We start from the raw sequence: 144,179 nt of genomic DNA on the forward strand, positions 1-144,179 counted from the left end.
ACTTCCCTAGCACCAGGTTTCTCCCTTACCCCATAATGTCTCCCTCTATCAAGGTATCTCTTTTATTGCTCTCCCACTCCGTCCCTCCCCCAGCTCAACCATCCTGCTCCCTCATATTCTCATCCCCCATCCTTGCCCCTGTACCATCCCCCACCCCTGGTTTTCCCAGGAGATCTCATCGATTTCCCCTTTCCAGGGCAATCCATGCATCCCTCTTAGGGTCCTTCTTGTTACCTACCTTCTCTGGAGCTGTGGGTTGTAGTTTGGTTATCCTTTGTTTTACATCTAGTATCCACTTATGAGTGAGTACATACCATGTTTGTCTTTCTGAGTCTGGGTTACCTCACTCAGAATATTTTGTAGTGTCATCCATTTGACTGCAAATTTCATGGTGACATTGTTTTTTACAGCTGAGTAATACTCTTTTGGGTATATGTACCATATTTTCTTAATCCATTCTTCAGTTGAGGACCATCTAGGTTGTTTCTAGGTTCTGGCTATTACAAGTAATGCTTCTGTGAACATAGTTGAACAAGTGTCCTTGTGGTATGATTGAGCATCCCTTGGGTATATGCCCAAGAGGGTTATCATTGGGTCTTGAGGTAGATTGATTCTCAATTTTCTCAGAAACCACCATACTAATTTTCAAAGTGGCTGTACAAGTTTGCATTCCCACCAACAGTGGAGGAGTGTTCCCCTTGCTCCACATCCTCTCCAACATAAGCTGTCCTCACTGGTTTTTATCTTATCCATTCTGACAGGTGTAAGATGGTATCTCAAAGTCATTTTGATTTTGCATTTCCCAGATGACTAAGAATGATGAGCAATTCCTTAAATGTCTTTTGGCCATTTGAGATTCTTCTCCTGAGAATTCTCTGTTTAGATCTGTACCCCATTTTTTAATAGGATTATCTAGTATTTTGATGTCTAGTTTCTTGAGTTCTTTATATATGTTGGAGGTCAGCTCTCTATCAGATGTGGGGTTGATGAAGATCTTTTCCCATTCTGTAGGCTGTCGTTTTGTTTTATTTACGCTGTCCTTTGCCTTAGAGAAGCTTTTTAGTTTTAGGAGGTCCTGTTTATTGATAGTTGCTCTTAGTGTCTATGCTACTGGTGTTATATTTAGGAAGTGGTCTCCTGTGCCAATCCTTCAAGGCTACTTCTTACTTTCTCTGTCAGGTTCAGTGTAGCTGGATTTATGTTGACATCTTTGATCCACTTGGACTTGAGTTTTATGCATGGCAATAGATATGGATCTATTTGCAGACTTCTACATGTTGACATCCAGTTATGCCAGCACTATTTGTTGAAGATGCTTTATTTTTTCCATTCTACACTTTTGGCTTCTTTGTAAAAAATCAGGTGTGCATAAGTGTGTGGATTAATGCCAGGGTCTTCAATTCGATTCCAATTGTCCCTGTGTCTGGTTTTATGCCAATACTAAGCCATTTTTATTACTATAGCTCTATAGTAGAGCTTGAAGTCAGGGATGGTGATACCTCCAGAAGTTCTTTTATTGTACAGGATTGTTTTAGCTATCCTAGGTTTTTTATTTTTCCATATGAAGTTGAGTATTGTTCTTTTGAGGTCTGTGAAGAATTGTGTTGGGATTTTTGATGAGGATTGCATTGAATCTGTAGATTGCTTTTGATAAAATTGCCATTTTTATTATGTTAATCCTACCTATCCATGAACATGGAAGATCTTTTCATTTTCTGATATCTTCTTCAATTTCTATCTTCAAAGACAAAATTCTTGTCACACAAGTCTTTCACTTGCTTAGTTAGAGTACCCTCAAGGTATTTTATATTATTTGTGGCTATTGTAAAGGGTGATGTTCCTCTGATTTATTTCTCAGCACATTTATCATTTGTATATAGGAGGGCTACTGACTTTTTTGAGTTAATATTGTATCCTGTCACATTACTGAAGGTGTTTATCAGCTGTAGGAGTTCCCTGGTAGAATTTTTGGGGTCACTTATATATACTATAATATCATCTACAAATAACAAAAGTTAGACTTCTTTCTTTCTAATTTGTATCTATTTGTTCTCCTTTTGTTGTCTTATTACTCTAGCTAGAACTTCAAGTACTGTATTGAATAGATATGCAGAGAGTGGACAGCTTTGTCTTGTTCCTGATTTCAGTGGAATTGCTTTGATTTTCTCTCCATTTAATTTGATGTTGGCTGTTGGCTTGCTGTAAATTGCCTTTGTTATGTTCAGATATGTTCCTTGTATTCCTGATCTCTCTAATACTGTTATCATGAAGGGGTATTGGATTTTGTCAAAGGCTTTTTCAGCATCCGCATCAGCTTTTTAAAAGCATGCTCTCTCAGTTACATATAGTTCTGTATACAGCCATGCATTGTATGTCTTATCAGCATCTTAAATCTCTATCTAAAGGTGTGCAATTTTTTGTTATAATGAGTCATAAGTCAGACACTCTGGGGTATCTCTGTGTCTGAGCCTGCATTTGGTTTTAGCTGGGCAGGGAATTCCAGTCTTCATCTTTACCAGCTTGTTTTATTTATTTTTTTAATATGCTAATTTTGTAAGACTTTAGGCTGGAACCTCCCAGATCCCACTCTATGAGCTATTCTGCACCTACCATGGGAGAAAACAGAAGCAGCTCAAGGACTGGATATGGCTTTTTGTGTATTCACTGGAGTACAGTTATTTTATTTAGAGACAAAAATTAAGATCAGAACCATCAAATAAAACACCTTTATAAGTTATAGATATGAGATATATTATTGGTAAAGATGTTTAAAGAAAAAAGAAGACATTATTAGATGAAAAAGAATTTGGGATGGCAGTCTACTCCTACATTAGAGGATTGTTCCAAAATGGAAATAGAAATCAGTAAATATACGACTGTAAAATCCATCACAGAAGGCCTGAGTCACAAACAGGTTCATAAAAGACAAAACTTTACAAGATAGTATATAGATGATTAAATTTCTGATGAAGAAAGGTTAATAAATTTTTCTTAAAGTGACATTTGAAAAAAAAAAAAAGGCAAAGGCAGATTTATTTAGTGAAGCCACATTGGGTAAAAGACCAAATAAAGACATATGGTGGCTCCCTGCACTCAAGTCTATGTTTTTCTAGGGTTAGTTTTGGCTGGATATTCATTTTATCCATCTATCTACTCCACACATTAGGAAGAGCTGTACAAGGAGGTAGTGGACCACAGACACTGGAGTTTAACTTTTGGGGTTTTTGAGGTTTTCAAGAACAGAAATAAAATAGAGACAATTTCAAAGGCCCAGAAGAAATAATTACAAGCAAAGGGACAAGCCCAACTGACAGTCTTAGCCCAGGGGACAGTCTATTTCTTCTGGCACATAAGTACCTGCTGCCTCAGAGAAACTCCACAGAGAACAGGATATAATGGAGGATGTTTCCCATAGTTGTGGGAACCTAGCATACTGCTCTCAGTGGAGTTGTAAAATGTAAGAGATGACATTCTACTCTCCGAGGGTGGATGGACCATCAGCTCCAATAATGCTTGCCATTAAAGGCAGAAGCTGCCATGGGTTCACTGGTGGTGTTGCCGCTCAAGTGACTGTAAATAACCACTGAGGTACCTTGGAGAACTCTTGATATAACATGTGAAAATATTATTTCCAATACCAAGTCTTTATTCTCTGCCTTATGATATTCCAACATACTTACTGAGCAAACTTGTGTAGTAGCAAATACAGTAGACTTTTCCAAAAGTCAAAGGAGTTGTGGTCAGCCCCAGCTTTGGAACTGCCCTCACCTGAAAGCTAGTGTACATTCTTGAACCCATAACTTACTTGCCCATCCACTCTGTAACACATGAATAACTAGGACACTTATAACTTATAGTAGCTATGGAAGCTTTGACAATATGGTAGATGAATTATAAAATTGCTGGGCTGCCTCTTTTCGATAATTAAAGATAAACCCATTTACACAGAAGCAGGGAAAGAATGGGCCACCCAATGAAGTTAGACTAACCACAATGCCCACAGGATTCAAGAGGAAGGTAATATTCTGTTGTTCTAAGTAAAAGTGGAAAAACTATTAAAAGGATTTATGACTCATGCTACCTCAAGAGACAGACCTTAAGTATTCTGGTAGATTGTGCCTTTGAGACAAAGGATGGTGATCCCAAAGTCACAAGGGCCTGCCTGCACTGTCTTTGAGATGTGAAGCTAAGCTGCCACCTTTCCTTCATCCAGTACAAATGATGGGCACATTCTGAGGAAATAACTGGCAATTAAATTTTAATTAAATGCTATCCTTGTCAAGGTTATAAATATCTTCTGATGTTTGCTGATAACCTTCTCAGAATGGAAAGAAACCTACCTCTCAGGCTGGATAGAGGCCTACCCCAGACAAGCAGAAAGAGCTCAGGAATTTTTCCTCTGGAATAAAACTTCTCCCTTCTGTATCCATGCCCTCAAGGGTATCCTAAGAATAAGGCTACTTAAACCTACCATCATCTGTTAAAAAGACTTAGAAATTATCTTCAAACAAGGAGAAAAATGCATCCATTAACTTCATTGTTTTTTAAGACAGGGTTCTCTGTAGTGTTCTGGTTGCCCTGGAACTTGCTCTGTAGACCAGGTTGGCCCAGAACTCAGATATCTGCCTGAGTACTGAGATTAAAGGTGTGTACCACGCCCAGCTGTACATATTAAGTTCTATTTAGGTGCCTATGTGTGAGGAGCAGAGAAAGCACTGAGTGAGTGAGGTCCCGAGTGAATATGTATTGTTGACATTTGCATAGCCATGACAAGGTCTCCAAAGCCTTAGGCCCGTGGAGGAGTTGTAAGCCCTGCCCCACCCTTTGTTCTGGAAGAAGTATCCAAGATTGTCATCTTGGTATTTACCTATGGCCTCTTTCCCTGTCTGTTTGCCTGTCAGGATGCTTATCAGCCTTCATAACCTCAAACTATTTTCCTACTAATTTATTCCACCATTACATTCCTCCTTAGAATTGTTCTTTTGTGTTTTGCCATATTCTCAGTATGTAATCATCATTCTGTTTGTCTTTTTTTTCCAGTCCACAGGCTCTCACTCCTGAATTAAAGTTAAAATAATGAGATTAGTTATATAACCAAACTCAGTTGCCTTAGACTTGCTTCCAGGAGCATAAAGGGTACTTTATTTGTTTGTTTGTTTTGGTTTGGTTTTTGGCTTTTTTGAAACAGGGTTTCACTATGTAGATCAGGTTAGCCTTCAACTAACAGAGATTTACCTGTCTCTGCCTCCATGGGGCTAGGATTAAAAGCATGTGCCACCCTGCCCAGTAGGATTCGGTTTTGTAGGTAAGTGGGTTGATGGGTGATGTTGCTCTGTATGCTGTGAATGTGTTGCTCTGATTGGTGGATAAATAAAATGCTGATTGGCCAGTAGCCAGGCAGGAAGTATAGGTGGGATAAGCAGACAAGGAGAATTCTGGGAAGAGGAAGGCTGAGAAGCAGACACCAGCAGACCAGTAAGCCATGGCCACGTGGCAACTTATACATTAATTTAATTTAAGATATAAGAACTAGATATCAAGAAGCCTGCTATGGCCATAGTTTAAAAAATAATATTAGCCTATGTGTGTTTATTTGGGTCCGAGCAGCCGTGGGACAGGTGGTTGAGAGAGTGTAGCGGTAATGCCTGTGCTACCACCACCTGTTCACCATGTCTGAGCGAGGGGCTGTGGATCAAAGAACAGAGACAAGACAGCGGGTCATTCATCTCAGCAGAATGCCAAATGCTGTTTATTGAAAGGGGGAGGAAACCTTAAATACAGGCTTACAGCACAATGGGAGAAACCCAGAGGGCAGAAGTTGGCTACCAGTGTTCTACATTTTTGCATCTAAGCTGTTTATGCCCAATATGCAGGATACACAAACAAGGAACCTCCTGTAAGCATTCAGGAGGGAGGAAACTGGCAGGGGATTAGCATAGGGAGGACATCAAGGTCAAGGTCAGCAAGCAAGGCAACAGCTACCCAAAATGGGGGCCAGGGCCCTACAAGAGAGATTTGTTGCTGTGGGATGGTCTGTATGTCAAATGTGTTGCTGATTGGTCAATGAATAAATCACTGATTGGCAGTGGCCAGGCAGGAAGTATAGGCGGGACTAACAGAGAGGAAAATTGAGAGAACAGGAAGCTGGGGGGGGGGGAGACACTGCCAGCCGCCATCAGGATAAGGAAGATGTAAAGTACCGGTAAGCCACAAGCCACGTGGCAAGGTATAGATTTATAGAAATAGATTAATTTAAACTGTAAGAACAGTTAACAAGAAGCCTGCCACGGCCATACAGTTTAAAACCAATATAAATGTCTATGTTTATTTGATCGGGTTTGAGTGGCTTGGGACTGGCGGGTGAGAGAGATTTGTCCTGACTGTGGGCCAGACAGAAAAACATTAACAACAAATGGCGCCCAACGTGGGGCAAGAGTTTCCACCTAAAACCTGAAAAAAAAGATTCTAAAACGGAGCTAAAAACAGTTCCTAGTTGTCTCTTTCAAGTTAGCGGCAGTCTGCCGGTTTGAGCTACTGGCGGGTTCCTGGCGTGTGTGCTCGACCTGCCGCCGTATGGCGGGAATGAGGCCTCAGCAAGTGGCACATTAAGCTGCTTGGTGGATTTAGCCTTTGCTAGTACAAAACAAAAAAAAGAGGTTTCTGGGCTACACGCTGCTTGGATAAAAACATAGACCCACGATGGCTCCCAGAGCTGGCGGTAAGCATACCGCCGCCATGTTGGGAAGCTAAGATGGGCGGAGCCAGCAGCCACAGCTGCTGCAGTTTAAGGCAATAGGTTCACAATAAGACAGATTCAGATGTAATAGTTTACAATGTGTGTAAAATGTATGTAGGCTTGAAAGAGACAAAAAAGATGATATATACAGTTATATAAACAAATACATAGTTTTAAAAAAATACAGTCTTTAAAGAGACAGTAAAATTAATATAAAAAATAAGCCATGTAAAGATGAATATTACACAGAGAATCTGGATTGTGTTGTCTTTAAGATTTTTAACTACAAAAAAACATTTGATTATAAAAGCTGTTGAGTTATGCCAAAATGTATATTTTAAAGGTACCTTGACTTCAAAATTTAGATATAAGGATATGTTGCTTTGGAAAGGAGACTCTGCTTTTGTTCCCACAGAAAGCCAGAGGCTATAGATTTGTTCCAGATTAAGATACATCAGGTTTGACCAGCCAAGACCACCTAAAAGGTCTCCGATGACACCATGGCCCAGATGATCCAACATCCAGAACCGTTTCAAGGCAACTGGCTCAGATGATACAGCCTCACGGACTACTCCATGATCCTAAAATTTTCTTTGTTTCCCCAGAAGATACAGCGCCCCCCTCCAGCAGGAAGTAGTAAGAAAAGCTACGCCCAAATTCCCAAATATACCAAGCTGACTTTGGAGATGTGTAAAGGTTAAAACCTTCCTTTTTAAGAAAAGAAAAGGGGAAATGCTGTGGGATGGTCTGTATGTCAAATGTGTTGCTGATTGGTCAATGAATAAATCACTGATTGGCAGTGGCCAGGCAGGAAGTATAGGCGGGACTAACAGAGAGGAAAATTGAGAGAACAGGAAGCTGGGGGGGGGAGACACTGCCAGCCGCCATCAGGATAAGGAAGATGTAAAGTACCGGTAAGCCACAAGCCGCGTGGCAAGGTATAGATTTATAGAAATGGATTAATTTAAGCTGTAAGAACAGTTAACAAGAAGCCTGCCATGGCCATACAGTTTGTAACCAAAATAAGTCTCTGTGTTTACTTGATCAGGTTTGAGCGGCTTGGGACTGGCGGGTGAGAGAGATTTGCCCTGACTGTGGGCCAGGCAAAAAAACTCTAACAACAAATGGCGCCCAACAATCGGCCCGTGGCCAGGCAGGAAGTATAGGCGGGACTAACAAAAAAAAAATTAAAAAAACAGAAAGCTGGTGGGAGAGAGACACTGCCAGCCGCCATGATGACAAACAACATGTGAAGTACTGGTAAGCCACGAGCCATGTTGCAAGGTATAGATTAATAGAAATAGATTAATTTAAACTGTAAGAACAGTTAACAAGAAGCCTGCCACGGCCATACAGTTTAAAACCAATATAAATGTCTATGTTTACTTGATCGGGTTTGAGCGGCTTGGGACTGGCGGGTGAGAGAGATTTGTCCTGACTGTGGGCCAGACAGAAAAACATTAACAACAATTTGTCCTGACTGTGGGCCAGGCAGGACACAGGATAACTTCCAGCTATAGTGGGTCAGAACAAATTCAAACAAGTAGGAAAAATTAACTAACCAGGCATCTCACTGTGTTGCACTCCCAAGAGAATACATAGTCACAGCTTCCCTGGCACTTTGGGGTGCCATTTGTTGACATAATCAAATAGTTCTTGTTCAGAACTGGTATTTTTAACCTCCTTGTAAAATCTGTGTCTTATAGGATACAGCCTACTGTAAAAAGGGTACTTTGTAAAAGATTTGTGGCAGAAACTATGGTGAACTATGGAAAGGAAGATGAACAGGTCAGCCCAGTTGGCCCAGCCAGGTGTCCCATTGCCTCCTCTTGGTTTCAATCCCCTCATCACGTATAGCCTGTAGCCAGAGATGCTCATTTTGGAGATAACAAAGGAGGGATCAGACCTATCTTCTCCCATTTCCTGGCTTTGGGCAAGGACCGTCTCAGAACAGCTGTTTTGGGAACCCTGTCCTACCTGACCTGCCTCTGCCTTTTGTTCTCATCACAAGGGAATCCAAGAACCTGTGGCAAATTATCTAAATGGTTCTCTTTTTATCCCCTTGGTCTGTGTTCCACTAGGGCCCCGTCAAGAGGAGCACAAAGACTGTTTCTTGGGCAGCTTCATAGTAGAGGTGGCTTTGACAGAAGGGACAGACAACACTCATGGAGTAGAGTGTGTTCTTGTTGCTTTCCATTGCTGTGATGAAGACCATGGTCAAAAGCAAGCTGGGGTGGAGAGGGTTTATTATATCTTAAAGGATAGAATCCATCAGCAAGGAAGTCAGGGCAACAACTCAAAGCAGGAACCTGTAGGCAGGAACTGCAGCAAAGACTATACAGGAACTTACTAGCTTGTTTTTCATGGCTTTTCAGTGTGCTTTCTTAGACATTCAGGAACATCTGCCCAGATGTGGCACACCCGCAGTGGGTTTGGCCCTTCAACAACTGTCATTAATCCACAAATTATAGACATGTCCACAGGCCAATCGGATGGAGACCGTTCCTCAGTTGAGGGTCTCTCTTCCCAAGGGATGAAGTGTTTGGGGGCAGAACAAATGTGTAACTTGTCAGAACTTGGTGGTGTTATTTTTATAGGAGTTTTATTATTTCTAAAAGGTTAGAAAGGAAAGGACGTGAGCCACAGAGCCGGCTCCTCCTTTGTGAAAGCAAACACCAACAAAAGCCTTGTTTGGGGCCGGGCGGTGGTGGCACACGACTTTAATCCCAGCACTTGGGAGGCAAAGCCAGGCAGATCTCTGTGAGATCGAGGTCAGCCTGGTCTACAAAGCGAGTTCCAGGAAAGGCACCAAAGCTACACAGAGAAACCCTGTCTCGAAAAACCAAAACCGAAACAAAACAAAACAAAGCCTTGTTTGTTTTCCATCTTTGACCATCAGGGCCACTTCTGGTAAACGATGTCTGGAAGGCCATTTGTTTTCATTTTGTGTGTTGGAGGAATTATTTCTTGCTGAAAGTGGGAGGCAGGCACTGGGGAATCCTTTTCAGCCGCTGCCTCCTGCATACTTTTCCTGTTGCGGAATTTTGGCTTCTGTCAAGGATTCTCATTTATTCTTCACACTCCAAGACTGGTCCTCTTAATATCCCCCACCCACCACCATCCTCTCTCCTACTGGACAGCTCCCTGTTCACCTCATTCTGCCAGAATCTGCTTTTGGAACTGGTATTATTTTCATCAGAAAGATTTTTTTTTTTTGGACTAACCCTAAGCTGATGTCAGCTGAACTTTTTGTTTTTAAGTCTCATAGAAGCTTTTGTTTGCAGAAAACAATACTTACAGTAGCTTGTGCTGTTCCCGACAATCAACGTACTACAATTGCAAACTGGAAACTGCTTTTTAGAAAACTTTCAACAGAGCTTTTGGAAGAAAAAAAAATCTAGCAAAATTAATTTCTAAATCTAGGAAATCTTAGACTGAAACCAAGCACAATTTATACTTGTTTGATTAGCTTCTATATTTCACAGAAAGTACAGAAAATTTCAGATGCTTCATATGAACTTAAAGCATCTTGTGCTTTATACAGAGTATATATCCAACAAGTGAATGCTGAAATGCAATAACTTTCTTGTTCCTGAATATTTCAGCATGTTTTCTATACCTGATTGGTTCCATTCCTGTAAACATCCAGCTTTGGTCACATTATTATTGTAACAATGGATTTCCTCAAGGGCCTCAAGTAGCTAACAAAGCAATATGCAAAGACTGAGAGGAAAACCTTCTTGGAGCAGTCAGTTTTAGTTAAGTTGGTTGTATTAAAGCTTGTAGCCTTGTGTGGCTCCCTGAAGCATTTCAGCCTCTTATAACATGAATTCACAAATCCAGTCAATGAGATTACCTTAAATACTTAGAAGTTACGACAAATACAAATAGGGAAAAGCTCTGAGTGCTTCCGCCAAAGTCATCTGTTTGTGGTGTTAGCTCCTCCTAAATATCTTCAATACAAAGTCTTCAAGGGAAATATAGTGAGTTTGAAACTCATACTTGAAAAAAAATGAAAACTACGCAGAGCAACACTGTTGTATTAATTTTGTTTTCTATGTGCTTCTTTTATTTATTTATTTTTATATGGCCTTGTGCTTGCGAGGGGTGATTTCTTATAACTAGGTAGAACTGAACCACTTATGTGGTATTTATGTTATGCAGACAAAATCATATTGGATCAGGGAGCTGTGCTTCCCAGCATGGCTCTACCTTAATTACATCTATAATGACTATATTCAAATAAGATAGCATGCTGCATACCTGAGAGTTAAGACCTGAGCACCTCTTGTTTTAGATTACCCAGTTCCATCACAGAGGTAGACTCTGAATAGTGTTTGGACAGACTTTACAAGCTTGGCCCTTTTCAGACTAACTGGACAATCCCTTGTTATGGAAAACTGTGCAGGGTACTATAGGATGCTTAATAGCACCCCAACCTCTCCCAGCAACACTTTGTAAACAGTGCTAACCACAACTGTCACCAGACAATTTTCAGAAAGACAAGTATCTTTTGGTATAATCAGAGTCAAAATAACACTCAGTTGAGAACTACAGAAAACAGATCCAGACGAATTAATAGGATTACTCATGTTCACTCTGATATGACCAATACTGATGCTTTGCGGACATAGAGTTTACCACCGATAACATCTTTAAAAAGAGAGAGAGAATGACCTGCGGAAGGTAGACGGACTATATAACAAAGAGGGGAGTTGGTAAATCAGAGTTATTTGAGATCCAAAGGAAGTGCTTTCCATGGAATTGGAAAGGGAAGCAGCTTCTAGGGGCAACCAGGAGCAAAGCACACCCCCACCCCAGCAATATCCAGACTGTGAGACAACGAAAACAAAGTGGTTGCCATGACTACTGTCCTCCAGTGGGTACCAGAACCTGGTAGTACAACAGAAGGGAAACTCTAGAAAGCAAATTGAGGACTTACCAGGGCTTCATGAGTTGGATGGGAGTTCCAAGAAGAGAATTAAAAGATTTCAAGCCTTAAAGAATGGTGGAAGCCAGGGTCACAAAAGGGTTAACAATGCTGTACAAAGATTAGTGTCTGAAGTAGTAGATTTCCCAGGAGGCAGTGCTGGGTTTCTTGCAATGACTGACATAAGGAAATGGTGCAAAGGTCGTATGGTTTTCTTGCTGTTTTGAGACAGTCTCACCTCAAACATATTTTTAGACAGGGTCTTTCACTTTTGCCAGAACAGATAATAAATAAGTGTTCAGATTTTTGAATGTGACCCATTTGGGTATGTACCACAGTTCTGTTTCTCTCTGGGTCTGTTTTGTGTTGCTATCACAAAGTGATTGTGGACTGTGTACTTTTAAAAGGAAAGACATTGATTTGACTCATGATAGTGGTTACTATACATCTAGAAAGCAGACCATTGGGCAAGTCCCTTTCCCTCCTGGCTGCATCACAGCATGGTGACATGGAAAAGGAGATCCCATATGAGTAAGGCCCGGAAGGGAGGGTGACCTACTTTTTAGTGTTCTGGTTTGGTGAGGTAGCACTAGTCTGTTCAGGAAGGAGTGCTCATAATGACCTCATTATGGTCTAGTAGGCTCGGTCTCTGAAATCACTACTTCAGTCTCCTCACATTGGAAATCAACAAACCAGCAGATGAAACTTTAGGTGATAGATGACTTTCAAACCTGGCATGTTTCTCAGGTCAGGACTGCTCTGTGTGTGTGTGTGTGTGTGTGTGTGTGTGTGTGTGTGTGTGTGCACATACATAGTCCAACAATAGTCATCTAATGCTGGAGAGGCAGAGAAGATGGTAACTGCTCATTCCACAATGAAAGGTACCTCCCATTTTGGAGGATGGTCTTCTCCCTCCATTTAATTTTTCCTGGAAGTGCCCTCACAGATACACCCAGAGGTGTGTCTCTTGGTGAATTCCGGATCAAGATTAATCATCAGGCCTGAGTTTCAAAGTTTATGTCCAACATAATGTACAATGTTTTCATTCCATTGGGGTTATTGGCCCCCAAATCTTAGCTTATCCCACAATCATTAAATGTTCAAATTCAAAATCTCTTCTGGGACTCACACTCCTTCTAGCCATGAACCCATTTAAAACAAAACAACACAGGACAAAACAAACCCATAGCAAAGCACAACACAAAACAAAGCGAAATACACACTTGCAAATAAAATAGTGGAACAGGATCAGTGTCAACATGCTTATACCCAGAGAAAGAAGTCACAGTCCTCCAAATGGTTCAAAACTTGGCAGAACAGGCATTGAATCTCGATGGTATGTTGGACAGGCATTTACGTATACTGGGACTAGAAGTTGTCCCTGAAGCTGTGGGCCTCCAGCCTTCCATTGCATTGCTGGTGACAGTTCATGTGGCTGTTCCATGGTCTTTGCACCCTGAAACCTTTAGCTCTCCTGCGCTAGCGTTACAGTGCGATGGCTTTGGTGTCCCACAGTACTGCCTGCAGACCTGCTCCAAGAGCACTGCTGGGGTACCTCTACTACAAGCCTCTGCCTGTCTTTTCAGGGTTTCTTTGAAATCTTGAAGGAACTTGCCGGGACCCTATTGCGCTTACACTTTGTATATTTGTAGACTAGAGAACAGACTTTGTATACAGGTCTCTGTTTGGCTTCCCCTAGGGTCCAGCCTGAGACACCTGGACCCTCTTCTACATCTGGAAAGACTCAGAGTAGTGTGCTACAAAGCATGCAATTAAATCCTGAAGTGACCTTGCTCGGGGAGCCTGTAGGAATCACACCAGGCCCATTTCTTGAACCCACATTCCCTCAAAGGCCTATGGGCTTATAATAAGAGAAATGGCCTTGTAAAGTTTTGCCATGATCTTGACCTATTTTTCCCATTGAGAGGATATATAACACCTGGCTCCTTTTAGTCTATGCTAATCTTTAGCAAGCAGCTGCTGGGCCATATCTTACATATTTCTTCTTTGCCTTTTGCTGGCTGGGCTGAAACTTTCCTCCCAAATTTCCCATCTCCTTTTCTCTTTTAAGTCATCTGTTTCCTCTCCCATCAAAATCAAAAGGGCTTTAAACCATTCACATAGGCTTTTCCATATTTTGTGTAGAAATGGCTTTTGTTAGACATCCCTTAGTCCATAATGTAGCCATGTTCTTTTCCATAATGTGGTGGGGGGGTGGGACTTATTCTAATTTCCAACAGGATCATACTCCCTTTCATTTGCTCATCTCGTGGGTTAGTTGCTTACTACCCATTTCCATCAATCTTCTGCTCATCAGCACTCAATGAATGTCTAAGAAATTTCAGGCCCCTTTTCTGGTCACCTTGTTTTGTTGGGTCCTAGAATTGCACAAATAATGGGGACCAGACCACCAAAGTCTACTAACCAGAAGCAAACTTTATTCCAAACACGGCAGGGTACCAAAACTTCTAGCCAGCTAAGGGCCACAGGCCGATCTGGGCTTCCGACACTATGACACTGAGAAGAGGCCATAGGCCTCTTTTGGCAAAACCCCCATAAACCAGGTGGTGAGTCAAAGGGATTTTTCCACTCTTGAACCTGGGTCTTGAGTCACAGTACATCCTGAGATCCACACCTTCTGATTAAAGGGTGTTAGTTCAAGATGTCTGCAAAGCCTGTGGCTATCTTGACGCAGCTGTGGATCTGCCTTAATTATTAACAGACAGGTTTTTCCCATCACTGAAAGGAATGTGGGGCAAAGGTTAACTTGTTCGGAGCCGCTGTCAGCTCCAATATCCCTAGAACGTGTGTGTAAGCTATATAGGTAGGTCTACAATTTTTCACATTCCTGGGCTCTTCCGTTTTTGTTCTAAGCCCTCACTAGAGTCGCTTTTCATGCTCTGTTTATGGCCGTGCACACGTTTTCTAGCCTGCTCCCCCAAACTCTTCTAACCTCTACTGATTACTCAGGTGTAAAGCTCATCACCCATGTTCACATATCTCTATAGTAACAATCCAACTTCTCGGTACGTTCTTATCTTTGTTTTGTGTTGATAGAAATGAAATATTCAAGACTGGGTGCTTTGTTAAAAACAGTAGTTTTATCTGGACTAGAACACAAGAGACTAGATGGTCCAGAAATTATGGCAGCCACCTCATAGTAGGCCACCCTGGCTGTGTCGCAGCATAGTAGAGCACTGAAAAGGGAGACTCTATGTGAATACGGGCCAAAGCGTGTGAGTGACCTCACTTTTAAGGGACATTTTGTGGGGCAGCTTTAATTTGTTTTTAACCTATTCATGAGGGTCAAACCTCCATCATCTAAATGTCTTCCGGTAGGCTCAACCACTCAAAGGTTCCTTAGCCTCACCACCACAATGAGCGCCAAGCTTCCCCTGTACAAACCTTTGGGAGACAAGCCATGACAAACCGTAGCAGCTAACGAGGAAGAAGCGGGACTTTGGTCTGCAATTGCTCTCGGACATCTGTGTTTGTCCATTCGTAGCAGTTTCTCAAAAAGTGATTATGCCTGCTTAATCCCTCAGCCACAGGAAGGTCTCTACACATTATCTGAACATTTTCTAGATGAAAAGAGAGGTTAACGTGTGACTCTCATCCAAAATAGAAAAAAATGCAAATTTGAGTATTTAACTACCCCCCCACACACACACATTTGAACTACTAAAATACATACTGAAGTGCCTGCCAAGTTGTGTGGATATTAAAACATTCAACTACATTTTAATTAAGCACCTTGTATTCTTTCCCATGACCAGAAGAAGAAACACGAATGAGGTCATGATTGAGAGCACATATTTGTGAGCAATTCACAAATCTGTACATGCCCTTACCACATTACATGACTCAATCTGTCTTCTCTAGTGTGTCTAATAGAAACAATCTAAGTTCATCTGTGGGTCTTCAGTTTGGAGCAACTCCAATGTACAAACATTTATCGAGCACTATGTGCCTGGTTCTGATAGGTACTGGTGATAAACAGAAAAAAAAAATATATAGATTTTGACTTGCTGGCCACTGAGGGAAAACTTCACAAATAAAATACAAAAATATAAACCTGGAGAAGTGTTAAGGCCTATTAGCCTGGAGAATCTGAAAAGGGGGATCGAGAGGAGAGGATGCTTAGCCTGTGCTTGAGTGGAGAGGCCATAAGTAAACACAAAACATCTATTCCAGATGTTTACATCTTATAGGTAGCCATGTTGAGAATTTGGTTTATACAAATAATGCCTTGTCCCTTTGCTCTGGATTCAATCCATCTCATCTATCATATTCCCTGAATTTTAGGAAAAAATGTTTTGTTTATATGGAATTGTTTCACTGTTGACTGCCTAACTGTAGCCTCCAAAGTCATCCTCTATAGGGACTCACAGGATGTGGTGGACTTGACCTCAACTATGAGAAACTAAACAAGTTTCTGGAAGCATTTTCCAAGGGATCTATCAGGAGTTCATACTGAGCTGGGGAAGACCTGGTCTGCTGGCCAGACAACTTCATCACATTGAATGTGCAAGGTTTCAGAATCGCTAACGCTATACTCAAGCTGCTTGATGGTTCTGGGAAGGGAGGTAGACAAATGCTGAGGGAGGAGAGGAACGGAGGAGTGGAGCATTGGGAGGGTGGGCTGAATCTCAGAGGAAGCTCACTGGAGGAGGCAGCACCTGCAATCCAGATGTTAACTGCTGTGGTTCAGAAGGTATGAATCTAGTCTCTATGAGGAGCTGGACAGGCAACCAAAACATAAGGCTTTCCTCCCACAGACAAAACAACAGGATGTGGTGGACTCTGGCAGAGTGTAGCTGCTCCCTCTAGGAAGCTGCAGGTTTGTGCGGGAGCCAGACACCTGGCCAAGCACGGGCAGATTGGAATTACTTCCTTTTTCCTAAACCAAGGAATCCATGCTTTTACAGAAAATTTCCAAATTTTTCCAATACTTCATATGCCAAGCAAAACACATCTGCTAGTGGTTGAGGTCATTAGTGACCAAATTCTGATGTTTGCTCAATTAATAAACTGTTTTCAGGATCCTATAATCAAAAATGAAAATGTCCTCATTGGAAGCATGTGCATAAATGTATTAGAACCTACTTAATTACAGTATAGGGAACTAGTGCTTTTTAAGTCTCTCTAATGGGCTGAGTCCAGGAAAATAACTCTGCACATCCTAGACACAGTGGTTTGGCTGTAAAATAGAAAGCAATCAAGTCTATGAGGTGTGGTCCTTTTGCCCTGTTACCCCTTTCTTAGCAGAGTTGGGAGAAGGAAGATTCCACAGCAAGGGTGAGCTCTGGCTACTATTTTGGGTCATAAATATTTTCATTTTCATTTGCTCCTTAGGAACAATTGTTACTGTTTCTAATATTGCTCCTAATCGATCTAACATGGATTATGGACATGAGTCTCCAGGATATCTGCCTCCCTCTGGACCCTTCCATTTGGTAGATTATAGAGAAAAGGATGTCAGGGCAGAGGAGGCAGGGAAAGGGGTAAAGGGATGGAAAACCATGAGGAAGTGTGCGCTGCACATACAGAAGCTTCTCCCCTACACAAGCAGACACGGCCTGGTGGAACTCATGAGAGTGAAGTGCATACCTTCTTCCTGTCTTCTTATCTCCGCTCCTGCTCGTAGCCCTGCTCCATTCCTTAATGGAGACATACAACTGAGCACACTGAGTTTGGAAGGATTGGAGGAAGCAAAGCATTAGGCCATAGTTTGCGAGTCTACTTGTAGAACTGCACATATCTCACCAGAGCAAAGTCCTAAGGAAAGCCTTGTCAAACATTCAGAGAGGCAAAGATGAGGTCATGCAAACACCCTATGCAACAAAAGTTTGTAGAGAGCCAAAGAACACATATGACCTCTGGGAATAGTGATGCACCTTACAACAACTTTCTGTCTGGAGTTACCATAATTTCCAGTCAAACTAATATTAATTTTAGCTGTAATCAAAGACCTAGAGCTTTTCCCTGGAAGAGCAATGGATATTCAGGAAGTCACCCAAGGGTGTGCCCTGTGAATAACTTGTGCGTAAATGCTGTTGTCATTCCCCAGACTGCAGCTGTGTCACTGAACAGAAATCAAATTAGTCAATTGGAGGGAGAGTCAAAATGCCTTCAAGAGGATAAGCTCTCCCATTGCACATGCTGTGATGATTAGCTTTCCTGTCCCGACTCTGAGCATGGCGCTACATGTCTTCAACTTCTCTACCCAGGAAGCTGAGACAGGAAGATTGTGAGCTCAAAGTTAGCCTGGGCTATGAATTTAAGCTATTCCAAGTTACACCGAGAGATTCTCTTGACCGAACACAATTTTGAACTCTGTCGTTTGCCAGGTTCTTGCTGCCCCATCCAGCAGCTCTGAAGGACAGCAGCAAATTTACTTCTGCACCTTCAAAGCAGAGAACAGGATTGCCTTGAAGTGTAGAATCCAGTACAGGAGAGGGCAACCAAGCATTTACTTTAGGCCAGTACCAAGCACAAGACCAAGTGCTGTAATGGACCCTGCAAATCTGCTTGCTCAAGGGGAGGGTGACTTGTTTCAAGGTCTCTGTGGAGGTCCGCCTGTGTTATCTTTTGCAACTCATTTTCCAGAGACAGTTCCAAGTTTTCTATTATGTTTTCCTTCTAGTGAATTTAATATCTGGGGAGTTTGTCCAATAAACCTTTCCAACATGCTTTCTCTTTTGCTTTTCTACCAGCATGTCAGTCCCTTTATGAACTTCATTAGCTCCGATTTGAAAGTATTTTATTGCAAGAATGGATTTTCCTTCTTGGGCAAGGTTCTCCCCTTGAGGAAAGTCACTAGCCTTTCTGAGATTCTTAGGAAAATGTTTAAAGAACTAAACCTTCCTCCACAGTGTCTAAGAGATGCTCAAAGCAGGTACAGTCTATACACAAAAAATAGAAAAGTGAAAAGTTGTGCCAGGCAGGAAAATAAACAGAGGGACATATTAGAGAAACAGAGGCCGAAGCCAGGAACCTTTCCTTGGAATCTCTCTGCCGTGACTGTGGTCTCTTAGTTAAGTCTCAGTTTACTGCCACAAAAGAACACAAAGAAGAAAACTGAAAGTGAAAGATATTAAATGAAACCATGGAAGCCAGGAACTGTTACTATTTAATCCACTGCCCTTTAGTTTACCTGTAGATTGTAAGTAATGGCAAACTATTGCAATTCCTTGAAAAAATGGAATGAAACAAGATAAGCTAGTTGGCTTTTAACAGTGTCTGGCTAGTAGTAATAAATCACAAACACAGCCCTTTTCCCACTATTCTTAAAAGGCCCGTTTTGTTTTGCAGTTATCTGTTAAAATTTGATTCCACAATCTCTTCACAGTGATGACAGTTCCAAAGTGGCTCAAAGGGGTCCCAATAGATACATACAAAAAACTCCTACACCAAGAAAAAGGGTCACAAAGATCATAAGAATCAGAAGATCAAGGAGTTTGCTGTGAGATTAAATCTTCTAGTGATATCAGAAGCTACACCCGTAAAGTCTCACCAGCATGAACTGCCCAAATGTGAGCTGAACTATGAGGACACCAATGAACGTGCCAAACTGCACAGAGAAAAGTTCACAAGGCCTCAACTCTACACAAAAAACTACAAGCAACTTGGTTAAAGCTGGGAAGGGAAGAGATGATCCTTCCCAAGAGAGAGCTCACCAGTTGGTTGGCCAGTGCTGAACTGTCAGCCTTAAAAACACACATACAAATAACATCATATGGACTCGACAGGTTATATTTAAGAATATATATGTATATACAGACACATAGACGTAGGCATTAACTATTAAAAATGAGGCCATGAATTTGAAGGGAGGTGTGGGGGCGATGTTGAAGGATTTGGAGACAGGAAAGGGGAGGGGGAAATGCAATTAAATTGCAATCTCAAAAATAAACAGCAGCAACAAGGCAGCATTGAGAAGGCCAAAGCAGGAAGCAGAGGAAGTTTGCTTGCTGAGACTGTCTCACTACCAAAGCCTTGACAGGACTCTGGATGCTCTCTAGCTTGAACGCAAGCCCAGGTTATCTGCTCCCAAGGCCATGTTATCCTCACAAAGTCGTTCTTAGCTGTTTAGGTAAAGCCTGCTACGATGGGGAAAGGAAGTGTCCTCCCGAAAGACTCTTCTGTTGATTGGTTCCCATTTGATGTTACCATTGAGAGGTGATTGGCTTATGAAGACACCACCCTCATCAATGGGCTCATAGATGAGTAGGCTATGAGGGGCCGAGTCACGGACAGGGGTCACAAAGGGCATGCCTTTGAAGGTTTACTCTGTTCTTGACATTAGCTTCTTACCCACTTTTATTCCCTCTCTGCTACAACGCTCTGCTTCACCACAGGCTCAGACATAACGGAACAAGCCAGCATGGACCTCAGAAACAATGAGCCAAAACAAAAATCTCTTTTTCATCACAGTCACAAGAAAGTAACAACTCATTGAAGAGTCCAATGAAATCTGTGGATCCTTATCTTGGCCATTGGTGTTTTAATCTTACATTTGACAAAGCTACATTGAGCACCTAAACTCTTCATGAGGTGTTACGGTCAGTGCTAGAGACACATGGTTATATGGTAAGAATATTCCCTCTGCTGTGTATGGAGGTTATAAGAAGGCTGTTAGAACTTTCAAAGCTGAGCTCACAATTAATTCTTCATTTTGGAACCAGGAGAGAACATGTGAAAAAGACCAAGAATTCATCTTTAGACCTGTTTAGTTTGAGTTGACTGTAAAGCAGATACATCACAGGCACACACACACACACACACACTCATATCATGTGTTTGGAGTTTTGTCCCTGGCACTTCCAAAATATTAACTCTTTATGATCTCAAGAACAAAGGGTATTATTTAGTTGTCTTTAAGGTCAATGAAATTATATAAATTTGGTTTCCCTGATCATCTAGTGGTCTAAAGAAAGAGATGATATGAATATAAATATGGCACCTTCTTTACTTGTTCGTAGGGAAATCTCTCCTACAAATAGAAGAAAATAAATGAACCAGCTTCAGGGAAACAGCTGATCAGATATGAAGCTATGTCTGCTGCTTCTGTCTGTTTCCCAGGCCACGTCAACAGTGACTCTGTGTTTGGAAATAGTTATATTATTCTTAACTCAGCCAGGAACAATGTGCAATAATGGGAATAACATCCGGGGATTCTTGAGGAGTTAGTTGAGAAAACTATGCTCAGAAATATGAAATATGATAAATATTAGAAGGGACAAATCTCAAGCGACTTCTAATGTGATGTGTGCTCATTTACTCTCTCAGTAATTATTCTGAACTATTTTTGTTTGTTTGAGACAGGGTCATCCTCTGTCCAGGTTTTTGTTTCATGGCTTAGGAATGTCACACGTGTGGTGCCCTGAAACAACGGAAATACATTACCTTGCAATTCTGGAGGCTAGAGATCATAAGCAAGGTTTCGGCAGGTCTGAGTTCCTTAAAGATTCCAGGGGAATGCTGGCCATGGCCTGTTTCAGATTTTGGTGATACCAGGCATTTTTTGGCTTGTGGCTGTATTGCTCTAATCCCTGCTTCCATGGTCATCTTCCACTGGATTTAAAGCATTTTCAGATCCCAAGATGGTCTCATCTCAAGATCCTTCCTTACCTTAATATCTACCTTCATGATGCATTTTCAAAAAAAAAAAGCCATATTCATTGATTCTGGGAGCAAAAGTGGAGGCCTAGACTTTTACAGTTCAACCCACTACAGCCTCCAGAGAGCACACCTGTTTCATCTTCCCCAGGTTTTCTTTCATTTGCCTCAATGTATCTTTCAACTCTCCTCTCGGTGAGATAAAGGAAAAAATGATCCTCATTACTGAACACCTATTGTGTTTCAAGCATGTGTCCAAATAATATTATAATGTGTTGGTTTCCATTTTCCTCCTTCTTAGTTGTTAGCCTCCCCTTTTCCTGAATTATAACAGATGACGGCTTGGCTCACTATCTCAGGAAAAGGCACGGGGAACTGTCATTAACTTACTTGAATCATGCTAAAATCTCAAACTCTAGGGCAAGAGAAAAAGGTGAACAAAGTGGAGACATGGAGAGTTCTAGAAGCTCTATGAATAATGACTACATGGGTAGAAACAATGGTGTTTATAAGAAGTAGGTTAGAATACTGCGTGAAGATTATCTAATCTCTCTCAACAACTTGAGCTGAATATAATGTTCTGGTCTGATTTATAAGACTGCGGAAGTAGGACATTCTCCCAGATGACACTGTTACAATATGTCAGCTTCTTTTCTATGCCCATTTCTGCATGAAGGCACTTGAGAAAACTTCCCAGCTCAAGCTAAAACCTCATCACTATCTGCGTGTGCACACCCTTGAGTGAATTCTGGTCATTAATGTGAAAAATGTGGAAGTCAGGCCGGTGGCGGCGGTGGCGCCAGCCTTTAACCAGCACTCAGGAGGCAGAGCCAGGCAGATCTCTGTGAGTTCAAGGCTAGCCTGGTCAACAGAGCGAGATCCAGCACAGGCACCAAAACTACACAGAGAAACCCTGTCTCGAAAAACCAAATATATAATATATGGAGGTCAGATATGATACATCCTGAGGCCCCTTTGGTTCAGTGATTTTATTGTCATCTGGGGGGGGGGGTTGTGTTTCATTCAATGTGGGAAAAATAAGTCTAGAAATAGCATCCAATTCCCCTGTTCCCTTCATGTTGTGTAACGTGAGCAAAGCCAAGAAATACGCATGAATTGAACATACACTTCCACTGGCCCAAGTAAAATATTTCAAACCCTAAGCAGTCAGATTTCTTCCCGTGAGCCTTATGCATCAGTTTAAATGAGTGTATCTCAAGTTAATTGTAATTGTATTGTAAGCTAGAGTGAAGAAGAGACACAAACTCCCTATATCCCATAGGTCTCTGCGGCATAACGCGGCCTCCCTTCCCAGTCCTTTTCCTGTTTCCCACCTTATCTGTCTGCCTCGTGTTTCCCTCCTTTAGCCATACCTAGAGTTTCACAGCTGCTCCCTCTGCACATGCTAGTTTGACTACACGGAATATTTGTTTGTTAGCCATACTATATTTCATCACTGTCCTGACTTATGAAAATCTCCCATAGCCTCTCTAGAGAAAGAAACCTGTCTTATTTTACATCATTACAGCCAAGTAGAATACCTTGCTCATATCTGTTAAAAAAACAAACAAACAAATAACCTATTTGTTGAAATGAATGTCTAGCCACATGGAGGCAGAGGCTAAACGTAGTTTATTGGTGAAATTATTAAGGCCACTCCACATAGTTAAAAGGGAGGTTTATTTAGTGGCGTAACTTACAAATGAAGGGATAGGTAGGTTGCAGGGTCTGAGAAAGGTGTAGCGCAGTCCGGCAGTGTTCTCTGGAGAACTCTGCTCAGTCTGCCTCCAGCGTCCAGGGTCCAGGAACCAAGAGAGGTGGCGCATCCGGATCTTGGGTCTTCAGGGTCCTCTCTTGGCCCTGCCTTGTAGGCGTGACAGTTACCGAAGCCTCAGTGGGGGTTGGAACTTCCAGATTGAAGCCAGAATGGCTACCCACTACGGTAGTTTTTATTATGCTTCCTGAATCGACCTCAGCGTTGAAGCAGTTCTCTTTGTACCTCATTTCACCCTTCCTTAGTTCACCCAAGTTGGGGGTCCTCTTTTACTCTCCCAGCTTCATTGAGCTCCAGTGAAATAGTTCTTACAGGGGAGATATCATTTAAATTTCAAATGTCCCCCAAAGGCTCGGATTGTAAATGCTCAGTGCCCAATTTGAGGTGCTATTTTCAGGGCTGTGGAGCCTATAGGCGGAGGGGCCTGGCCATGGATATAGCCCACTAGGAATGGGCTGAAGATCATGGCCTCCCCTGGTCTCAGGCTAACTCTTCTTTATGGTCCTCCACCATGTGAATAGTAGGCACCACACACTCCTGCCACCATGGATGGAGCCACTTGGCCATGTCACCACCATGGGGATGGGTTAAAATGATTCTGAAACTGTGAGACAAAATCATCTTCTTACATTGCTTCTTCCTCCCCTCCCTCCTCCTTCTCTTTCTTCTCCCCATTTTTCTTTCTTTCCCTTTTTTTCCTGAGGCAGAGTCTAGCATACTGACCTTCAACTCCTAATCCTCCTGTCTCTACCTTTCAAGTCATGGGATTGCAAGAATGTATCACCACACCTGACTGCACAATGATATTTCTACATAGCTATACAACTGACAAATGTAACCTTACTCTACACTCCATTTATGTTACAAAATAGTAATATGAACTATTGTTTAATTACCGGACTAGAATTCAGGTATTACTTCCTGGAGAGATTCTTTAAAAGGTTTAAAACAACAAAAAAATCCCCACAACTTTCCAAATGTCAAAGACATCAAAATTGTTTCCACCTAGTAGTATCTAACTTTTCCAGTTTATAGTTGATAAAGTTATTTAGCCTTACTACGCCTCTCAGTTTGGCGATGTTGATTGTAAGTCAAATCCTGGTTCCCTCTTACAGAGTTGTAAGCATTAAATAACATGGTATGGAAGCATCTGTACTATGGCTGATTAAGATGGGAAAGCCCTCAACACAAGTTGGCTGATATTGTTACCATTATATCTTGATACTTTGCAATTTCCTCCTGGAGCCAATGAATCATAATCTCCATAATCTCATAGCTGGGTGGGGATTATGTCAAGAAATGTAGGCTTGATTAGACTTGCCTCATATTGTCACCATGTCAGTTGATTTAAGGGTTAATTTTTGTTTGTCCTTTCTTTTCCAGGAAGCACCTGTCACCAACTCTGCCAATGTCATTTCTATCCTTGGGACCTGCATGAGAGAAGGACAGAGCTGACTCTCCAAAATTGTCCTCTGACTTCTGCATATTCACTGAGGCACACACTCACACACACACACACTCACACACACACACACACACACACACACACACACACACACACACACACAGATATACACACACACACAAAATTGAGTTTTAAAAAGTAGTAAATTGTGAAAATTGGAACCAAATAAAAAGTGATCATTCCAATATCAAACGTGATAGCAAATATAATTTCATAAATTGAAGGTCATTTTTAAAGTTTACAAAAATTATCATGGTGGCTTTTCTGGGCAGTGAGCTCTGTAGTGGATTAGGTTTGGTTTTTGTTTTAGCTTTTATCTTACATGCCTTAGAATTTTATCTTTCTGTACTTCATAGCATTTTTAAGGTGATCAGAAAAATGAAACTAAACAAAATGACTGCATTGGGTTTCGGATTCTCTCTAGTCAAGACATTTTTATGGTTAGAATCAGAAAGGAGGGTATCAGTTCCTTGAGGAAAGAAACAGTCCTTCTGGTGCTGGTTGTCAGCTTGGAGCTCTGGGCACCATGGCTGCATAACCACACCGACAGGGGCCAAAAATGAGCAAAAAGTATTTGAAATGAGCAGAAGGAGGAAGGGATTTTGTAACAGGTAATGGTTATGGGATCCAAGAACAAAGGCCAAGGAGTTGCTCTGCTAACTACTTTTCTGTGGCTGTGATAAAATACCAGGAGCAATACAATTTAAGGAAGAAAAGCTTTTACATTACGATTCTGGAGGGATGAGTCAATCATGGCAGGGAAGTGATGGCAGGGTGGCAGGAGGTGGGAGCTGGCTGATCTCATTTTCATCTGAAAACAAGAAGCAAAGAGAAGGAACAGGAAGTGGAGCAATATCATAAGCCTTCAAAGCCCATCCTCAGTGACATACCCACCCTAGCAAGGTTCTACCTTCTAAAAGTTCCCTGTCTTAGTTATAGCTCTGGTAAGACACCATGACCAATGCAACTTAGAGAAAAAAAAAAGGAGTTTATTGGAGGCTTATAATTTCAGAGGATGAGCCTGTGACCATCATGATAGAAGAGCATGGCAGCAGGCAGGCAGGCCTTGGCATTGTAGCAGTAGCTAGGAGTTTATACCTTGATCCATAAGCATGAGGCAGAGAGAGGGAGAGACATCAAGAATGGAGTGGGATTTTGAAAACTTCAAAGTCTACCCCCAGTGACATACCTCCTCCAATAAGACCACACCTCCTAATCCTTCTCAAACAGTTCCATCAACTACAGACCAAGTATTCAAACTTGAGCCTATGGGGGCCATTCTCATTCAAACTACCACTTTACATAATCCTCCCAAACACCAACTGAGGACCAAGTATTCAAATATGTGTTCAGTACCTGGATTCCTGTTAGCTCATTTCTATGATGATAATTATCAGGAGAATAATTCTCTAGTCATTTTAATATTTAGGTTTTATGAAAGGTTGAGTGCAGAATGTTTGGTATTTTATTTTCATTGGCAGAGGTCTACCGTAATGGAATTAATTCAAGGACATCAAGAAAAGCTTTTATTTGAACGAAAAGGTGGTAAAATTGTACATATTGTGAAAGTAAAGAAGATAGCAATATCGGTAGATGGAAAACCACCTTCAGATAATGGAAAATTGTCCCCAAGTCCTTTTCTGACTTTATTTGGGTTATGAGATTTTTTTTTTTCAAACAAATAGGAAAATGGAATGGGCCTCAGTTTCAATGATGACTAAGACATGGCCAACTCCTATTAGCAGTTATTTCTACTGCATCAGAGAGTTACATTTGTAATTACATGAAATCGTCGTGAAAACTGAATCACGATACATAGATTGAACATGCTTAATCTGAACTGTTCCAAAAATCAGAAACATTTAGAGTGACTACAAAATGCCACATGGGGAGACTGCCACACTTGACCTCATGTGATGGATCCCAGTCACAACGGCAGCACACTAAAAATACCTTGCCAATGTTGGTGAGATGGCTCAGCAGGCAAAAGCTCGCTTCACAAGCCTGATGACTTGCATTCTGATCCCTCAGAAGCCCCAATTAAAGGAAAGAAGCAAGTCTCAAATGTTGCCCTCTAACATCCACACAAATGACATGAGTTTGAATGCTTGCATGCATGCGTGTACACTTACACACATCACTTACACATTAGGTACACACACAAATAATAAAAATGTTAAAAATAAAAATATTGTATAAAATTCCATTTAGTACACACACACATGCATAAAAATATAAAACATATCTATATATTGTGTATATTATTTATATGAAACATAAACAATTGTGTTTACACTTGGGTCCTAGTTCCAGGATAACTATGCTATACAGAAATTTAAAATTGTAAGTAGCTAAAATACTTCTGCTCTCAAACATGAACATTTTGCATAAGGGATATCCAATCTGCATTAGAACACATTTCATAAATTTCCACAGATTGCCTCTGAAAACACGCAAATAGGTTTATTTTATGTGTTCTTGACTGCTGAAATTCTGTATTACAAGGTTTTATTAATTCCTTCCCCTGCACCTACTTCTCATGCTCAGCACATTATGTGCCACTTGAGTGACAGTTTGTTCAAGGTTTGCCCATTGCTGGATATATATTGCTCACGTGATCACCTTAAACACTAGTCTAATATGGAAACATGGCGTGACACACTACAGAGAAATGGATGCCACCTTCCAACAGCTGTATCAGAAAATTATTCTTATGTTTTTAGTATAAAATACAGTAATTGAAAACTTTCTAAGTGATGTTAGCATCTACATTCTGTCCCTGAAAATCAAAACCAGCATGGCCCCAAGTTTGTCAACCACTTGTTTCCTTCATCTTTTGTCCAAGGTTGAAACGTTCCCTACAGTGTGTGTGTGAAGGCTTCGAAACTTGAAGATTATGAATGGAAACTCATTCAAGTCTGGCTTTATATATTTGCTTCATGACTGCTTCTTTCGGTTTTTTATATAATTTTTAATTTTGTTGTTAGTTTGCTATCTCTGGACACTTGTCCTTTCCCGGCTAAGAATGCACTGGAATACACCTCTCCTCATCCAAGGGAAATCAATACCCCTGAGGAAAAACAACCAAATGATTCTACCCAGGAGAAAAGCTATTCTCCAGGACTCAAGCCTGTTGTGTACTTTCCACTGCCAAAAATGCTGGCAGCCAGTCAAAAGCCAGTAATGGGAAGAGCTTTGAGCCTTGTATGGGAAAGCAGTTTAGGAAAGTTTTGGCTCACAGTAAACTCTGAAGTCCTGATACTATATATAAACGAGGGGAACTGTTTTCTCCTCTGAGCTGGGGCAGTAGCCCAGAATCTACCAGACCACATAAGAATCATAATAGCATTGCAACCATGTCCAGAATCCTGTGTTGTTTGAAGAGCATAGCTTCAAACACACCTCTGCAACTAGACCAGAAAGGGATGGTTGCTCCCAGAAAAACTGAACTCCATTTTGTTGAGTTCCAAATTTATCTATTTATTTATTTTAGTTAAAAATATAAGTAAAGGCTAACACATGAAAATTGTACATGGTGTACATGAGATGTTTTGACATTTGTAAGTGGGAGTTTTCTAATTTCTTGACTAACATGAATCAGAAAGAAAACTCTCAAACTATTAAGTTCACAGGGAATTCTAGACATTTAACCGTCTCCTGATGGTGTTACCTCTGGTTTATTAATATGAGTCTGGAGAAAGAAACTTCAAGGTCAGTTGTGACACCCTACTTAAGTCATCTGGAACATGACTGTCATTATGGAAAAGGTCTCATTATTCTGACTTTAAAGTCATGTGGGGTGATGGTCGGTGTTAATGTGAGCTCGACAGGACTTTGAGTCAACTGAAAGATGGGCTTCAAAGGGTTGTCTTCTTTGGGTTAATTGATGTGGAAAAACCCATCTTAACAGGAGTCAATCCATTCCCTGGGCAGGCATCCAGACCTGTGTAAGATGGACAAAGTGAAAAGCGTGCTCTGCTTCATGATGCAACATAATCAGCTCCCTCTAGCTTCTATGGTAGTGGCCCCTTCCTCCTTCCCACCTCCATACACACACACACACACACACACACACACACACACACACACACACACACACACCCCATGATGGACTCTAATTTGAACTGTGAACCAGAATCAACAGTCTATCCCTTTTGGCTTCTGTCAGAGCATTCTGTCGTATTGACAGGAAAAGAAACCGATACATTACAAAACTGTGTCAGGAAAGCCAACTTAACGTAAGCAAGTTTCTGAACTTTTGCTTGTCCTTTTGTTTCTCAGCACAGAAAAATGCCAACTCATACCGGTTCTGCCTGTGTCTCTGCATCTCTAAAGCCACGTGTTTTTTTTTTTTTTTCCTTTCTGCTTAGTCAGATGGCAGTTCCCACAGCCGGGCCTCGAGAGCATCCTCCTTACATTGAGTCTGCCTCTGTGGCAGCATGTTGGAGCTGGAAAAGGAAACTGAGGACAAGAAGCATGTGGTGTGTCAGTAGGGTATTGAAGTCACAGGAAGAATGGACTCAGCACATGAACTTGCACAAGTTATAGACTCTACCATCCATCCTTTGAGCCTTGAGTCCATCCAGGAAAAGCGACTACAGTTCTGTTTATACTGGACCGATTGAGCACTGTTTTTATTGGATTGAGTGACCAGCCCATAAATGCCAGGAACAGAATATGATCCTCATTCTCTGTCTCTAAGTCTGCCAATTTTGCAATTGTACATGTACTCGTTTTCATGTGTACATGAATGTGTGCGTACGTGCATGTGTATGTGTGTATGTGTGTGTTGTCCAGATGTCTATCAGGTGTCCAGGTATCTTCCTCTACCTATCTATCTATCTACCTATCTACCTACCTATCTATCTATCTATCTATCTATCTATCTATCTATCTATCTATCTATCCATCCATCCATCCATCCATCCATCCATCCATCCATCCATCCATCTGTTTATATGTCAGACCTGATCCTAGAGTGTCCAAGCAATCTCTTGTCTGCCTCCTAGCCCTGGGGTTACAGGCATGAGGACCTGAGTTGAATCTCCAACACTCACATCAAAAGCTGGGTATGGCAGTGCGTGATTGTAATCCAGAGAATCCAGTGCTGCTTCAGAACTGGAATTACAGGCAAGCACCACTGCACATGGGTTTTAATATGTGTGCTGGGGATTGGAACTCAGGTGTTCATGCTTGTACAGTAAAAAATTTACCGACTAAGCTATCTCCTCAGCCCCATAACCGCCAATTTTTAGGAAAAGTTCTTTCCTCCTGGAGAATTTAGTCACATATGATGCCTCTACAGGGCAGAAAGGATGCCCCAAGCCAACCTTAAATGAATTTTTCCTCCCTCTCATAATTTGTGAGTGAAAAAAAACTTCACTCAAGGAATATTGATTGGATGATTGATTGGTTTGACTTGATTTAGACAGGGTCTCATGAATCCTAAGCCAGCCTTGAGCTTGCTATGTAGGCAAGGGTGACCTTGAATTTTGGATCTGCTTCCTGCCACCTCCCAGGTTCTGTGATTGCAGGTGTGTAGCACCATACCTGGCTTATGGAGTGTTGGGGATTGAATTGGAGGCTTTACACATGCTAGGCAAGCACTTTACCAACTGAGCAATATCCCCAGCCCAGTAAAGATTTAGTAGTCAATAAAAATGTTCCCCACAATGCTTATAAAATAGTGAAGGAGGCAGATAATAAACATGTACCAGGGATGGTATGCTAGTTATTGAGGTGAATAATAGAGGGAAGCCCACGGAGGGAGGTGGGGCATTTGGTCAGCAGAAAAGTAAGGACTGTGAGGTGATTTATAGGAGAAACTTTAAGCAGGGAGTCAAGTACCAGGGCTGAGGTCAAAATGTGTCTGGAACACTGGCAAAATGTCAGAGATGCTAGTGACAGCACCTTCCTGAAGGCCCATGTAGACTTTTGCTTCTATACGGTGTAAACTGAGAAGCCACAAGAAATTTTGTGCAAGAGTTTGATTTGATAAATTTTAGGATAGTCGTATTTAAAATAAACTGGAATGAGAAGCAAGGAGATTAATTGGGAAGCTATAGCAATGACTCAGGAGAAAGATAATAATGATCTAGATCAGGGGTTAAAATTAGAATAGGTGACAGAGTCTGAATGTATTGACAGAGCAAACAGGGAACCTTGGTAAAAAGGATATAAGGTGAGTCCCAGTGCAGTTATGAGTGTAGGCAGGAGTTTGGAGGACAGGACAGGAAGCCTAGAAGTTGAAACTGGAATGTTAGTATGATTGTGTATGTCTAATGTTGTCTGCACTCTCATTTTTGATACATATAAAATGGGATTAAATACCTTTCTGACTCAAATGATTATGGTATTCACACATAGCTTGAGTATCTTGAGTTGTATCATAGCTCTCTGTGAATTAATTAGCCTGAGCAACTATGGGGAATGTGAAGGTCAAATTTGGAATATTTTGAGAATATCAAACAACTTAATCACTAAAACATATCGAGGAAATAATTTTGGAAGTCTTTTTAAAAAGTGAAATCCTTGTCTTGATAAGAAAAATTCGAGAAAAAAGTTAAGACCCATGGTATTTGGGGGATATTGTTTTGTTTTAGTTTAGTTTAGTTTGTTTTGTCTGTTTATGTGTTTGAGACAAGGCATTGCTATATTGCACCGGCTGGTCTGGAACTTACTATGTAAAGAGAAAGCCTACAGTATCTAGTAATAGTGTGGCTTTTGTTTTGTTTGTGCCCATGTTTGTGAATCACTCTTAGAGAGGGATGACTAACTCATGGGAGAACCAAACCTCATCTTCGGTTTCAACTCAGCATCAGAGCTCTTTGTTCCCCCAGCTTCTGAATGGGCTTACCACCACCGTGGAATTTTTCTAAAATTTTAGCAAAGATGTACGTGGCTGGGTTATCATGAACTAAAAAGTTTACAACTTTCCCAGGTTTGCTTTAACACACCAAGTTCAAACTATTCTTTCTAATTCATAAATAAATAAAAAAAAAGCCTTCATAGTTGAAACTTCAAAATGAGTGGGGGAGGGCTGGTCTAGGTGAGGCTGTGGAGGGAAGCATGCTGATGAAGGCATGATGGGGCACTCCACATTGGTCTGCCTCCTCAGATACGGAAGCATGCATGCTCTTAATTGATTCTCACTTCTTTTTCTCTTTTTATTTCTCTCTAACCCTGCCTATTTGTCTTCTCCATCAAACATACTTGTCCTAAGTCCAAGTGCCTCTATGTTCTGGTAGGCCACTGATAAGCCATGTAACATTTTGATTTAAACTAAACTATTAATGGACTATAAGGTTTAGTTCAGGGCTCTCTGAAGTTTTTGAACTTGGAGGATACACTCCAAAGAAAGCAATGGCCTTACTTAACGGATGGCTCAATGATGAAAACCTGAGGTAGTGTGGAGATAGCTGTGGAGGAAGGAGCTGCTTTGGGAAAGGCACACGTAGCTGCATTACCTATACTTTAATTGATCCATCTTTAGTATTGTGCCAAGGCCATTCATAGGTCTTCTGAATGAAAATTACTTTCACAATAGCACTATGTGTCCTCTTAACTCTCATTCTTTTGCAAGTGTGCTGTGGAGTTAACCAAAAACTCTGATGTTTACAATACTGATGGCTCCATGTGCTTATGTATTTTTCCTTTTAAAATTTATTTTTTTTCATCTCAAATATGGTAGACATCAAGATACATAGTTAACTTTAGATAGAAATACTTTGTGGTCCTCAATAATGTCTTAATGATGCGAGGGGTGGGTCCTGAGGACAATATGTTGAAGAAACATTGCTTTTACTCCTCTGACCCAGCACTGATTCATCTGAGGTGCCAGAGACATAGCAAGACAGAGTGCTGATTCCTACTGTGCATGAAACCATCTAAGCTAGTCAGTGTGTGAAGTCTGGTATTTAAAAGTAAAACAAGGGAGCACACCTAAGAAGCTCCATAACCTGTAGAGTCACGTCAAAAGATACCCACTTACAATAGCTCTCACTGACCATGTCAGAGACATCCCATGAAGAATCTTGTGAGTAGGCAGAAAGGTCAACAGAGGATTTCACATACAGAGAGAAAATCCAAGTGTTATTCTTTATTTCTATATTTCTCAAGGGAATGCCACACATCAAGTATTTATTTAGTTGACACTTTTAATCGCTCAGTAATTTAATACAAATATAAGAAATGATACAGAATTAAATAACACATGAAAAGCATACCAAGTATATAAATATCCAATTCAACAATGAAAACAATGTACTCTTGAATTCCTAGGTCACTGCATAGAGACAGACGAAGCAAAAGGTACAGAAAACAACTTCACTAGTCTTGTCAAGGGTTAGGAATGAATGGTTCACAATGTCTTTAGGGCAAAGGGATTGTATTTCCAGAGTTGCCTTCTATTTGTGAAAAGTTAAGTCACAGAAATAGAAGCTAAGGGAAAGAGCGCATATACAACTGACTGCTGTACAGGAAATTGTTACGCATCTGTTTTCATAATATATTATCCTTACACTAGGCGGGATTTGGAATGGCCTAAAAGAGGGTGAGAGTGTGGGTTAAGTGGACAGGGAAAGCATGCTTTTGTAAAGATGTGCACTACTGGCTAAGACTAACAATACTGCCTAAGTGCTATAAAAATAAGTTAGGAGGACACGTTACAGTTGCCAATGTTACTTCACACTAAATTCTGTTCTATTTTCATCATAGTAACCCTCATAGAAGCACACGGAGAACAGCAGGGGGATCAAGGATTCTAGCAAGGCCAACAGTTAGCGGAATAGTAGCAGGTAGTAGACTACATACTCAAACAACAGGGAAACACACTTGTGGACCTAAGAACAAAGCAGAGGTGGGAGACCAACAGAAAGGCAAAAGGTAGTCTCAGAAGTTCTTTGGACCCCTTCTGTGTTCTTCTTTTCATTTCTTCCTTTGCTTGGTCTTCATTTTTCTTTCTAGAATTCCACCAGGTTTCAGACTTACATGGCAAAGTATTTGGTCCCACTCCTTTCTATTTTGTATGAGGACGAGGAAGCTCTGTGAGGTAAATTGACTACAGGGATTCTTTTCTTCCCTCTGGTGGGAGCCCAAGTCAGCCTGAGAGCCGGCTTGGCTCTGGTGATTCTAAGTCTGCTAACAGCATGACACGGCATTGCTCTATGAAATCAAGTCCTACAACAGACCTGAGGCACACGACTTCCTCTTGCAACGCAAACACTGAGGTCTTAGGATGGCAGCCAAAATTCAAATCCCTCACACGCTTGCTTCTGTGTCTTTTGCTCTTTTTTTTTGGTCCCACAGAGAATGACCTTTTCCACCTGCTTTCCTTTCACATCAGATTCAAGTAGACCAGGGAAAAACTTTCAGGGTTCTGTATGATTTCTCTAGAGCTCTGGATGAAAGAAAGAGAAGTGTGTCAATGTTGGACATTTGTAACTTCTCAACATACTTGAAGCAATTAACAACAGAAAGATTAAGAAACAGAAATCTCTTAGTGTATAGTTTTTCTTTTCCTTCCCTTCCTCTTTTTCTCTTTCTTTTTTCTTGTTCTGTTTTTAAGGCAAGTGAAAACTCTGTAGTCTAGCCTGTCCTGGAACTCACTGACTCATGTGAAGCCTGGAACATCCCTGACCTAGCGATGATCTCCCTACCTCCTTGGTCTCTCAAGTGCTGGGATCACACACTGGCTGGAAGAAGACACTTCTGACCCAGTAATGGACTTAGGGAATCACCTAAGACTACAAAGAAAGGCACATGTTCGAGAATGCCAAACGATCATTGAGTGTCTCACTGAGACCCCTAAACTTCGTTTCCTCTGGGTTGTAACTTGCTGGACATCAGGTTGAGAATATTCATTAAGGAGACAGAAATATTTTCAAGAGTTATTAACTTTCTAGCACATAAAGTGGGAGGACAGCAGTCTCCCCCGCAAGGAATGTACTAAGTGAGACATGGAATTTAACCTCAGTACTTCCCTTCTTCTCTGCACTCTTAGGTCATTTTATTGGATCTTCCAAAATTATGCATATTTTAGATTCCAACATTTTCAGCACCATTAGCTACCAATGGTTCATAAAGGCACTACCTTCCCCTGACCATGGCTCAATATTTTAATATAAGTTAATTATTATAATAAAAGGAAAAGAGCAGACATATATGCAGTAATTGATTTTTTAATTATTGTACTTAACAGACATGTACTTACCCTGTCAGGTTGTTATCATACCATCTATTTAGTCTCAACAAACATTTACTTTACTACAGATTATAGGGTAGGTTTTGGATGGACAACCCTCCTCGGACCATGCTTCATGTAGGATTGTTCTAAAATCTTAATGGCTTTTCTTTCTTTAAGATTTCAAATTTGTAATTCTTTTGCTAGAGTTCAACTATCTCTACACTCCTCCATGGCTGACTTCTTTTCTGTTTCCAGGTCTTTAGTATGACCACCACAGAGAAGCTGTCCTCAGAGTATTTATCTTAAATAAGTGACTCCTGTTTCCCATCCATTGTATGTCATATATGGTTTCCTAACAAATCCATTTTTACTTTTTCATCATTTCCTTATTCACTAGTTCATTTATGGTTTCTCTGTCTGATATCTATCTATCTATCTATCTATCTATCTATCTATCTATCTATAGATATAGATAGATATATAATTAATAAATAACCAGCCTTCCCATCATCCTAGTCCCCTTCCCCCCAAAAACAACAACTCAGTTTAGCCACAATAATTCTACATCTTCAAAATGAAACAAATTACATTTCCAATATCAAGAAGTCAATGTTAGGCATCATAAACTCATTCCAGCATGTATAAATTTCTGCCATATATACCTCTGTCTTCTCTCCCTTCTCATATTATCTTGCTCCAAACTTTTCTAAACCTGCTAGTGAAATTAATACCATGTGCTCTCCCTTCCAATTACTCCCATTCCTGTGTTCAAATCAATTTCTGAATTCTGATTCTTCAAACACAGCTTGCTGGAATCCTCATGTCTTTTTCTCTATTCACCTCCTTGAGATTTCCTCCTTTTTATCATTTGTGCAACTGATGAAAATACACATTGATAAAACCAAAAAGGACCACAGACTTAGTAATAACAGAAACCAGCACTTATTGGAAACTTACTATGATACAGTGATATGAATGGAGCTTTAATGACGTAGGCCAATGGCTAAATTGATGGTAACTTGAAATTAACCATAATGAAAACATTTGTACTAAATAATTTGGCAATAGCAACTCTACCAGCTATTGCCTAAGCTAGTGTTGATCTTTAGCATTTTTCTAATTGCGTGCATTTCTTTTAAAATCTTCACAGCATTCTTATAATTATAGTAATTACTCCTACTTTCTTAATGTGGAGAAAGGAACATAGAGATGCTGAATGGTTTGCCCAGAGGTAGCCAGCTACTTTATCAAGAAATAGAACTTTATTGGAATCACCACATAAGTGGTTATAGTTGCAAATAAAACAATGATTGACCAGAAAATAGCCAATTTTGTAAGTCATTTATAATTTCCTTTGCTAAAATAGACAGTTAAAACATTAAACTATGGAATACAGGAATACTATTGTAGAATTATTTCAAGCAGCATGAAATGAATTTCAGTTAGACTGAAGTATGAGGTCCAAAGACCTATTGTAATTCATGATGACTCTAGTAACAAGGTTGTAAAAATTCTCATTATAGAAAAAGTTTGAAGTATAATAATGAAGTTCTATTCCTTAGCTTGATTTAGTCCATTCCACAATTTGTACATACATTAAAGCATGATATTATATGTTACTTATACAGTTTTGTCCATCTAAGAAGTAATATAAATATTCAAGTTGAAATTATTAGTACACACATTTTTTTTGAAGATGAAAAGCCCCAGTAATATTTAGTAAAAATAAATAATCTTCAAAGGATTTACAAAATACAAGGCTAATCTTTTCTCTTTGTTGTATAAATATGAAGGGACGGTTATACATTTTACAAACCAGGGACCACAGAGACTCTTAGAATTGGGAGCACTGACAGGCCATGGTGAGTTCTGTCTGGTTTGTTTACTAAAATGAGAAATAGGCTGTACTGTGGTGCTTTCTGATCTATAGATGCTTCCATAACATTCTATTGTGGAATAGAAGATTTTTGTGGAATATTATTTTAATATGTGTTATGTTTGTTTATGCTGTGGAACATTTGTTAAATGATGCAAAGATGTGTTGCATTCTCTTATGTTGTATTTGTTGAACTCTGCGAAGTTGTGTTACTGTGCCTGTCTAAAACACCTGATGGTCTAATAAAGAGCTGAATGGTCAGTAACAATGAAGGAGAAAGGATAGGTGGGGCTGGCAGGCAGAGAATAAATAGAGGGGGAAATCTGGAAGAAAAAGGGAGAGCAAGAGAAATCAAGGAACAAGGGGCTAGCCAGCCAGCAGCCTCACAGTCAGTCACAGAGTAAGAGGGAAAGTAAGATTATAGAAGTAAGAAAAGGAAAAAGACCAGAAGCAGAAGGTAGATGGGATAATTTAAAGTTAAGAAAAGCTGGCAAGAAACAAGCCAAGCTAAGGTTGGGCATTTATAATTAAGAATAAGCCTGTGTGTGTGTGTGTGTGTGTGTGTGTGTGTGTGTGTGTGTGTGTGTGATTTATTTGAGAGCTGTGTTGTGGGCCCCCCAAAAGAGCTAAAGAGTAAAGAGTTAAAAAAAAACCAAGAACATTTTGGCGTCCAACATGGGGCTAGAGTAAAACAAACAAACAAACAAAAACCAAACAACAACAACCAAAAAAACCCCACACACCAACAACAGAAGATTGTATTAAAGTTGTAGAAAAAAATCTCCAAGAGGACATATCTCTACCTGTTACATTGAGGTGTGCGTGTGTGCGTGTGCGTGTGCGTGTGCGTGTGCGTGTGTGTGTGTGTGTGTGTGTGTGTGTGTGAGAGAGAGAGAGAGAGAGAGAGAGAGAGAGAGAGAGAGAGAGAACATAAGTATGGTATTTACTAGTCCTGTGAGGTTTTATTTAAAGAGTTATATTGTATAAAGGCTGTTGATAACAATTGAGGCTTATTGGTAGGGATTGTAAAGAGTTATAAAGAAAATACTCAGGTTCTTGAAATCTACAATGGCCCCAAACATTATTCTCTCAACGTTGGAGACACAGAAATATTCATATTTTTTTCTGTTTAGACAGTCTTTGACAATATATCCCAGGCTAATCTTAAAATTGAAATTCTTTTGTTTAATCATTTCAGTTGTTGACATTATACACATGTGCTATCTTGCCTAGTCAGAAACTTCCATCTTATTAAGTTACAATAGATGAGAAAGACCAGTTTGGTCCTGTCTAATATCATGATGTGTGGCACTGAGTGTAATATTTTTACTTCGCTCGTACAGAGAATCCAAGTGGACTTACCTATGACTAAGGTATTAGGGCTAGTCAGAAATACTTGCTGCTGTGAGGGGCATATGAATAGAGAAAAGCAGGAAGTAGGTAAGAATTGAGGTTCCCATGAAAAGAGCCAGTGTTGGTAATGTTCCAGTTAGTGATGATTAATAAAGAACAGAAAGCAGAAGTTACCGTTTTATGTTAAAGACTTGAAACACAAAAAATAATTTTGAAAAATATTGTAAACAAAGTTTTGTTTCATTTGGAGGGGGATAAAGCTTGAATGAGAAAGCCAAAGTGAGGTGTTCGGAGGGTCTCACCATGTTTTGATGTTCTTTGATACAGCATGACCTTGAACAGAGCTGAGGCTAAGGAATTGTGGGTATTGGATGCTCATACTCGGAGGCCAGGCGACAGCTTCTCTCCACTTACTTCAGCCTGTCTTTGCATTTGTGGTCACATAACAGCGGTGTTCTATGCCATTCCCATCCTTATTTCAGGAATGTGGGAAGGTCAGACCTTGCATGGAAGAGGAGGTTTTTCTGTGCAATTTAATTACCGGCCAGAGACACAGACAGGCCCACTGCAGCCACACATGTTTTTACGAGGGTAAGAGGGAGGCAGGAGAGCCAGCGAGAAACTCAATCTGAGAATGACCTAAGTAGCCATCACTAGCTCTGTAGACGTAAGGGGATATAAAAGCAATGGATGAGGTCAGTCTGAAACACATGGCTAAACACAGGAAATAGATTTTCTTCTAGAACCTGCAGAAAGGAGGAAAGCCTTGAAGACACCTTGACTTTAGCCCAGTGGCTCCCGTGTGGGGTTTCTGACCTAAAAGCATTGTAGGAAGATGAAACATTGTGGTGTAAGTCACTAAGTGTGTGGTAACTTGATAAAGAAACAATAGAAAATACAGTATTTGTTTTCCTTGGCTAAGTCATTTGTGTACTTTTGTAAAGTAACTCAGCCTCTTCCAGTTTAAAGAACACAAATGTGGCTTCTCTAAAAATGTGGACTAGACATGTGGCTCTGTTCAGCCAAGCTTCAGAGTGTAGTAGACTACACAGGGGGGCACGACAGTTCCAAAGAACGCAACTGGTGATAGACACGAGGGAAAGAACATAAGCTAAAATTCAAAACAACGACATCAGAGGATTACTAAGCTTAAAAATTTTCTAATCCTTGTTATTTCATTAATTTGTCCAATAAATTACACTAATGTGAACAGGTGATCTCTTAAAAAAAATCCCCATGGCCAAACAGCTAAGGAGATGGATGTCCATTTGAGAACTAAACTACCATTTAATTGCTATGTAGAAGATTAAGATGTCTTCACTCCTGGAGATGTTCTTGACATGGAGCGGAACTCAGAATTTAGGTTACTTATGTCAAGATGACCTTAGGATGTTGGAGAACAGCAAAGAATAGTTCCATGCAAAAAAACCTAGGCTTTAAGAATCTGTTGGCCAAGAAATTAGTGATCAGATTATGTCATGCCATTTTAGAATGATGAGTGGCAGTTTTACTCATGAAAAGACGTACATGGTTATTTTTTAAAGGCTTGGAGTACATCTTTTCCTGCAATGCTAACCAGAGTAGTTACTTAAAGGCTCCTCATTGTTTTACTCATATAGAGTATCATATTCTTTCCTAGGGCTATGAAGATTCTGGGATGGGGTAGGGATTCTCACTCACCCAGCCCTTTAATCTGGAGAGCATGAGTATAATTATTTAACAACAAAGATTCTAATTGCTTTATTAATAAATGTTCTTTGGATTTTCTTTCCAACTAATGATGAATTTTATCATCACAAGTTATTCACTGAAAATCTTTGTTCCTTGATATAGTAAGAGCTTAAAATAGGAGTCAGCATATGCTCCTATCCAGGAAATAGTGAATTATTAATATGATTATTATATATTGCCAAAAGCCCATTCATAGCTCAGGTTACTAGTAAGTAAAGGAGTCTAGAAAAATATAAGTATTATGTGGTTAAAAATATACCTTTATATGAAATAGCTAGCACTTAGAAAGTGAAGTCTAGAATATATGTCTCACACGGGTGTCTGTGTTTTTGTTTCCAACCCAGTCTTCAATCAATCAAACCAAAGTAAAGAAAATAGCTTAGCAACTCAAAACAACGAGTGTAACACACAGCAATATCTACAGCAATCTGCTCCAAAGAGGACCCAAAATTTCATTCATTGTTGCCTGTTGAGAAGTGCAAGACTGTTCTCACCCTCATATTTATCTTCATTGTCCTGTATGGAGAAGGCATGAACTTACGTCATGAAGTTTTACTAGAAAGAATGATTATAGGATGGTAGAAAATTTCCCTAGAAAACTTTAAACTCTTTCCCACTTTCTATTTCAGTAATAAAATATTGGATTCAGGAAAACAAAGCAAAGCAAGCATGTTCTTTAAAGGCTTCTTAGTCTCATAGGGGTAATAACTGTGATGATCCCTGCTAGGAGTGGTGTAGAGGATGGCCTAATAACTACCATATCTTCCTCCATAGCACAGGGTACAGCAGAAAAGGGAGCACAGGACATTGTCCTAAACTGTACAGAATCACAAGAAGAGTAAGAGGTAGGCTGGCCTCTATGCAAAGGCAACAGCAGTTATTACAGACTCCCCCTCTGGGAAAACTAAATTTGTTTGCACTTTTGTGGACAATGGATTGTGATTGGGATCTAAAATGAGTTTTGTTTTGGTCATTTAGCAAACAAATGTTGGCCTAACTGAACACATTCTTACTGGCTACTGACCCCTCCACGGAGATGAGTCTGTTCAGATTCAGTAAGTACAAGCGTCATTAATTTTTCTCCTTATCTTCCTTCAAAGCACACAGAAGTGTGCGCATGCGTGCACACACACACACACACACACACACACACACACACACACACACACACTCACACATATGTACACACAACCCCCCATACACATTCAGTTCCTCTTTCTCATTTCCTCTTGCAGGTTCATAGCATGGATTTTTGGGTCATTGGGTTGAGAACCTTAATGCTTGTTTTTGCCTAACTGCATTTCCTTTCATACCTAAAAGTTTTATGACCTCAAAAAGTGAGAGGAAGAACAAGTGAAAAGATAGAAGTAAAGGGGGGCAGGATGAAAGGCAAAATGCAGAGCTGTGCCTCACCTCAGGAACTTAACTACCAAAGCTCACTGCTTGAAAACAAATGGCGAACATCACTATATTCTTTGACTTTGTTTTTTGTTTGTTTCTCACAACTTTCTGCCTAGCTTAAAATTTGGTTCTTTGTGAACCAGCATTTTCTTGGCTCTGAGAAACTGAGCTTCCAAAATAATTGATACTGGTTTTAGTAGCTTTAAATATACAGAACCAAATCCTATGGCTGTTAAAGTTCTAAAATCTTAATAAATTAAGTTACTCAAAATATAAACATTTAGAGAAACTGACTGAGTGGCCATATGTCATGTCAACATTGGTCAACAAATGGCAATCTGAGTACTCACAAGGTTCAACATGAGCAGGGGTATTTATTTTTTAAGTGAGGCAAAAGTTGGACACAGACATAAACTGCCTCTTTTTGGCATTTAGCAATTGTATTCCTCAGAAAGTCTACAACTTGCTTAATGAACCAAGAAATATTACTTTGCAAATATCCCTGTCTAGGGAAATTTATCTTGGGGTTAAACACATATAACTCTCAGTCAAAATGAACTTTAAGAAATGAATTTGAATTCTTTAGACTTTTTTGTTTGAAACATAGAACAGTTTACAATGAATGTAACTGATAGCAGGAGCTCCTTCCCTGTCAGGAGAGGGGCTGGGATCCTCTCTGGGTTAGGAGAGGGTCAGGACAGTAGCACTCTAGTTCTAACCTGCTTAGGAGAACTGCCCATGACCTTCGAGAAGGAGGCTGGCTTCCCTCTCTGGGCTCCCATTTCCTAATTGAAAAACTGAAATGTTTGAATAAACAGAATCAAAAAGATTTCTGCCTTTGATATCATGGGGAGAGCTTCATGTTCTATGGCTTATGTTTGTATTACATGAGATTGTCTGGCCTATACTCTTGCAGATGGAACAAATCCTTTCATCTACTTTCAAAAAAAGGTCAGTGATATTGTAGCCTCATTGCTTATTTTGTAAATTCATATGAATTGATCTGGTGTTGATTTAAGAGTTAGGCAAGTTAATGTGGTCAAAAAAGTTGTGAGGACAGGAAAAGCAGTCCATGAAACATAAAGTGAAAAGGAAAAGAAGGTAGAATCTGAGGGATATTTTTAAATCAAATTCTAAAATATTACTCTAAACCAACATTTGTTCTCTTTCCTGACCCTGAAGTTCAGTTATCTGAGATGGAAGAAACTCCCATGTTACCCTTCACCCTAGGAAATCCCCATTTCAAAACAAAAAAATTGCAGCTTTGTGCTTAATAATAGGTTGTGCACAGCCTTCAGAAAACAAAGGAATTTAATTCTTTCTCAAAATATAGCTCATTTCTTTTGTTTTAGTGACAATCTTATTTTGTGATACCTTACATTGTCTAAGATTTGGCTGGCATTCATGAGGTACTGAGTTACAGTCAGAGGAAGAGAATTGGGAAAATACCTTTGAAAATTTATTTATGCTAGCTCCATATATTCACTCATTTAATACATGAACATTTATTGAGAAACAAACACACACACATATATATGTATATATATGTTGTGAAGTTGTGATAAATGTTGTGAAGAGATAAAGACAAATTCCCAGCTGGAAAGGCAGGTAGAATAATATGAAATACCAACTATATGTGTGAATCACTTGTATACTGACAGTGTTTGAGGCATATTCTATGTATCATATGTGTATCATAGGAAGTACTATTTAATGAATGATGCTATGGGGCAATTTCACAGTCTCTTAATTGGTTTGTGACTTGTGGTTGCTGTAAAATGAGAAAAGTTTGGCCTTTTTAACTGCTGGAGAGATCCCTGTGTGGGTGCCATATTCCTTTATTTAGCTTTACCAGATCAAACTGTGATTCAATCAATATTTCCCTACTGTCTTCCTGAGAACTCTTACTCCCCACTGATGAGATAACCTTTAAAATATCCTGGAAAATGAAACGCAGAAATGTCCACTTGCGAGAACGTGAGCTTAGAGCTTTTCCTAAACAGCATCAACCTTTATGTATTTTTATCAACAAATAAACATAACAGCACTGTTCCCCCTCATTCATATATTCAAACAACCCCAAGTTATTCCAACGGAAAAGTATTTACCTCATTTCATCCTTTGCATCCCCTGTGACGACTCCCCTCGCTCCTGATTTCGGTGGCGTTTCCAGTATAGTAAGATTGAGATCAGGACCAGAAGAATCACCAGAGAGACAATGCTTAGCAACAGCGGAGCTGAAAACCAAAATCCTGTGGGGAACAAGGGGAGGAAGAGGGAAGGGGGTCACTCAGAAGAGGAGGCCACTAAGGCAAAAAGTGAGAAAGCCACAAAGCCACAATTATCATGACTTTTAACGACAAGTGACCTCTGACCTAAAATTACCCTACGTTCATACCTAGTTACATCGATAGTCACAACCTCATAGGATTTGTAAAACATTTAGATATTAGTGACAGCCAGCACGCTTCATGCAGTTAATAGGATTTTTGCCAACGTCAACTAATTTAATCCTGAAAACATTCCCGAAGTTAAATGTTATTAATACCTTACAGACTGCAAAATGAAACCACTCCTAATCTGGGAGGCTAAATGAGCTCAATACTACGGTAGAAAATATAAGAGCCAAGGCTTAGTCAAATCTTTTTGCCTTCAAAACTCATACCCTTTGCCATAGGTTACACTAAGATGACATGTTTATTAAAGAAAAATTTAAATACGCTGGGAGTTATCAAGGGAAAATATCATGAATCCCATGATGCTAATCATTGGGAGCAATTCACTCAATGTTTTATTGCATTTCTTCCATTCTATCTCCTCATTACCAAATCTTTTCCCAGGATCGCCCAATGGAGCTCAGCTACACTGTTTCCCTGGTGTTAATAACACAAAGGGAAAGAAAGCATCTAGCACCTTCTCTATAGCAGAATTTTCACAACTGAACTGAAAGCTTTTGGATTTGTCTCATTTCCATGGTTTCTAGGGCTGTGTGTAGTGCTCTCAGCATCCTCAGTAAATGTTCACAGAATAAACAATTGCTGTACAAACCACAGTCAACATTTCACGTCATGTAAGTCAAACTCAGAATTCTTGGAAAAGAAATTCCTTTTCCAGTTCTTGTTTCTCAAGGACATTTGCTCTTGATCTTGGCTGATCCTAAAGCTGTCTTCATGAAAGTCCAAACGCAACACCCAAGGCTTTTTGCCCAAAATTGACCTAAATACCCAATTTCTAACTAGCCTTGAGATTTTTAGGGAGCCCAGATACGTCTGAAGGAGCTACTTCCTGGAGGCCATTGCACAAGAAGTTGACATGGCCAGTTCTTCCAGCTTGTATTGATTGCAACATGCCCTTACACAGCTGCCATCATTTTAGGATGCTTATCACCATGTGCCAATTCCAGAGCTAGTGCTTCCAAACTACAGAAAGCCATGCTTGTCAAGTTCTTCACTCTGGAATCAAGCCCTCTGTAGTCACACCTTATTCTCACACCTTGTATCCATGAGTCCCAGGGAGAGTCATTTGGAAAGAATCATTGGAGAGACTAGAAAAACATACGTATGGTAAGCAGTTTCTCTTGAAAGAGTGACGGGGCCTTTTTCAGTGAAGGTTATCCAAAGATTTCATCACAGACGTGAGGTCTTCTAGGACACCTTCCTAATCCTCCAGAATAATCTGAGGACCCATATCCTTCACCTTTGGTACTTTCATGGTCTAGTGTGGCTTTCTTACTGGAGTAATGAACACACAGTTTTGTAATTGACTAGAAAATAGTTCCATGTTGATAGGTATATAAAGTAATATGATGTTTCCCATCTACCCTTTCTGGTAATTTTTCTTTCTGAAACTTCAGTTAGCTGTTGTGCAGTCAAAAAACATTAAAAAAAAACAGAAAGAAACAATTCACAAATTTTAGCTCATGTGCTATTTACTTCAAGTAATGTGATCACATTTCACATCACCTCATCCCATCCCACAAAGGATGTGAATTGCCCAGTGTATTGACACTGTGTGTGCTAGCCTTCTGTCAGTCATGGAGTAGCTGCCTTGATTTTCAGATCAACTGTTTTTTCACCACATGCTTATATTCAATGTTTTGGTTTCTTTTTCTTAAAGGGATTCTAAATACAACTGTTTATTAAAGCAGATTGCTGTAATTGTGTTTTCTTAATTGGTGTTTGTTGATGTTTTAACATGCCTAATTAGAGAGTCAACTTAATTATAGGTAGGTCTCTCTCTCTCTCTCTCTCTCTCTCTCTCTCTCTCTCTCTCTCTCTCTGTCTCTGTCTCTCTCTCTCTGTCTCTCTCTCTCTTTCTGTGTGTGTGTGTGTGTGTGTGTGTGTGTGTGTGTGTGTGTGTGTGTGTGTGTATGTGTGTGTGTGTGTGCTCACAGAGATCCGCCTGGCTCTGCCTCCCGAGTGCTGGGATTAAAGGCGTGCGCCACCACCGCCCAGCTACTCTCTGCAGCTTTAAGTGACTACTAGAGATCTCAGAATGTCACCTCTGTGGATGGGGAGACTACAGAAAAACTTGCTTCACTTGCTCCTTCAGTTCTTTCTACACTTGCCTCATTCTCTCTCTAACTATGGTCTTTGCTGAGCAGTTGAAAGTCTATGAAGAACATTACCATCTTCCAGGTGCACAAACACAGAAGCACCAGGTCTCCCTGGCCCACCTTCCTCTTACCTTTGTCCAGAGACTGCTTGTAGTCGATCACAGTCCCCAGGTATAAAACCTGACAGATCACTTCCTTCCCAACCTGATTCTTGGGGTCTTTGACCCGGAGGATGCTGGTGACAGATGTGGTCCCATTTGAATGGACGTGACTCTCGGTACTGTTCTCGATTCCCGTACCAGTGCCCTTCCAGGCGATGGCGGGGGCTGGGCGGGCAGTCGCAGAGCAAGTGATGTTTAGGTGGTCTTCAAAATAGTTGTAGTGAAGGGATACTATGGGCTGTACTGGGACAAGAGAAAGAACACAAGGCCTGCCGTCAGTTAAGCACCTCGCCTGGGTTCTGCGCTTTCTCACAGGGATGAGGGAAAGATCCTTCCAGAAAGACAGTGGAAAGCTAGACAGATAAGATGACAGCAGCAGAGTCCAAACCTTTCATGAGAAATGCCATGTCTGTAGTTTGTCTCTAGCATGACGGGTTAGAGAGAGATATGAAGACATGAAACAGTATTTTTCTCCTCCATACAGTGTAAGTCTAATTATTCTGTATCTTATATGTGAGCAATATCTTCTAGTAGGTGTTTTTCAGGAATGATTTGACAGTGTCCCCTAATTAGCACCTCTATATGTGTGTACTCTGCACCTATCAGAAGCACCAGGCAGGGCACAGCTTCCAGAGCCTGGTGTTTAGAGAAAAGGCCATATTTGGCAAAAAGCTGAATGAGACAGAGAGGAAAATGATGGAAAAAATAAAAAAAAGGTTTGGATGTAGGATATACTTAAAATGCAAACTAGAAACTCAGAGTTCATAACAGGGAACATCAGGAAGTGACTGTTGGAAAGGCCTCAGGGATCATCTGACAAAGTAGGGAAAGTCGTTTTAAAGAGGAAGATATAATATTCCCACCAGTTTCAACCTGTTCTCTTTGTAAAGGCCTCCCAAGCTCACGACTTCATTTCTGCAGGAATGCAGACCTTATTTCTGCCAACCTGTACAAACCAATCCTTTCGTACTTGGCTTCAAAGTCCACAAGTTAATTAGAAGCCAGTGGTAAGCGAAGCTTGCTTGTGTGTGTGTGTGTGTGTGTGTGTGTTCAAGAGACAGTTTAGATCACAGTAGCTGGGGGAGTGGAACTGGAGAAGGGTGCCCAAATTCCAAGCAGCAGTAAGTGCTGGGAGAGAGAAAAGCCAGGAAAAATGAATGTGATATTTATGAATATGATAGAAAGGGCCATTCATTGTGGGTGAGAACAGGACTTACAGTTTGGAGGTCAGAGAGGAAAAATGAGAAGGAGAAAAAAAAAACACTATAGAAAATAAAAAGATGCAGAAAAGAGAAAATATGAGAAGCCAAAAGGAAGGAAAAGAAGACAAGAAGGAGGGAGTGAGGAAAGGGTGAGGAGGAGAATGAAGGAAGGGAATGAGAGAAACATACAGGCAGAGAAGTGGAGATCAAGAAGAAAGCCTGACTTACTACTGAGAGGGCCTACCATAGACTAAGTAGAAGTCCTGCACCCACACTTCTCATACCTAGTGAATCCCCTCCTTTCCCATGGCTGTCTCTCAGCATACTTAAAGCCTTGCTTCATGTAAATGACTCTGACAGGGCTTGCTTCTCCCTCCTAAAACCACCACCTCATGTGCGATGTTACAAAGTTATCCTTAGTCCCACTTCCTAAGGCTTCATCACAGCCACGGGTCAGCAATAAGGAAATCATCTCACCATACCAAGCCTGGGGGGATGCTTAAAGAGTGCTTGGTACCCTGTTATTTTCTCAGTGGCATCAGTCCATTATGAAAAGCCTCTGCTGGCTGTGCCCTTAGGAATCTTGAAACAGCTTCCTTGAACTAAAACAAGTCCAGGTTAGCCTAATCTGCCTCTGTCACTAGGTCCAGAAACTGTCAGGGGCTCTAGAGATAACACATTGCACATTTGCTTTCCAAACATCGAGTCAGAAATCAGATCACTGCTGTGGAGAACTTGCTGCCCACATCATTGTCTTCAATTTTGGTGACAGCAAGACCCCAGAGAGAAGATAGTTCCGGCTAAACACATTATTGCAGTGCCTAGAGCTCTCCAAATTCTGTGATAACAGCCACAGCAGGGATGAAAGGCTAAGTGCCTTCTAGTGAACCTGTCCGTGCTTATGACACAGAAAACCCAGGCACTACAAGGTCCTGGAAATAGTATTTCTGAAAAGGTGAGAATGTATTCTCAAAGATTCTCACCATAGAGGGTGAGGCAGGCTGTTCCCGAGATCTTCCCAGAAAGAAAAGTATTGAAGAGACACATGTAGCAGCCCTCATCATCCAGTGTTGTGTTCCAGAAGGTGATGCTTGTGTTCCAGAGTCCCAGCTCAGTGATGTTTACCCTGTCTTTATATGCAGGTTGGACTACAACCCCATGGGCTTTGCTGTAAGTGACCATGTTTTCTGGGCTTACAGCTTTCTTTTTCTGCCATGTCACAATCAAGGGTTCCTGGGACAGTTTCAGAGAACATCGTAAGGATGCAGGTGTGTGTAGCAGCTTTCTTTCATCCTGGGTCACCACTTCCACTGTGGAACAAAAAAGAATATTTCTATTTTAGAACCTTATTACATACAAACATATATACATACACACACACACACACACACACACACACACACACACACACACACACACACACACCACATGTACTCCTGGTAACAAATAAAATATATGCTGAAACTCAAATATAGAAAAGAATGAAAAAGGCAAAGGAGAAAACAAAATGTATGTACGTGCCCATATGTTAGTAGAGAAATACGTTTGTTTGACTTTTAGAAGCAGAGGCAGAGTATAATAACAAGAAAATGCTTAGTAGCCAGAAATTGTGAAGAATCCCTGTGAGTTGGAGACTAAGTGGAATGATTGAGCATGAAAACTGCCAGACAGAATAAGATCATTTGGTGAGTTCATGCTTAGTGAAGTATGAGCCAGCAGCAAAGAAGGGCCAACAGGCAACAGGCTGAGTGGACAGTGTAAGCAATGGTTTAGGTGCGCGCACACACACACACACACACACACACACACACACACACACACACACACACACACCCCACAGAGAAAGGGAGCCCCACAGAGGGCTCAGGCTCTGGAAAGCAAGGCTTAGCACAGTCACACAAGGAGAGTGATGGAGAGGATGATGCTGAGAGGTTTGATGTACCCAAACATCATCAAGAGATTTTGACACTCAATTGATAATCTACATGTTCCCTTTTTCATTAGATGTTATGGCAGTTATTTCTTCTCTGCAGCGCAGGCCACTTACACATGACAGGTGACTTGATGTATTAGAATCCATGTAATAACAAGTAACCAACAGCGAATTACCAAACATTTGAGAAAAGGGATATAATAAAAGAGGAGTAATAAATGCTATACCCAATAACTCACATCAAATGAATCCAGGCATCATAAATCAATAATCATTCTGGCATGAATATGGGTGAGTAAAGACAACAATGTAAATGGTAGAAATTAGAGATCTGGAGAACAGGAACTACAAAATCTCAACAAACTGTTCAACTTAGCAGAATGGCTGCCACTGAATGAGGAATTAGTAGGCCAGAAGGCCTGGCTATGGCATTCCCCCAGAATGTCACACATTGGGGTATTTATAGGCAAAAGATTAAAGAAAAACTCAAAGAAAAGACTGAAGCATTCTGACGTTAGCCCAATAGCACTTTTCATGTGGAAAAACAAAAGACCTATAAAATGATGAGGGGAGCAATCCAACATGACACAATGTGTTAATAATAAAACCCATGTACCTGACAACCTAGTCCTGAGATGTATAAAGCAAACACTTCTGCAATTACAATAGCAACTTATAAATCCATAGTCACAATATTAGAGTTTTCTATACATCTCTCAGAATCTTCAATTCCATAATATTAAATCATTAAGGCAAAAATTCAAGTATCACACAGAAAATTTAAAAATATGTTTACATGTGGCTTCATATTTAATTTGAAAGTACTAGATTTATATATCCATCATATGTTTTATATGTATGGATATATATTGCTCAGATATGTACATTACTAAGTGAGAGAATGTATTATCTTTTCAAAGCACATATAAAATATTTCCCCAAACTGAACTTGCAATTGGCCTTAAAAATTTACTCTTTCTGAACACTGTCTACACTACAATAAAACCAGAAATTCCCCCAATCCTTTTGAACTTTAATTACAGCTGAACTCATAGCAAGACTCATAAATTATCATAATCAAATGGTAACCAGAGCATAACGCACTAAGCGTCTGTAAACCTTGATAAAGCATTTCTCTGACAGACAGATTTGATACTAACTACATTTACTGGGAACCAAAGAGATTGAAAATGAGTAGATGCCTACTTTTCCAAACCTCCTCCTTCCCACATCAAGCAATAGCAGGGAATTAAATAATAAAATGACAGACAATGTATAGACTTGCACAAAACCTATAAAATTTGTTCTTTATGGGTAACCAAAGAGAAGAAATACCAACAAGTATAAGCAGGAAATAGAAGGCCAGACAAACATCCCCTAGAGATTCAGGGAACAAGAGGACATGGCAGTCAATATACCCTGGACCACTGAGTGTCATCTAGCTGGTAATTTGATGATGGGAACTCCTTACAGGTAAGGGACGTTCTGCAATGTAAAACCCAATGATGAGGTTGAGGTGCCCTGAAAAGTTTTGGAGATTTTACATATTGGAAAACAAAAAGTGTTGCTTTTAGAACGCAGGATGGAGAGAGATCAAAACTACAGCTGAACATGTGGATAAGCCTATGCTTGACTGCAGAGCATCTCCCTGAGTGGAAAAGTATTCTTCGGTGCTTGTGTGGAATTCTTTTCCATTCTGCTACTCAGGCAGGAAATCTCTCATGGATATGGTGGGTGTGAAGCCTACAGTGCTCCGTGTGCAGTACCTTCCCCAGGAGGCTAATGATGAATGACATCCCACCAAAAGTGATTAGAAACAACAAAACCAGCATAAACTGAATGGTGAACTCCCCTAAACAACAAGAAAAATTAGGAAATCCAGAGAAGGTGGGACAAGCATGTTTTCTGAACAGGAGATAATGTAAGCTTGTGCACCCCTGAGAGTTAGTATTTTTCTACATTTTACTTTCTGTATAAAGTGGATAAACTCAATTTTAGGGCTTGCCTTCTAGGAAGAATATATCTGTTCCTTCACTCCAAATATTCCAAGATCCTTAAAATCAAGTTCAGGGAATTGTTTTTCAAGGTTCCCTCCCCACTCAGTTCTGTGGGTGGAAAAAATGACGTCATATTTCACTTGAGAGGGGATGTTTTCCTTAAGTCTGGTTTATCTACTGGAACAGCTTCTGAATTCCAGTTGTCCCAATACTTTGAAAGCAAGAGCGTGGGAAGTGGGCAGAACCGCTCTCGCTATCCCAAGGCTGATGGCATGCTCCAGGATTCATGCAAATGAGTGGGCTAGCCTAGCACACACAGGAGTGGCCAGCCTCCACCCCAGAGTGTCTCGGGGTGAAGAACTGAGCATCTTTACCTTGAGCTGTGCACAGCGCTACGGCTGCCATGCCCCAAATCAGGCTGTAGGTGGAGAGATGGCAGATAGGTCTCCTGAACACCTAAAGACAGAAAGCAAACGATAGAAATGGGGGTTGCGTTGGGGCAGAGGCGGGAAGGCATCCTTGTCATACCTATTTCAGGAAATGGTGAGGTCCAAGTGTTTACCCAGCAGAGTTGTGTGGAAACAGAACCCAAGGCTATAAATGGACTAAATAACAGAGTACTCAGGATGTGGGGAGGACAAAAGCTACAGTGTGGCTCTTTCATCTCTTTGGCAGTGTGAGCCTTTCATTTGTTCAAGAGCAAAGTCTTGAACACACAAGCTCTCTGAGCCAAACTGCCTTAAGTTTATAGAAAAAATACATAAAATACAGATGCCAGACAACTTACCCTTCCCAAAAAATCAGCTGCTGTTAATATTAAGGACAAAATACAAAAGGAAAAACACTTTTCAGAAACACATGATTGCCTTTGGACTTTGCTGAGGGAGACGCTCCTGAAAATGTAACCAAATTTTTAACTACTTAGAATCTAGTACTCATATTAACTTTGTTTATTGCTTCATTGCTTTACTTTCCTGTATTTGGCCAGGAATCCCCTGCCTTGATGGATACCCCAGCACTATATATGGGAATGTTATTCTGGGCATTGCCTTGCTAGAGACAGAACGTACAGATGAGCTGTCCATTATGGTTACCTCAGAATTATTTCACTGTATCTGAAGTGTGCTCATTATAAGGGATACAAGCAGAAGATGGATGCTTTCCTATATTTCTATGTTTTTAATTAATTCATTATCAGTGTGTGTGTGTGTGTGTGTGTGTGTGTGTGTGTGTGTGTGTGTGTGTGTGTATGGATGGATGGGGGGTTGCATATTATCCCATATGTGTGGAGGTCAGAGGACAACTCCATGGATTTGATTTCCTCCTTTTACCTTTATGTGAGTTTCAGGGACTAAACTCTTGTACAGCAAGTGCCTCAACACACTGAGCCATTTTGATGGCTGTATCTCTGTGTTTTTTACACTGAAGGAAGGTAAGACATGCCAATTTCCTCTGTAATTTTCATGGACTGAATTTCATTTTTATTTCACGTTGCCATTCCAGCTGGAGGTAGAAACTTCATTTCAATAAATGTTGTACCTTCTCTGTCCACTCAGCCTCCCACCACCCCAACACTCTACAAAGGTCCCCGTCTCTGGCATTGCATTTGCACTCCAGGAACTTATGGGGGCTTACAGCACACCAGGCTACAGCATGGGGTTACCAGGTTTTCATTATAACCATTTCCTACCTTGTGTTCACTAAGATAGTCGGATAGCCATGTTTCCCTCAATCCCCAAGGCCATCCTTTGAACAGCTACTGCTTCAAAGGCGAACTGCAGTTCTCTTGTGTCCTTGTACACTATCCCAGGCTGTCCTTGCGCTGGGCAAAGGAAATTCATTACTGCTCTCTCTAAGCGCCTGTGGCACTCTGCTACGCTGCACCCTGTCTTCTTTTGGATCCAAGACCTCTGCACGGGTTCTATTTGTTATTCCCTACTACTGGTGGTGGGTATAATGCTCCTTCCTTCACACATGCTGGTGTCTGGCCATAGACTCTAGTCAGCTCTTTCCTTCTCCCAGTCTGGAAAACACTTATCTCCCCAGGGTCAGAAAAGCTGGTTCTTCCACCACCCTGGAATTCCTCAAGTCTTTGTGGAATGAACTTTCCCCTCCTCTTTCAGCCTGTGGGTTTTATAAGCTTGAATGTCTAGGCCATTGTTATTGCAAAACTTTGTTTTCTGAAACTTCTCTGCCTTTTTGTGATAACATTCTTCTTCTAAGGTAGTAGGTACATGACTGGTTTGAAAGACCAGGGGACAGGAATAAATGACGGGATTAGACACATACGAGATAAATGTATCAAAATATTTATTTCAACTTTTACTTTGCATTAAGTGACTGAACTTCTAGTGATCATAAAACTAACATTTATTGAACACATTATGTACTTGGCACTGTTCTTAGCACTTGAGATCAACTACTTTGCCCAACACTTCAAGGGCCTATAAAGAAGGCGCTGTTAATATCAATGCTTGCACAATGAAGAATGTGAAGGAGAGAGATGAAGTGGCTTTCCTCAGGTAGCATAGTTAGGAAGTGGTAGAGGCAAGACTCGAACCCAGGCACTGGCTACAAAATTCACAATCACAACCACACCACCACATAGCCTGCCCTGTGCACAAAGCCTTGTTGGTTTTAGAAATTAGGCACAAATACAAAATTATTTTGTACTGTCTGTCTCAAAACCATGATTGTGTGGATTATTAAGCTCCTGCTGACTTGTCAGGATAAGATGATCACATTTAATGGTGTTTCCAGAGCCAAGCAATCTGACAGCCATTATGAAAGTGGCTAGAAGCTCTCACCTGATGCCTCATGGAGTCCTAGATGCCCATTTCCTACTACTGGGAGTTCAGCAACTACACATATACTCTCAGACCTCATATTGCTGTGTCTCCTCCTTGCATATCAAGCTCTGCCTTGCCAACCCTTCAATCTTTTCAAATTGCCAAGTTCTTTTGTACATCTTCCTTCTGCCTAAAATGTTCTCAATTGAAAGAATCAACAGAATAGATGGTTAATAACTTTATGAATGACAGGAAATTAATCATCATTTCACCCCGTGAAGTGTTTTTTCTGGACTTTATCTTCCAGGCAAGAAAATTTCACTGGCTGTCACACTCTTCTCCTTCACAGACATTTAATTAGTCATCTCACACACTAAATTCTCCCATGTGAAGTCCTTGCTTCTTGTTCGAATACCCTGGCCTCATCTCATGTCACTGGGTGTTTTGTCCTGGTTCTAATTGAATGTATTTTCAATTCTTTTTGTTAGCATAATTACTTGTACAGAAGGATAGGTTTCACTGTGAAACTATCCTGCATCTCTAACTGAAACTTTGCCAATACTTCTTCAATCATCCATTGAGCTTGATTTATGCAAGGCACTGTGACAGGTGCTTTGGAGATAGATAAAGCAGATAGAATCTCCTACTCTACTAATTCATTTTACATATTTATAAATATTTATATGTTATTAAAGTAATCTTCCTTAAATTCTTCTTTACATGAGTTGCCACTTTCTTTTTTCATTTTTATTTATTTATGAGATTATCTCTCTCTCCATATATATATATTCTATATAGGAATACATGTATAGATATCCCTAGACTTTTCCTCAATATTTTGGTTATCTGTCTAGCATTTCCCTCCACCCTTCCAAAGACTGTCAATCTCTTCCTTCTTCTTTGTAAATGGGAAAGTCTAATACTGCAGTATGGTTTGCCCGTTTTGAAAATACCTCTCACAGAGGGCATTGGGTTCCTGGATTTGGGACATAGACTTTGTACACAGAGACAGTCTGTCATTTGACTCTTTTTTTCCCCCTGGACCCACAGGAATGTCAAAATTCACCAAATCCAGTTGTTTAAACAGATATTTTGACCACATTATCCTTGCTGCATCCTATTGCTACAACAAACCCAGAATGGACATCCCATTCTGAATTTGTATATTATTAGTCCTTGCTTAGCCACAGCTTCTGTTACCATGGTAAACTGAAGCTTATTTCTAAACCATTGGACCAAAACCACTTGAATAGCCCTAATTTGGGGTTTTGGATGAGGGTGGCTGTCAAAGGATGGTTTATCATCTGAGGGACTCTCTTCTCTTCATTCTCAAGGTGTGCCTGAACTAAGTCCAGTTTTTGCCATGTCTTTTAGATACAGTGACTTCAAGAGTTCATTTTTCCACACCACCTCTAAAGTGGGTCATTCTCGTTGCCATAAAATGTCTCGTTGTCTTATGATATCTGTTTTCCTGTGGGCTTTGGGTCAGATGGTAGAGGAACAGAGTAGAGTCTTTAAAAAAAATGAGCCATGGTAGGGTGGGGTGAGATAGAATACCATGTAGCTTAGGCCGGCCTTGAATTTGCTATGTAGCCAAAGATAACCTTGAACTGTGAATCCTCCTGTCTCTGTCTTCTGAGTACTGGAATTACTGATATGTGCTGCCACACCCAGCCCTAGGAAACATGTGTTTGAAGATCTGGAAATAATTTCAATCTGCCATGAGGATTTCTATTCCCTTCACTACTCAGTGGGAGCACCCCAATTTTAATGTTCTCTTACTTTCCACTGTATGGAATTGCTGTTTTGGGTCATGTATTCCCTCTTACAAAATATCCATGACCTACAACTTAATGGCTTAATGGAGAAAATGTTACTGGAAGAAGTGACACACCAAGTTAAGACATCTGGCATGTCATAAGCATTAATCTCATTATGTAAACTTGAGTTTACCTAACCAAGTGCCTTCACAAGTAGAGGCAGAAAATTAACTGAGAAAGATCAATACTGTCTTCCTTCCTAAACCCAGGTAGCAAAAGAAGCCTAGTTGTCCTGGCCAGGGTCTGTGGTCTGGGATCACAGAAGATGAATGAAGTATGTCTAGCTTTCCTGAGGCCAACTGTACCCTGTAGGTAGTTGTGTGTGTGTGTGTGCGTGTGTGTGTGTGTGTGTGTGTGTGTGTGTGTGTGTGTGTGTGTGTGTGTGTGTGTGTTGGGGAGAGTGATAGGAGGAGGAAGAGAGAAAGAGAATTGTGGCATTACTTGGCTCTGCCAGCACCCACTGAAAGTGCCATGGACCCTGAACCTCCATCACAGTCCTTCTCCTCATATTCCTGGTGATCTTTCAGGATGAATGCCCTGAAAGAGATGAGGTCTCATCCCTGTGGCCATCTCCAATGCCACCCCATACCTGAGTGCTTTACTATCTACACCTAGGGAGCCCCAGTCTCTTAGACTTTCTGCCTGTACCCCACAGAGAGGCATAAAGGTGTGTGCATTGATATCCATCTATATGTCATAGTTGGATTTCCTAGCATTCTTAAGGCTACAGGAAGTTAAAAATCCCATCATCTGAGTGATGACTATTGTTTGCAAATTATTATTTGCATGGACAATTTGCTTTGGGATATTCAAGTGTACCATGAATATGCCGTGACTACCACCTTGTGACTCCTCTTGACTTCATTGGTTTAAGGTTTACAACAAAGTCACTACCCTTTGGGAAGTTAAAAGTGATCAGCTTCTTAAAAGGATGCAGCCTCTACAATACCTGCTCTGCCTCCCCCTTTTCATGCTCACAGACACCACCTTCAAAAGGGCTTTAGCTCTGAAGTGCCTTAGGGACTTCTGGAAATGTTTCTTTTTATTGCTGAGACTGTTCTCCATCCTTCCTTCTTGTGTAGGAAGGGGTCAATACATTTTACTTTACCTTAAGGAAATCGCAGGGACAGATTATGGTGTGCTGATTCCACAGCATTGTTTTTACCTATTATACCTTACTCTCACAATGAAACCCAGGCCTTAGCAAAGGCTGTAATAAGAAAATTATTATCTGGCTTTTGTAGTGAAAAATAACTATGTTTTAGGATAAGAGAGAAAGCAAATGCACATGTAAGACTAAGGAGTGGGTCCTGGGTATGGTGTAAAACAAAAACACAGATCCTGGGGGTAAAGAGTTAAGAGTGAGGCTTCTCTGTTAGAAATCCACATCGCATTTATTTATATTCTTCTCTGGTTCATGCAGGATAATGGCAGCCTTTCTGTTTCTCAGAGAGGGAACATAAATTGCTGCGTGGTAACCAGGGCAGACCCCAACCTAAAGTGAATCCTAGATATATTAGGTAAGACACATTATTTAACCTCTCTGGAGCCTGGGAGAAGATGACAGTACTAATCTCAGGGTTAATTGGAGCATAGGTAAGAAATTGAAAAATCACAATGTTTCAATATCTGAAACCTCTCAGTGCTGACACATATTACTGTGGAAAATTCCACACCTGACATCATGTGATGGTCATAGTCACCAAAAGGAACTGTATAATCATGATATTATCTGAGGGTCTGTACATAAGATCTACATGAAATATGATTAGTCTTGGGTCCTACTCCCAAGAGATCTCATTGTGCAGATGCAAATATTACAAAAATCTAAAACAGCATTCTGAATGGTAAAGATCCCAGGAGCCTGTCTGCTGCAAAAAGAGCAAATCAATGCTGCTGTCATATCGCAGGGTTATGGTAACAATTCCACGGTTAAAACACCAGTACAGTGCCCAGAATTTAACAGATGCTAAAAGATTAACCAATCATGAATTGACTAGAGAGTCCAATTATGAAGACAAAGAAATCCTTCTATAATTCTCACCCTAGAAGGTGGATGCTCATTACAGTCTGGGTCTTACCTGTCACCTATGCACCTGCTAGGTGTATAGATTGCATTTCCCTATTCTTTCTAGGTCTGAATTTGTATCTTTATTACAGCCACAGGAACTTGGAAAAAAAATGAACCTCCCTGCCCATTTATTTGTAAAACAGGAAAGCGATTCCTTGTTTAAAGATTAAGAGCATCTGCCGGGCGTCAGACATCAGCTCTCACACCACCATTCTCCTTTGTTAAGAAAGGTAAAGCAAAAACCGGCCTGTGGTCTTGCCAGCCCTATGCAAAACAGTACCTCGGGGTTTTAGTTGCGTTTAGATTTTCACCCAATTCTACCAGTTTCGCGTGTATAAAGAATAGGGCGTATGCCCATCCATCCTTTTTAAAAATTTGTCTTGTAAACAGTACTGAAGACTCAAAATGTCGGCCCCCTCTAAATATCCTGGCTTTTAACATAATCACGGAGCTGACAACCCTTATGGAAGATTGGTGCAGAACTATTGGATGCTTCATGGCTTCCCAGACAAGGGCCAAGAATGCAGCAAGAAGCAATATCACTAGGCTGTACCCCTGACGCAGATTAAGGACCAACACAGGCAATACCCAGTGCTACCCCTCCCCTCTGGGAGCCATGGAGCACTGGCCATGTTTTTCTTCGCAGTGGAATCTGCAGCTAGGAGCAAAGCCGCCCACCCCGTGGGAACCGCGATCCTGGGCTTTCTCCCGGCCCATGTCCACTTAAGGCAGTCCCAAGTCCCGGACATCTTTTCTCCAAGGAACAGATTCTTGCGTCTCCCTCGCTGGCTCCGCGGGCTCTCCCGAGAGCCATGGGTTCCAGACAGCCCATCCCGCCCTCCTCCTCATCCCAGATTCCACTCACCAGACTGCCCATCGTTGCTTTGGGCGGCCGCTAGACACCAGCTTCTTGGGGGCTGAGCTCCTCCACTGTGGAAGGTATCGCAGCAATACCTGTCAGCAGTGGTACCACCATTCAGCAATTCAGCGCAGAGCCCCTCCACCACTGCACACGCAGACTCTAAAGCTCCTCCAGATAAGGACACGCCCTCCGCCCCCCCCCATCCTGTCCCCACCCCCCCGCCAAGCACGGACCCAGGTTCTCGCCCTTGCTTAGAGCAATTGAGCAAAAACGTGGAAAGATTACTGTATATGTATATTTTGTTTTTGTTTTTGATTTATTTTTCTTATTTTGTATGTGAATGAATGCTTTGTCTCCACACACATCTGCTCATCCTTTGCCTCTCCGGTGCCGGCAAAAGCCAGTAGAGGGCGCCAGATTACAGTCCATCACAGAGGGAAGTCATAGCTGGAATGCAGACCTGCTGCATCCAGTGGTCCTGGACAGCAAAAGATAAAACTTAAGAGAGAAGAGAAATGGTCTGGAAGGGGTGAGAGAATTCATACAGACACTCTGGGAAAGAGAACTTTTTTTTTTTTTTTTTACAGTTTGGTGTATTACAGACCTGTGTGTGTACATGCCTCTGTGTGTGTGTGTGTGTGTGTGTGTGTGTATGTGTGTGTGTGTGTGTGTGTGTGTGTGTGTGTGCGCGCGCGCGCGCGCGCGCGCGCGCGCTCGTGTGCATGCGTACTTGCCTGTGTGGTCACCAAGCATGACGCCTTATCTAGAGCTTTAGAGGTCATTAGGGTTCAGAGCTACCTGTGAACACACTTCCCCCAAAGGGCACCTAAAGGCACTTTCTTTCTGGTTATCAGTATTGCCTGCAGTGTTCTTCAGAGAGGAATGAAACCAAGGGGTAGATCAACTGAGTCACAGTTTACCCTTGATGACAGCTTTACAGGCCATCTGCATAGTAACAGAAAATACGGTGGAATACTGACTATATTGGTTACGTTTCTGTTGCTGTGAAAAACACCATGAACAAGAGCAGCAGACGGAAAAAGGTTTATTTGATTGATCGCTGGGGTTGGGGGTGGGCTGTCCCTGAGTGACCAAGAGGTATGGCAGCAGACAGCCAGAAAGATCACATCTTCAACCACAAGGACAAAGTCGAGCTACCTGGCAGGTGTGCTAGGCTAACAACTCCCAAAGCCTCCTGCCAGTCACCTCCTCCCTCCACCACTGCCTCACTTCCAAACAATTCCACAACATTTCCTAAAAACAATGCCACCAACTGGGGACCAAGTGTTTAAACACCAGGCTTATGGGAGACTTTTCTAATCACCACACTGAGGCATGTTTAGCTAGCTTTCTTATACATGCTAGACCCATCTTCCCAGGGAATGGTGCTACCCGCAGTGGGCCCGTCTACATCAATTAACAATCAAGATAACACTACACAGACATTCCCATGGGCCAATGTGATCTAGTCAATTTCTCAGCAGAGGCTCTCCCTTCAGATGACTCCCCTCAGATGTGTCAAGTGGATAAACTTAGCTAGGACATCAACTCTCACAGCAAACTTTGTTAACAGTTGTAGGCATTGTAAAGTTACTCAAATTTCAATGCAGAAGTGTGTCATTTTTAGTTATAAATACCTCCTGGTTTCTCCCCCAAGCCTGTGGTTAACACCATTCATGTTGACTTCTTCCTGTGAAGATTGTAATGTAATAGCCCTCCCAGACTTTGTAGCACAGCAGAGTGTGTGGAGAAGAGTGGGTAAGCACGTGCCAATATTGGTATTCTGGGAAGGCCTTACTCTGAGAATAAAGCACAAGAGAAAACTGTGAATTTGGAAGCTGTATAAACTGCTTTTCTCATTGCTGACACAGCACATGATGGAAGCAATTGAAGAAGGCAGGTGTTATCTGAACTCACAGTTCTAGGGCACACACAGTCCATCACGGTGAAGAAGGCATGGCAGCAGGAACATGGGCCTCTGGTCCTTCGACAGGGAGGAAGCAGACGGAAGTAAATGTTGGTGCTCAACTGACTTTCTTCTTCTCATTCATTTTGGGGTCCAGTCCATGGAACAGTTCCACCCCATTCATGTAAGTCTTCCTATATCAAGGAACCCAATGTAGAATCCACCTCTTAACTATCAGAGAAGCATAACTAATTTGATTTCAAGATCTTCAGCTGTAATGAGGTCTGAGCTATCTGGAACACAGGCAACACTGAGGAGTTGAGCAATTAATCCATGTTTTACTCGGAGAACTAGCCATCAGAGAAGGCAATGGATTCACATTCTAAAGATTTTTCTTCCATCCCTTCTTTAGCCAGATGGTGTGGGGAAGGGAAACAGGCTGCCAATCATTTTAAAGTTTGATCTTTCCCCTCTGGTCAGGTGGTCAGTCTTCTCACTGAGAATTATGTTGTGGTGCTGTTTTCTGTCTTCTTGCTGTAGCAGGGAAAATTCTACTGTCTATCTTCATCATCTCTGTGCAGCAGGAGGCGAGTTCACAAGCACCAGGACCTCTCATGCTTTCCTCTCAAGCTTCCTAGGTTACAGATGAACTCAGAACAAGCAAACCACTAGCAGTGTGTAGTATAGAACCCTACAAGCACATAAAATACGAATGTGCTTCTATAATAGAGAGTATAAAGTATCCGTATCAATCTTACTGTAAGTCAGAGAAAAGAAGGAAGGAAGAAAGGAAGGAAGGAAACTGGGTCTAGAGAGATGGCTCAAGGGTCAAGAACATTGGATGCTTTCCACAGGACCTGGGTTCGATTCCCACTACACACATGGATGCTCACAACCTTCTGTAACTACAGATCCAAAGGAATGATATCCTCTTCTGGCATCCTCAGTTACCAGGCACTCATGTGGCACGAAGAGAAACACAAAGGCAAAACACCCATATATATAAAATAAAAATTTTAAGAAATTGAAAGCAAAACATACATGTATTATATTCTGCTGTTGTTGTGATTACTAAGGAGTGGGGCCAACAATCAATTAGGCAGTGTGACTGCATATTTGCTATATTAAAGCTGTAATAGAGCCATGTAGCACGAATTTTAATTGGTCTTAATAATAAAAACCCAGAGTCAGATATAAGAGTAAATGTTGAAAGATCAGAGAGACAAAGGAGCAAGCCACAGCCACCACCTCTTACCTCGCCAACTCCTCAGCCTGAAAGAGAGTGAGTTCCTGTCTCTGCCCCACCTTATCACTTCCTCTCTCTGCCCAGCCACATCACTTTCTGTTTCCTCCTCCCAAGTGCTGGGATTAAAGGTGTTGTCCTCCAACGCCTGGCCTCTATGGTTAACTAGTGGCTTATCTCTGCCCTCCTCTGATCTCCAGGCAAGCTTGATTTGTTAGAGCACAAACAAAATATCACCACATTTCCCCTTTTTTTAATCTAAAATTTAAAAAAAAAAGGTTATAACATCTAGGTTGTTTTCAGTTTCTGGCTATTACAAATAAAGCTGCTATGAACAGAGTTGAGCAAGTGGCATGATGGAGTGACCTTTAGGTATATGCCCAAGAGTAGTATAGCTGGATCTTGAGGTAGATTGATTCCAAATTTTCTGAGAAACAGCCACACTTGTAGGTGTACAAGCTTGTACTCCCACCAGATATGGAGGAGTGTTCCCCTTGCCTCCATATCTCACCAGCATGAGCTGCCACTTGTGTTTTTATCCTTAGCCATTCTGACTGGTATAAAATGGAATCTCAGAGTCATTTTGATTTGCATTTCCCTAATGGCTAACAATGTTGAACATTTCTCTATGTGTTTATCACCCATTTGAAATTCCTCTGTTGAGAATTCTTTATTTAGATCTATATGCATTTTGAATTGTATTATTTAGTTTGTTGATGTCTTGTTTCTTGAGGTTTCTTTTATATATTTTGGAGATCAGCCCTCTGTCAGATATGGAGTTGGTGAAGATCTTTTCCCATTCTGTAGCCTGCCATTTTGTCTTTTGACAGTTTTCTTTGCCTTACAAAAGCTTTTCAATTTCATGAGGTCCCATTTATTAATTGTTGATTTTAGTGCCTGCACTATTGGTGTTCTGTTCAGGAAGTTGTCTCCTGTGCCAATGCATTCAAGGCTATTCCCCATTCTCTCTTCTATCAAGTTCAGTGCATCTGGTTTTACATTGATGTCTTTGGTCCACTTGGGCTTGAGTTTTGTACAGGCTGAAATGTATGGATTTATTTGCGTTCTACATGCCAACATCCAGTTATACCAGAACTGTTTGTTGAAGATGTTTTATTTTTTCCATAGTATAGTTTTGGCTTTTTTTAAATTAAAAAAAATCAGTTGTCTATAGGTGAGTGGTTTTATGTCTGAGTCTATGATTCAATTCCACTGATCAACCTGTATGGTTTCATGCCAATGTCATGTGGTTTTCACTACTATAGCCCTGTAATAAAGCTTGAAATCAGGGATGGTGATACCTCTGGACATTCCTTTATTGTACAGGATTGCTTTAGCTATCGTGGGTTTTTGTTTATCCATATAAAGTTAAGTATTGTTCTTTCAAGGTCTGTAAAGAATTGTTTTGACAGGGATTGCATTGAATCTGTAGATTGCTTTTGGTAAGGTGGCTATTTTTACTATGTTAATCCTACTGATCCCTGAGCATGGGAGATCTTCCCATCTTCTGATATCTTCTCTAATTTCTTTCTTAAAGACTTGAAGTTTTTGTCATACATTTCTTTAATCTGCTTGGTTAGTGTCACCCAAGGATGTTTTATGTTATTTGTGGTTATTGTTCAAGATGTTGCTTCCCTGGTTTCTTTCTTAGTCTGTTTATCATTTGTATATAGAGGGGCTACTGATTTTTTAAGTTAATTTTGTATTCAGCTACTATGCTGGTGGTGTTTATCAGCTGGAGGAGTTCCCTGGTGGAATTTTTGTGATCATTTATGTATACTAGCATATCATCTGCAAAAAGCAATAATTTGACTTCTTCCTTTCCAATTTGTATTCTTTTGATCTCCTCTAGTTGTATTAATGCTCTAGCTAAAGCTTCAAGTACTATATTGAATAGATATAGAGAATGGACAACCTTGTCTTGTTCCTGATTGTAGTGGAATTGCTTTGAGTTTCTCTCCATTTAATTTGATGTTGGCTTGCTATAAATTGCCTTTATTATGTCTAGGTATGTCCCTTGTATTCCTGATCTCTTCAAGATATTTATCATAAAGCAGTGTTGGATTTTGTCAAAGGCTTTTTCATCATCTGATGAGATGATAATGTGTTCTTTTTTTTCTTTCAGTTTGTTTATATGGTGAATTATATTGACAGATTTTCATATGTTGAACCATCCTTGCATTTCTGAGATGAAGCCTACTCGATCATGGAGAATGATCTTTTTGATGTGTTCTTGGATTCAATTTGAGGGTAGTTTTATTGAGTATTTTTGCATCAATGTTCATGAGGGAAATTGGTCTGTAATTTTCTTTCTTTTTTGTGTCTTTGTGTGGCTTGGGTATCAGGGTGACTGTGGCCTCATAAAATGAATTTGGCAATGTTCTTTCTATTTCTATTTTGTGGAATAAAAAAGGAGTGTTGATATTAGCTCTTCTTTGACTATCTGGTAGAATTATGCATTAAAATCATCTGGCCCTGGGATGTTTTTGGTTGGGAGACTTTTTATAACTATTTCCATTTCTTTATGGGTTATAGGTCTATTTAAACTGTCTGGTCTTGATTTAACTTTAGTAAGTGGTATCTATCAAGAAAATTGCCCATTTATTTTAGATTTTCCAATTTTGTAGAATACAGGTTTTTGAAGTATGACCTAGTGATTCTTTGGATTTGCTCAGTGTCTGTTGTTCTGTCCCTCCTTTCATTTCTGATTTTGTTAATTAGGATGTTCTCTCTGTGTCTTTTAGTTTGGATAAAGGTTTGTCTATCTTGTTGATGTTCTCAAAAATAACAACTCTTTGTTTCATTGATGTTTTTGTATTGTTCTTTTTGTTTCTGTTTTATTGATTTCAGCCCTGAGGTTGATTATTTCCTGCCATTATTCCTCTTGGGTGTGTTTGATTCTTTTTGTTCTAGAGCTTTCAGATATGTTATTACATTGCTAGTATGAGATTTCTCCAAATTCTTTATGTAGGCATTTGGTACTATGAACTTTCCTCTTATCACCACTTTCATTGTGTCCCACAGGTTTGAGTATGTTGTGCATTTTTTAAAATTGAATTCTAAAAAGTCTTTAATTTCTTTCTTTATTTCTTCCTTGACCCAGTGGTCATTCAGTAGAGAGTTGTTCAGCATCCATGAGTTTGTAGGCTTTCTGTTGCTTCTGTTGTTGAAATTCAACTTTAATCTGTGGTTGTCTAATAGGATACAGGTGGTTATTTCAATTTTCTTGTATCTGTTGAGACTTACTTTGAGACCACATATGTGGTCAATTTTGGAGAAAGTTCTTGAGGTGCTGAGAAGAAGGTATATTCTTTTGTGCTTAAGTAAAATGTTCTGTAGATATCTGTTATGTCCATTTGATTCATAATGTCTGTTAGTTCCATGATTTTTCTGTTTAGTTTTCATCTGGATGGCCTGTCTGTTGGTGAGAATAGGGTGTCAAAGTCTCCCAATATTATGTTTAGAGCTCTATATGTGATTTAAGCTTTAGTGTTTCTTTTACAAATGTGGGTGCCTTTGCACTTGGGGCTTACATGTTAAGATCTGAAACATCCTCTTGGTGAATTTTTTCTCTGATGAGTAGGAAATGTCCTTCCCCATCTCTTTTGATTAATTTTGGTTGTAAGTCTCTTTTGTTATATATAAGAACAGTTACACCAATTTGATTTTATAGTCTACTTGCTTCGAAAATCCTTTTCGATCCTCTACTCTGAAGTAATGTCTATCTTTGATGTTGAAATGTGTTTCTCGTATGCAGCAGAAGAATGGATTCTGTTTTCACATCCATTCTGTTACCTTGTGTTTTTTTTATTGAGTTTTTTTTATTGGGGGGATTGAGTCCATTGATATTGAGAGATATTAATGATCAATTATTGTTAATTGCTTTTTTGGTGGTGGTGGTGGTAATGGTGGTAGAGTGTGTGCTTGTGTGTGTGCATGTGTGCTTGTGTGTGTGCATGGATATATGTGTATGCTTTCCTTCTCTTGGTTTTGTGGTGTGAGATTATTTATTTCTTGTATTTTCATGAGTATAGTTAGCCTCCTTGGGATGGAATTTTCCTTCTAAGTACCTTTTGTAATGCTGCATTTGTGGATAGATATTGTTTAAATTTGATTTGACATACAATATCTTGTTTTCTCCATCTACAGTGATTATAAGTTTTGCTGGGTACAGTAGTCTAGGCTGGCATCTGTGCAAGACATCTGTCCGTGCTCTTCTGGGTTTTAGAGTCTCCATTGAGAAGTCAGTTGTAACTCTAATAGATTTTACTTTATATGTTACTTGGCCTTTTCCCCTTGCAGATTTTAATATTTTTTCCTTGTTCTGTATGTTTAAGATTTTGATTATTATGTGGCAGGGGGATGGGGAGTGACTTTCTTTTCTAGTCCAATCTATTTGGTGCTCTATAAGATTCTTGTAATTTTTTAGGCATGTCCTTAAGTTTAGGAAAATTTTCTTCTATGATTTTGTTAAAAATATCTTCTAGGTGTTTGAGCTGGGATTCTTTACCTTCTTCAATTCCTATTATTCTTAGGTTTGGTCTTTTTTTTACAGAGCCCTAGATTTCTCGGATGTTTTATGTCAGGAATTTTTTTAGGATTAACATTTTTGTTGACTGCTGAATCAATTTCTTCTATCTTATCTTCTAAGCCTGAGATTCCCTCTTCCACCTCTTGTATTCTGTTGATCATGCTTACATATGTAGTTCCTGTTTGCTTAACTACATTTTCCATCTCCAGAATTTTCTCAGTTTGTGTTTTCTTTGTTGCTTTGGTTTCCATTTTGAGATCTTGAATGGTTTCATTCATTTCCTTTATCCATATATTTATATTTGGCTTTCTTCAAGGGATTTATTCATTTCCTCCTTAAGGACCTCTATCATCTTCATAAAGTTGGCTTTAAGGTTGTTTTATTGTGCTTTAGCTGTATTGGAATATTCAGGAGTTGCTGTAGTATGGTAGCTGGGCTCTGTTGTTGATTGTGTTCTTACACTGGCATCTAGACATCTGGGTTTGGGGTAATTATAGGTTTAGGTGCTGATTTCTGAGTTTATCTTTGTTGGATGGATGCTTTTTCCTTTGGTTTCTACCCCCTTGCTGGTCTTCTGGCCTAAGTGGCCTTTGGTTCTGGTTACTAGTGAGTCCTCAGGTCCCGTAGCATGTCTCCACCAGTGTTTTGTCAGCCTGTGTGACCTCTTGGGTTTTGGGTGCCAGTGTTGCCTCTGGAGTTCTGGTTTTCTGGGAGCTGGTATGGCATCTGGGATTCTGGATACAGGCATGGCTTCTGGGGCTCTGGTTACCAGTAGGTAGAGCAGAGGGCTTCTGCAGGAGTTGTTGGCCTGGATATGGAGATGAGGGCACTGCTGTTGGGGAAGCTGGGCTGGCTATGAGGAGGGCAGGTCTTACCTGGGGCTCCAGGTACCAGCATAGCCTCTAGTAGAGTGGCAGGTTTCTGCTAGGGTTGTAGGCGTGGATATGAAGATGAGGTGAAGGATGCTGTTGGGGAAGCTGGGTGGGCTCTGAGGAAGCTTTGAATGTCTAGGGCTAGCTGATCTTACCTGGGACTCTGGGTACCCAGCATGGCCTCATTTGTGTGGAGAGAACTTGTCTTCAAATTTGCCAGCTAAGCACTATACTTACAATGTTATTTTCCCAGTCATTAATCACATTTTCATGGTAATTTTTTAAAAAAATATGAATAAGAAGACATTTGTCACCCACAATAAGATTCTTAATAGCCAGCATTTATCAAATGCCATACTTAAATATTATGTTCAGAGATCCCACATTACTATTATTTGTGAGAGATGATCATGTGCATGGAGAACTATCAGAATCAATCAAAAGACTTTGAATCTTGTCTTAGTCAGGGTTTCTATTGCTGCAATGAAATGCCATGACTAAAAGCAAGTTGGGGAAGAAAACATTTATTTGGCTTATAATTCCATATCACTGTTTATCATCAAAGGAAGTCAGGACAGGAGCTCAATCAGGGTCAGAACCTGGAGGGAGGAGCTGATGCAGCAGCCGTGGCTGGGTATTGCTTACTGACTTGCTCTTTATGGCTTGCTCAGCCTGTTTCTTATGAACCCATGGCCACCTTCCCAGGGGTGGTCCCACCCTCAATGGACTAGACCCACACACATCAATAACAAATTAACAAAATATCCTATAGGGCTGCTTACACCCCAGTTTTATGAAGGCATTTTCTCAAATGAGGCTTCCTCTTCTGCAGTGACTCTAGCTTGTGTCAAGCTGACACAAAACTAATCAGGACAACTGACCCCTTGTCAATCTTAACTCACAAATATATCACTATTACACCATAACCTTTCCTTTCTTATTCATCCCCAAGATCTCACATTAAAAACATAAATAACTTTAAAGGTCCCACCATCTTTATAAATTCAAACACTTTAAAATGTAGTCTCTTTAAGAAAACTCAAAGTCTCTTAAAACCTAAAGTCTCTTTTCAAATGCAGTCCATGTTCCTGCAAAATGAAACATAAATGAAGTACTTTCTTATCGCAAGAGGAAAGAACCAGGGCGCAGTCACAATCTGAACTAAGCAAAAGCAAACTCCAACAGTATAAATAACTCAGCATCCAAAGTCTACAATTTACTCACGATCTTCTGTGCTCCTCTAAGGGCCTTGGGTCACTTCTATGGCTCTGCCCTCTGCAGCACACACAGCTGGTTTTCTTGGCTCCCATTGACTCCACTCCTCTGCTGCTGCTGTTCTTGGTGGTCATCTCATGGTTCTGGCATCTCCAAAATTATGGGGTCCTCTGCTGAAATTGGGCTGCACTTTCACCAATAGCCTCTCATAGGCTCTCTTCATAGTAACAAGCCTCAACTTCTCTCCATGACCCCTTCAATTCTGTATCTTCAAAGTCTTCTCCTGGCCTCTCACAGGGCCAAGCCTCAGCTGCAGTCCATGATCTCTTCATTCATTCAAAACCAGTACCACCTGAGTGACTCTTACACTACCAAGTCCAGCTACTAGCATCATGTACAACTTTGGACACCTATGGAACACAACTTCTGTGTGCTAACTCACATAAAACCCTTCCCTGTAGCTTGAGATTTCCTGCCTGGCCCACAGTCAGGACAAATCTCTGCCACCCGCCAGTCCCACAGTCACTCAGACCCGACCAAGTAAACACAGAGACTTATATTGCTTACAAACTGTATGGCCGTGGCAGGCTTCTTGCTAACTGTTCTTCCAGCTTAAATTAATCCATTTCCACAAATCTATACCCTGCCATGCGGCTTGTGGCTTACCAGAGTCTTCACATGCTGTTTGTCATCGTGCAGCTGGCAGTGTCTCTCTGACTCAGCCTTCCACTTCCCAGCTTTATTCTCCTCCTTGTCCCACCTACACTTCCTACCTAGCCAATGGCCAATCAGTGTTTTATTTATTGACTAATTAGCAACACATTTGCCATACAGAACATCCCACGGCACTTCCCCCCCCCCCTTTTTTTTTTTTTCAAAAAGGAAGGTTTTAACCTTATCAAAGTAAAATTACATATAATTTGGGAATTTGGGCGTAGCTTCTCTTACTACTTCCTGCTGGAGGGGGGCGCTGTATCTTATGGGGACACAAAGAAAATTTTAGGATTATGGAATAGTCCATGAGGGTGTATCTTCTGAGCCAGTTGTCTTCAAACCATTCTGGATGTTGGATCATCTGGGCCATGGTGTCACCTTTCAGGGGGTCTTGGCTGGTCAAACCTGATGTATCTTAATCTGGAACAAATCCATAGCCTCTGGCTTTCTGTGGAAACAAAAGCAGAGACTCCTTTCCAAAGCAACATATCCTTACATCCAAATTTTGAAGTCAAGGTACCTTTAAAATATACATTTTGGCATAACTTAACAGCTTTTGTAATCAAATGTTTTTCTTCAGTTATGAATATCAAAGAGAACATAATCCAGATTCTCTGTGTGGTAACCATCTTTATATGGCTCATTTTTTATATTATCTTTACTGTCTCTTTAAAGACTTTATTTTTAAAAACTATTTATTTCTTTATATAACTGTATATATTCCTTTTTCTCTCTCTTTCAAGCCTACGTACATTTTTACACACGTTATAAACTATTACATCTGAATCTGTCTTATTGTGAATCTATCACTTTAAACTGCAGCAGCTGTGGCTGCTGGCTCCGCCCACCTCAGCTTCCCAACATGGCGGTGGTTTACCGCCAGCTCTGGGAGCTATCATGGGTCTCTATGCTTTTAGCCAAGCAGCGTGTAGCCCAGAAACCTCTTTTTTTGTTTTGTACTAGCAAAGGCTAAATCTACCATGCAGCTTAATGTGCCACTTGCAGAGGCCTCATTCCCACCATGAGGGAGGTCGAGCGCACATGCTAGGAACCCACAAATAGCTCAAACCGGCAGCTGCCGCTCATTTGAGAGAGACAATTAGGAACTGTTTTTAGCTCCGTTTTAGAATCTTTTCTCAGTTTTTAGGTGGAAACTCTTGCCACCACGTTGGACGCCATTTGTAGCTTGAGATTTCCTGCCTGGCCCACAGTCAGGACAAATCTCTGCCACCCGCCAGTCCCATAGCTGCTCAGACCCGACCAAGTAAACACAGAGACTTATATTGCTTACAAACTGTATGGCCGTGGCAGGCTTCTTGCTAACTGTTCTTCCAGCTTAAATTAATCCATTTCCACAAATCTATACCCTGCCACGCGGCTTGTGGCTTACCAGAGTCTTCACATGCTGTTTGTCATCGTGGTGGCTGGCAGTGTCTCTGTGACTCAGCCTTCCACTTCCCAGCTTTATTCTCCTCCTTGTCCTGCCTACACTTCCTGCCTAGCCAATGGCCAATCAGTGTTTTATTTATTGACTAATTAGCAACACATTTGCCATATAGAACATCCCACAGCACTTTCCAGAAGATTTCTCCTCATTGATGCAGGTTTCTCTTAATCACCATCAATTTCTCAGCTCCAGCAAACTAGCTTCAATTACCCCAGCAAAGTAGGTTTTACTTTAGTATTTCTGGTATCTTGTTGATCACAGCTGATTCCTCAGCCCCAGCTAACTGGAAACACAGAATCTTAATTCAAATTAACAAATAGCTACAATAGAGTCTTTAAAATCACCCCTGAAATTTCACAAGCCATGCCTCCATCTTTTGCATTGCCCCCAATATCCTTATCTTCCATTCTCCTACAGAACAACTCACCAAGCACTGAATGAACACTCAATGGCTTTTCTTGCACAATGTTCCAAAGTCCTTCCACAATTCTTCCCAAAACAACATGGTCAAGTTTGTCACAGAAATACCCTACAATCCTGGTATCAACTTGTCTTAGAGTTTCTGTTTCTTCATTGAAACACCATGACCAAAAGCAAGTTAGGGAAGAAAGTGTTTATTTGGCTTATCCTTGGATTACTGTTCATCATCAAAAGAAGTCAGGACAGGATCTCAAATAGAGCAGGAACCTGGAGGCAGGAGTTGATCCAGAGGCCATGGAAGGGTGCTGCTTACTGGCTTGCTTTCTATGGAATGCTCAACCTGCTTTCTTATAGAACCCAAGGCCACTCACTAGTGTGTAGGGGTGGTACCACCCACAATGGGCTGGGCCCATCAATCACTAATAAAGAAAATAACCTACAGGCCTGCCTATGGCCCAACCTTATTGAGGTATTTTCTCAGTTAAGGTTCCTTTCTCTCCAGTGGCTCTAGTTTGTGACAAGTTGACATAAATCCAGCAAGCATTCCAAACACAAGCTACTTTATACTACCAAGGAATGTTTCTTGCCACTAACAGCCACCAAGATTTTATGTATAAACAAGGAGCCATTCATGACAGTCAATAAATAAAAAGAACCAAGGTATTAGATCAGTGAAAATTACAAAACTCATATACAGAGAAAAATGTGACCTTTCCTAAAAAACAGAGACTTGAAAAAAATGTATAACAAAGATGAGGTGAAAAAACTATACTGAAAAGGCCACCAGCCTTCCTAAAGCTTTCCACAGTGAAAAAAAAGTCACAAAATATCAGAAAAAGAAATCAAAAAAGATACACACACTGACAAGATACCCTGTATTCATAGATTGGAGGAATTCAAATCATCAAAGGTCTGCAGTAGTCAAAGGGATCCAAAGAATTCATGAAATTTCTATGACATTCTACATGGAACCAGCAAAAGAATCCTAAAGACATTGGACCTGCTAACTTCAAAATATGCCATGAAGCTGCAGGTAATCAAAACAGCATGATATTTATTTGCAAGACACAGACACATAGACCAACAGAACAGAATAGAGACTCTTCAATAAACCCACACATCTACAGAGAACTAATTTTCAGCCAAGGTGCTAAGAACACACATACATACTGGAAAAAGACAGTGTTTTCAATAAATATTGTTAGGGGAATTGGATAACTCATGTACAAGAGGATGAAAGTAGAGCCTTCTCTCACACAAGTTGCAAAATCAAATACAACTAGAAGGAAGGCTCAAATGTAGGATTTGAAGACCTATATTATATGTAGGTTTATATATTATACTTATATGTATAATATATGAATATTTTATAAATATATATCTATATTATATGTAGGTTTTTATATATAGGTTTTAAAATATAAATATCAAATATAAAATCTCATAAATAGATGATGATAAAACCACTAGAACAGATCTCAGGAAAAATATTCAGGAAAGTAGAGTCAGTAAGGACATTTCAGACAAGATTCCAAAAGCTCAGGCAACAAAACCAAAATAAACAACTGGATTCCATGATATTAAAACATTTCTGGTCAACAAGGAAAACATTCAACAATAGCATGAAAGTGACTATCTCCTGAAAAGAATACAATATTTGCAAACTCCACATCTGAAAGGGATTTGATATTTGAAGACATATAAGGAACTTAAGAACTCAATTTAAAAAAAAACTACTTGGTTTTATGGGCAATACACCTAAACAGACACATCTCAAGGAAGTATACAAAATGGCTAACGTGAAAAAAAAATGCTTAATGTCTCTAATCATCAGGGAAATGCAAATCAAAACCACTAGAAGATAACTGCTTACTCCATAAGAAGAGTTACTATCATGAACACCAAAGAAAAGTGATGTATGCATATGGAGACAGGAATCTTTGCATACTGAAAATGAAATGTAAATTTTATGGTCATTATGAAAAACAGTATGAAGGCTTCTCAAAAAGCTAAAAACAATGCTACTGTATGATCAAGCTATCCCATTACTGGATGCATATCTAAAAGGAAAAGAAATTAATATGTTGAAAATGTTGAGATGTCTGGGCTTCCATATTCTCTGTAGCACTATTTATAACAGATGAAAAATGAAGCAACTATCTTGTGGAACTGATGAATGGGGAAAATGTGATACACACACCTGTGTGAATATTATTTGGCCATAAAAAGGAAATTCTGTCATTTGCAACAACATGGATGAACTTGGGGTTCATCCACGTCAAGTAAAAAAATTCAGGTACAGAAAGACAAGTATGACATGATCAAAATTTACATGGTACTCCAAAAATATCTATAGTTATTATGTATCAGTTAAATTTAATTTAATTTCAAAATGTAAAGATATTAACAAAAATAAAACCTCCCTTGAATTTACTGATTTGGGAATAGAATTGTATGTTGAAACACACATTTGTCACCACTTATTTCTAAAATGATAGTTGCTGCTAGCCAATGCATGATCAAATTTGTAAGGCTACTTCCTAAAATTAAAGAGTATAGTAACAGAAAGAAATCGGATACTACAAATTATATCTTTGCCTTACGATGTTGGCTCATTAAATTCTCAGTCTCTGTTGATGGCGGTGTGGGCACCACTGTTGATAATGGGTTAAGCATCTGTGTTGATGATGGTTCAGGTGTGTTCTCTGACCTGGAGATACCATGACACTGTTACAGAAATAAACTGAGTAAACACTCCCCCTCATGGCAGTACATAGTAAGACAAGGGTATCAATTAGAGTTTGAGTGATTCATACACAAATTCTCTTGAGAAATTGGCCAAATTACTATAACTTGCCTATTGTTTTTACATTAATGTAGTAAGTGCAATAGTTCATAATCTGTCTCCATGGAGATCCTATCCTCTATTTTCCAAAAACTTACCATCTGCTCCACAAAGCTCAGATTCATCATGTAGATACTTATTTAACACTCTTCCTCAAGTATAAAATAGGCATTTAAAAATGGCTTTAAAAAAAATTCTTAATCCTCCCTCCAAAGCTTGCTGGCTCTCTGTCTATTCCTGGCATATTTGTAAAAGTTTTCTTTAATGCTAAAACACTTACCTTGAGTAAGGTAATTCTTTCCTCTTACTCTTTCTCCATACCTGTCGCTCAGGAAACCTTCCCATCCCAAATATAACCTTAACCCCTCTTCCTCTTTTCTACCTCTTCAGTCTAGACAGTTCCCATCTGTCTCCTGACTGCTGTAGCCATCTCTTCAAAATGCTCCTTCATTCTTGTCTTCTGAGATTTCTCTTCCACTTCCCAGTGGGAGAGCCTTCTAGATTATAGATCAGATTCTCACCCTTCTTTGGTTTACACATTCCCCTGTATTGAGATGGTGCAGAACAAAACCCCACAGATTGTTAAATTTAAAGAACACATAATGACAGCAATACAAATCACATGCCACCAATTATATTTATGGTTTCTACTGTCACGGCCTAGTAACTTTATTTCCATTTATTCTTCCATCATGCATCACTGTCCATGAGGAGAGCTGAACAAATGAGTGGGAATTTTACTATATTAATCCTATATTGTAAGGTCTTGTTTTCAGCTTATGCCTCAGATGGACATATCTCAAGCTTCCAGTCTTCACATCTTCCTCCCCACCCATTGTCCTGGGCTCTGTGCTGTATTATGTGAAAATTTGTTCTCAATAAAGAATCTTTTTAGTTTTTTAAGACAGAGTTTCTCCGTGTAGCCCTGACTGAAGGGATTAAAGACATGCACCACCACTGCCCCAGGATCAATAAAGAATCTTAAAACTAGGCCAGAGAAATGGCTCAGCAGTTAAGAGCATTTTTTTTAAAGATTTGTCTATTTATTATGTGCTCTGCATGTATGCCTGCATGCCAGAAAAGGGTACCAGATCTCTTATAGATGGTTGTGAGCCACCAGGTGGTTGTGAGGAATTGAACTCAGGACCTCTGGAAGAGAACCCAACACTCTTAACCTCTGAGCCATCTCTCCAGCCCCTCTGTTGCTTGTTCAGAGGACTCTGGTTCAGTTCCCAGCACCCATACAAAGGTTTCATAATTGCTCGTAACTTAAGTTTTAACAACCTCTTCTGGCTTCCAGGGGCACCAGATGCACACAGGCAAAATACCTGTAAACATAAAATAAAAATAAACAAATACTTTCTTTATATAAAAAAGAATCTTGTACTAAACTCACCATAAACAGAAATGTTTGCCAACAGTCTCTACTTTCTTGACTATTTGATGTCAGACACTGCTAAGCCTATGGAAACAAGTTTTTCTTCGGTATCTCTTCATGGTGGACTTTTCCAGACCTCTTAGAATTTTTTAAACATTATATTCATAGCTAGTGCCATTGTATCTAGTTTCTCTGTCACATCAAGTTATCATATAGCTTACCTTTTCTTTTTGAAATTAATATAGAGAATGGTTCCAAAGATGATACATGAAATAAAAAACAGACTAATGAACACAACTGCAGTTTTCTTCCAATTTAATGAATGATTCATGGTACCTGAAAAACATAAACCAGAACATATTTTTTCTCTGGTTACACTATACTGCTCTCTTGAAGCCTTTAATTTGTAATGTTTTTTTGATTTTCTACAGCTTAATTGACGTTCAAATTTATTCTATAAGATGCCTTTTGATTACCATGGAAAGAAAAGGAAAATCCTAGGTAGTAGTTTCTTCTTTCCTTGATTATAATTAGGAATATGCATGCCTTTAAGCAAGGCACTGTAGCTTTGCCTTTGACTGCATAGATGTGGTTTTTATCTACTTTCTACTATTCTTTTTCAGGCAGATACTGCATAACCATTTTATGTGGGTGGAAAAAATTGAGTACAAAGAATTTGACACTGAAATATGAAATATTCTAATGGCAATTCCAAGAAAGCAAACTAACTGCACAAGGATTTCACCAGAATCAGGAATTTACATCCCCAATACTTACTATATACCTAAGCGATGAAGAACCATCTTCTGAATTGATAAATTACTTCTTATGAACACCTGCATTTTAATAAATAATTGAAACTAACCATAATAACACAGCCAATAGATTTATAGATGATACTTAAAGTATTTAATTCATATAACCAAATAGTTTGAATTGGGAAAACTGACCAGGAAAAGGAGCTGGCCAACTTCAGTTTCAAGAAACAAACATAACATAATTATTTATCTCTAATATTTTTGAGACTCCTTAAAAATAGCATTAAAATATAAACTGTTAAATGAAAAAGAGCAAGAATATTGACATAGCCTTCAGTGACAAGAACTTGTGAAGAAAGAGACTTAGAAAACATGTAACAGAAGAATCAGCTTTGAAGGTGAAGGAAGGAGACAATCAGTGAAGCAGACGATGACTGGAGACTTTCAAGTTATCATTTCCAAATATACTTAAAAAGATACGGCTTTCTTAACATAAATATTGAGGAAACGTTTTTGAAAGAATGAACATTTTAGCCCATCAGCTGCCAAGCATGGGCGAAGGAGGGGCTCAGGCTTCCCCACTCTGCAATGCTTAAATATTTCCTACTGGGATATTTAGGGAAAGTGGAAAGGCTTGTCTTCAGTCGTGTATCTATCCACTGGTGACCCCACAGTCTTCAGTGGATATTACCACTGGTGGCCCTGGTTAAACTAAGTGGGTCACAAGGTAAGATCAAAAGTCATGAGCCTAGGTAAGTGAGTAGTGGAGAGAAGAGGTATGGGGGTGGGATGATTGGAATGGGAGGGATATAAAAAAAGGGAAGAAAACAGAAAGGAACCAGAATGTATTATATATGTGTGTGAATAGTCAAAAATATAATTTAATTAACAAAAAACGAACAATTTTCATTTTAAGTTGAAAAGGTAATTTTAAGTTAAAAACTTGCTTCTCAAAAGAAGGAAAATTCCATAAGAGAACTTAAAGAAAATATTTATACAATCTCTCAGATAATATGAAGAAAATAAAAAGGTTATGGATATTAAAATGAAGTAGAAGCTACCCCAGATGGTTTAATGTAATTTTAATGAGAGATTTCTAAAATGAATCCATTGAATTAAAAGGAGGAAATTCTTCCATGAAATGAGAAAACATTCAGAATTTACTGATGGTTAGTGATTCTCCCTGTTCCTGGGTTAATGTGACCAAAGTATGCAAAGTTGCATCTTTCTCACGAGCCCTCTGAGTTTATAAAAACCAAACGTCGATCTTTATGTCCTAACATTGGAACAAAGTAGATCAAGTCTCCTTACCAAATTATATCATTACAGGTTGTCATTTCATTCTCATTGCAGGAAATCTATGAAATCTGTCAATATACAGGAATAGGAACAAGATTTAAAGCCAGAGGTTTCCTGCACACTATGTCATCAAGTGAAACCTGGAAAACAAGTGAGGGCCTGAACAACAGCGGAAGAAAAAAACACACAAAACTTCCTTATTCTTCCCTGGATTTGCACCAAACTGCCAGTGTATAGTTTGAAGAAAGATTATATTGCTTGATTTTATTTTAAAATCCATGGAGTATTATTATACTTATCTTAAATACTTATATCATAATTAATATTAGTTGGGTGATCTATTTAATCTTCTAAGCCTTATTCTCCTCAGGAGAATAATTTGAATCCCTTTTTGGATCTGGTAGCAAACCTCCATATATATCTGTGGTGGTTTGATAGGAATGGCCCCCATAAACTCATGTGTTTGAATGCTTGGCTCATAGAGAGTGGCACTATTAGGTGATGTAGCATTATTGGAGGAAGTGTGTTACTGTAGAGGTGCTCTTTGAGGGGACATTTCATGCTCAAGCCAAGCCTAGTGTGGCAGTTTCTTTCTGCTGACTGTGGATCAAGATGTAGAACTCTCAACTTCTTTTCCAGAACTGTGTCTGCCTGCATGCCACTATTGTCCCACCATGACCAGAATGGACTAAACCTCTGAAACTGTAAGCCAACCCCAGTTAAATGTTTTTCCTTTTAAGAGTTGCTATGGTCATGGTGTCTCTTCGCAGCAATAGAAACCCTAACTAAGACAGAAGTTGGACCAGGACTGGGGTAATGCCGTGATAGGTCTGACCATGCTTTTGATTGTAGAAATGTGGATTTGGGAACTTTGGATAAGGAAAGAAATGGAATGATTTAGTGGGGGCATAATGAGCTGTACTAGTAGGAGCATTGAAGACAGTGGTGCCGAGGGTAGGTTGAACTGTGAGGTACAGGCTCAAGAAGTTTCAGAGGAGACTTTTAGTATGTGGCCTAGAGATTGTTCTTGTCATGTTTTGGCTAAGAATGTGTCTGCTTTTTGCCTTGTTCAAAAAGTCTATCTGAGGCTAAAGTAAAGAGTTTTGGATTAATTGCATTGGCAAAGGAAATCTCAAAACAGCCTAATACAGACTCTGTCATGTAGTTACTACTGTTCACTCTTATAAAGATTTATAATAAAAAGGAACAAATAAAAATGCAAAATGCACAGATTGAGGAGAAAGGGTGTTGTGGCATGTTATTTTAAGATATGTTACATTTGTTTATGCTGTGGAACATTTGTTTTAATGATGCAAAGATGGGTTGTGTTCTTTATGCTGCATTTGTTTAACGCTGTGGAGCTGTGTTGCTGTGCCTGCCTAAATACCTGGCTGGTCTAATAAAGAGCTGAATGGCCAATAGCTAGGCAGAGAAAAGATAGACAGTGCTGGCAGGTAGAGAGAATAAATAGAAATGAGAAAAAGCAAGAGAGATGAAAGGGCAAGAAAAGAAGTAGCCAGCCACCCAGCTACACAGCCAGCCACGGAGTAAGAGTGAAAGTAAGATTACAGAAGTAAGAAAAGGAAAAAGCCCAGAGGCAAAAGGTAGATAGGATAATTTAAATTAAGAAAAGCTGGCTAGAAATGTCAAACTAAGGCCGGGCATTCTTAAGTAATAATACGACTCCATGTGTGTATTTATTTGGTAACTGGGTAGCAGGCCTCCCAAAAGAGTAAAAGAGTAAAAAAACAAACAACAATAAAAAGGGGTACCAGGGAGCATAATGGTGCTATGTCCTATGTTCAAGGAAATAAACAGATTAAAGAAAAGCCAGATGTTAAAAGGAATAAATGGAGTGGTGATCTCAGGATAAGACACCACCCAGCTAAGCTTCCAACTTGTGAAAAGGAATTAAAGAAAAGCTTAGAGCAAGGTGTGGTGGTGCATGTCTTTAATTCCAGCACTCAGAAGTCAGAGGGTAGTGGATTTCTAAATTCAAGGCCAGCCTGGTCTACAGAGAGAGTTCCAGAATAGTCAGGTTTAGGCAGAAAAGAAAACCATTGAAAACAGAAAGCTAATGAAGATGTAGTTGAATGAGGGAGCCATGCTCTATCCCTATCAAGCAGCAGAACTTAACAGCTTCAGCCATGTCATTGTGGCTTTCGAGTTAAGGATAGAAGAAAGGGGTTATGGAATCTCTGTCCTCAATCAAGGAAAACTGCTGAGCCCACGCATTAGTCAGGGTGTCTCTGAATGGAAGCCTAGATGGCATGAAGATGTGAAGGTGAAGCTTGGATTGCCTTGGAGACCCCAAGATGTTGGAGATGCCAGAGCCATGGCATACCTGCCAAGGAGGGCTGATAACAGGGAGTGGAACCAGCCCAGGAGAGAAGTGTGTTGCAGTCAACAGAACTGAAGAGTTGGAGATCTAAAGAGCACTTTGACATCAGACATGGAGTTGCAGAATTTAGAATTTGCCCAGGTGGGTTTTGGTCTTGCTTTGGTCCAGTATTTCATTACTATGCTCCCTTCCCTCCATTTTAGAATGGTAATGTATATCCTGTGCCATTAAATGTTAGAAGTATGTGATCTGCTTTTTGTTTTTTTTTTTTTTTTGTTTTTTTTTTTTTTTTTGAGACAGAGTTTCTCTGTGTAGCTTTGCGCCTTTCCTGGAACTCACTTGGTAGCCCAGGCTGGCCTCGAACTCACAGAGATCCGCCTGGCTCTGCCTCCCAAGTGCTGGGATTAAAGGCGTGCGCCACCACCGCCCGGCTGCTTTTTTATTTTGATATTAGAAGGAATTACAGTTAAAAGATTGCATGATCTAAAAAACTTTGAAGTTTGGGATTTTAAAAAGTTTTGAGACTGTTATAAACTTAAAGTTGGACCGAATGTATTTCTTCATTATGGTATGACTACAAACTTATGGGGGCCAGGGAGTGGAATGTGGTGGTTTGAATAGGAATGACCCCCATAGACTCATGTGTTTGAGTGCTTGGCCCATAGGGAGTGGCACTATTAGGAGGTATGGCCTTGTTGCAGTAGGTGTGGCTTTGTTGGAGGAAGTATGTCACTATGGAGGGAGGTTTTGAGGTTTCATGCTCAAATTAAGCCTTGTGTGGCAGTCACCTTCTTCTGCCTGTAGCTCAAGATATAGAACTCTCAGCTACCTCTCCAGCACCATGTCTTTCTGCATGCCACCATATCTTGCCATGATGATAATAGACAAAGACTCTGAAACTATAAGCCAGCCCCATGGTCATGATGTCTCTTCATAGTAATAAAACCCTAACTAAGAAAATGTCCTATGTTCATCCTTAAAACTGAGTTTTGTCTAGCTATCTTCCTATAGCTTGACATCTGAAGTTCATCAGACCCAAAGACTCCAGGCTCCTCATAGCTGTATCTTTCAGATTCTAGGAGATTTTCCAAGAGAAAGGGGCAGAGGTGAACTCCTCTAATACATCCCACCCTCTGACAAGTGTATCATAAAGGCTAAGGCTTTAAGCAGGGGAACATTTCACTTGAATGGGTGCCTATTTCCTTAGCTCTCTGAAGCCTACAATTTCACTAATTTAAAATCTAGAATGATCAAGATAATCCATGTAACATGCTTTGGACTATAAATCTAAAATGAAATTCTGAAAGTCTGTAGACAGCATGTTCTTGGCTGTTGAAAAACCATAAAAACCCTTTACTTGGTAAAAAGAAAATGTGATTGGAGATTTCATTAAGCTATTCCTGATGTATTCAAATGTTGTTATATTTTTAAATTATTTTAAATATTATTAAATCTCCCATATTACTGATAATTATTGATTATAAGCAACATCGTGATGCATTCAAGCATGTTAATAGATACAGCCACGGGAAGAGCTTCTAATGAGTGACTTCAAAACTGTATCTGGATTAACCATGAGGACAATGCCATTTACAGTGATGGCATAGCTGTTGCTTAGTGCACACAAGGAACAAACTAATAGGACAATGACTTGTCATGCTTGAAAAACATTAAAACTAGCAATGGTAATCTTGATAGGAAACAAATTACTATATTGCTTGTGAAATATGAGATGAGTAAGCAGGTGGTTAATGTATAAATAACTTAGGGAAATTATGATATAATAGTTGAGCGTTATGAGACTAAAATATAAGTGTGTATCACTTACTGTGGCGGTTTAATTAAGAATGACTTCCAGAGGTTCACATATTTGAATGCTTATTCAACAGGGAGTGGCACTACTAGAAAGGAATAAGAGGTTGGCCCTTGTTGGAATAGGTATTGCCTTGTTTGAAGGAGTGTGCCACTGGGGGTGGGCTATGGTATTTTAAAGCTCAAACCAGGCCCAGTGTCTCTCTCTTACTGTTGCCTGTGGGTCTAGATGTAGAACTCTCAGCCACTTCTCCATGTCTGTCAGCATGCCTCCATGTTCCCCACCGTGAAAACAACAGGCCACACCTCTGAAACTGTAAATAGGCCCCAATTAAATGTTTTCTTTCATAAGTGTTGCCTTGGTCACAGTGTCTCTTCACAGCAACCGAACAGTGCTTAAGACAGAAGTTGGTACCAGGGAGCAGGGTATTGCTGTGATAGGCCTGAACATGCTCTTTGTTTTATGGAAGGCCTTGGGACTTTGGCCTAGAAAGTTGGTGGACACTTTAAGCTGGGCTTAATGGGCCGTACTACTAGGATCATGGAAGATAGTGGGGCTGAGGCAATGTGGAATGTGGGGGCCCAGCTCAAGAGGATTCAGAGTAGAAGAATATTAGGAAGTGGCCTAGAGGTGATTATTGTGATATTTTGGCAAAGAATGTGGCTGATTTTTGCCCTTGTCCTAATAGTCTGCCTGAGGATAAATTGAAGAGCTTTAGATTCAGGGTGTTGGTAGAGGAGATCTCAACAGAGCCTACTATTGACTCTATTATGTGGTTATTAGTAACCACTTTTATGTAGATCTATAATGAAAAGGAGAAAGTTGAGCAAGGAAAAATAAATTATGCACAGTTTAAGGAGAAAAGGAGTCCCAGGGAGTATAATGGAGTCCACAGGAAGTCCAGTGCTCAGGGGGATAAAAAATTTATATCTCTAGGTTCCTGTAAAATCAAAAATAAACTAAGTACTTTCATATTTTAAGGAGTACCAGGGCACAGTCACAATCAAATCAACACAAAGCAAACTCCAAAAGTGTAAATAAGTCAACATCCAATGTCTAAGATTCACTCACAATCTTCTTTGCTCTTCCAAAAGTCTCCTTGACTTCTCTGACTCTGGCATCTGCAGCACACACAGCTTGTCTTCTTGGCTCAACTCTTCTTCTGCTGCTGTTCTTGGTGGTCATCCCAGTGTACTGGCATCTACAAAATGCTAGAGTTCCTTGCTGCAATTTTCACCAATATCCTCTTCAGGGATTGCATCCCTGGCACACCGTGCCAAGCCTCAGCTGTTTTACACGACCCCTTCATGCTTTCAAAACCAGTACCACCTTATATTTGGCTGCCTGTGCAAGGAACAACCTTGGCCATATCTGGAACACAGCTTCTGTGTACAGAATCTGAGGAAACACTTCCCAGAAGATTTCACCTCAGTGATGCTGGTCTCTTCTTAGTCACAACTGACCAGTATCTATTGTCCCAGTAAACAAAGGTTTTACTTCATTGGTTCTAGTCTTTTGTTAATCACAGCTGGTTCATCAGCGTTAGCTAACCAAACCCACATACTCCTAACCCAAAATAGCAAATGGCCCTGCTAGAATCCTTAAACTTCTCTCTGAAACTTCAAAAGCCAGGGCATTATCTGAACTGATGTCAATATTCTGATCTTCCAAGCTCTCATAGAACATCCCACTGAGCTCTCAATACTCAGTGGCTTTTCTAGCCTGTAGTTTCAAAGTCCTTCTACACAATCCTACACAAACAACATGGTCAGTTCTGTCACAGTAATACCTAGTATTCTTATATGAATTTGTCTTAGTTAGGACTTCTATTGCTACAATGAAACACCATGAACAAAAGGCATGCTGGGTAGGAATGTATTTTTTTGGCTTCCATTGCACTGTTCATCATCAAAGGTACTCAGGACAGGAACTCAAACAGGGCAGGAGATTGGAGGCAGGAGCTGATGCAGAGGCCATGGAGGGATGTTGCTTACTGGTTTGCTCTACATGGATAGATAATCCTGCTTTCTTATGGAAAAGGATCACCATTCCAGGAATGGCATCCCCCCCCCAAATGGCCTGGGCTTTCCACCATGCATCACTATTTAAGAAAATGTCCTTCAGGCTTGCCTACAACCCAATCGTATAGAGGCATTTTCTTCCTTGAAGTTCTCTTCCTTTCAAATGACTTTAGCTTGTGTCAAGTTGACATAATACTGTCTAGCTCAGTATCTATAGGCTCATATATATGAATGTTTAGTCATCAGGAAGTGGCATTACTAAAGAAGTGACAGGAGGTGTACCCTTGTTGAAGTAAGTGTGACTTTTCTGGCAAAAGTGCATCACTGGGGGTGAGCTTTGAGGTTTCAAAGGCCCAAACTAGGCCTGTTGTCTCTCTCTCTTCCTGCTACCTGTGGATCTTTACATAGAACTCTCAGCCACTTCTCCAGAACCATGTTTGCCTATATGCCTCTATGTTTCTAACCATGCTAATAATGGACTAAACATTTGAAACTGTAAGCAAGCCCCCAGTTAAACACATTCTTTGTAAGAGATTCTATGAGCAAGTACATCAGGATTATGATGGGGAAACCTGCAGAGATGACCAAACCACACTAGTGGGAACTCATGAAAGTTGAATCAGTGGCTGTGGAGACTACATGGGACTGGACTAGGCCCTCTGCATGGCAAGACAATTGTGGAGTTTGATTTGCTTGGAGGGGAGGGCTGGCGGTAGAATCAGAATCCATCCCTAGTGCATGAGAGGGCTTTTTGGAGCCCACTACCCATGACAGGATACCTCATGCAGCCTTGAGTCAGGGGAAAGGGCTTGGACTTGCCTCTACTGGATGTTCCTCCCCCTGGGAGGCCTTACCTTCTTGTGGGGAGAATAGGGGGTGGGTTGAGGGGGGAAGGCTGGGTGGGAAGGAGGAGGGAAGAGGGGGATCTCTGATTGGTGTGTAAAATGAAAAAAAATTCTTAATAAAAAAATGAAACAAAAAGAGTTGCTGTGGTCATAGTGTCTCTTCACAGCAAAAAAGTGGCTAAGACAGTTACCATATAAATATCCATATATTTACCCTAACATGAAGGGATTTGGAAAATAAAGCCAAAATTTAGACTGGGAATGTTTTTTCAACACTTGTCAAAAGGAAGATGGAAAACAGTTAATAGGTAAGCCAGGATCTTTACCACTTCTACAGAATATCTAAGGGTCTGATGAAGATTGAAAATGATAGTCTTATACTGCTGGAAATGGAACCTCAAAACATATTAATGATGAACATGGTAACAAAAAGACTATGGAAAGTGGTTGATGTGAAATAGTATAATAAAAGCTACTTCAGTACCAAGAGACCTAATTAGTTTCAGCCCATTAGTTAATAGCCTAAGCTTCCCTTTGTAGTTATTAAGAAAATCTGAAGAAATTAACTTCTTTAAAACTTTTTAAAATATCAAAGATTTCCCAAATCAAAAAGAGTTCATAGGGCTTAGACATAGTAAGAGAAAGTATCTAAGTGACAAGCTTGACATTTAAAAACATGTTTCACCAAACAAAAGTACCAGTTATTAAATTTATAGTTAAAACTGAACTGTTTGAGGGGCATAACCTGTGCCCCCATACCGCCACCCATTGCAGCCCCAGTTGCAGGCCAGCATGTAAATCTCCTGCAAGCAGGCCTGACCACCAACCCCCTTCAGACCCTGTAATCTACAAGCCCCACTCCATCCCCCAAACACACCCATCCCCCCAGACTGCAGCTACTCCCTGAGACATAGACTCCACCAGCTCTGATTGGACCAAGAGGTAGGTGAGTGCTCTCCAAGTCAGCCACCCCAGGCTCTAGGCCTCAGGCCCAGTGGTATAACCCATGGGAAGTCCCCATACTTCCATACATTGCAGTACCAGTTGCAGGCCAGCAGGCAAGAATGCTGCAGTCAGGCCTAACCACCTCTTCCATCAGACCCTGTAATGTAAAAGCCCCACTCCATCCCCCAAACCCACGCATGCCCCAAGACCACAACAGCTTCCTGAGACAGCTCCAATTGGACCAGGAACCCCAGTTACAGGCCGGCAGGCAAGACTACTGCAGGCAGATCCGACTATCACCACCCCCATCAGACCCAATAATCTAAAAGCCCCACTCTGTCCCCCAAACCCACCTATCTCCTAAGACCTCAGCTGCGCCTTGAGACACAGATTCCACCAGCTCCAATTGGACCAAAAGTGCCGACTGGACAAAGAGCAGCTCCCTGAGACACAGACACTGTTTGCACCAATTGGAGAAAGAGATAGGTAGATGCCAATGCAAGAAGACGTTCAAAAACATAAAGAGCAATATGGCACCACCAGAAACTAGTTCTGCTACAACAAGACCTGAACATCCCAACATAGAAGAAACAGAAGAAAACAACCATAAAAAAGACTTTATGAAGATAATAGAGGCCTTTAAAGAGGAAATGAAAATTCCCTTAAAGAAATCAAGGAAAAGAGAAAATTGGAAGAAATCAATAAATTCCTTTTTTAAAAAAGTCAAGAAAACCAAGAAAAAGAAATCCAACAGGTGAAGGAAACAATTCAAGATTTGAAAATTGAAATAGAGGCAATAAAGAAGACACAAACTGAGGGATTGCAGGAAATAGAAAATTTGAGTAAACAAACAGGAACTAAGATGCAAGCATAACCAACAGAATGCAAGAGATGGAAGACAGAATTTTTGACATTGAATGTACAATTGAGGAAATAGATTTGTCCATCAAAGAAAACATTAAAGCCAACAAAGTCATAACACAAAACATTCAAGAAATCTGGGACATCATGAAAAGACCAAACCAAAGAATAATAGGAATAGAAGAAGGAGAAGAATACCAGCTCAAAGGCACAGAAAATATATTCAACAAAATCATGGAAGAAAACTTTCCCAACCTAAAGAAGGAAATGCCTATGAAGATACAACAAGCTTACAGAACACCAAATAGACTGTACACACACACACACACACACACACACACACACACACACACACAGTCCCCTTGCTACATAATAATCAAACCACTAAGCATACAAAATGAAGAAAGAATCTTAAGAACTGTAAAGGAAAAAGGCCAAGTAATACATAAAGGCAGGCCCATCAGAATAACACTCGACTTCTCAATGGAGACTCTGAAAGCCAGAAGGTACTGGGTAGATGTCATGCAGACACTAAGAGACCATGGATGCCAGCCCTGACTACTATACCCAGCAAAACTCTCAGTCATCTTAGACAGAGTAAACAAGATATTTCATGATAAAACCAGATTTAAACAATACCTATTCACAAATCCAGCCCTACAGAAAGTACTAGAAGGAAAAATCCAACCTAACAAAGTTAGATGCACCCAGAAGAACACAGGCAATACATAATCTCACACCAACAAATCCAAAAGAAGAGAAACACACATACACTACCACCAAAAAGAACAAGAATTAATAATCACTGGTCATTAATATCCCTTAGTTCAGTGGACTAAACTCACCTATAAAAAGACACAGGCTAACAGAATAGATATGAAAACAGGATCCATCCTTCTACTGCATACAAGAAACACACCTCAACTTCAAAGACAGACACTATCTCAGAGCAAAAGGTCAAAAAAGACTTTCCAATCAAATGGACTTAAGAAGCAAGCTGGTGTAGCTATCTTAATATTTAACAAAATAAACTTCAAACTAAAATTAACCAAAAGAGAAAGGGAAGAACATTACATATTCATCACAGGAAAAATCTATCAGATGAAGTCTCAATTCTGAGCATTTATGCCCCAAATACAAGGGCATTCACATATGTATAAGAAACATTTCTAGCCGGGCGGTGGTGGCGCACGCCTTTAATCCCAGCACTCGGGAGGCAGAGCCAGGCGGATCTCTGTGAGTTCGAGGCCAGCCTGGTCTCCAAAGCGAGTTCCAGGAAAGGCGCAAAGCTACACAGAGAAACCCTGTCTCGAAAAACCAAAAAAAAAAAAAAAAAAAAAAAAAAAAGAAACATTTCTAAAGCTTAAGTCACACAAACCCCACACACTAATATTGGGAAACTTGAACACCCCAATCTCATCAATGGACAGGTCTGACAAACAGAAACTTCAGAGAGAAATAAGGGATCTAACAGATGTTATGACTCAAATGGACTTAATAGATATCTACAGAACATTCCATCCTAACACATAACAGTACAACTTCTCAGCACTTCATGGAACCTTCCCTAAAATTGACCACATACTTGGTCACAAAGCAAATCTCAGCAGTTACAAAAAAAATTGGAATAACCTCCTGTATTTTATCAGACTATCCATGACTTAAAGTTACAACTCAAATACAGATAGCCTACAAACTCATGGAATCTGAATAATGCTCAACTGAATCACCACTGGGTCAAGGAAGAAATAAAGAAAGAAAGGAAAGACTTTCTAGACTTCAATGAAAATGAATGTACAACATACCCAAACTTATGGAACTCTATGAAAGCAGTACTAAGAGGAACGTTCATAACTCTAAATGCTCACATAAAGAGGTTGGAGAAATCTCACACTAGCAACTTAACAGCACACCCAGGAGGAGTAAATGCCAGGAAGTAATCAAACTGAGGCTGAAATCAATAAAATAGAAACCAAGAGAACAGGACAAAAAAAATCAAAGAGTTGGTTACTTGAGAAAATCAACAAGATAGACAAACTCTTATCCAAACTAATCAAAATGCAGAGAGAATATCCAAATTAACAAAATCAAAAAGGAAAAGGTAGTCATAACAACAGACAATGAGGAAATCCAGAGAATCATCAGGTCACAGTTCAAAAACCTGTACTCTATAAAACTGGAAAATCTAAAAGGTATCGACAATTTTCTGGATAGGTACCACATACACAAATTAAATCTAGACCAGGTAAACAATTTAAATAGACCTATAACTCCTATGGAAATAGGAGTCCTTAAAAGTCTCCCAACCAAAAAATCTCACATTGTTCCACACGACAGAAACAGAAGGAACATTGACAAACTCTTTCTATCAGGCAACAGTTACTTTGATACCTAAACCACACAAAGATGCAACAACAAAAGAGAATTACAGATTAATCTTCCTCATGAACATTGATGCAAAAATACTCAATAAAATACTGGCAAACTGAATCCAAGAACACATAAAAAAAAATCATCCACCGTGATCAAGTAGACTTCATCCCAGAGATGCAGAGATGGTTCAACATACAAAAATCTGTCAATATAATCTATCATATAAAGAAACTGAAAGAAAAAAACCACATGATCAACTCATTAGATGCTGAAAAAGCCTTTGACAAAATCCAACACTCCTTCATGATAAAGGTGATAGATCAGGAATACAAGGAACATACCTAAACATAATAAAGGCAATTTATGGCAAGCCAATAGCCAGCATCAAATTAATGGAGAGAAAGTAAAAACAATTCCACTAAAATCAGGAATAAGACAAGGCTGTCAACTCTCCCCATATCTATCCAATATAGTACTTGAAGTTCTAGCTAGAGCAATAAGTCAACAAAAGGAGATCAAGGGGATTCAAATTAGAAAGGAAGAAGTCAAACTTTTTCTATTTGCAGATGATATGATAGTATACAGAAGTGACCCCAAAAAGTCTCCCAGGGAACTCCTACAGCTGATAAACACCTTCAGTAATGTGGCGGGATACAGGATTAACTAAAAAAAATCAGTAGTCCTTCTATATACAAATGATAAATGGGCTGAGAAAGAAATTAGAGAAACACCACACCCTTTACAATAGCCACAAATAATATAAAATACCTTAGGGTAACTCTAACCAAGCAAGTGAAAGGCCTATTTGACAAGAACTTTAAGTCTCTGAAGAAAGAAATTGAAGAAGATATCAGAAAATGGAAAGATCTCCCATGCTCATGGATAGGTAGAACCAACATAATAAAAATGATAATCTTACCAAAAGCAATCTACAAATTCAATGCAATCCCCATCATAATCCCAACATAATTCTTCACAGACCTCAGGAGAACAATACTCAACTTCATATGGAAAAACAAAAAACCTAGTATAGCTAAAATAATCCTTTACAATACAGCAACTTATGGAGGCATCATCATCCTTGACTTCAAGCTCTACTATAGACCTATAGTAATAAAAATAGCTTCATATTAGCATAAAAACCAGCATGTGGACCAATGGAATTGAATTTAAAAACTTTGACACTAATCCACACACCTCTGAACACTTGATTTTTGACAAAGAAGTCGAAAGTCTACATAAGGAAAAAAAAAAGCATCTTCAAAAAAGGTTGCTGGCATAACTGGATGTCAACATGTAGAAGATTGCAAATAGATCCATATCAATTGCCATGTACAAAATGCAAATCTAAGAGGATCAAAGACCTCAACATAAATCCAGCTACACTAAACTTGATAGAAGAGAAAGTGGGAGGTAGCCTAGAATGCATTGGCACAGGAGACCACTTCCTAAATATAACACCAGTAGCACAGACACTGAGAGCAACAATTAATAAATGGGACCTTCTGAAACTGAGAAGCTTCTGTAAGGCAAAGGACGCAGTCAATAAGACAAAACAATAGCCTACACAATGGGAAAAGATCTTCACCAACCCCAATCTGACACAGGGCTGTGTAACACGAATCTTAAAAGGTCTTATTAATAAGAAACCTGGAGCCAGATATTGGCGTGAAAACTGAGAGATTAGAGGAATCGAACAAGCCAAGCCACAAGTTCTTACCACTAGGAAATCCTCAGCTCAAGAGAGTTACTTCCTGTATACTCATGCCTATATACCTTTATGTGCCCTGTCATCTCACTTCTTCTCTCCACCCAGCTACATCACTTCCTCTTTCCACTCAGCTCTATCACTTTCTGTCTATCTGTACAGACCTCCAGACCTCTATAGTTAGCTAGTGCCGGGATTAAAGGCATGTGCCACCACGTCTAGCTCTGTTCCCAGTGTGGCCTTGAACTCACAGAGATCCATATGAATCTCTGCCTCCTGAATGCTAGGATTAAAGATGTGTGCTACGACTGCCTGACTCTATGTTTAATATAGTGGCTGGCTTTTTCCTTTGATCCCCAGGCAAGCTTTATTTGTTAGAGCACAAATAAAATATCATCACAGGGCTGGTCTCCAAAATATATAAAGAACTCAAGAAACCAGACATCAAGATACCAAATGATCCAAAATAGGCTACAGATCTAAACAGATTTCTCAATAGAAGAATCTCAAATGGACGAAAGACATTTAAAGAATTGCTCGACATCCTTAGTCATCAGGAAAGTGCAAATCAAAATGACTCTGACATACCATCTTACACCTGTCAGAATGGCAAAGATCAAAAACACTGATGACAGCTTTAGTTGGAGAAGATGTGGAACAAGGGGAACACTCCTCCACTGTTGGTGGCGTGCGAACTTGTACAGCCACTTTGGAAATCATTATGATGACTTCTCAGAAAATTGGGAATCAATCTACCTCAAGACCCAATGATATCACTCTTGCTCATATACCCAAGGAATGCTCAATCATACCACAAGAACACTTGTTCAACTATGTTCATGGCACTACTATTCATAATAATCAAAACCTGGAAACAACCTGGATACCCCTCAATTGAGGAATGGATAAAGAAAATGTGGTACATACACACAATGGAGTATTACTCAGCTGTAAAAACAATGACATCATGAAATTTACTTGCAAATGGATGGAACTAGAAAATATCTTCCTGAGTGAGGTAACTCAGACTCAGAAAGACAAACATGGTATGTACTCACTCATAAGTGGATAGTTACTAGATGTAAAGCAAAGGATAATCAGACTATAACCCACAGCTCAGAGAAGCTAAGAAAAAAGGAGTACCCTAAGAGGGTCACATGGATCACCTTGGGAAGGAGAAAAATATTAGATCTTCATGGGGGGCAATAAAGGGGAGGGATGGGGGATGAGAACATGAGGTAATGGAATGGTCAAGCTGGGGAAGGGATGGAGTGGGAGAGTAAGGAAAGAGATATCTTGATAGAAGGAGACATTATAGGATAAGGGAGAAACCTAGTACTAGGAAAATTACTAGGAATCTACAAGGATGACCCCAGATTAGACTACTAGCAAAAGTGGAGAGGTTGCCAGAACTGGCCTACCCTGGTAATCAGGTTGGTGAATAGCCTAACTGTCATCATAGAGCCTTCATCCAGTAACTGATGAAAGCAGATGCAGAGATCCATACCCAAGTACCAGGTTGAGCTCCAGGAGTCCAGTTAAAGAGAGGGAAGGATTATATAAGCAAGGGGGGTGGTCAAGATCATTATGGGGAAATCTACAGAGACAACTGAATCAAGTTCATAGGAACTCACAAACTTTAGACCAACATCTGTGGAGCCTGCATGGGACCAGACTAGACCCTCTGCATACAGGAGACAGTTATGTAGCTTGATCTGTTTGAGGGGCCCCTGGCAGTGGGATCAGGATATATCCCAGGTACATAAGCTGGCTTTGTGGATCCCATTACCTGTGGTTGGACAATTTGCTCAGCCTTGATGCAAGAGGGAGGGGCTTGTTCCTGCCTCAACTGAATATACCAGGCTTTGCTGACTCCCCACTGAAGGCCATCCCCTTTTGGAGGAGGGGATGAGTTGGTTGGGAAGACTGGGGGGGAGGGGGAGCAGTGGGAAGAGGGATGAGATGGGGATTTGTGGTTGGTATGTAAAATGAATAAAAAAATTTTTTAATTAAAAAAACTGAGCTGTTGAAAGCTGAGCCGATGCAGCAATCAAGCACAGTAATAAAAAAAAAATGAGGTAAATATTTGCAAGGGCAAAGAGCTGTGTATCTACCTCAGGCTTAAATCTCTATAGTTACCCTCCAGGAGACAAGGGTAAAAAGCAGGAAGAGCTCTAGCTTTTTTCAGACTGGGCATATTTTAAACTGTTTTTATTCTTTCCATTTTTTCCAGTGCTAGAGATCAAACTCAGAGCCTTCTCCATGGCAAGCAAGCACTCTACCACTGAGCAATTAGCCCCAGCCCTTTCCTGTGTATTTTAACTGGATTAAGGAAACTGTGCCTACCATAACACTAAGCACAGTAAAAGTAAATATCCGTTGAAGGAACATATAAGACCATTTACTACAAAGACCATATGTGCAATTTCACTCATGAAATATACGTATGAGACATACATTAGTTTCTTAGCTTCCTTGAAGTGGGGAATGAGGACTTAATAGTTATGGTTAAAAAGGATGGAGTGCTAAAATGAGATACTGATAACTCATACCCACTACTACAGTTAGTATGGTCATTTTTGAAAATAGAATAACAAGTATTGGCAGGATTCAGACAAAAGGCAGTCTTACATGGTTGCTGGGAACTTAAAATAGTTTGAATACTGGCAGCTCTTGAAAACATGAAAAATTTAATCTATCATATAACCCCAAATCCAGTTCTGGGTGTATTATTACCAGGGAACTGAAGTATATGCTTATATAAAACCTTGTACACAAATGCTTAAAGATTTATTTACAGCAGCCATAAACATCTATGAACTGAATCAAAGATAAATGAGGTGTGGTATATCTAAACTATAGAATACTTTTTACTCTTATAAAAATTGAAGTGTTGATACATGTAACCATGTATCATGAAAGATACATGCTACATGAAAGAAGTTACCGCCAAATAGAAACACGTATATTATTGCATTTACATGAAGTAACCACAGTAGATGAATCCAGCATCATAAAAATAAGTTGGTGACTACCAGGCAATGGGAAGGCCACTCACGTCAGTCACTGGAAATTTTGCCATTGCTAGAAGGTGTTTGATTTGTTCAGGGAGTGGTGGGAATGTTCTGTAATTAGACATCAGTGATTGTTGCAAAGTACTTAGAAAATACCAACAACCTTCAAATTAGACACTATAATAGGGTAAATCCTATCTTAATTAAAAACAAAGTTTCAAGGAAATAAACGTCTATGGGTCTTTTCAGTGAAAAATTCATAAAGACATTCTATGATGGATTTATTGATGACTGTAAATTTTGTAAATATATTAAATGTGATTGACTTGAATATATATATTGAGTTAGTTGTGCATTATGTAAGTGACATGTGTGATAGTTTGAAAGAAAATGGCCCCCAAAGGGAGTGGCACTGTCAGGAGGTGTGGCCTTGATGGAGGAAGTGTGTCACTGTGGGGTGGGCTTTGAGGTCTCTTTATCTAAAACTTCACTTCCTGTTGTCTGCAAGTCAAGATATAGGACTCTCAGCTCCTGCTCCAGCACCATGTCTGCTTGCATGCCATCATGCCCAGCCTTGATGATAATGAACTAAACCTCTGAAAACCTAAGCCACCCAATTAAATGTTTTCCTTTATAGGAGTTGCATGGCCATTGTGATTCTTCACAATAGAAACCCTAACAAAGACAAAAGTTGGTACCAGGAACTGGAGTATTGCTGTGATAGGCCTGACCATGCTTTGGTTGAAGGAATATGGACTGTGGGACTATGGATTAGAAAAGCCACATGGTTCTGGCTTTGGAGTAAAGGATAGAAGAAAGGAGTTATGGAGTCTCCCTTCTCAACTAAGGAAAGCTGTTGAGGCCAGGCAAGTGTCAGGAGTGTCTTTGAATGGAAGCATACAGAGGCCATTGCTTGAAGCTGTGAAGGTGAAGCTTGGATTGTGTTGAAAACCCCAAGATGTTAGAGATGTCAGAGTCATGGGATACCTGTCAAGGAAGACTGTTAACAGCGAGTGGAATCAGCCCAAGTGAAAAGAGAGTGTTGTTGCCAACAAAGCTGAAAGAAGTTGGAGCTCGAAAGAGCATTTTGACATCAGACGTGGAGATTGTGCAGCTGGTTTTCGGTCTTGCTTTGGTCCAATATTTCCTCACTATGCTCCTTTTCCCTGTGTTTTGGAATGGTAATGTATATCCTGTGGCATTATATGTTGGAAGTATGTGGTCTGCTTTTTTATTTTGAATTTACAGGGGATTCCAGATAAGAGATTGCATGAGTCTCAGAAGAGACTTTAGAATTAGAAACAAGTTTGGGACTGTTATAGACTATGGGGACATTTGAAGTTAGACAATGCATTTCTATGTTAAGTTATGGCTACAAGCTTATGGGGGCCAGGGAGTGAAATGTGGTGGTTTGAATAGGTGTGACCCCCATAGACTCATGTGTTCATATGTTTGGCCCATAATAAGTGGCACTATTAGAGGGTGTGGCCTTGTTGGAGGAAATGTGTCATTGTGGGGGCAGGTCCCATATGCTCAATACACCTAGTGTGATACAGTCTCCTGCTGCCTGAAGATGAAGATATAGAACTCTCAGTTACCTCTCCAGCACTATGGCTGCCTGCATTCTGCTGTGTTTCCCACCATGAGGATAATGGACTGAACCTCTGGACTGTAAGCCAGCCCCAATTTAATGTTTTCCTAAAAGTTGCTGTGATCATGGTGTCTCTTCACAGCAATAGAAACCAAAACTAAGACACATATATTAGTTTTTCTTGAGATTAGATTTATGATTAGTTTATATGTATGTGTAGCTTGCCTGAACATGTATTTGTACACTGTATGTGTGTAGTGCCCACAGAAGCCAAAAGATGGCATCAGATCCCCTAGAACTGGAATTGCAGAGAGTTCTTAGCTGCCATATAGATTCTAGGACTCCAATCCCATCCTCTGGAAGGACAGCCAATTCACAGAACCACTGAGTCATCTTTGTAGCCCTCCAGTAACAAATTTTAAAAGTACTCAATGTCTGTAGTCATCAGGGAAATGCAAATTAAAACTACTCTGAGACACCACTTCACCCCAGTCAGAGGACTATTAAGAAAAAGGACAACAGCTGTTTAAGAGGATGTGGGAGAAAGAGGAATGCTTACTCACTGCTAATGGGGTTGCAAATTAATACAGATACTATGGACATTGGTTTGGAGGCACCACAAATATTTAAAAAGATAATTACCAAATGATTCAGCTATATACTTCCAAAGGACTCCAGATTCTACCATAGAAGCACTTGAACATCCATGCATATTGCTACTACATTCATAGCCTAGCTGTCTATCAACAGATGAATGACTAATAAAAATGTGGTATATACACACAAGGTAATATTATTCAGTTGTAAATAAAAATTAAATTTGTTAAAAAAAAGATGGGTCTGGAAAGCAAGGTAAAGCCAAATTCAGAATAACAAAACCTACATGTTCTGCATCATATATAGATTGTAGCCCCCCCCCCCCCTCTCTCTCTCTCTCTCTCTCTCTCTCTCTCTCTCTCTCTCTCTCTCTCTCTCTCTGTGTGTGTGTGTGTGTGTGTGTAAACAAGACTAAGTGTGGATAAAGTAAAAAAAACTGCAAAAGGAGACTGAGAGAGAGTAACAGTATTTGGTAATAAGCTAGGATCAGGGGTATGGACACAGGACACATGAGTCATGGAAGAGGGAAAATCAACCGGGAGTGGGAGGCTCTAAGGCAGGAGGGATGGGGTGGCAAGGGCATGCAGAAAATGGGAAGAAGGGAAACCACAAAAATTCACTCTTGAATTTTTGAAATGTTTGAAAATGTATTATATTATATAGCACATTATATGCTGATTTAAAAATTAAATTGAAAAATGAAGAAAAGTCAATGGTTATCACCAAGTTGATGCAAAGAACAAAAACTACCTAACATGAATTAAAGTGTTATGGAAATGTTCCTTAAGACATAATGATAGTATGTGATAAAAAATTGAAATGTCTATCTGCAAGCCTCAACTAAAGGAAAATGAAAAAGAATTCTCTGTGTAGGAGAAAAATTCATCAGAAAAGTATAAATGACAAGAAATAGGAAGTAAGACAAAGGGAATCCGTAAGAAAGGGAATCTCTACCCTCTGCCACAGCAGGAAAGTTAGAGTGGAGAGTGTCAGCATTGTTTGACTTTGTTGTTGCCTGTTTGTTTTCTCAAGACAGGGTACCACTGTATAGCGCTAGCTGTCCTGGAACTCTTTATATAGACCAGGCTGGCCCAAAATTCACAGAGATTTGTGTGCCTCTGCTTCCTAAGTGCTGGAATTAAAGACGTGGGACACTACACTTGGTTTCATTGTTCGATTTCTTAATCACGCATGTACATTATATTGGTTTACTTCTTCAAAAATAGCTGATTTATACAAATATTTCTTATAGCAGATTGTGGTGATATTTTATTTGTGCACCCCAATAAAGATTATCTGGGGATTAGAGGAAAAAGCCAACCACTATATTAAACACAGAGTTTAGGCAGTGGTAACAAACACCTTTAATCCTAGCATTTGGGAGGCAGAGAGCCATCCAGATCTCTGTGAGTTCAAGGCCACACTGGGAACATAGCCAGGCATGGTGGCACATGCCTTTAATCCCAGCACTAGTTTACCATAGAGGTCTGGAGGTCTGTACAGACAGACAGGAAGTGATAGAGCTGTGCAGAAAGAGGAAATGATTTATCTGGGTGGAGAGAGGAAGTGATATGGCAGGGCACACAAAGGTATATAGCTGTGAGTATACAGGAAGTAGCTCTCTCTTGGGCTGAGGATTTCCTAGCAGTAAGAACATGGCTGGCTTCTTTCTGCTTCTCTGATCTTTCAGCTTTCTCCCCAATATCTGGCACTTTTTTTTTTATTAATAAGACCATTTAGCGATACATCTTACAGTAGATTTTTTTAAGAAGACTGTCATGAGCTATTGCAAGCCATGATGCAAATACAGCTAACAGCAACTGATAATTCAGATGTCAACCCACCAGAAGAATGATTCTTTGATGGGTAACACAGTCAAGCAAGGTTTAGGGACTGAAAACTGTTGCTTCCATCTGTGATTTCACTTCTGCAAAAACAGCTCTGGTATCTCCCTGTTACCGTGCATTTTCATATGATATGTATATGTAATCTCATAATTGCATCTCAGTCTTATGGGCACATACATTTGTGGCTGGTCAAGAAGATGACTTCTCATTGAGCTGTATAATTTTGATGTATAAAAATATACTAGAATATGCTTCATAACTAGATCTATTGTTCCACATGGACTGTAAGACACTTAGAAGCCTGTTCTCTATAATTAGCTAAGCTGACAGGGCATATTGGTCAGATGTAGTGTCTCTGCGGATAGATCACTAGTTGGACTTTTACAGATTATATCAAGGAGGAAATTACAAAATGTCTGGGTTGTTGAATCACAATCCTTCAGAGACAAAAGTGACCTGAATTGCTTGCCAGCTTCCCCTACTAGGTCCTGCTGATAACAGGACCAGCAGCTTTCCCTACTAAACTTTTAGAAGTTAACACTCTATACAAACTTCTAACCTCAGTTTATGATATAAAACTTAAACTAACTGTTTAATATTTAGGTCCCAAATAACAAATACTCAATTAAGCAAGTCCAGAGAGAAATAGTTTTATGTCTAGCTAACTGCAGAAGCCACTGCCTGGGAAAATGCCAAGCACCATGTTCCAGAGTATACATTGCCATGGTAAATGGCTTTGCTCCTTATCATCTCTCGGGGAATGTACTATGACCTTGAGACATAACCTTGTAATTATTGCAAAGAGTGTCCTGCTAAAAATGTGTATGTAGCAATGTAGAGAAGGGGGCTAGGAATTAGAGTTGAGAAGAATTAGAACTGGAGTACAAGAAATTAGAGACGAGTAGGAGTTAGAAATTAGAAAAAAAATTAGAGCTGTAAAGAATTAGAGCTGAAAAAGAATAAAAGAAAATGACCCTCCGATTGTGAATTTACTATAGATAAGAAACTTTTCTAAGCCCCGCTGCTCTGAAGGCATTCTTTTAGCTACCCTGGGAAGAGGTCTGAGAGCTGGACATCCTTTAAAAGATAAATATCGATTTTCTCTCTTTCTCTCACATCTGTATACATGTGTGTAGTATGTCTGTGCGTACATACATCCATGTCTGTGTGTGTGTGTGTGTGTGTGTGTGTGTGTGTGTGTGTGAGAGAGAGAGAGAGAGAGAGAGAGAGAGAGAGAGAGAGAGAGAGAGAATATATGTGCTATGGAAGCCGGAGATCAATAAGAAGTGCTGTCCAATTTGTGGCACTCCCGGGTTGCTCTTGGCTGGCTGGCCAATGAGCCCCAGGGATTTGGCTTCCTTGTCTCTCCAGCACTGTGATCACAAGGACACACAGCCATGCCTGGCTTTTTATGGTGGTGGTGTGCTAAAACTTGAGTTTCCATGGTCTCATGGCAAGCATTTTACAGACTAAGTTGTTTTCCCAGTTCCAGCTGTCCCCTTTGATCCTCTGTCACTTCTACTTACCTTCTTGATTTACCGGCAGAGGAACTACCTTCTCTTCGTTTCTTAGAGGGTGAGTCATGGATACAACTAGGTCTCGAAGATTCAAGGACCTCACAGTTTTCAAAGAGACGTTGTGTATTTTAGTGACGGTCACTGTGGTATTTGGGTTCTTAGTAAAGTATTCTTCTTGTGTGGGCATTAGGGCTTGTGAAGGGTAAATGGAGATGCTAGGAGCAGGCTTTCCCACAGCTGAACAATGGAGGTTGAGGAGATCTTCAGAGCCAGGAACAGGATAGAGTTCAGTTGATAATTCAGATACAGCTGAGGCAAGAGAGGGAAACAAAATTCATACAATGGTATGTCCTACCAAATCCTCTGCTGCTAAAGAATGGTGTTTTCCCAGTTTTCATATGACACATTAATGCTGAAAACATATCCCTCTTGGATGCCTCCCCTTACATGTCATTAAACTTACAATACCTCTTCCTCTGTTCACTGACTGCTGTCTCAACTTCCATGCATCTATACATTATATTACACACCCCCAGCACTTCACAGCAGCACAATAAGGAACTCTGGTGTTCTCACTACTACTGGGACATATTGGTTATTTGAAGATTGGGGAACCCTAATTCCCTCAGGCTTCACCTTTCTTTTCTCTTCCCTGATATCTCTTCTCTCATATCCTCTCCATGCTTTAGTAACAAAATTCTAATGCTCTTCCTGGGTTTTTTCCACTTAATGGAAACCAGTGTAGTGTAATGTAAAGAAGTGATATGAGGTGGGAGAAGATTCTGCCTCAGCACACAATCTCCATTGGCCTCCATCATTTTCTCCTCTAAGTAACTTGGACTCATCAACATCAGTTTTTCAACATCTAACTTCCTTTCTCTGGACAATGTCCTTAAACACTATAACTCAACACTGTCTACCCCCATTGCAGGACCCTAGAGAAAGGGTTATATACTTAGAATGTTCAGGCAGGTTTGTTCTCCATGGCTGCCATGTGGAAAGGTGTTGAACAGACACTTGTAGCAGGCTTCATCTTCAAATGTCACTCCTTGGATAGTTATGAAGGAGGCACTGGGTTCCAGGATCTTGCAGTGCAGCCTGTTTACATATGGGGGAAGAATATTTTCTCCATATTTATGACTGTAAGTGCCAATATTTTGAAGCAAAGAGCCTTGAATTTTCTGCCAGGTGATTTGCTCAACATTTGCCAGACTTGTCAAGTTGCAGAAGATGGTCACGTCTCTTCCTAGGACAGCTGTCTCATAATTGTTATGCTTTATCTGTGAAGTCTGTGAAGACTCTGAAAATGAGGTTTGTTGTTAAGAGATATATACTTCCATACTTAGACTATTAAAGTAGCTCTTGTCTACCTGCCTTATGATTACCATTGTGTTGCCTCTTCTGCTCAATAAAAAAAAATGAGGCATGGGTGATGATACACTCCAGACTGAGGAAGGAGGTTTGTGCATCCCAGACCAACCTATGACACATAGTTGAGATGATGTCTCAATAAAGAGGAAAAATTCTAGAGATTCTATGTACATTAACAGTGGTAGAATGATACACATTGAATGTGCAGGGCCTGGCACATTCAAGGCCCTGTATTGGACTCTCAGAGGTAGAAGAGAGAAAGACAGAGACAGACAGACAGACAAACACAGAGACACAGAGACAGAGACAAAGACAAAGAGAAGAAAGAGAACTACAATATGTTCTTCCACTTTGAATATCTAGTTTCTAAAATGGTTTCTTACACATATTACTTAATACATACTTACTAATGGTAAAAATTAAGAACTCTAAATTAAATATAAGGCAATATATGCATATGTATATATACTTATCATATATATATGACTAAGCCTATATCATATTACTAATGTATATATGTACATATGTACCATAAAGTATATATTATTCCACACCTGGCTGGATTGTTCATGTACTTACTTAAAGTGGTCAACTTGTTCATCAAGAAAATACAGGTTAAACTGAGGACTACATGTGCACCAGATGTCTAAAATGGAAGGCAAATGATGTCAAGTCTAAGAATGTGCAGAAACAACATATCTCACATTCACTGCTGAAGGCAGTGTAAATTCTGCTGGGTACATAGTGGAAACCCTTGGTGTTATCACTGAACATAGCATTCTCTACAAGAAGTAATTCTACTCGTAATATAAACCTCATAGAAGTGCATGAATATATTCTCTAAAAACACAAATAAAGATATTCATATGAAATGGAAACACATGAACTATGAACCAATGGCTGAGGGGTCCCCACTGGATCAGGCCCTCCGAATGGGTGAGACAGTTGATTGGCTTGATCTGTTTGGGAGGCATCCAGGCAGTGGGACCGGGTCCTGTGCTCATTGCATGAGTTGGCTGTTTGAAACCTGGGGCCTATGCAGGATTGTTTGGCTCGGCCTGGGAGGAGGGGACTAGACCTACCTGGACTGAGTCTACCAGGTTGACCTCAGTCTGTGGGGAAGGCTTTGCCCTGGAGGAGATGGGAATGGGGGGGGGGGGTTGGGGGGAAGGTGAGGGGGACGGGAGGGGGGAGAACAAGGGAATCCGTGGCTGATATGTAGAACTGAATTGTATTGCAAAATAAATTTAAAAAAAAAGAAACATTAAAAAAAAGATATTCATATGAACATTATTTGTCATGATCAAAACAAAACTGCCAATTAAGAATATATTTTGAGGCAGAGCCAGGCGGATCTCTGTGAGTTCGAGGCCAGCCTGGTCTCCAAAGCGAGTTCCAGGAAAGGCGCAAAGCTACACAGAGAAACCCTGTCTCGAAAAAAAAACCAAAAAAAAAGAATATATTTTGAACCATATTGCAGTGAATGGGCCCATACTTATGGGTATAAGGACAGAACACATTGGACTCAGTAGGTTATTCTTTTAAAGGGACATGAAACTGGAGTGGGAAAGTGAAGGTGGATCTGAGAGGAATTTGAGTATTGGGAGCTAAATATGATCAAAATGCATTATATGAAATTCTCAAATAAATAATAAAATATGTTAAAAAATAATAGATTGCACAAATTACAGTACTACACAAAGAAGCTCATTCAAAATGAGATTTAATAAACTGTATTTCCTCTAATATTGTGGATAAATCCTACCGATATATTTAAAGAACCAGAAACAAATAAATAGATACTAAATGGACATGTATTATTTTTAAAGTTATCAACAGGTAAAATAAACCCATAGTGTCAGGAGCTAGGATAAGGACAATGTGGGAGTTTGAATAAAAATGGCCACCATAGGCTCATATATTTGAACATTTGGTCCCCAGGGAGTCAGATTACTTAGGGAAACTAAGAGGTGTGGCCTTACAGGAGTAGGTGTGGCCTTGTTGGAGTAAGTGTGTCACTGAAGGTGCTGTTTGAGCTATCAAAAGTTCAAGCCAGGCCCAGTGTCTGTCTCTTCCTGCTGCCTGTGGATCCGGATGTAGAACTCTCAGCTACCATGTCTGCTTGCATGCTACCATGCTCCCTGCCATGAAGATAATGGACTAAACCTCTGAGACTGTAAGCAAGCCCCCAATTAAATGCTTTCTTTTATAAGAATTGCCTTGGTGATGGTGTCTCTTCATAACAATAGAACAATGACTAAGACAGAAGTAGGGACCAGGGACCAGGGTTGAGGATAATGTTGTAACAAGACTTTTGTAGAATGTTATTTTAAGGTGTGTGAAGCTGTGTTAGTGTGCCTGTCTAAAACACCCAATGGTCTGTTAAAGAACTAAATGGCCAATAGCAAGGCAGGAGAAAGGATAGGCAGGGCTGACAGGCAGAGAGAATATATAAAAGGAGAAATATGGGGGGAAAAAAGAAGTAGCCAGAGGAGGAGGAGGACTCAGAAATAGGCTTAACATTACCTGACTCACAGGGATGAATAAAATGAGAATCTGAGGTCACCTGACAATTAAAAATCACCACAAACATTTTAGTTTCCACAGGTAGTGTGGTCTTTGCCTTCAGGGAATAATTGAACAATACGCCTGAAAACCAAAACTGGCAACACAAAAAAAGTAACAACGAAGCTGTCCATCAGTAACAACGAAGCTGTCCATCACTGATTGCATAACAGTATCTGTATTGCTTTGCTTCATCATTTTCTCCAAGGTTCTCTTCTCCTTTATAGTCTGTATTTCATGACAGAAGTCTTCCTCGTTATGCATTTTGTTTATTTCTGTATTATTCTTCCCAGGATCCACTCATGCTAAGCAGAAGCTTTATCATCAAACCTAAGCCCCTCTTTTGAGTTTAACATGTTCATTGTTGTTTCTTCTTTTGAATTCTAGTTTTTAGACTTATTCTATATATTTATCTAGGTTGGTCACTGCACATATGTGCCCTTGAGTGCAGGGACCCACAAAGGGTAGAAGAGGATTTGGAGCTGGATTTACAGGTGTTTGTGAGCCTCCTGGTGTAGGTGCTGGGAACATAATTGGGTCTCTTAACTCTTACCCACCAAGCCACCTCTCTAGACGCCTCTTCCAATTTTTTAAAGGACATTAGTTATTGCCTTAACTTGAGGAAAACTGATGGAATAAATATCTGTCATTCAGTCATTCAGGATGAGCAGAAAATAATAAATCAATATTTGTTGCACTCTTGGATTAGCTTTTAGTGATAGAGAAATCCATAAAACAAATTATGTATAGGCTTGCCCACATAATAAAAAAGTCTTAATGACCATTAAGAGCCTCACAAGAAGCCAATCTTAACATTAAAAGGTATGTATGCTGTTTGACTGTGAGCACAGGCATAATTCAAAGAAACAGACAGATGTTGTGAGGAGATCCTTTGCACCTAGTAGGTCCACTATATCTTTATAGTTACATAAAACAGATGTGTAGGAAACTATGTAGTTTGAGCAAGTTGCACATACCTCAGAAGCTGTTTGCCTGCCTTCATTCTTTCATTTCTCCCATTTTTATAGTCATTGTTTCAAATATAATCACATTAAATGATTTGCTACCTGAGTGATTATATAGGTATATGATTAATACACAGAACCTAGCATACATTCTTTTTTACCTACTGGGGTAAAAGTAAATGGCCTGTGTCCTGGTGTTTATTTGTCATTGACTTCCAGCTAAACATCTATAAAAGAAATAGTGTTACCTGATTCTTGTGTTCAGATATGAAGCATTAAGAGATGGAGAAGGCAATGGAGTAAAAAGTTCATTTTATCTGTGGGCAAAAAGTCTTCACTGTCAAAATATCTTCTTTTCTAGCTGAACTTCCAAATGAGACTGAAATTCACTTTTTTTGTGCCTCATCATGTGATGGGAACAGGGTTTTTTATTAACAGGTGAATTCAAGGACAGATTTGCCTTCATTGGCTTATTCACAACATCTATCTGACTGGATATAGATAGATATGAATATAGATATAGATAGAAATACAGATATAGATATAGATACAGATATAGATGAAATACATATAGAAACAGACACACATATTAGATAGTATAGATATAGATGATGTAGCTATAGATATATATCATATACATATACATTGTATTCATGTGCATATATATACATAAAATTCTCCTAGACTTAGATGCCTGGACACAAATTATGTATAGGGAGGTATTCAGTGTTATCCTACTGGGAAAGGTTTAAATAAGATACTTTCATATACATTTTAAGCATGAGAGTTAAGCAAAAGACACTCCCCAGAGCATGAGTATAGGTTTTTTAAAGAGTGAAAACAGTAAGACATGCCTATATGTAGGTATGGCCTTCTCAAATGGGCATTACAATTCTTTGTCTTTATAATAGTTCTATATAGGATTTGTGTGAGTTTTGAAGATATATATTCTATGGGTTCCATATAAACATTAATGTGGTTACAGAATGGTATCCAAGAAGCATCTGGGAAGTAGGATTCCAGGAAAGTAGGAAACTTCAGTATCATTACTGTAAACCATTTAAGAGATTAAAGAAAGGTCTCAATATCTGCAGTCATAGAAAGGCAAATATTTGTTCATAAGGTTGGGGTGTGTGTGGTCTGTGGCCTTAGGGAAATGTATTTACATTAAGGCAGAATCAAAGGAGGATGTTCCCTTACCCACTTGTTCACATGACCCAATCTGTTCCCAACAGGGCAAAATCCAGCACCTCCCCTCCAGTGGGAAATTTGTGTTCAGACATATCCTGGTAGGAAAGATTTTAAAATTGTCTAAGATTCCCAGAAACTGTCCAGAAAAGGGGGATGAGATTGTACTTAAAGCCATATATTTTTGGATCTTATGTCTTATTCATTGCTATTTTAATAGCAAATGCCTACGAATGAGAGAAAGCTTATCTTTATGATAGTAACCTTCATATCAAATGTTGGTAAATTGTACTGTAACTCTTCATTCTGAGCTAGAGAAAGACTCAGACCAGACTCCAGAATGAGGAAGTCCTTTTGCTTCCTATATTCCTATCATTCTTCCTGTATTCTATCTTATCTAAATAAAACAAATACAATCACCAAGGGAAACTATTGATGGGGAACCAGAAGCCAGACCTTTAACCAGGAGATAATGCTATTTTCTGAAGAATTCAATTGGCCTTGTCTTCTCAGCACCAGTATTAGTAATCAGCCTGCACTTCATAAACATATATATATATATATATATATATATATATATATATATATATATATTCATACTATGCTCCTCTGTAATCAATGACAGACAAACCAATGGACCACCAAAACAACCAAAGCAAACCAAAATTTCCAACCCCCAAGTCAACCAACTAAACAATAACGACAAAAATAGAACACAAAAAGTGAGTAGGGAAGAGGGCAGGATCTGGTAATAGTTAGGGATATGGTGAATGTGATTTTATGTTGTATAATGTGAATGTGAATTTATGTTGTATAAACTTCAAAAGAACTAATGAAAAGTTTGAAAAGGTGAAGTATAAATATCCATAAACACATGAAAAATAATGCTCAACATCCTTAGCCATGAGGAAAGTGAAAATTAAAACTACACTGAGATTCCATCTCACCTCATTTGGAATGACAACAAATGCTGGCAATTATGCAGGGAAAGGGTATCTTTTGACACCGTTTGTGGACTGTAAACTAGCACATCCACAGTGCAACTCACCACAGAAGGGATTCTATGTCAATATCCCATAGAGATACTTGCACATTCACATTCATTAGCATCATTAGCAAAACCAACCTATAGAATCAGTCTAAGTACCCAATAACAGATGAATTAAGAGGAAAATTTGGAATATATATATATATATATATATGTATACATATATATAATGAAGTCTTGTTTATTCATAAAGAAGGACATTAAAAAATAAAGATGACTTTGATAGAAGATGGATGTAACTGGCCATTGACATGTAAGCAAAATAAGCAAGCCTCAGAAAGACAAATGTCAAGTTTTCTCTCATTGGTGGATCTTAGAATTTTTATAAATATGTAAACTATATGTATGCATTTAATATATGAATTGAAAGCAGGAGTCTGTGGAAAGGAAATGTGATAGTGAAAAGACAAAGGGAGAATAGGGGAAGAGTGAAAGGAGAGGTTATCAGAAGTGAATATGGTCAAATTACATGGTCCACTCAAAAGATAATTCTCTTTGTGAAACCCACACAATGAATATCTGTCAATATCAATAATCTTTCTATAAGTGTAAATATACAAGGTTATTTTATTTAATTATCTAATTCTATCTCTAATATAAGGTATGCATTCACTCTTTATAATTTTCATCTAAATGTTTAGTCTGAAATAATCTTAACTTTATTTCATTAAAACTTTATATTAGTCATCAGTTTCTTTGACAGTTTCTTTGACCATTTGCTAAAACAGATTTATATTGTTAACTTGTGGATGTAATTCCCTTCCATGACCTCTGTTGGTTGGAACTGTGTTGTAGAATATTAAGTGAAGATGTGTTACATTTGTTTTTGCTGTGGGACATTTGTTTAATGAAGGAAAGATGTGTTGCATTCTTTTGTGTTACATTTGTTTAACTCTGTGAAGTTGTGTTTCTTTGCCTGTCTAAAAGCCTTGATTGGCCTAATAAAGAGCTGAAGAGCCAATAGCTAGGCAGGAGAAAGAACAGTCAGGGTTGGCAGGCATAAAGAACAAATAGGAGGAGAAATCTGGGAAGAAAGCTTGAGGAGTGAAGAGATAAGACCCTGATCTCCCACTGGACAGCCCAGTGGGGAGGTAGGAGAGAGCGGGAGAAGGGGATGGAGGTAGAACAGTGGTTTGTATGTAAAAATGAAAAAAATTAATTAAAAAAGTTTGAAAAAAGTTTGGGGTGCGAGAAAAGGAGAAGGAGAGAGGACAACAGAGGCCAGTCACCCAGATACACAGCAAGCCATGGAGTAAGAAGTAAAGAAAGGTATATACAATAGAGAAAGGTAAAAGCCCAGAGGCAAAAGGTAGATGGGATAATTTAAGAAAAGCTGGCTAGAAACAAGCCAAGCTGCTAAGACCGAGCATTTATAAGAAAGAATAAGCCTCCATGTATTTATTTGGGAGCTGGGTGGCAGGCCCCCAAAGAGCAAAGAATTAAAAAAAAACTACAGAGATAGCAGACTATATAAGGCTGCTAATGTTTCTCACTACAGCCAAGGGCACTATGTAATGGTTAATCCTCTGCATTTACTCTTGAAGTTCCCCACTCTTTCCTTCTCTGTCCGTTCCTTCTCATCTTTGTGTGAGTCAGAATATAAAATGGTCTCCCACATGCCAAAATATGGCCTAGATTTTGAAAGCATTACAAAATTTCTCCCCCAATATTTTCTTAGAATAGTGTGATGGTTGGTTTGAATCTCAAGTAGGCACAAATTAGAATATGCATATTCATCGTACAGGTACTGTTCCTCTAGAGAACACTGACTAATACAAACAAGATACAAGAGCACAAAACTTGATCCCACAGTAATGTTGCTAAATAATTTCAGTAAAATTATTCTTTATATATTTTTGAAAAAATACACAATATGCCACTATTTCTGAAATCATCTTCACATTTGTCCCAAAGAGAATAAGAAACTGCTTTCCCTGTCTGTCTTAACTGCATTCTTTTTTGTGCCCAGAACTGAGACTCCAACCACAGCTTCTAACCCTTCAACTGGAGTTCTTTCATTTTAAAATATCCACAACTCCACGCTATTCAGGAAACTTCCTCCTACTTGAAAGTAGAGAAAACATTGTCCATGTTTGTGACCAGAAATTCACTACGCCACAGCTTACATGTACATAAACAATACAGTTTCTGGGGTTTCTTGTCACAGTTTCTTATGTTTTAAATACACACAGCTTTCAAGTTTTAAATATGTTAATATACATGAATAGGATTCTTGTTTTTATCAGTCAATCAAATCGGGACTTATAAAACTGCTTCCTTCCAGGACAGCTGTCTCATAATCCTCATGCTTTATCCTCCATGAAGAGTCTGACAATGAGAGCCAGTGTTAAGAGACATGTATTTCCATATTACAGTGGGGTTTTCAAATAGCACCCGTCTCTCTGCCTTATTATTACCATTTTATTTGCCTCTTCTGCACAATAGAAAATAACACACTGATGACTGAAGGAGGATCATGAATTCAAGAACAGCCTGTAGTACATCATGAGACTATATCTCAATAAAAAGGAATATAGTTGGAGAGTCTATGTATGCTATCGGTGATAGAATGCTTGCCTGACACATTCAAGTCCTTCATTGGATCCTCAGCACTAGGAGGGGGCAGTGAACTACAGTATGTTCTTCAACATTGAATATCTAGTTTTTAATATGATTTCTGGCACATATTACCTAACAAATATTTAGTAGGGGTAAAAATTAAGAACTATGAATTAACCAACACAAGATAAAGCATATATATTTGTGTATATACATATATGACCAAATTTGTATTTAATCATAAGGTATATATGAACATATGTACCCTAAAGTATATATTATTTCATACCTGGCTGGACAGTTTGTGTACTTAAGGTGTTCAATTTGGTTATCAAGAAAATGCAGTTAAATTGAGGACTACATATGCACCAGATGTTTAAAATCAAAGACAATGTCAAGTTTGAGAATATGCAGAAACAATGCGCTTCACCCACACCGCTAAAGGGAGAATAAATTCTGTTGGGTACTAAGTGGAAACCCTTGGGTTTATCTTATCACTGAACATAAACATTCTCTACAAGGAGTAAGTCTACTCCTAACATACACCTAATAGAAGCTCATGCATATGTTATCCAAAAATATGAACAAAGATGTTCATAGGACAAATGTTTGATCATTATTTGTTATGATCAGACCCAAATGCAAATCAAGAATATATTTCATGTCACACTGGAGGAGATAGACCCATGCTTGTGGGTAAAAGGGCAGGACAATTTGGATCTAGATTATTTTTTAAAAAGGACATGAATTTGGCATGGTGAGGTGAGGATGGATCTGAGAGGGGCGGGAGTAGGGGAGTATATATGATCAAAATACATTATATGGTCGTGAGCCTAGCCTTTAACGGCTAAGCTTAATCCTCAGGGGAGTCCTTGCCCTGGAGGAGATGGGAATGGGGGTGGGCTTGGGGGGAGGGGGGTGCACGGGAGGAGGGAGGACAGGGGAATCCATGGCTGATATGTAAAATTAAATTAAATTATAAATTTAAAAAATCTGAAAAAAAACAATAAAAAGAAAAAAACAAAAAATACATTATATGAAATTCTCCAATAAATAATAAAAATATTTTATTTAAAAGAACAGATTATATGAAAAATAACAGCAGTACACAAAGGAATTCATGAAATGAAGAGATTTAATGAACTACATTTCCTCTAAATATGTGATTAAATCTATCCATAAATTAAAGAAACCAGAAACAAATGCATAGATGCTAAGTGGTCATCTATATTTTTAAGTCTTCAACATATAAAATAAACACATAGTGTGAGGAGCTAGGATATGGAGGGTAAAAGGAAAGGAGTCCAAATACTGTTGTGGAGTACTGTCCATTTTCCCCAGTCTACTTCATTTAAATACAAAGATTAAAAACCCAACCACACACTTTGATCTACCTTACTCAAATGGTGTCATAAGCTTTTCACTCATTTCATCTTCATGATCAAATTACAAGCAACTTTGTATCAAATATTTTGCAAAATAAATATGGTGAATCTAAAGTGTACAAAAGCATCATGAACCTTTCAAATATACGAGGGGCAAGTTTATTGTTTAGAGAAACACTGTGTTCATCAGTCAGTTCTGTGCTCATGCCTTACCTGGGCTGATTTGCAGAACTGTGGTCTTCTAGCAATATTTTACTTTCCTGTACCTCAGCATTTTCATCTCAGAAATAGGCTTACCATTACGTGACTCACAATGTTGAATAAAATGAAAGCATCGGGTCATCTGACAGGTATAATTCATCACAAGCATCTTAGTTTCCACAGGAAGTTTGGTCCCTGCCTTCAGTGAAGGACTGAACAATACACATGAAAACCTATACTAGCAACACACAAAAAAGTAACAACCAAGCTGTCCATCATTGATTGCACAACAGTGTCTGTATTGATTTGCTCCCATCATTATTTGCTCCCAGGTTATCTTCTCCTTTCTAGCCAGAGGTATTTCATGACAGACATCTTCCTCATTGTACATTGTATTTATTTATTCATTATTCATACTTGGTGCAAGGGATTGAACCTTGGACCCACTCATGCTAAGCAGAAGCCTTATCATCAAACCTAAGCCTCTCTTTTGGTTTTTGTTTCCTCACCTGAATTCTTTATTACAAACATTTATTCTAGTTTTTTTTTAATTATGCTTGTGGCATAGGGTACATGTCCTTGAGTGCATGCACCCACAGAGGATGGAAGAAATCTTTGGATCATCTGGAGTTGAATTTGCAGGTGTTTGTGAGCCTTCAGATGTAGGTTCTTGGAACCTCCAAAAGAGTAAGATGCTCTTAACTCTTACCTGCAGGGCCATCTCCCTAGACCACTCACCTGAACTCTAAAAAACATTAGTTATTGCCTTAACTTGAAGAAAACTGATGGATTAAATGCTGTTAATTCAGTCATTTGGAATTAGAAGAAAATAATAACACAATATTTGTTGAATTCTTAAATTAGACTATGTTGTAAAGATAGACAAATCCATAAAACAAATTATTTATGTGCTTGCCCACATAATAAAAAAGTCTTAATGACCAAGACGGGCCTCAAAACAAGTCAATCTCAACATTAAAAGGTATGTATGGTGTTTTACTGTGAACACGGGCATAATTCAGAGGAAATAAAAGATCTTGTGAGGAGATCCTTTGCATCTAGCCATTCTGCTATCTTTATAGTTACATGCAACAGACATACAGGAAACTATGTAGTTTGAGCAAGTTGTACATACCTCCAAGGCTGTATGCTTGCCTTCATTCTCATCTTTATTCCATTTTGTATTGTTTCAAATATGCTCACATTAAATGATTTTCTAGCTGTATAACTATATGATTATATAGGTGTATGACTAATAAACAAAACCTAGCATATATTTCTCTTTACCTATTGGGGTAAAAGTGAATGTCCCATAATGTAATATTTATTTGCCATTGACTTCTGGCTAAAGATCTCTAAAAACGGAAAAATAGTTACCTGATTCTTGTATGCATATAGGAAGCATCAAAAGATGGAGAATGTAATGGAGTGAAGAGTCCATTGTAGCTAATGATGAAAGTCCTCACAATCAGTCATGCTATTTTCTTTTTCAGCAGATCTTCCAAATGAGACTGAAATTCACTTTCACTAACAGAAGGTTCTCAACAGCAGGGATTATTCATTAACCAGCCTGTCATAATGGCTTATTTGAGTAAGAGGGAAGCCTGGCATGGTGGGTGGTGCCATTCCAGGACTGTGGTGTATATGACAAAGCAGGCTGAGTGAGCACTAGGAAGCAAGCCAACTTCCCTCCACAGCCCCTGTATCAGTTCATGCCTCTAAGTTCCCACCCTGCATGAGTTCCTACCCTCACTGCTTTTGAGGATGAACTGTTAAAAGGAACTGTCAGCAAAAGAAGCCCTTTCCTCCCCAAATTGCTTTGGTCCTTGTTATTTTATCACAGCAATAGCAACCCTAACTAAAATGCCTCCTTCCTCCTTTTTTTTTCTATCAAGGCAAGGTCCGGCACATCTTTAAGCTCAGCACTCAGGAGGCAGAGGGAAGCAGATCTCTGTGAGTTAACACACCAGCCTAGACAACTCTACATAAAGCGTTTCAGACACTCTGAATGACACCGTGGCCGAATTTGTGAGGAAGGAAGGGGGGAAGGACAGAGGAGGAACTGGAGTGACGAAAGGGAGGAGGAAATTATGCAGATAAGGTGTTGATATATGAAATTCTCAGAAAATAATTTTATTCAAAAATTATTTTAAATTATACTTCATTGCAAAAATTTTCAATTTCCTGGCTATCCTATCCTCCAGAAATTCCATAAAGTTATGATACTAGAGAAGATGTTAGGGTTCTTCTATGATACAGTTCCCAGGTTCTTCGTACTTGGGGCAGAGAATTGAACAAGACACAGAAAAGCAGTCCTTTATTAAAAAGAAAAGTGTTCAGTTATTAAAGTGACAGTAAAGTCCAGAGCACACCAGCAGAAAGAGATTGGGTCAAGAGCACATGTGATCCAAGAACCATGAGCTCTTTTCTGGGGCTCCTGGGTGGAGTGAGGAGCTGAGGGGCAGGAATGAAGTAGATCCTTATCTTGATGGGCAGATGGGCTGCTAATTTAAGTGCACAGTGCCTCATCATGAGATGGCAAATGGATTGATTCTTAAGAGTTTACTTCGGGTTGGGGATTTAGCTCAGTGGTAGAGCGCTTGCCTAGCAAGCGCAAGGCCCTGGGTTCGATCCTCAGCTCAAAAAAAAAAAAAAAAAAAAGAGTTTACTTCAAGGACAGATTGATGTTTGTTGGCTTATTCACAACATCTATCTGACCAGCTAAAGCTAGATATAGGTATAGTAATAGATATCAATATAGATGATATAGATATAGAAACAGATAATATAGATATTGATAATATAGGTAGATATAGACATACATCTTATACGTATACATTATATGCATGTACACATGCATACAGATCAAATTTCCCCTTCTACAAGGATGCGTCTGAGCACAGACTGTGCTTAGGAAGGTTTTGAGTGTTGTCTAATACTTGAAAGGGCAGAAAATATTTTTCCCAAGGGAGGTGACTTGGAGTCTCTAGGCTGTCTCTATTGCTTGCCTCTGAGGGTATAGAGACATTTTTCTCATATCATCCTGTTCTTTGTAGCTATCACATGCTTTATAATGGGGTTGAATTGCAAGAAAATTCCAGTAGCTGTCCTATTGAGAGTCTTCTTAAGTTTCACTAAAGTGTGTGTCCTATTGTATGTGCACAGAAGCAGTAGCAATACCACAGAGAGTGAGAGTGAGTGAAAAGACTCATTAGATTCTAACGAGTGACTATACTTTAGTCTGCTGCCACTATGCCCCATACCCAAAGAACTGGAGTAAAAAAAAATCTGACTTTCCCATGAAGTCACTAAGTATCCTTGAATTACAAACCAATTAAGTTGGAACTGGAGAACTAGCTTCAGGCGGTTTGAATAAGAATGGCCCCCACTGGCTGATAGATTTCAATGCTTGGTTACCAGAAAATGGTACTATTTGCAAAGATTAGGAGGCATGGCCTTAATGGAGAAAGTGTGTCACTTGGTGTGGGCATTGGGTTTCAAAAGCTCATGCTAAACCCAGAGTGTCTCTCTTAGTCATAGGATCAGGATGTAGGTCTCAGTTACTTCTAGAGCATCATTTTTGCCTATGTGCCACCATGATTCCCACCATGATGATAAAGAACTCAACTTATGAAACTGTAAGCAAGCCCTTAATTAAATACTTTCTTTTATGAGTTGCCTTGGTCATGGTGTCTCTTTTCAGTAATAGAACACTAATTAAGAAAGAATGCCAGGCAGTGATGGTGCATGCCTTTAATCCCAGCACTAGGGAGGTAGAGGCAGGCAGATCTCTGTGAGCTCAAAGCCAGCCTGGTCTACAGAGTGAGTTCCAGTACAGCCAGCGCTACACAGAGAAATTCTGTTTGAGAGAGAGAGAGAGAGAGAGAGAGAGAGAGAACTACTGCTTTTGCAGAGGATCCAACTTCAATGCCCATGTTAAATATTTCACAGCTGTCTATAACTCCAGCTCCCAGTACACTCAGGTACACACACACACACACAAAAAACAAACAAACAAACAAACAAACAAACAAACAAAAACCCTAGATTGACAGAAAACCCATTCAAACCATTGTCGTCTTCTTATCAACTCCTCAGAACTATTTTATAAAGAAGGAAAACATTCCTGTTTTTGGTGCTTTGGTTGTCACTTAAATTCCAGGCCAGTTACTTGTTGGTTGCATACCCTGTAAACAGTTACATACCAGCTTCCCCAGAATGTCTTCTTTGGAAATCCATGTCCATCTACTATTAGCTCCAAACAATCTATTTGAAAATGAAGGTTTTTTTTTTTATTTCTTGATGTACACTCACTACTGATCTTCTAATGCTTACTGTCTTCCCTGCGGGGTTCTGTCTTAAAAGTAAGTGTTATGGAGCACAGGGGAGGAAGCACAGCTCCACTTTGTCACTCACAGGAAATTGAGGAGTCTCCTAATCCGTGATAGACATTAACTCAGCCAAACTATTATCTTGTCTTCAGTGCAAAAAAGAATTTCTAAACAAATCACTATAAAGCATAGTTAGGGCTTAAATAAGATATTTTCATATATATTTTAAGCATCAGGGTTAAGAAAAGACATTACTCAGAGCATGGGTCTAGGTTTCTTAAAAATTGCAGAAAGTAAGACATACCTAAGTGTGGTACAGTCTTCTCAAAGGAGCCTCACACTTTGTAGTTTTTACAATAGTCTTATATACAGAATTTGGGTGAATTTTGAGGTCATATATTTTATTGGTTACTTATTAATGCGGATATAGGGTGGTTAACTGTAATTGAACCCAGGGAGGCAGGAAGGCTGATATTTTTACTGTAAACAGTTTAAGAGATTAGAGGAAAGGTCTACAACATCTGCCATCATAGAGATGATAAATATTGTTTCATATGGCTGGGACACATGTGAGCCACAGTCTTAGACCCATTTGTTTCTGTTGATGCAGAATCTAACAGAGCAGTTCCCTTAACCCACTTATTGCCATGACTGACTCTATTACCAGCAGGGCAACATCCAGCACCTCTGCTACTGTGGGAAGTTTGTGTTCAGACACATCCTGGTAGGAAAGATTTTTAAAAGTTAGTCTTGTCTGAGATTCCCAGCAAGTGTTCCCCCAAAATGAATGAGCTTGTATTCAAAGTCATATATGTCCAGGCCTTTAAGCCTGGTTCATTACTACTTTAACATAAAATACCTATACATGTGAGGAATCATGTCTTTATGCTAGTAACCTTCATATCAAATGTTGTAAATTGTGCTGGGACTCTTCATTCCGAGCTAGGGAGAGGCTCCAACCAGACTCCAAAATGAGGAAGTTCCATGTCCCCACCTTTCTCCCTTTATTTCTATTTATTCAAACAGAAGTAGTTGGGCTGGAGAGATGGCTCAGAGGTTAAGAGCACTGACTGCTCTTCCAGAGGTCCTGAGTTCAATTCCCAGCAACCACATGGTGGCTCACAACCACCTGTAATGAGATCTGGTGCCCTCTTGTGGCCTGCAGTCATATATGCTGTATACATAATAAATAAATAAATCTTAAAAAAAAAAAAAAAAAAAAAAAAAGAATAATCTATTGATGGGGAACTAGAGCCCAGACATTGGACCAGGATATGGTGCTATTCTCTGAAGAATGCAGTTGGCCGTGTCTGCTCTGAATTGGTATCTGTAGTCAGCCTGCATTTCATAAACATATATTCACACAACTCTCCTCTATAGTAAATAACAGACAAAGCAACCACATAAACCACAACAACAAAAACCAACAACCAAACCAAACCTTCCAAACCCCAAACAAACCAACCAAGCAAACAACCAAACAACAGAGACAACAAACAACAAAAACAGAAAACAAAAAGTGCACAAGGGGAGAGGGCTGGACCTGGTAGTTCGGGATGTGGTGAACATGATCAAAACATGTTGTTTAAAACTTCAAAAGAACTAATAAAAGGTCTTAAAAGATAAAGTACAAATACCCTTAAACACATGAAAAAAATTGCTCAACACCCTTAGCCATCAGAGAAGAGAAAATTAATACTATATTGAGATTCCATCTCACTGTAGCTGGAGTTTTCCTGTGTCCACCTGGATCCTGCAGCTGCTCAAACACAAGTAAACACACAGAGACTTACATTACTTATAAACTGCATGGCCATGGCAGGCTTCTTGCTATCTAGTTCTTATATCTTAAATTAACCCATTTCTATTAATCTATAAGTTGCCACATGGCTTGAGGCTTATTGGTATCTTTACATCTTACTTCTCATGGTGGCGGCAGCTAGCAGTGTCTCCTGACTCAGCCTTCCACTTCCCAGCATTCTCCTCTCTCCTTATCCCACCTATACTATACTTCCTGCCTGGCTACTGGCCAATCAGCATTTTATTTGCCAATCAATCAGAGTAACACATTTACAGCATACAGAAAGGCATCCCCAGCATCTCACCTCAGTTGGAATGACAATAATAAGAAATGCTGGCAATTATGCAGTATCCTTAGACAGTGTAGACTGCAGTCTAGCACATTCACAGTGGAATTCACCACATACAGGATTCTAAGTCAATGTCCCATAGAGACACTTGCACATCCATGTTTATTATAGCATCATTACAAAACCAACCTATAGAATTAGCCTGGGTATTCATCGACAGATGAATGGACCAGGAAAATGTGGAACATATGCAAAATAGAATGTTTTTTATTCATAAAGACTGACATTAAAAATTAATAAAGTAAAAACAGCTTTGCTCAAAGGTGAATGCAACTGGCCTCAACATATAATCAAAATAAGCCAGCCTCAGAAAGAGAAGTGTCATTCTCTCATTTGTGGATTCTAGATTTTTATGCATGTGTAAACTATGTACATTCATATCTATATATGACATGAAAGCAGGAGTCTGTAAATATTGAGGAGAGGGTAAAAAGCCAAAAGGATAACAGGAAAAGAAAGACAAAGTAGAGATTATGGGAGGCAAATATGGTCCAATTACATGGGCCACTCAAAAGAAATTATCTTTATAAGACATGCATAATGACTATCTGTCAATATCAAAAATCTTCCTATAAGCATAAAGAGGCTACTTTATTTAATAATCTAACTCTATCTCTAATATAAGATGGGCATTTAGTCCTCATGATTTCCATCTAAATGATTAGTGATAATCTTAACTTTTATTTCATTAAAACTTTATAAGTAGTTTATCAGTTTAAAAATCTTTCATGGTTTCTTTGACCACTTGCAAAAATGGATTTACATTGTTGACTTGTGCAGATAATTCCCTTCCATGATCCCTGTTATTTGGAGCTGTCAGGCTGTACAGCCTGGGAATGCTTCAGAGATTTCTGAGTTCAAGACCAACTAGAACTAAATAGTGAGACCCTGTCTCCAACAAACAAACAAACAAAGAGTGAACAAACTTAGACAGAAACAAGATCCTTGTGAGTTTCATGCACTATGGCATCATTTGCTTAGGTTGGCTCTTCCTCTAGATAAGATTTATTGAGAGATCCAGTGACAGAATTGTCCTGGGTTCACCCATTTTGTAGGGAAGCCTCATCTCATAGACCAGCAGTTCTCAACCTGTGGGACATGTCCTCTTAGGGGATCGAGTGACCCTTTCACTGGGGTTGCCTAAGAACATCTGAATATCAGAAATTTACATTATGATTCATAAAATAGCAAAATTACAGTTATGAAGTAGGAAAAAAATTTTCTGATTGGGAGGGCTCACCACAACATAAGAATCTCTAATAAAGGGCTCACATTATTAGCAAGGTTAAGAACTGCTTTCATAAACCCTTTCCAAAATGACCCAAAGCCCAGATCTTTTTTTTAATTAAGAAATTTTTAAAATCATTTTATATCAGTCACAGATCCCCTTCTTCCCTTCTCCTGCCCCTACAGCTTCCCCACTACAACCCAACCCCCATTCCCTCCTACAACAAGGTAAGACCTCCCATGGGGAGTCAGCAGAGCCTGGTACATTCAGTTGAGACAGGTCCAAGCCCCTCCTCCTGCCTCAAGGCTGTGCGAGGTGTCCCACCATAGGTCTTATAGGGAGAACTTTGTAGCATCATTTTTATCTATGTGCCCTGTGGTTCCACCTGGCAAGTAGTCAACAAAATCTGCTAACTACAGATGTATTACTGATTGTAGTCATCTTTGTCACAAAATACTGATCAAAATCAGAACTTGGCTTTGAGACTGAAAACTGAGCAATTGTTGTCCTTGTACTGGGATAGTTGCAGTGATTTTTAAATAGTTACATATTAAACCACCTGGGACATCTAGGTGATCTCTGAGGAGACGACTCTGCATCATTATAGCTCCCCAGGGAATTTTAGGAAATAATACATGCAGAGGGGAGTTACACAGCTAGGAAATTAAAGGAATTTGAAAACCAATCAATCAGTTACAGAAAGGAGGCTATGACACTACAAAGTGAAGCTTGCCAGACCTCTGGGTCTAGGCAACCTGATCATGGAGTCTGTGCTCATGTGATGCAGTCTCTGTGAACGTTGTGTACAGTTCTACTTGATGCTGATGATGCGGTTACAGGGAGAAAGCAGCATGCAACATCCTTACAAGAGAATGAGTTCATCAGTATAAAGAAAGCATATAAAAGCCACTGGATGAGATTCACGTGGGGGATTTGTTTACATATGTATCTCAATGTTAACTATATACACATATTAATTTAATTTCACTCTCCAAATGTTTTATAACCAGAAAAGTTCTCTCTCTCTCTCTCTCTCTCTCTCTCTCTCTCTCTCTCTCTCTCTCTCTCACTCACACACACACACACACACACACACACACACACACACACACACGCGCGCGAGCGCGCGCATGTACGCACATACACAGTATATATATATATATATATATATATATATATATATATATATATATATATATATATATATATACACACACATACATACACATATATATGTATATATATGCAGAGTGGACTCTGAAACTTAAAACTTTGAGGTAAAACAGTCATACTTTGGGAAGAGATAAGTCTCTGGATGTGGCTATTAGATTCTTGGTCTTTGGGTGCTCTTCTTGGGAGAAAGGAAAGTCCTACTTGCTATCAGCATAGTCTGTTATTGTTATCTTGTTGAAATTATGATGCAAATCAAAATACTCCTTCACCGCTCCAGACAGCAGAATAAACTGAGGGTGAATTTCTCAGTGTTGCATTCCCAGAGATGAGTAATCTGCACTAGCTGTGGTCTCAATGGTGGGAGAAGGGTGAGGTGAAGAAACCTTCTGGGTAGGTGCACAGGTGCAAGGTGGGCCATGACTGGGTAGCACTCAGCACTGTGAGAACTCATGGCATCGCTGGCTAGTCCCTATCACCTGGGATTCTGCCTTTTCCACTTCATTTCAGTTGTAAGCACCACAGAAAAGAGAGGCATCACTAATGTTTACAGACCAGAAGTGAGGACTTGAGATAATTAAAGGAGAAATGTGAGATTTTATTCTCTTTTAGCAATGCATTAGGAGGACACCAAGAAGAAAACCCCTATTTCCTTTGATTCCCTCTGAGTTTTGCAGAGAGATATAGAGTTAGAGGCAGGCTGAGTATAATTAAACATGAGGATGGAAGAAATTATTGAGAATTCAACTACAATTCAAAAATGTCAAACTAAGTAACACATGACTGGATCTTCTGAAAAGTGTGTTTCTGAGCACTCCTTGGAACCTCCATGAAATCATCCCGATATGATATTATCTTCAATCTGTACTATTGGAGGTAAGTTAACACACCTCCCTCCTTAGTCTAGTCTATGGACAAGTCTTACAAATGCTATCATTTAGAATGAAGGAAAGTAACAGCAATAGGAAATTAGAATTTGATACCTGAATTCATAGATTTCCTATAATATTTTCAATTGAAGGAATCAAACAATACACAGCCCCCAGAAAGAGGTGTGTCATATCTGTTATCAGTATCCTTCACCTCTGTCAGTTTAAAGCATTCACAGTATAATTACTACTTGGTCAGACTTAGGATTCAGCAACTAGTATAACTGAAGGAAACAGACAGGAGAATCAAAGTTCAGAACAGAAGGTTCCAGAAACTCTAACCTAAATGATAAACCTATGCCTAACTTTTATGAGGAAAAACAAAAAAAGATGACCATCAAAACTGAAAATTGTGAGGAAATACTTGACCAAAGCAAATCATAAATCATATGAGCAAACTCTGCAAATCCATGTCTAATGTCAAAGTACTCTAGAGATCTCCAAGTACTTTCATCTTTGTTGATTGTAACACAATTCTCTGCCAGGCTGGTTCCACATCCAGTCTGCAGTTCCCTTGGCAAGTATCCCAAAAATCTGGTATCTTCAACATCTTGAGGTATGCAGAAAAACACAGGTTTTACTTTCACAGCTTCAGAAAATGACCATTCAGGGTTGCCATGCAGAAGACACACCGGACACTTGCCTGGCCTCACCAGCTTTTCATCGTTGCAGAGGGAGATTCCATAACCCCTTTTTTGTATCTTTGACTCTAAAGCCAGAACCATGTGGCCAAAGCTACCTAGTTTTGCTGGTTGCTGGGCCTGGAACTCGGCCCCCTCACTCAAATATATTTGCACCAGCCTTTTGTTGCCAATGGTTTCCTTCACTACCTAAGCTTTTCTTTAATTTCTTTCCACAAGTTGGCAGCCACATTCTTTGCCTAAATATCACAAGTACAGTCTCTAGGACACTAACTAATATTCTTCCCCACTGAAGCTTCTTGGGCTAGACTCTCACGCTTTAAATTGTCCTCAGCACTGTCTTTTGAAAATCCTCTTGCTAGGATGGTCCATTAAGCCCAGCTAAACAACTTCAACTGCTTTCTTAAACCAAAGTCCCCAAATTTGTATTCCACCAATACACGGCATGATCAGGCCTGTCCCAGCAATACACCACTCTCTGATACCAACTTCTGTCTTAGTCAGTGTTCTATTGCTGTGAAGAGACACCATGACCACAGAAACTCTTAAAATAGAAAGCCTTAATTTGGCCTTGCTTACCTTTGCAGAGGTTTAGTCCATTGACAACAAAACAAGAGCATAGTGGTGTGCACGGTGGCATGTGGGCAGACATAGAGCTAGAGAAGTACCTGAGAGTCCCACAGACTGACAGGCAGCAGAAGGAGAGAAATGCTGGGACTGGGTTGGGCTTTTGAAATGCTGAACTCCACCCCCAGTGACACAATTCCCCCAACAAGGCCACATCTACTCCAACAAGGTCAGACTTCCAAATCCCTCTCAAGCAGTGCCAATCTCCGATGACTATGCATTCAGGTATAAGAGCCTGTGGTGGGCATTTTTATTCAAACTCCCACAGTCTCTAAAGAAATTGAATCCATCATGGGAACTGTAAAGCAGAAATTTGTTAAATTAATGATCACATTGATTCTGTATGCTTTAAGCATAAGAAAGTGTCTCAATCATGGGTGAATAGTAAACTACTAGTAGAATTTACTTCTCTGATATTAAGAAATTTGATAACGTATATGACATATACGTATGAAATATATGGCCTATCAGTAAGAAGCAAACATTTGGCAGCATTTTTTGAATGTGCATCTAAAAGATTTCCTAATTCCTCTTCCTGTGATATGTTTTTAATTGGACACTGTTTCAAAATACTTAGTTTTGCATCTACCCATTATCAGCATTATATAAGAATTGCATGGTTGCACAAAAGGATAAAGACATTTTGAAAAAGGACTCATCTCCTTATCACTCAGTAGATGCTCATAAAGTAGAAAAGTACCAAGACAGCAAAAATAGAGCCCACAATCTGAAAGCACACAGGTAGTTGGAAGTGAGTATGCATACAGCTACTGAGGATAAAGCAGGATTCAAAACATTAGACAAGAATTTGGTCAATAAGATGACAATTAGAGAAAGAGTTTTTTAGGATTCTGGTAGCAAGATAATTCTGACAGTGATCCAAGAGTGTTGCCTCAGTTAAAACTGTTGTATAGGTTTTCTATAAGACACACTAGTCTCTAAGGGTGCATAGGAAAGGACACAGCAAGAAACGTAAGTTGAGTCTATCCCTTGAAATGGAAATGAGAAAGACAAACTAGATGTAGGCAGGAAATGATAATATTTAGAACAGTTCGGTTCATGTTGCCATGAGAGATACTAACTATGAGGAATGTAGACTCCATTGCTGACACATTCAATAGGACTCTATTCAATGGAATTTGTGATTAAGTTCTTTTGTGAGGGGCAGTAAATAGTTTACATTATGCAAGCAGTATAGTCTTCAGCTACTGGAGTCTTCCACAGTGGCTCAAAACCAGGCATTCCCAATGCAGAAATGAAAAGGCACAGAGAGAGCCCCTAAATGACCAGGCAGCATGACAACAGGAAGCCAGAGATCCCATCTCAAACCATAAGTACAAGCTACCTGGAAATGGACAAGCCTATGAACTCTCAAAACCTGCTTCCCAGTCACCCATGCCTTCTGTCAAGGCCACATATCCAAAAGATTTCATAATATTCACCAATCAATGCCATCGAGAGGAGACCAAGTGTTTATATAACTGACTTATGGGGGGCTTTTCCTGCTTAAAGCACTGCATTGAGACATGCTTATTACCTCTCTTACACATCCTAGACATATAATCCCAGGGAATGGTGCTGCCCACAGTGGGCCCATCTACATCAATTAACAATCAAGATAATACCACACAGACATTCCCATGGGCCAATGTGATCTAGTCAATTTCTCAGCAGAGGCTCTCCCTCAGATGACTCCCTTCAGATGTATCAAGTAGACAAACTTAGCTAGGACATCAACTCTCACAGCAAACTTTGTTAACTGTTGTAGGCATTGCAGAGTTACTCAAATTTCAATGCAGAAGTGTGTCATCTTTAGTTATAAATACCTCCTGAAGCCGGGTGGTGGTGGCGCATGCCTTTAATCCCAGCACTCGGGAGGCAGAGCCAGGCGAATCTCTGTGAGTTCGAGGCCAGCCTGAGCTACCAAGTGAGTCCCAGGAAAGGCGCAAAGCTACACAGAGAAACCCTGTCTAGAAAAACCAAAAAAAAAAAAAGTAAAATAAAAAAAAATAAAAAATACCTCCTGGTTTCTCCCCCAAGCCTCTGGTTAACACCATTCTAGTTGACTTCTTCCTGTGAAGATTGTAATGTAATAGTCCCTCCCAGACTTTATAGCACAGCAGAGTGTGTGGAGAAGAGTGGGTAAGCATGTGCCAATATTGGTATTCTGGGAGGGCCTTACTCTGAGAATAAAGCACAAGAGAAAACTGTGGATTTGGAAGCTGTATAAACTGCTTTTCTCATTGCTGACACAGCACATGATGGAGGCATCTGAAGGAAGGCAGGTGTTATCTGAACTCACAGATCTAGGGCACACACAGTCCATCATGGTGAAGAAGGCATGGCAGCAGGAACATGGGGCTTTGGTCACAAGGCATCTACAGGGAGGAAGCAGACAGAAGTAAATGTTGGTGCTCAGCTGACTTTCTTCTTATTCATTTTGGGGTCTAATCCATGGAATGCTTTCACCCCATTCATGGTGAGTCTTCCTATCTCAAGGAACCCAATGTAGAATCCAACAATTACCCATCAGAGAAGTGTAAGTAATTTGATTTCAAGGTCTTCAGCTGTAATGAGGTCTGAGCTATCTGGAACACAGGCAATACCCAGGAGTTGAGCAATTAGTCCATGTTTTACTCAAAGAACCAGAGATCAGAGAATGCAATGGATTCACATTCTAAAGATGACTTCCACATACTCTTTAGCCAGACGGTGAGGGGAATAGAAACAGGCTGCTAATCATTTTAAAGTTTAGTCTTTCCTCTCTGGTCAGGTGGTCAGTCTTGTCACTGAGATTACATCATTTGTCTTTTCTCTTTGCTATCTTCTCTCTGTAGCAGGGGCAATTCTACTGTCCATCTTCATCATCTCTGTGCAGCAGGAGGCGGGTTCACAAGCACCAGGACCTGTCATGCTTTCCTCTCAAGCTTCCTACGTTACAGGTTAACTCAGAACAAGCAAACCATTAGCAGTTTGTAGTATAGAACCCTACAAGCACATAAAATACAAATGTGCTTCTATAATAGAGACTATAAGGGACCCCTATTAATCTTACTGTGAGTCAGACAACCTGTGAGTTAGACAGGTGGCAGTTTCCAGGTCCTCCTTGGCTATGAGAAACCCTATAGAAAAAAAGAAAAGAAGGAAGGAAGGAAGGAAGGAAGGAAGGAAGGAAGGAAGGAAGGAAGGAAAAGAGAGAAGGAAAGGAAAAGAAGAAAAAAGAAAAAGAAAACTGGGTCTAGCTTTTAGGAAAAGCTAGAGAGATAGCTCAGTGGTTAAGAGCACTGGATGGTCTTCCAGAGGACCTGGGTTCAATTCCCAACACACAGTGGATGATCACACCCTTCTGTGACTCCAGTTCCAAGGGAATAATTGCCTCATTGGCATCCTTGGATACCAGGCCCTCATGTGGCACACAACATACATGCAGGCAAAACATCCATACACATAAAATAAAAATTTTAAGAAATTGAAAACAAAACATACATGTATACTCTGATATTTTTTTTTGTGATCACTGAGGAATGTGCCCAGCATTCAGTTAGGCAGTGTGACTTCAGACTTGCTATAGTAAAGCTCCTATAGAGCCATCCAGAGACAGGAGCACTACTCAATTGACAGTAGCTTTTGAAGAAGAATACAAAAGAAATCTCTCTCAAATCTTGTCTCCCCTTCTGTCTTCCAGAGTATGCTGATATACAATTCCATATCCCACCCTCCATTTCATGCCAGAAGCAGTGATAGTTTACATATAAGTACATTAAGTGTAGGCCCTTGGCCTGCTCAATTGTCCATTGAGATGAGGCCTTTTACATATTATCACCACCAGGTGGCACGTGAAGCACAAGTTTCACAATGGATGGCACACTATCCAGTTTGTGCTGATATGGTGTGGCAGTTGAACCTGTAGCTTCTGGGTTCCAGCTGTGACAAACCTCCCTGAAGACATTCTGTGCACCATATGAAGTTTTAAGAGAGTCCTTCAATGTGCATGAGACAGGAAGGGGAAAAGCTTAGAAACGTGCCTGCAGGACTCAGCCTGTCTTTGCAGCAGGAGCCTTTGTCTTTACTCAGTCAGATCCTTTGCAAGTTTCAGTGTGTAGAGAGCTCCCCAACTGTGGAAGTCCCTCACTTTGCAGCCATCATTGTGGCGAGAAGATCGCCCATCTGTCTTCCAACATCTGTCGTCTTTTTCTACCTGCTCACTTCTGGGAGTGTGAAGAGCAGTTTCAGAACTTCATTCTATTCTGATCATGGAGGGGAGCATGGGGTCAAGGATGATGGCAGGCAAGAGTGGTACTGGAGAAGTAGCTACATCCTGCTGCATAGGCCAAGAGCTGCCTCTAGACCTATATCCAGACTTAAGACAAAGCAGGCTCTTAGAGGCGAGAGAAAAGGAGAGTTCATGAGGAGATGTAATTCACTACTAAGAGCTTCATGAGTTTGCTCATTCATTCAAGCAGAAGTCTAGGAAATATGTGTTCAAGTGGATTTTAAGGGAGTGGGGTAATGTTGGAAAGAATATAAAACTGGATCAGCCTGATTTTGTTGATGTGGGCCCTCTGAGTGGATATTCTAGTTTTGTGTGGAATCTTGCACAGTTAAAAAAAAATATAGTGGCAAAAGTTTGCTTGAATGGTGGACTGAAGCATTTGTGAAAAGATGGCCTACTGAAAGGGAGTTGGAGTTGCCTAATTCCCCCTGACTTAGTGCTGATGAAGAAATTTTTAAGGCTCAGGGAAATTGCAATGCTAGAATGGTTATGCTGGGTAAAACCTAATCCTCCACAATACGAAGGCTCAGAAGAGCTGCTCATCACTTACCCTATAAGATGCAAAATGGTGAGGGGGCACCAGCACATTTGAAGTGTTACGTTGACATCCTTCTTCTTGTGCCAGACCTTTGGGTTGGAAATGCTGCTGTTCAGTTAGATGAATTAAATGCAAGAGTTTAATTCTGTTCCATGGTAGCAGTGACCTAGTGGCAACACTGAATCACCAAATCATCACAGTTATTGTAATAGGCAGCACAAGCAAAGTGATTTGTATATAGGCATGACTCGTATGGACCTTTGGTAATGCCTAATCAATTTTGATGCTCCCAGGTTTTTAAGGTAGTGTGTGTGTGTGTGTGTGTGTGTGTGTGTGTGTGTGTGTGTGATGGGTATAAGATCATATATAATTCTCAAACGAAAGAAAGGCTACATTGGATTCTGACAAAAGAGAAACTCAGAATGTCAATCAGTTTCTAGACTTGAGGAAGTTTGCAGACCATGAACCCCTTAAATGAAGCCAGATTCCCCTGAGGAAGGACCTTGATAAAAAGTATCTATAAGTATTCCAAAGGACATGTGGCCCTCCAAAACAATAGGGGCTCATGGAGGTCAGGTGATTAATAAAGCTTTGGCTGAAGTCCAACTCATAGTACATCCAGTAGGTCTCTGAATTTATCCTGTGATTATTTCCCCAGTCCCAGAATGTATAAATGGAATAGATATACTTAGATTTTGGCAGAAATCACATTGGTTCCATGCCCTGTGGAGTAAGGGCTATTATGGTTGGAAAGACTAAATGGAAGTCCTTAGAGTTGCCTATGCCAAGGAAAATGATTATCAAAAACAGTATCACATCCATCCCTAGAGTAAAAGCAGAAATTATTGCCTCCATTAAGAACTTAAAAGACTCGGGGGGTGGGGGGTTCGCACCACTTCTCCCTTTAACTCTTCTATCTTTCAAGTATAGGAAACAGATGGATTGTGGAGAATGACAGCTGGCTATCAAAAACTCAAATCAGGCAGTGACTTTGATTGCAGCTGCTGTATAAGATACGGTGTCCTTACCTGAGCAGATGAACACATCCCCTAAGACATGATATGCTGGATAGTTTTATGTCAACTGGACACAAGCTAAAAATCAGAAGGGTGCCTCAATTAAGAAAATGTCTCCATAAGATCTGGTTGTAGGCAAGCCTGTAGACATTTTCTTAATTATTGATTGATGGGGAAGGCACCGCCCATTGTAGGTTATAGTATCCCTGCACTGGTGGTCCTAGATTCTATAGGAAAGGAGGCTGAAAAGGCATGATGAAAGAGCTAGTTAACAGCACTCCATGGCCTCTGCATTAGCTCCTGCCTCCAATTTCCTGCACTGTTTGAGTTCCTTTATTGACATCCTATGATGATAACAGCCACATAAAAATGTAAGCCAAAACCCCTTTCTTTTGGTCTTCATGTTTCATCACAGCAACAGAAACCCTAACTAAGACATATGATCTGCAGATATTGATCTAACAAATGCCTTTTTTGGGGGTGGGGGATATGTATTCATAAGGACCACCAGAAGGAATTGGCTTTCAGTTGGCAAGGCCAGCAGTATAGCTTCACAGTTTTACCTCAAAGAGCTATTCTGCAGCCCTGTACCATAACATAGTCAGATGGGCTTTGGATTCTGTATCTCTTCTACAAAATATCACGTTGTGGCACAATATTGATGACATTATGCTGATTGGACCAAGTGAGCAGGAGGTAACAACCATTTTGAACTAACTCATTGGTAACATATATGCACATAAGAGGATTAGGAATAGACCCAACTAAAATTGAAGGACCTTCTACCTCAGGGAAATTCTGAGGAGTCCAGTGGTATAGTGAATGCATACATATTCCTTTGCCTGTACGTATGTCTTTGTGCTATGTCAATTCTTGGTCTCTGGGGAGACCAGAAAAGGCCATTGGATCTTTTGGAAGTTAAACATAGTTCTGAGTCTCCTTGTGGGTGCTAGCAATTGCACCTTGGTCCTCTGAAAGAGTAAAAAGTGCTCTTAACTGCTGGGCCATCACTCCAGATCCATTATATTACTGTTTCAAACTATTGAAGTAAACTGAATCCAACTTGTCTATAATGAATGCTTCCACCTTGGTGTATTATTTTAAAGGCTTTTTTAAGTTGAAGGTGTCTTTTATAAGGTTTATAGGTCACAAGTGCACCATTTGAGTTGTTGTAGAATAAAATATACTTATTTGACCAGAACCTAGATTATTTTCCCTGTTTGGTAACATTTTTCTCATTTTTTATTGTTTAAACCACTTTTTCAATTTATATAAATTTTGATCTGTTCTTCCCCTCTCCCAAGTCTTTCCAGATTCTCTCCCCTTCTACCCACCCAACTTTAAGTTCTTTCTCAAAAAATAAAACACAACCCCAATACAACAACAAAATCACCAATGCCATTAGGACAACAGCTAAAAAGAAAAAAGGAAATAACCAACAACCACCCAACTTTAAGTTCTTTCTCAAAAAATAAAACACAACCCCAATACAACAACAATATTACCAATGCCATTAGGACAACAGCTAAAAAGAAAAAAAGAAATAACCAACAAACTATAGGCAAATCAAAATGTACAAAAAACCCCTGTGGAGTCCATTACAGGCTTGTCAGCCCCTCTTGAACATGAATCCTGTACTAAGTGGTGGATATACCCAGTTTGACTCTATTGGAGAGAACTAATTTTCACAGTTCCATTGTGAATCTTTACCCTAGTGGCTATGTTTTCCTTCATTCATTCATATTCACTTTTTCATAATCTAATGAAATAAAACAAATATTATTACATCAAAGTTGGACATGCCAGGAAAAGAGGCCAAGAGAAGGCAGAAAATCAGATACCCAGAAATTCTCTCACTCAGGACTCCCATAATACATGTGTAAAGGACCTGGTGCAGACCCAGGCAGACCCTGCGCATGCTGCCTCAGCCATGTGTCTTCATATGAGCTTTGCTCATATTAATTTAGAAGGCCTTGTTTTCTTGGTGTCTTCCATCTCTCCTGGCTCTTCCACTCTTTCTGCCTCCTCTTCTGCAGGGTCCCCTGAGCTCTGAGAGGAGTGATTTGATGGAAACATTCCATTGAGGGCTGAGTGTTCAAAGGTCTCTCACTGGCCAAATAATATCTGTTTATGCGTCTTTATATTTGCTCCAATCTTGCAGGAAGCATCTCTGATGATGATGACTGAGCAAGGCACTGATCTATGAGAATAGCAGAATACCATTAGGAGTCATTTTATAACTACATCTTTTTTCCTTTTTCAGACTAGTAGTATTTGGTTTTCCCCTAAGTCCCTGGGCTATCTAGACTCAGGTTCTTGGTCACCCAAGCAGTGTCTGCTATGGATTTCATCTCATGGAGTAGGACTTAAGTCAAATCAGTTATTGGTTGGTTACTCCCAAAAAGCTTTGTGCCACCATTGCCCTCGAATATCTTGCAAGCAATACAACATTGTAGATAAAGGGTTTGTGGCTAGCTTAGTGTATAAGTTTCTCTTTTGGTAGAGTACAGAATACTTTATTGTACCAAAAATGTTAGAACATCAGGGTCAAGGCTCTATAGTGGGGAATACCCTTGAACTCAATGGCACAGGAAAAGACTATTTGAAAAGAACATCACAAACACAGACAGCAAGACCAACAATTAATAGATGAGACCTCATGAAACTTAAAACTTCTTCACAGCAAATGATTCCTTCATTCATACAAGGTGGCAACCTATAGAATCAGAAATGTTGTTGGTTTGTTTTTTCCAACTGACAGTCATATCTCATGGGAACAGTAAAAGTCATAAAGCCAGCACAGCTGCTTGACCAAGATCCAGCAGAGCTGAGCCACATGATGGCCACTGTGCCACCTTTGGTTTTTCATCTCCACATGTTGCATACTTGGGGGACCTTTATTATTTGTACAATTTGGAGATATTGGATTGATGGAACCATTTCTTATGAATCATTATGCCTTCTTCCAGGTGTACTGCTTCTAAACTTCCCCAGGGAAGTTCTGAAAATACTACCCCTCCAGCTTTTAGGGAAATATTATTATCTACTTGAAGGTCTTCTTTATACCTTGAAGGTTGTAACACTCATAAAGAAGCCAAAGGTCTCTTTATGAAGCTATGAGACATTCTTGAAACTTCCATCCCTGTACTTACTCAGGAACAAGATAATCAAAACAAAGAAAACTTTAAAAGGTCAACAAGATTCGATGGGCTAGAGGAATTGGCCACAGATCAGATTGCAAGCCTCTTTCCACTATACACTCAGGCAATTACATGGTATATACAGGGACAAAGTTAGATTAGCTGAAGTTACCTCTGCTCTACACAGAGACATTTATTGATAAGAAAAGAGTGGAGTGGAAAGATTATTTTAAAAATGAGGTGTCAGGACCTCCTTTTCTTAGAAAAATTAGCACATGCAGAGACACTGTGTTGTCATATGATCAAGGAACAACAGAATGCCAGGATTAGACATATAAACAAATTATATAAATAAGTAAATTATAAACATTGTATTATGCCAGAATTTAAATAATAACTGCAGCAGCTTTGGTCTGAGACTTTTCTTGGACACTCTGACTACTAAAAGTTAATAATATACTGCTTGGGACATGGCAATATGCCCAGACTGGCTTGAAGATTTTGTTTTGGTCTAGCATCCATGAATCGACAAAAGCTACCAGCCTGAGAACAAGCTGTCATATGTCTCTTAATTTTTAAAAATTGGGTTGTGGGGTTAATGAGTAAAAATAACTCTGTTTATTAATGATGTCAAAACTTGAGGGAAAATAATTGGAAATGATAACTCTGTTCTCTCTAAGTTTATTAATGATGACTAAAAGATGAGCAAAAGAAAGTGAAATGCATATCCAAAAACAAAAATGTTATAATCTATGTGTTGGAACAACATGAATGTGTCCATGCTTATTGAGTTCTGTATAAATAAAAAAGCACTTTGATTGCTAGTCAGTCAGACTGAAAGATTATCACCACCACCATGGCTTGATTCACCTCCTTCCCTCACCAACTCTTACATCCTCTGCTGGGACATATCCACCACTGGGGATAACTGACATCTAACTACACATTAGATAGAGTATTAATATCCAAAATTTATAATAAATAACTGAATATCAAAAAACAAATAATCCAATTAGAAATTCTCTAAACAGAATTCTCAATAGAGGAAACTTAAATGTCTGAGAAACACTTAAAGAAAAGTTCAACATTTTGTCATCACAGAAATGCAAATCTGAACTACTTTCAAATTCCTTCTTACACCTGTCAGAATGGCAAAATCAATAACAAAAGTGACATCTCATGCTGGCAAGGATGTGAAACAAGGTGAACACTCTTCATTGCTGGTCAGATTGCAAACCCATACCACTACTACAGAAATCAGTGTGAAGGCTGTTCAATAAGAATGGATTTGTTCTATCTCAAGATTCAGCTAAACCACTCTTAGGCATACACTCAAAGGATGCTTTGTCTTATCACAGAGACACTTGTTCAAACATGTTGAATATTGCTCCATTCATAATAGCCAGAAAATGGAAACAATCTAGATGTCCCTCAAAAGATTAGAAAAAGAAAATGTGGTACATTTACACGATGGAGTATTACTCAGCCTTTTAAAAAATGACATCATGAAAGTTTTAGGCAAATGCATGGAATTAGAAAAAATCATCCTCAGTGAGGTAATTCAGGCCCAGAAAGACAAATATGGTATGCATTAAATTTTTGTGGACATTGGCTGTTAACACAATGATAACCATGCTCCAGTCCACAGAGCCACAGAGCATAGGTACAGAGTAAAGGACTGGGGAACAGATAGATCTCATTAAGAAAGGAAAACAGAATATAAAGTTATTGATGAATGGAGGGGCTGGAATGGGAGAATAAATTGGGGAAGGGAAAGGGAGAGAGAGGGAATACAAGGAGAGACAGATAAAATTGAGGGGTATTTGAGTGGTAGATGGAAACCTAACACAGTAGAAACTTCCTAAAATATATACATATATAAAAGTGATCTACATGAAATCAAAAATAACAGTGGAGACAGAGTCCAAGCTGCTCATCTATGGTCACCCAATGAAGCTTCTACTACTTCATTGGGTGACACCTAATTGAAGTGTTGGCCAAAGGGAATCCCACGGGAATCACAAAAAAATCCAGGCTGTTGCTTTCCCCTATCAATCACTAAGAAAATGACCAATGCCAAGAGTACTTCCCTGAGACACAGAATCTGCCAGCTCCAATTAGACCAAGAGCTAAAACTGAACCCAGAGTGGTCCTCTGAGACACAGAAACAGCAAGCACAGATAAGACCTAGAGCAGCTCGCTCAGACACAGGCACCTCTTGCACCTATTGGAAGAAGACATAGGTAGACGACAATGCAAAATACATACAATAACATAAAGAGCAATATGGCATCACCAGAACCTAGCAGTTCTACAACAGCAAGACCTGAACATCAAAACGTAGAAGAAGCAGAAGAAAGCGACCTTAAAAATAACTTTATGAAGATGATAGAGGCCTTTAAAGAGGAAATGAAAAATTCCTTTAAAGAAATCAAGGAAAAGAAAAAAGAATTGGAAGAAATCAATAAATCCCTTAAAGAAAGACAAGAAAACCATGAAAAAGCAATTAAACAGGTGAAGGAAACGATTCAAGACCTTAAAATGGAAATAGAAACAATGAAGAAGACACAAGCTGAAGAAATGCTGGAAATAGAAAATCTGCGTAAACGAACAGGAACTATGGATGCAAGCAAAACTGACAGAATAAAAGAGATGGAAGAGAGAATCTCTGGTGTGGAGTGTACAATAGAGGAAATAGATTCATCAGTCAAAGAAAATACTAAAGCCAAAAAAGTCATAACACAAAAGGTCCAGGAAATCTAGGACACCATGAAAAGGCCAAACCTAAGAATAATTGGGAATGAAGAAGAAGAAGAATACCAACTCAGGGGCACAGAAAATGTATTCAACAAAATCATGGAAGAAAACTTTCCCAACTTAAAGAAGGAATACCTATGAAGATACAAGAAGCTTATAAAACACCAAATAGACTAGAACACCTGCAAAATGTCCCCTCACCACATAATAATTAAACCACTAAACATAAAGAATAAAGAAAGAATATTAAGAGCAAAAAAGGGAAAAGGCCAAGTAACACAAAAAAGGCAGATCCATCACAATAACACCCAATTTCTCAATGGAGACTCTGAAAGGTAGAAGGGCCTGAACAGATGTAATGCAGACACTAAGAGACCACAGATGCCAGCCTAGAATACTATACCCAGAAAAACTTTCAATCACCATAGGTGGAGTAAACAATACATTCCAAGTCAAAATCAGATTTAAACAATACCTATCCACAAATCCAGCCATACAGAAAGCACTAGAAGGAAAACTCCAACCCAAGGGAGTCAGATGCACCTCAAAAACACGGGCAATAGATAACCCCAAGCAGCAAATCCCAAAGAAGGGAAATACACACACTACTACTACCAAAAGATAACAGGAATTAACTGTTACTGGCCATTAATATCCCATAATACCAATGGACTTAATTTGCCTAGAAAAAGACACAGGCTAACAGAATGGATATGAAAACAGAATCCATCCTTCTGCATCATACAAGAAACATACCTCAACTTCAAAGACAGACACTACCTCAGAGGAAAGGCTGGGAAAAGATTTTCCAATCAAATGGACTTAAGAAGCAAGCTGGTGTAGCTATCCTAATATCTAATAAAGTAGACTTCAAACTCAAATCAGTCAAAAGAGACCAGGGAGGACATTACATATTTATCACAGGAAAAATCCACCAAGATAAAGTCTCAAAATTCTGCCCCAAATACAAGGGCACCCACATATGTAAAAGAAACATTACTAAAGCTTACATTACACATCAAACCCAACACATTAATAGTGGGAGACTTCAACACCCCACTATTACCAATGGACAGATCTGTGAGACAGAAACTTAACAGAGAAATATGGGAACTAACAGATGTTATGACTCAAATGGACTTAATAGATATCTACAGAACACTCCACCCTAACAAAAAAGAGTATACCTTCTTTTCAGCACCCCATGGAACCTTTTCTAAAAACAACTACATACTCGGTCACAAAGCAAATCTCAACAGATAAAAACAAAAACAAAAACAAAATTGGAATAACCTCCTGTATTTTATTGGACCACGATGGCTTAAAGGTAGACTTCAACAGCAACAAAAATTACAGAAAGCCTATACTCTCATGGAAACTGAATAATGCTCAACTGAATCACCAAAGGATCAAGGAAGAAATAAAGAAAGAAATTAAAGACTTCTAGAATTCAATGAAAATGAATGTACTACACACCCAAACTTACGGAACATATGAAAGCAGTGCTAAGAGGGAAATTCATAACACTAAATGCCCACATAAAGAAGTTGGAGAAATCTCACACTAGTGACTTAACAGCACACCTAAAAGCTCTAGAACAAGAAGAAGCAAAGTCACCCAGGAGGAATAGATGCAAGGAAATAATCAAATTGAGAGCTGAAATCAATAAAATAAAAACAAAGAGAACAATACAAAGAATCAATGAAACAAAGAATTGGTTCTTTGAGAAAATCAACAAGGTAGATAATCCTTATCCAATCTACCAAAAAGCAGAGAGAGAACATCTAAATAACCAAAATCAGAAACACAAAGGAAACATAGCAATAGACAAGAAGGATGTACAGAGAATCATCAGGTCATACTTCAAAAACCTGCACTCCACAAAATTCGAAAATCTAAAAGAAATGGACAATTTTTTGGATAGGTACCACATACAAAAATTAAATCAAGACAAGAAAAATAATTTAAATAAACCTATGACCCCTAAGGAAATAGAAACAGTCATTAAAAGTTTCCCAACCAAAAAAGCCCATGACCAGATGTTTTCAGTTCAGCATTCTATCAGAATTTCAAAGCAGAGCTAATACCAATACTCTTCAAATTGTTCCACACCATAGAAACAGAAGAAACATTGGCAAACTTTTTTTATAAGGCTACAGTTACCCTGATACCCAAACCACAAAAAGATACAACAAAGAAAGAGAATTACAGACCAATCTCCCTCATGAACATTGATGCAAAGATATTCGATGAAATACTAGCAAACCAAGTCCAAGAATATATCAAAGAAATTACCCACCATGATCAAGTAGACTTTATCCCAGAGATGCAGAGATCGTTCAACATACAAAAATCTGTCAATGTAATACACCATATAAACAAACTGAAAGAAAAAAACCACATGATCATCTCATTAGACGCTAAAAAACTCTTTGACAAAATCCAACACCCCTTCATGATAAAGGTCTTGGAAAGATCAGGAATACAAGGAACATGCCTAAACATAATAAAGGCAATTCACAGCAAGCCAACAGCCAACATCAAAGTAAATAGAGAGAAACTCAAACGAGGCAAGGCTGTCCGCTCTCCCCATACTTATTCAATATAGTACTTGAAGTTCTAGCTAGAGCAATAAGACAACAAAAGGAGATCAAGGGGACACAAATTGGAAAGGAAGAAGTCAAACTTTCGCTATTTGCAGATAATATGACAGTACATGTAAGTGACCCAAAAAATTCTACCAGCGAACTCCGACAGCTGATAAACATCTTCAGTAATGTGGTAGGATACAAGATTAACTCAAAAAAATTAGTAGCTTTCCTATACACAAATGATAAACAGGCTGAGAAAGTAATCAGAGAAACACCACCCTTTACAAAAGCCACAAACAATGTAAAATACCTTGGGGTAACTCTAACTAAGCAAGTGAAAGACTGTATGAAAAGAACTTTAAGTCTCTGAAGAAAGAAATTGAAGAAGATATCAGAAAATGGAAAGATCTCCCATGCTCATGAATAGGTAGGATTAACAGAAAAATGACAGTCTTACCAATAGCATCTACAGATTCAATGCAATCCCCATCAAAAATCCCAGCACAATTCTTCACAGACCTGGAAAAAACAATACTCAACTTCATATAGAAAAACAACAAACCCAGGATAGCTAAACCAATCCTGTACACTAAAGCCACCTCTAGAGGCATCACCATCCCTGACCTCAAGCTCTACTATAAAGCTATAGTAATAAAAACAGCTTAGTATTAGCATAAAAACTGACATGTGGACCAATGGAATTGAATTGAAGACCCTGACATTAACCCACACACCTATGAATATCTGATTTTTGACAAAGAAGCCAAAACTGTACAATGGATAAAAGAAAGCACCTTCAACAAATGGTGCTGGCATAACTGGATGTCAACATGTAGAAGACTGCAAATAGATCTATATCTGTCACCGTGCACAAAACTCAAGTCTAAGTGGATCAAAGATCTCAACATAAAACCAGTTACACTGAACCTGACAGAAGAGAAAGTGGAAAGTGGCCTTGAACTCATTTGCACAGGAGACTGCTTCCAAAATATAACTCCAGTAGCACAGACACTGACATCAAAAATTAATAAATGAGACCTCCTGAAACTGAGGAGCTTCTTAAGGTAAAGTACATAGTCAATAAGACAAAACAGCAGCCTACAGAATGGAAAAAGATCTTCACCAGCTCCACATCTGACATAGGCCTGATCTCCAAAATACATAAAAAGAACTCAAGAAGCAAGACATCAAAATTCTAAATAATCCAATGGGGTACAGATCTAAATAGAGAATTTTCAAGAGAAGAATCTCAAACGGCAGAAAGACATTTAAGGAATTGCTCAACATCCTTAGTCATCAGGGAAATGCAAATCAAAACGATTCTGAGATATCATCTTACACCTGTCAGAATGGCTAAGATCAAAAACACTGATGACAGCTTATGTTGGAGAGGATGAGGAGCAAGGGGAAAACTCTTCCACTTTTGGTGAGAGTGCAAACTTGTACAGACACTTTAGAAATCAACATGGCATTTTCTCAGAAAACTGGTAATCAATCTACCTCATGACCCAAGTATACCACTCTTGGGCATATACCCACGGAATGCTCAATTATCCCACAAGGACACTTGCTCAACTATGTTCATAGCAGCTTTATTCACAACAGCCAGAACCTGGAATCAACCTAGATGTCCCTCAACTGATGAATGGATAAGAAAATTGGGGTACATTTGCACAATTGAGTATTACTCGGCTATAAAAAACAATGACCTCATGAAATTTGCAGGCCAATGGATGTAACTAAAAAAAATCATTCTGATGAGGTAACCCAGACCCAGAAAGTCAGACATGGACTGTACTCACTCATAAGTGGATATTATGAGTAAAGTATAGGATAACTAACCTACAATCCACAGCTGCAGAGAGGCTAGATAACAAGGACAGCTCAAAGAGAGATGCATGGATTTTCCTGGGAAGGGGAAATAGAAGAGATCTCCTGGGTAAACTGGGGGTGGGCGATGGAGGGATGTGAACTTGAGGGAGAAGGTTGGGTGGGCTCAGTGTGAGAGGCAGGTTGGGGGCCAGACAGAGAGGGAGAATAAGGGAAGAGACATCTTGATGCAGGGACCATTTCAGGGGTAGGAAGAAACCTGGCACCAGGGAAGCACCCAGGAATCTACAAGGATACCCCAGCTAAGACTCCTAGCAATAGTAGACAGGGTGCCTGAACTGGCCCTCTACTGTAATCAGATTGGTGACTACCCTAATTGTCATCAGATATACTCTGTAGTAACTGATGGGAAGCAAATGCAGAGATCCACAGCCAACCACTAGACTGAGCTCTGGGAATTTTGCTGAAGAAAGGGAGGAGGGATTGTATGAGCCATGGGAGTCATGATGAGGAAGCCCACAGAGACAGCTGACTTGAGCTTATGGGAGTTCACAAACTGTGGACCAATAGTTAGGGAGCCTGCATGGAACCAGCCTAGGCCCTCTGCATGTGTGTGACAGTTGTGTAGCTTGGTCTCTTTGTAAAGCTGCTAGAGTAAAAGCAGGACCTGTACCTGGTGTTTAGCTGGCTTTTGGGACCCTGTTCCCCATGCTGCATTACCTTGCCCACCCTTGAAGAAAGAGGAGGAACTTGGTCCTGCCTCAACTTGATGGATGTGTCATGCTTTGTTCAAGACCAGGGGTGACCTGCCCTTTCTGAATGAAGATGAGGTGGGGGGACTGGAGAAGAGGGAATGGAAACTGAGGTCAGTATGTAAAATAAATGAAAAAAAAAGTTAATGTTATCTAAACAAAAGAAAAGAAAAGAAAAAAGGTATAATTCATGATAGTGAACAAATAAAAGGAAATTCCAAAAATCATATATAAAGGGAAAATGTGAGCTTTCCTAAAAAAGAAAGACTTGAATAAATGTGTAGCAAGAAAATGAAGGATGAATTACACTGAAATGGTATCAGCATTCTTAAAGCTCTCTAGAGTGAAAAATCACAATCATCCAATAAAGAAATCAAAGAATACACACATTGAAAAGATAGTCTGTATTCATAGATTTGGAGAACTTAAATCACTAAAATAACTATTACTGAAAGTGTACTACTGAAGTGAGTTTGTGCACTTTTTTCCTACACAGAACTAAAGAACCCAAAATGTGTCTGGAGGAGTAAAACCTCATCCCTTCTCAGAAGGCACTGCACCTCTTGACTTCAAAATGTACCATGAAACTGTAGTTAATCAAAACAGCATGGCATTTGCAAGACACAGACTCATACAGCAGCATAAAAGAATAAAGATGCTGTGATGAACCCACACATCTACAGAGAACTGAGTTTCAGTAAAGGTGCTAAGGACACACACACTGGGAAAGGTCAATGTTTTTTGAATATGCTGTCAGGGAAGTTGGGTAACCCACAAGGAAAACAGTCATCAATTGCATTAAAGAGACTATCATTAGAAAAGAAGAAAATATTTACAACTCCACATCTGACAGGGGTTTGGCATTTCAAGACATATAAGGAACTTAAGAACTCAAGAAAAACAAACTACTCAATATTATGGGTAATAAACCTCAATAGACATTTCTCAAGGAAAGCATACAAAATGGCTAATGGATTTATGAGAAAGAAAATGCTAAATATCACTAATCATCAGAGAAATGCAAATAGAAACCATTAAAAGATAGCAACTTACCCCATAAGAATAGTTACTACTAAAAACACCAAAGAAATGTGATGTGATGTGTGGATGTGTGGATGTGGGGAAGGAAACTGTTGCATGCTGTAGGTGAAATGCAATATTCTAGGAAGGCTTCTCAAGATGTTAAAAAGTAGATTACTATATGATCAAGCTATCCCATTACTGGATATATATCTAAAGGGAAAGGAAATCATTATGTTGAAAATGTTGTGGAGATATCTGGACGTCCATGTTCTCTTTAGCACTACTCACAGCAGACGAGAAATGAAGCTATCTGCCTAGAACTGACAAATGAGGTAAGAAATTGTTATGCACACACCCGTGTGAATATTATTTGGCCATAAAAAGGAAATTCTGTCATTTGCAACAACATGGATGAAACTCGGGGTTCATCCATGTCAAGTACAATATTCCAGAAACATAAAGAAAAGTACTACATGATCTTATCTAGATAAGGAATCTAAAAAAAACTCACAGAGAGTAAAATGGTAGTCACTAGAGGCTGGGTTAGTAAAGGATAGGAGGGATTAGAAAAGGTTGATCAACAGGACTAAGCTATAGTTAGATAGCAGTGAGACTTCATTGTGCTACTGTCCAGAGGGTAATTATAGATAAGGATTATGTGCTGTATATCTTTAAAACCTAGAAGAAAACATTTGAAAAGTTTTAGGTACAAAGAAATGATAAATGCCTGGGTGAGTAGATATGTTTAACTTGCTATCAAAATGTACATGGTACTCCATAAATATCTATAATTTTTGTGTATCACTTAAAATAAAGCTAATTTTAATTTCAAAACTTAAAGACATTAATATTAATAAAACCTTACTTGAATCTACTACTGCATGAAATGGCATTATAAAAACATTTTTTCTCCACTTATTTCTAAAAGGGTAGTTGCTGCTAGCCAATGCATGATTTAATTTGCAATGTTATATCTTAAACTTAAAGACTGAAGTGATAAAAAGAAACATTGCATACTTTCATTTATGTCTGTCTGATGGTGGTGGCTCATTAAGTCCTCAGTCTCTCTTGCTGGTGGTGTGCACGTTGGTGTTGATAATAAGACAGGCATGTTCTCTGACCTAGAGGTATCATGACAGTGTTACAGAAATAAATTAGACACTGACAAACACTCCTTCTCATGGCAGCACACTGTAGAAGCAGATTATTCATTAAAATTTGATAGATTCACCCACAAATTTTCTTGAGAAATTGACCAAAATACTAGAACTAGCCTATTGTTTCTTCATTAAATTAGTGAGAGCAACAGTTTCTATCTCCATGGAGACCATATCATCTATATTCCAAACTTATCATCTGCTCCACAAATCCCAGATTCATACATGTAGATACTTAATTAACATTCTCCCTTGAGTATAAAATAGGCATTTAAAAATGACAAGGTTTAAAACAGAATTCTTAATCCTCTCTCCAAAGCTTGCTCTTCCTCTATGACTGTACATATTTGTAGAAGTTTTCTTTAAGGCTTAAACACTTACCTTGAGTAAGATAATTCTTTCCTCTCACTCTTTCTCCATACGTGTCACTCAGGAAACTTTCCCATCCCAATTATAACCTTAACCCCTTCTCTTTTCTACATCTTCAGTCTAGACAGTTCCCATCTGTCTCCTGACTGCTATAGCCAGCTCTTCAAAATGTTCCTTCTTTCTTGTCTTCTAAGACTTCTCTTCCACATCCCAGTGGGAGAGTCTTCTAGATTAAAAAACAGATTCTCACCCTTCTTAGGTTTATAAATTTCCTTGCATTGAGACGGAGCAGAATAAAAACCTCATTTTTTAAATTTAAAGAATACATAATGACAGCAAAACAAATCACACACTATCAATTATGTCTACAGTTTCTACTGTCACACCTAGTATTTTCCTATTTCTATTTATCTGCCCATCATACGCTTCTGTCCACCAGAGGAGTTGTATATGGGTGAGTATTTTATTATATTTAATCTATAAAATAAGATCCCAGCTTCACCTTATGCCTCAGTTGGACATCCCTCAGGTTTCCAATTTCAAGTTTGGTTTGGTTTGGTTTTTTGCACTCAGCAGACTCCCTCCCACCTATTGTCCTGGGTCCTCTGCTGTCTCCTGTGAAAACCTGTTCTCAGTAAAGTCTTAAATGTGGTGCTGAAGAGATGGTTCAGCAATTAAGAGCATTTGTTGCTTGTTCAGAAGACCCTGGTTCAGTTCCCAGCATCCATAGGGAGATTTCATAACTGCCTGTAACTCAAGTTTTAACACCCTCTTCTGGCCTCCACAGGCACCAGACACACACATAGCATATAGTCACACACAGGCAAAACTCACATACACATGAGACAAAAAGGAACAGTTTTTTTTCTTTTAAAAAAATAGAAAAGAATATTACACTCAATTCACCATAAACATAAATGCTTGCCAACTACTTTTATAAGTATCCGATGACAGAAATTGCCAATCATATGGAAATGAGTTTTCCTGAATTTTTAAACATAGTATTTCCAACTAGCACTACTGTATCTAGCATCTCTGTCACAACAGGTTATCCTATAGCTTACCTTTTCTTTCGGAAATAGATATAGAGAACAGCACTGATGACACATGAAGTGAAAAATAAAATGGAGAATACAATTGCACTTATCATCCAATTTAAATAATGATCCACGGGACCTGGAAAACACAAACCAGAGCATGTTATTTCTCTGGTTACACTGTACTTGCCATCTTGGATCCTTTAATTTGTAATGCTTTTTTTTTGATTTGTTTAATTCATTCAAATTTACTCTGTAAGATGTTTTCTCATTACCATGGAAAGAAGAGTGAAATCCTACAGAGTAGTTTCTTCTTCCCTTGAATATAATTAGGAATGTGTATGCTTTTAAGCCAGGCACTGCGGCTCTGCCTTTGACTGCACAGATGAGGTTTTGTCAATTTTTTTACTATTCTAATTTAATGAGATACTACATAGCCATTTTAGGTAAAGGAGATTGAACGTGAAGAACTTGGCACTGAAATATGAAATCTTCTCTGAAGGTAATTCCAACAAAGCAGGAAAACTACACATGGAATTTCACTAGAATCAGGAACTCACAACCCCAATATTTAACATAAAACTGAGCAAGGCAGAACCTTCTTTTGAATTGATAAATTACTTTTTATTGACACTTGCATTTTAATAAAAATTTAAAATTAACCATATTGACACAGCCAATAGGTTTATGGAAACTGCTTATGGTATTTATTTTATATAATCCAGTTTCATGACTTGGGAAAATTGATCTGGAAAAGGAGGTGGCCAACTTGTGTTTCAGAAAACAAACATAGCACAAATATTTATCTCTCATATTTCTTGAGGATATTATTAATATCTCCTTAAAATAGCATTAAATTAAAAAGCATGAAATGAAAAGAGCAAGAATATTGACATGACCTCTGGTGACAAGAACTTGTGAGGAAATAGACTTAGAAAACACATTATGTGAACAGAAGGTGAAGGATGAAGTCAGTTAGTGAAACAGAAGATGAAGAAAGACTTTCAAGGTATTATTTCCAGATACTCTTGAGAATATATAAGTTCCTTAAAAGAGGGAATGAAGAATAGTCTTTGAAAATAAAAAACACTTTTAGCCCATCAACTGCCAAGCCTGGTTGGAGGAGGGGCTCAGCCTTCCTAGCTCTGCTATCTTGAACTCTTCCTTACTGATATATTCAGAGTAAGGGAAAACCTTGCCTTCTGTTGTATATCCACTCACTGATGACTCCATAGTCTCCAGAGGATATGGCCACTGATGGCCCTGAATAAACAAAGTGGGTCACAAAGGTAAGATCAAAAGTCATGAACCTAGGAGAGTGAGTAGTGGGGAGAAGAGATGTGGGGGTGAGGTGGAGTGGAAGGGAAATAAGGAAAGAGAAGAGAAGAATCAGAATGCATTATATATGTGTGTAAAATTGCTAGAGATATAACTTAATTAATAAAAATAAACATTTTCATTTTAATTTGAAAAAGAAATTTTAAATTAAAAAGCTTCTCAAAAGAAGGGAAAATTCCATAAAAGAACTTGAAGAAAATGTTTATACAGTCTCCCAGATAATATGAAGGAAAGAAAAAGTCATGGATATTAAAATTAAGTAGATACTACCCCAGATGGTTTAATGTACTTTTAATGAGAGGTTTATGAAATGAATCAGCTGAATTAACAGGAGGAAATTCCCCATGAAATAAGTAAACATTCAGAATTTCCTGTGGTTCCTGGGTTAATGTGACCAAATTCTGGAAAAGTTGCATCGTTCTCACCAGCCTTCGGAGTTTAAACAAAATGTCAATCATAATATCCTAATATTGGAACAAAGTAGAACATCCTTCTTACCAAATTATATGAATTCAGGTTCTCACTTCATTCTCATTACAGGAATTTTATGAAAGCTGTCAATATATAGGAGTAGAACAAGTTTGGTAGCCAGAGGTTTACTGTACACTATATTACCCAGTGAACGCCTGGAAAACTCATCAGCTTGGACTGATGTACAATAGGGAAGGAAAGAAAACATTCACACACCTTCCTTATTCTTCTCTTGATTTGCAATAAGCTGCTTGCCTTGTCAGTGTACAGTCTGAAGAAAGAAATTATATTACTTGGTTTTATTTTAAAATTCATGTAGTACTGATATCTCAAACACAGTGTAATCAGAATTAGTTGGGTGGTCTGTTTGGTCTTCTAAACCTTATTCTCTTTTGGAGAATAATTTGGATCCCTTTACTGTAGATTCTGGTAGCAAACCTCCTTCTCTGTCCTATGTTCATACTTAAGACTGAGTTTTGTCCCAGCTGTGTCCCCATAGGTTGGCATCTGAAGTTCAGCAGACACAAAGACCTCAGGCTCTTCATGCCCATGTCTTTCAGATTCTAGGAGATTGCCAAGGAGAAACAGGGAGAAGGGAAGTCCTCCAACACATCCCCCACTCTGACAAGTATGTTATAAAGGCTAAGGCCTTAAGCATGGGAACATTTCACTAGGATGGGTACCTGTTTCCTTAGCTCTCTGAAGCTTGAAATGCAGCCACTAATTTGAAATCAAGATCAAGGTATGCCATGTAACATGCTTTGACCTATAAAACTCAAATGAAAAGCTGGTGGGCTTTGCACAGTGCTGAGTTGATGAAACCATGCAGGCTGTGTGGCGATCCAAGAATGCTTTATTTCATATAGGCATTCCAAACAATTTGTTTGCTCATGGCAAGATGGTCACCAACTCTCTGGACTATGGAACAAAAATAATTAGACCATTTATTTCTCTACAATGTGAAAGAT

General features: G+C 39.6%; 2 protein-coding genes across 4 annotated transcripts; both read right to left on the reverse strand.

The window, feature by feature from the left end:
* Positions 1 to 32,604: 32,604 nt before the first annotated feature.
* Positions 32,605 to 58,628, reverse strand: LOC128112068 (OX-2 membrane glycoprotein). 3 transcript variants are annotated; one of them, XM_052740801.1, is made up of 6 exons: positions 58,464 to 58,628; positions 51,293 to 51,374; positions 47,972 to 48,298; positions 45,757 to 46,029; positions 43,179 to 43,322; positions 32,605 to 33,923 (listed from the first exon to the last, which is right to left on the reverse strand). In XM_052740801.1, the coding sequence occupies exons 1-5, from the start codon at positions 58,473 to 58,475 to the stop codon at positions 43,180 to 43,182; spliced, it is 837 nt and encodes a 278-aa protein (XP_052596761.1). In that variant the 5' UTR covers positions 58,476 to 58,628; the 3' UTR covers positions 32,605 to 33,923; position 43,179. The 3 variants fall into 3 exon arrangements, with proteins under 3 accessions (XP_052596761.1, XP_052596762.1, XP_052596763.1); XM_052740802.1 differs by lacking the exon at positions 51,293 to 51,374; XM_052740803.1 differs by lacking the exons at positions 51,293 to 51,374; positions 58,464 to 58,628 and having other exon boundaries at positions 45,757 to 46,024; positions 47,972 to 48,177.
* A 14,752-nt stretch (positions 58,629 to 73,380) lies between these two features.
* LOC128111506 (OX-2 membrane glycoprotein-like) lies at positions 73,381 to 99,877 on the reverse strand (the record flags this gene model as incomplete). The annotated part of the gene is made up of 3 exons (XM_052739757.1): positions 73,381 to 75,367; positions 98,571 to 98,870; positions 99,517 to 99,877. Coding segments are annotated over 3 exons (780 nt in total), but the record flags the coding sequence as incomplete, so codon positions are not given.
* Between the last annotated feature and the right edge of the window lie 44,302 nt (positions 99,878 to 144,179).

This window comes from Peromyscus californicus, unplaced genomic scaffold, assembly GCF_007827085.1.
Source record: "Peromyscus californicus insignis strain IS unplaced genomic scaffold, ASM782708v3 Scaffold_16__1_contigs__length_79575227, whole genome shotgun sequence".
NCBI classification, from domain to species: Eukaryota; Metazoa; Chordata; class Mammalia; order Rodentia; family Cricetidae; genus Peromyscus; species Peromyscus californicus.

Excerpts from the sequence above, each read along its gene's own strand:
- LOC128112068 (XM_052740801.1), bottom strand. Across the intron at positions 48,299-51,292 it reads AGCGCTGTGCACAGCTCAAG|TGGAAGTGGTGACCCAGGAT; the intron begins GTAAAGATGCTC and ends TTTGTTCCACAG. Across the intron at positions 46,030-47,971 it reads AGCCTGCCTCACCCTCTATG|TACAGCCCATAGTATCCCTT; the intron begins GTGAGAATCTTT and ends CTCTTGTCCCAG.